This window comes from Enoplosus armatus, chromosome 1, assembly GCF_043641665.1.
Source record: "Enoplosus armatus isolate fEnoArm2 chromosome 1, fEnoArm2.hap1, whole genome shotgun sequence".
Taxonomy (NCBI): Eukaryota; Metazoa; Chordata; class Actinopteri; order Centrarchiformes; family Enoplosidae; genus Enoplosus; species Enoplosus armatus.
In genome coordinates, this window is record NC_092180.1 from 17,397,663 (window position 1) to 17,528,793 (window position 131,131).

Sequence of the window (131,131 nt, forward strand, 5' to 3'; positions counted from 1 at the left end):
TCTCACACGCCAGCGCACATCCTCGCCAAACTCCGTGCGTCCTGACATCTGAGTTCACTGTCAATCTCTGTCCACTTCGCAGGGATATCCCCTCCGTCTCCGCCGAAGACCACTGGAAACTAATTTTTCCTCTTCTAAACTTCCCGAGAGAGACTGCTCCTGGTCGGCTTTTTTTCTCTTTCTGTGGTGTGGAGAACTAGGCTGTAGCCTATAGTTTGCCAAGGACTTTGACAACGACGCAGGATGCCCCAAAAAGGTGAGATCTTGACCAAAAGTTTGTCTGTGCTGTTAAATTGTGGAATTATTATTATTATTATTATTATATATACTACAATTGTTATTATGTTTTATATTATTATTATTATTATTATTATTATTATTATTATTATTATTATCATCATTATTACTATTATCATTATTATTGTTATTATTATTATTATCATTATTATTATTATCATTGTTATAGGTCATTTACTCTCGGCTGTAGGTTGAGGTTCAGTGGTGAGGTTGTGGGTGTTTCATCGTCTGGACTGTGCAGCCTGTCTTCTGACTGGACTCCCTCCAAAGTGCGAACAGCCTTTAGCGTCTCTGTCTGTTTTATCTGCTCGATTTTTGTTGGTGTGTTTCGGCCTACGGATAGCTTACCGCTTATTTATGACAGTAAAAGAGTAAAAAGTCACGTTGGGCCTGGACAGTGATCATCGTGGAGAATGGGGCGCAATGACCCGTTGAGGAAAGGTGTCAGATTGATTCATGCAGGCGAGTCACCCAAGCGCCTTCTTAAAAAAAAAAAAGAAAAAAAAAAAAGTGAGTCCCATGAAGCGGTTTTAGGAGGAGGCCCGTTTTTAGCGTGTTTGTGTGTCAGAGAAAATAAAATACAAGTTTCCCCATTTTATGCTCTCTAAGCTGTTTCAGTCTGCCCTTAATTACAGCGACTTCAACTACTTTTACATTTTAGCAGTTGGACTGTGTAGTATTTTAAATTAGTTACTATCTGGTCAGGCCTTTCAGCCTATAATACTAAATAATGTTTCAAACAATTTTTATTTCTTAATAAAACATAAAATACGGGGACAAATTGCTGCTGTTAAACTATTTTGTCACAACAATTACACAAATCAATCAAATAAAACATGCATTCATTTACTGTAATTATGCGTGTTTCTTTTGTAATGTTAAAGGTAAATTCAACATAATTCAGGCAAAAAAAAAATACAATAAAATTAAAAAAGACTGATAGCAAAACACATGTTTACATAGACTACAATTGTTTTTTGAGTTGAGATTAAACCTGTTGGCTGCATGCATGCTAATAACTAATTCACTAAATGTCTTCAGTAATGTGTAACACAATTTAAAAGTGTATTTATGTGTATGTATATATATATATATTCTCTGTTAGCCTGCAACTTGCACCCGGGCCATTGTAGTCAAGGCCTACATGGACTACTTGTGCATATGAATGTTGCGAGCGGCCAGAATAAGCATGTTGAATTAAGACATTGTTGTTACGGATTACTAAAGGAAAAGAAATGCAGATTAGATCGCAGTTAACCTCAGGAACAACAACGTTTGAGCTTTCGACCTTAAATAAATGATTAACCACTTGGACCCTTACGAGGCTAAAAGCAAAAATGCAGTGCATTTCCAGGCAAACTCTTTTCCATTTTCCCCACATTCACTTTAACATCATGACATTAGGCCAATAATAATAATAATACTAACATCTGAATTACGTTGTGGTTGGTTTGGTAAATTTGGCTCATGCTAAACAGGCTAACTCGGGCTATGTGGGCCAGTGTGATGGAATCTGGATTTGATTAATGCCGCCTATTTGTTAAACATGAAAGAAAGCTGCAGCCTAAATGCAATGGCGGCCCTATACGTGGCGTCCCACAAACTATAGCCTTGGACTAAACACGCTCTGCTAGACGACGTTATTAGGCCATTTTGCTCTGCACACAACACAACTTTGCATGGAGGGAGAAAACGAAAAACTTCAGACTTCTCCCTCCCTGGCCCCCTTTTTATCTGTCCCCCCAGTCAATAGCTTCTTTAATGCATTTGTCTTTTCCAATTGAGCGCCCTACTGCGCTGTTGTGTCTTTCAACCCGCTTTACAACCCGCACCAGCAGCACGAAATAACCCCCCAAATATTTAGAACAAGAAATTACTTTTTTTTTTTTTAAATTCTCTATAAAAGCAGGCCAAACAAAACCTCACATTCACGCACTAGCTGCACCGGGGTCACGGTCGTGTGTGTGTGTGTGTGTGTGTGTGTGAGAGAGAGAGAGAGAGAGAGAGAGAGTGTGTGTGTGTGTGTGTGTGTGAATGGTCCCGGAGGGGGTGGATGCATGCCTCCGGCTCTTTGTATTAATCTGAACTTGTTGGTGTGTTTAGTGGGGAAGCTGTGTGTTTCTAGTCGCGGAGGCCGAGTTTTCGCTCCGGGTTTGAGGTATACGGAGGCAGAAAAGGGGGTGCATTGTTGGAGTCCAGCAGGCTTTGTACTCCAGCTTTGTACCCCCTCCTGGTCTGGACTTTTGCAGAGCAGTGAGGCGAAGTAGACAACGTGTGTCACTGTACAGTTTCCACGATAGACAAGAGGAGGGATATCAAGTTAGAAAAAAAAAAATAGAAGTCTTGCTGAGACGATGAGGGCTGATTGCTTTATATGAACTTTTAAAAAAACCCCATCAGGACCAAAAGCCTTGAAAGAAATAATGCTGTAAAAAGAGTTAAAGGCCCAACATCACGGCCAGGCTGTTAGTTTGAATTTATTTTGACAAGTGCTTCCGGAAACAGGCCCAACAGAGATGTTCAAATCATCTCGTCCCGCGTCAGTTTTGGTTTTATTTGCTTGGCAGCAACATTGAGGTTAATTGTAAACGTAGGGCACAAATGAAGATACAGTAGGTTTGAGTACACCAGTATAGCTGTGGTTGTGCTAATGTGTTGTTTTGCTTTGTCCTATAGGGAGACATTAAGTAGTGAAAACGGCAGATGATTGACTAAATTGTTGTAGAGTGGACAGTCAACTCTGTTTCCAGGCAAGTTTAATTAAAATACATACATACACTGAGGATGTGAAATTCATTATGCATCAATTATGTTTAAGCACAAGATGCGCAAAAAAATTCAAATCGAACGATGAGATGAGAAACTTTTAAATATGTATATATTTAAAAAATAATCATTTGTAAAATAAAAAAATGTGTATACAGCAGGTTTAAGATGTGATGCTAACCAGCTTTGTTTTTTATTCCTTGTGACGCTCAGAATACCACAACCAAGCCACGTGGGAGTCTGGCGTAGCCTCAATGATGCAGAACAGTAAGTTGTTTTTTATGTATATTTTGTTTTTGGAAACTTTTTTTATTTTTTATTACAACCACAACTTCTAATGTGGTTACATGGAAGCGACACCCACTGACATTATGCATTTTTTTTTGTTATAGCAGCAATAACTTTAAGAACACTTTAAAGGAAATGTATGTGCAGGCATAAATTTGCATGACTTTGAGGTGCAGGGACGAAATATTCTCAGTTATTTCATGGCCGTTTCATTTGTGTTAATTTATTATTATTATTTTTTTTTGCAATGATAGGTAGGCAAGCTATTATTGAACAAGTTAATCACACGTCGTCCTGCTCCAGAGAGAGAGAGAGAGGGAGAGAGAGGGAGAAAATAGAGGGGGTTGGGTTGAGAGGGAGATTTTTGTTTCTGCTTGAGTTGGTATTAAATAATTGCACAGCCGTCTGCATTAGCGTTAGAGCTGGCTGCCAGGCTGCATACAAGATTAGCTGCGTAGAGAGGAGCCCTGCATGAAACATGAGGAATAGCAATAATGTCTTATGTAGATTAGTCCATATTCTTCACGGACAGACAGCATGAACTAGAAAGAAAATGCTCATATTATAACCGCAGGCCTCGCTGTTAGGTGCAGGCCGAAGTCACAGCGGAAGATAAATATTAACAACCATATTGTCGTGGGTGCCAATCACAAACATGGTAGATGAAGTTGCTTATAGGCCTCTGTGTGTGTTATTTTGTTTTCTTGTTTTTTTTTATAAAGTGGCCCATGAGTTGAATTATCTTGTCTTGTTCCTGGTGTGTGTGTGTGTGTGTGTGTGTGTGTGTGTGTGTTGAAACAAAAAAGGATAAACATGAAACATTTTCTCTCTTGCTGCTGGACAAGAGGTGTATGACATCTGTGATGAAGGTGTGTGGAATAATTTTATATATATTATTCGCCATATACCTCGATGACGTGTTCTGTGCTCTAATCTGTGCGCATTAGTGCAAATATGTTTTGAATCCAATGTCGGCCCACATGACGGTTGGATTGTTTGATGTGTTGGAGGTGAAAGTGACCTGTGATGGAAAAACAACAACAACAAAAATACTTTTGCAAACTGGTGGCATTAGTGTTACTTTACAGGCCGCAGCGCTGTGATTTGTCGCTTGCCAGTTGTCCATTACAGAGATGACGGGGCTTTATCAAAGCTGTGTACAATGCAGCGCTCCTGCTTTGCTGCGGATTGATGATAATGGGATGCTCCCCTGGCTTGGCGTGTGATGTCTGGTGCGAATTGCCGAGGAGATATCATTGGGCCCGGCCCTTTGGGTTGTCTAAAGGTCGCGACGGCCTCGGTGGCTTTTGTGCTAATAACTCCTGGGTGTATATGGTGGGGAGCGTCCAAATTGACACCATATGTTTTCCTATTAGTCGACTCGCAATAGAATACAAGGCGCATAATCAGCGCCAGCGGGCGAGATCGACTCCGGGCACTTGAGGGAATTGTGCCATGATTAAGACTTAACCTTAGGAGAGTTTGATTTTTATGTGATGTCCTTATCTGACGGCTTTATCGATCCGGAGGATTTATATGATAGTTATAAATCAGAGGTGATGGAGCAGCTCTGGAGAACCCGCAGAGCAGCAGTGCTTAATGCGGGGGGGTGGGGGGGTGGTGGTGGCAATTTCAGCATAAGAAGTCTATTAATTCCACTTAATCCCGGAATTACCAAAGAGCAGGAGGGATGATAATGGGTTTACTATCAATCAGATCCACGCTGGAAGATTATTACACATAGCGGTCAAAGGGGATATGTTACTCAGTTGAACAGGTTTATTTTCTCCCAACAGGCCCCCTTTTTTGATCATTTATATAAAATACGTTTAAAGCAGTTTAAAGCAGAGTCCTATGACATGTTTCAGAGGAAAGACGCCTACCGATTGCACACAACAGGACTGCAGTGGCTGTGAGCATTTGTTGTCAAATACAAACAAGGGGGGAGAAAAAAACTGCATGTCACTTTTAATATGTTAAGAATCCAGGCGCGCCCTCGTTTGTGTGACCGCGCGTAGCCCCTGGCCACCTTAAAACGAAGTCTCCCTCGGAGGGTAAACGAGTAGCGTCCAATTTTGTCTGAGTGATATCCAAATGCAGACAGAAAGGGTCGTTTTATCATGCTACTATTTGTCGTGACGATGCGATTTTCAAAAGCAGAGCGGTGTCATAAAGTGACATGCCTGCCACAAGTGCTCCAACTGATCTTTTCAATTAGCCTCCCATGCATGATCCGAGGCGACTTCCGCCTATTTCCAGAAATTAAGCTCAAACTTGACGTGCAGCTAGCTTTATTTTAAAGACAAATGTCAGGCAGGCTCATCATATTTTCCCCCTCTTCTATATTTGGAGCTTATTTATTGCTAAGGAGCCTCTGCTCCCGGAGTCAATGTACCGGGCGGCAGCGCAGGGGAAGGCAGCGGAGACTCAGAGAGCAGCTCAGGCACTCCGGGGAGCCAGCTCTCCCATTTGGCTTCAGGTTTGCGGGCTTATTCTGTGCTTTAGAGAGATGCCATAGAGCAATTTAGGGATAATTTCCTCAAAAACGCTATCTTTTTTTAGACAATAACCAATCATATAAAATTGCTATTTTAGAGCTGGAATCCTATGTGGTGCCTGTCTTTTTTTTTTTGATGCGTAATTATTGTGTTTTGAATGACGATCGTCGATTTAACGTCACTTTCCAAAAAAAAAAAGGAAAAGCGATGCTTTTGAATGAGAGCTAATTTAACACATTATTTCAGGTTTGGTGTGATTGTCGGCGCTGCTGGGTTTTATTTTGAGGCTAGTTCGTGAGTGAGGTTGCTGGTCTTGGTGATGCGCAGCTGTGCAGGAGGGGATGGATAACGGTGCGAATGTTTTAATACCGAAGTTTGCCGGTTTGATAAAAGGTTGGTTGAGTTTCCTCGGGGCAAGAGACCGGCTGATGTGTTCGTTTATTGTTAGAAGAAAACATACTGAGATGTTTTGGCTAGTTTATGTGAGGCTGTTGTCGTTTAATCCATGTTCTGCATGTGTTACTGAACAACTGCGCAGTGTTTGTCTTCAGATGGGAATGTGCCGAGCGGTGTAACAGTTCCTTAAAACTATTGTTTCATCAGTGCACTCCGAATTTAAACACTTTTAACAAGCATATAACAGCTCATTTAATTTATTTTTTAAGTTTACTGCAATGAACCTCCTGTACTTCTGTCTCCATGTTTTCATCTTTAACTCGGTTATCCTGAACGCTTCTTCCATCCTCCTCTCCATTAACTGACAATCACTTGCTTTATCACATGTGCTTTAATTGCAGTTATAAAACGATGTGATGACTCCGGTGCTTTTGTCTCCATGTAGGTCACAGTGGCGTAAACCAGCTTGGTGGTGTGTTTGTTAATGGTAGACCGCTGCCAGATTCCACCAGGCAGAAAATAGTTGAACTTGCTCACAGTGGTGCTCGACCCTGCGACATCTCCAGGATACTGCAGGTGACCATCCCACTCCTTTTTTTGAACAGAAAACAGGTTCATGCAGACTTTGTTTTCAATGGATGCAAACCACTATGTATATAAAAAATACTATGACAGACATAACGGTAGGATTTTAACATTACATCCATGTGCCCTGTAGCCTAAATGTTGCATTTAATGATTGTTTTTAAGTCAGTAAAATTGTTATTTACTAGTTGCATCATTCCTTTTACTGGAAATGTAATAAGGCCGAAGTAAAGGAAAGTAATCTGCCTGCTCTGATAAAGAATACATCTATTGTAAGAAATGCCTAATATACTATTCAAGGCATATTTTTTGTGTTTATAGACCCATGATGAAGTCCAAGTGCTGGACAGTGAAAAGGTGATAATTATTTGACGCCATCTTAGAAATTCCGTTAATAGTCGTAAATAATGTATGTGAATTGTGTCTTTTGTTTTCTATACAGGTATCCAACGGCTGTGTGAGCAAGATCCTGGGCAGATATTATGAAACTGGCTCCATAAGACCGAGAGCAATAGGCGGCAGCAAGCCCAGGGTCGCCACTCCAGAGGTGGTCGCGAAAATCGCGCAGTACAAGCGGGAGTGCCCGTCTATCTTTGCGTGGGAGATCCGCGACAGACTTCTGTCGGAGGGAGTCTGCACCAACGACAATATACCCAGCGTAAGTGTACCGACTGTAAGTTGTGTGCATGATTTAATTTGCCACATGAAATGATTTTTCTTTTCTCATGCAGTGGAGGAAAAGGAGATGGGCAACCAACCATTCAGTCTTATTAAATACTGTGTGTGTGTGTGTGTGTGTGTGTGTGTGTGTGTGTGCATGTGATCACCCAAACATACAGTCAATTAGAAGGAGCGCGTTGTGCATTTGTGCGCTTTGCAGGAGCATCCTCCTGTGCACATGTATTATGATTATAAGGTGTGTGTGTGTGTGTGTGTGTGTGCTGCTTTGTGCCCGCTCTATAGACAACACACACTGCTGCGGCGCTCCATCTGATCCTTACTCTTATCATATGCAATTTGTCTTTCAGGTGTCATCGATAAACAGAGTCCTCCGCAACCTGGCTAGTGAAAAGCAACAGATGGGCGCAGATGGCATGTATGACAAGCTGAGAATGCTCAACGGTCAGACAGGAACTTGGGGGACCCGGCCCGGCTGGTACCCCGGAACATCAGTGCCAGGGCAACCCAACCAAGGTGAGCCTCATTATCACACAGTGGCAATAAAGACACCTTGACGCATGCACGGCTGTAAGGGAATCAAAGAAGGATACAACCGGGCGGTCTAGGTCTGGTTTTGGGGTTCTCAGGCTCGGAAACATTTATAGTCAGTGACAAGAAATGAAGGTTAGCATTGCTGTGAACTCCACAGAGGTCACCATATACTGTCATGTTTGAATATGAATAGTTTTACAGCTTACTATTCCAGTGGTTCCGGTCCACGGCTCTGTTTGCAGGAAGGTATTGTATTGGCATGCTTTGATGCCCTGAACAAGACCCCCAATTAAGACTAGTCGATTAGAGGAAAGCCATAGGCCATGCATGCGGTCTGAATGCCTCCACTGTCCCAGACATGGATGTGCGTGACAGCGGCTTGTCCTTTCAGCAGAGGTGTCCATCCAACAGCCTGCGTTTTCCTCCCCTCCTGATGGGGGAGGCAGAGCCGGGGAGCTGTGTGCGGGGATATTAGTACAAAGGAATGTTTTCCTTCACACGCAATGATTGGTTATGGGAACGCTCCGCACTACGTGTAATTGCTCATTAGAGAGGGCTTTGTCTCTCATTATGGCAACATGCAGGAGTGTGGAGATGGTGAGGCTGCTGTGGAAATATTCCACTTCAGAGGGTTTTCCTGTCGGCCCACTGCAGGCCAAACACTGAGCAGATTGTCTTATTAGAAACGCCACCTTTTTCACGTCTGCTCGGTTTCTTAAATATTCATCCACGGAAACAGTATCACGGCGAAGCGTCTGTCTGTGTCTGATTTATATTCATCAGAAAGGGGGAAAGCAAGTGCTGGAATTCAGTTGCAGGAAATAATAATTTGCATTTGTTTGGTGACCATTCGGACACGTGGGGCTGTTATCAACAAGCAGTAAAGCGGAAACGATCACACTAACAGATAAAATGATTAACTTAATTCTGGAACCATAACTTTCATTATTATTATTATTATTATTATTATTATTATTATTATTATTATTTTGCTTAATGATAATAATACAGGCCTATATCTTATTTAGTTTTACTGTGGTTGCCGTTGATACAATCTGTCATAACACATTATTGTTTACTCTTAATATAACTAATATTTTATCATTTCTTATATATGACTATATGAAGAAACACCAGAAATAATATTAATTAAAAAGAAAATAATAGCAATAATATAGTAATAATAATGAGTTCTTTATTGTGTTTTTAATTCAATTATTTAAGTAAAGCAGTTGTCTCGGGGGAAGGAAAATATGTTTTCCATCCGACAGCCGAGTAAGCTGATATAATGGCTACATGGAGAGTGACAGGGCCCCCAAAAGAAGACAACTCTATCCAAAGAGGAACGAATAAAACTCCTCACCGATTTCGTCTTTTATCTCTTTCTCCCTCTCTCTCGCTGGCTATATGGCTCTAAATCCCGTCTATAGGATTTAGTCTCTCACTCTCTCTTTCAGTTCTAAGCGGTTTCTCAAGAGTGTTTTGATCCGGTCTCAGCAGCTGAAAGGTGCCGCAATTGGTTCGGTATCTCTCTCTCTTTTTTTTTTTTTTTTTTTTTGCTGCTGCTTTTCCGCCTCACTGGCTGAGACATCGTGATACTAAAGAATGAGTTTATTTCCCAGCGCTTTTATAAAGAAAACAAATCCCATCCCAGCGTCAGTGGGTCTGGCAGACGGATAATAGCCGCACATTCACTCCTTTTTATGGATTATCCGGAGTGAAGAAACAAATAGCGTGGATACAAACTATTGGCCTATAGAAGAATACTTTTGTCTGTTTTTGCAGCAAGAGGGAAATTGTCAAGAAACATGTCACATCAGGTTTCCTCCAGTGAACCAAAGACTTTTCACATTTAGACACACTAAATATGTTTTCAGGCCTCTACAAAGGCAAGTGAACACAGCAGAACTGCGCTTGAGGTTTGATGGAAACTCTTTTTTATAATTTCTAACTTCTGCATCTTTCACAATAAACAACTTCAGTTTGACAAAATTAACTTTGCAGTTTTTTGGGGTGTGTGTGCATTACACTTTAGCTTTTTAGAGGGCAGGCATAGCCTCGTGCATGGCTACAGAGGCCTCTCTGCACCTGTTCCATCCTTTCAACAACCTCTTGTCCTTTGAGCAAGGCACTACTCCCTCCAACTATATAAAAAAACATAAACACAATCTGCATACAAAAAGCTGAAATGCCCCTCCATGGCTCCAGACAGACATCAGTGAGATATTACATACAGCCACCCTCTATCAACGCACCCCTGCTTAATTTCGCATTAACTTCTCGGTGTGATAATGATGTCCAACAACAAGACAGACATTAGTCGATAAGCCTCGCCCTGCAAACTGAAGGGGCAGTGAATAGATTGGCCTTATTTTGGTTGTTCAGGGGGTTGCATGCTCTCTCCTCACTCATTTGTTTCCAATTGAAGACAGAAATCCTGACTGGCGTGTAGCTGGCCGGGGGACGTGATTAATGATGGTAGTGGATAAGGGTTAACACACTGGACTCAAAGCTCTGTTGACTGGGATCCTCGTGCGCACAATGCCAAAGTACTATAGCCTGCGCGCCTCCACAGAGAGAGGATCCTTTTGTCATCTCCTCCAATGGCCCCCCTCCCATATATTACACCCACCGAGGGCTCACTGCTCGTCCCTGGCTGTGTCCATAGTTTAATGGTTTCCCTTACTCCTGAAGGCATTGTATCATTCTGAAAAGCGTCTTCTCCTATTCAAAAGTTGGTGGTCACCTCAATGGCTATACCAACGCCCATATGGGAACGACCATTGAGGCATTGCTCTGCCCTAGAAAAAAAAAGGGGGCTAGAGAGTTTGGGGTTTTAATACATTTCATAGGCTCTGAAAGGAGGCTCGCCACATCTTGTCACATTTCTCTTAACCTTTTGAGAACACACGCCATTGTTGGGAAGCGATAAGTACGCGCAGCCTTTTCCCTCGCCAGCATGTTTTTCCCACAATATTTTATAAACACTTTTAACCGCGAAGCCTTTTTTTTGTCATATTGTCCCTCGTCAACACGGGCAGCAATCTGGCAACATTAAGAAGAAACTGCAATCATTCCTCTGGTTTTGAATGAAATCAAGCATGATATGGGCTTTAATTAATGATGTTACACCGCTCTCTGTACAATTAGCTGCAACACGAGGCCCCCAGAATTAATTATTCAATTAGCCTAATTGAATGTATATTTTCATTATATGCTTTTTCTTTTTTTTTTTTGCAGATGGTTGCCAACAACAAGACGGTGCAGGAGAAAACACAAACTCCATCAGCTCCAACGGGGAGGATTCAGAGGAGACGCAGATGCGACTGCAGCTCAAGAGGAAACTACAGAGAAACCGCACGTCCTTCACGCAGGAGCAGATTGAAGCTCTGGAAAAAGGTCGAGCACACAGAGAACCGTTTATACATTCATATCCGCCATGCTGGATTTGTTTTTCTTTTACAAAATGTTGTTATTGTTATTAGTAAAAACAAACAAACATAATTGTCTTAGGCACACACACAACAGAAAAACCCCCAATGGTTTAGTATAACAAATGAAGAACAGGCCTAACGTCTGTCAGACATGGCTCTACTTTTGTAATCGATTATTAGCAGGTTAGGAAATTTAATTAGCCTCGTCCTAATTTTTAACGTATTTACTGACACGTTTGTTGTCTCGCATTACAGAATTTGAAAGAACTCATTATCCAGATGTTTTCGCGCGAGAGAGACTAGCAGCGAAAATCGACCTGCCCGAAGCAAGAATACAAGTGAGTGGCCACAACTGTTTTACAGCAGCTGGGTGGAAGTTTTTAAAAGTTGCCAAAGGAAAAAAAGAAAAAAGAGACCTAATGAGAAGCTTTCATTGCAGGTATGGTTCTCAAACAGAAGAGCAAAGTGGAGGCGAGAGGAGAAGCTGCGGAACCAGCGCCGGCAGGCCAACAACTCCTCCAGTCACATTCCCATCAGCAGCAGCTTTAGCACCAGCGTCTACCAGGCCATCCCACAGCCCGCTACACCGGGTAGGTCCACCACAGCTGCAGGACCCCCCCGCCCCTTAGAGCTATGTTAAAATTAGATCATAAAATAGAATTGGAACTATTGTGCTGCACAGCCTTACATGAGTTAGGCACACTAGTCATATACACTGCATTAATGTAACAACACTGTTAACTGTCCATGGGTTCATGTGAGACAGGAAACATCACTAAATGCTGTTATGTGACAGCGTGCGGATTCATATAAAAAGGGGGTAAAGAGGCCTCGATGGCTGTGCGCTCTAGTTCACATGAAGAAGCTCCGGTGGTTTTCCTTTATGATGGATGATTGAGCAAAACTTCTCAGCTGACTATCTGCGTAATTACCGAATCAGGCAGGAGGGGCACACCGGCAGAGCTGGAGCTCATGCTCACAAGTCAATCACCTGAGACACACACACACACACACACACACACACACACACACACTGTACAGTATCTGTCCGGGCCTATCAGCCTGTCAAATAAGGCGTCACTTCACGCACGGACTACTTAACGCTTAATGAGACGCTCTCTCACACCGGAGGACTGTGTGGGATTTCAGCGGGCGTTTAAACCATATTTCCATTTCTTTTTCATTCACAGTGTCTTTCACCTCGGGGTCAATGCTGGGTAGACCTGACTCTGCACTCACAAACACCTACAGTGCGCTGCCCCCCATGCCCAGCTTCACCATGGCAAACAATCTACCTATGCAAGTAAGTAGAAGACCATAATGCTCAACAATGTTTAAAGATATACCTGCTATGTAATATTTGATGATGATTGATATGATTGTAAGAGTGGAATCAAACACACCATGAGTAATTTAAATTTTGTTTACATGGACAAACAACAACAAAAAATCCTTAAAATCATATTGTTTTAATTAAAGGATAGCTTTCTCAGAGAACTAAAATGATAAATTCAATCAAGACACTTCTGCCTGTGAGCTTACAGTATTACAGACTACATCTATGGTTGGCTAAGCTAATGTAACGTTCTCTCCCCCATCTATAGCCCAGCCAGACCTCCTCTTATTCCTGCATGCTGCCTACCAGTCCGCCTGTGAACGGGCGGAGCTACGACACATACACGCCCCCTCATATGCAGGCACATATGAACAGCCAATCAATGACCACTTCTGGTACCACCTCAACAGGTAGGCAGAAAGTTCATTGTTTACCAACATGCTTGGGAGTTAATCAGAGCAAACAGTGCACTCGTTGAAATCTCTGCCACCTTTCCTGTAATTTGGGGGTACTACATAGCCGTCTTTGATTCATGATCTGTTGCTGCGACTCTCCTTTTCCTCTCCCAAACTTCATGCTTTAAACGCCTGCGGATCAATATCTCTACATTCCATATCATTTTCCTTCTTGCAGTTGCATGAACGCTCATTTCATCGCCATCATGTCAATCCCACTACTCCAGCCCATAGTTTAGTTCCACCCCATTAGGATGCTGTTACTGAGAGCCATATATACCGGTTATAGTCATGAAGAGTTAATCATGCATAACCACATTTCCTCTGTGCTAAATTGCTAATTAATTTGATTCATTTGCTGTTGTACTCTCTCTGTTTAAATGCCATTGCCAAAGCCTCAATTTATCGAGCTTGCAAGCCTTTTACTGTGCAACCATGTGCAGAGCATTGTGACTCACTGCAGCTCTACTGCTCGTCCACCTATTTGCAGGCGTTTAAAGCCCAATGCTCTGTGCTATCAGGCTAACTAGTGTTAGCTGTCACTCTAACTTTGCATGGTGCATCAGCTCATCTAATTTAGCATGTTGACTTCTGGGGCTTTTTTTGTTTGTTTGTTTTGTTTTGTTTATTTTTTTTACTGACGTCTTTCTCTTCTTGTCTCTGCAGGACTCATCTCTCCTGGAGTGTCTGTCCCTGTCCAAGTCCCAGGGAGCGAGCCTGACATGTCTCAGTACTGGTCAAGACTACAGTAGAGAGAAGAGCTACTTCACCCTGTAACCACCCACTCCACCATCGCCCTCCGGCAGTGCTCCTCACACATACACGGCACAGGAGAGTAGAGAAGGCGAGAGGGGGTTGAGAAGGAGAGGAGAGGAGAGGAGGAAAGAAAGAAAGAAAGAGACTCTGGGAGAGCCTTGGGACGTCTGGGCTTTGTTTTTCCAGTGGGACTGTGTGCTGTTCTGTAGCTCGAGGCACATTCAAACGAGGACTTGGAAGAGAGAACAACGACGGAAAGACAGAAAAAAAAATGGACCTCTGTAAAGTGCCCGGTGTTAAATTTTTATGGAACAAAAAAACTTATCTGTTTTTTTTTTTTTTTCTATTTCCAACTTCAGTCATTGTTTCCTTTTTTCTCTGGTGTGTTAGTAAATGGCCATTTGTATGTTAATATGAAAAACCAAGATCAAGTACTGATAGATGGACTGCTAGAAAACCATGTTGGTCTTGCGTTTGTTTGAGAGAGGAGAACCTGAGAGATTCTGCCATGACTATCTTTTAATCTGCTTATATCGAGACTTTCTACCAGCCTTTGCATGGTCTCTGGACGCTGTTGCATATCATTAAAGACGACAAAAAGCTGGAGGGAAGACTCTTACTGTGTCAAAAAAACCCAACTATTTATTGGTCTTATTTCTTACGAATGGATATTTAGCAGAAGAAAACTCAAATTCGATCCACCCACTGAGGCTGTGGTCTTGACTCCTCTGACATGGGCCTGCACTTGCTGGCTTCCGAAACACGGATCACTATCAACAGCTCAAAGTGTGCAAAGACGGTGCGACATGCAACACACAACTTGGACCTCTTGCTTCGGTGGTTGGATTGACTCTAGATTACCACGAAGAACATTAAATGTGGAAAACAGGTGTAAAAGAAAACCTGTAGTCTGTAAATGGTAGACTGCGTCTTCGATATAATCCAGTTTGTTTATGTCAAAATGTAAAGTACTTGTCTTCCCTAGAAATCTTCCAGAAAGATTTCTCCAATAAAAGTTGATTTCATTTATATCCCCGAGAATATTCTATAAATGTTCCATGCATCATGAACTACATTTCTTTAGGGTCAGGTACAATTTGTCTCTTAGGTATAGTTGTATTATAGTGTCCTATGGTCAAAAAAAAAAATTGTGCAACTAGAAATATTTAATTCCTATAATTATGATTAAACATTGCTTGACAGAGTTTTAAACTTATGTGTTTGGCAGTTGTTTACAAGTACATATCAGATTTAATCATTGTTGATTGTAAAACAGACCAAAGCCTTTGTATTTCATCTAGTACACAGTGTTTTTTTAAAGATATTAGTCTTGTGTTGCAAAATTTTGTAAACACGTTCTGTTCGATTACATTGGCTTCGAGTTCGTAAGACTGCAGTCGAACCCCGCAGTCCTTATTTATAATTGAAGACCATGGGAGGGTTTTTCTAGCATCATCTGTCATGCTCTTTTGAGTTTTGCATTTTTATTTCAGTGTGTACGTAGAACATGGACACACACTGGGTTTACGTCTGAGCAATGCTTCTGAGATAAAACGTCTACACGCTGTCTCTTAAATATTTCAATTTAATTTTATTTAAAATGGAGCTTTCTAAATGTATTTTGTGAAAACTATAAAACATTTTGTACAGTAAAATTGTGTCTTAAAGAAAGCCTTTTTGCCTGTTAATTGCTGTGTCTTATACAATGTCAATCTTTACTGAGCAAGTAGAGGCACTTCTAAAAACAATGTTGACATAATGCATCATAGCTGCAAATTTTAAACAGATCTAACGCTGACAAATGCCCGTACAAGGGCTTGTAATACACACACAACACCTCCAATTCCCACCAAACAAAGGTGTCCACAATAACAAACCTCTCTTGATGTATGGGCTGAACCAAGTCGACACAGACCACACAGCACACAAACCACCACACAATGAGAAAGGTCAAGCAATTCACCATCACTGGCTCTTGTTGTAGCAGAGTTACGATGGTATGAAGAAAAAAAATACAGAACCAATGAGGAGGGAGGGAGCAGAGAAGAGAGAGGGGGGAAAAAAAGTCATGGAATAAAGCAGTCAGTGCCTAGAGCGAGGCAAAGGAGCGATTGTGTGGCAGAGTGAGTTATTTTGCTTCACTTGCTGCCTCAGCGGGGGGTTGTGTGTGTGTGTGTGTGTGTGTGTGTGTGTGTGTGTGTGTGTGGGAGGGGGTGTGTTAGAAAGACAGAGAGAGAGAGAGCATCTAAAAGGAAAAGATGTCCAGGGGAGAGCGAGGTCAGGTAACATTCACACAGCATGTAACACCACCAAATATCTCGCTAAGATTGATTAATTGAATTTACACGTCTCACTCAATATTTAATAGTCCAATCAGAACTTTGAGGATTGGAGGTTAATCAGATTTTTTAAGAGGATTTTTTTTTTCTGAGGCTAATGCAATTTCTCTATTCATTTAATCCAGTTGATCACACAGGAGGAGGAACAGTGCTTTGAGAGTGCGGGGAGAGGAAGAGAGAACAGGTTAGGCGACTGCGCCAAGACAAGAGGAGGAACATTAATAATTACAGAGAGGGAATGAAAGAGAGATTCAAAATGCAAGAAAGACTGCAATTAGCGGAAGTCTAAATAATACACAGCTTCAGGATAAAGAGGTTTAAATGTAATTCTCGCTCGGAACAAAGTCAGGCGATATAAGTTTCTGTAAAAAGTTCCTGTGAACTTTTTACTCTTTGATCTGAATTTCCACAGCAGCCAACAGAAGCTCTCCTATTTAGTGTTCTGTGCTCTGTGTGCTTTAAGGTAACCTCATTATCTAACCTGTAACACAGCATGTCTGAAGATAGGTCTGCTTTATTAAACCAAAACTGGCAGAGAGAAATATCCAATGTGGTAAAAAAATGTTTTGTCCCACATTGTGTTACTTGAATAGTGCTGCGATGTGACGGCCATTCAGTAATCGAACCCATAAGACCTCAGCTAAAGCTACTGTAGGAAAACAACTATGGCTTTGGTTTGGGAATCAATAGGACATGCCAAAAGACAAGACTATAAAAGCGTATTCTCTACGCTCAGTCCCATGGCTTTCTGTTTTGCTAATGGCGACGTGAAGCTTTCAAGATGTAGGTCCTCTGAAATGTGCCAACAGCGCTGACAGTTCATCTCATGTTACTGTTTCATTAAGATGAAATTATTAAATGACTAAATGATTAAATAAAAAAGAAAAGAAAATGCCTTATATGTAATACTGACATATATTTTTACCTCCAGGTTTAAATACTTTGTCGTGTTATAAAACTCATCACACAATAACATTACTAAGATTTGAGCAATAAGAAAGAATTATTAAGAAGGAATAAAAAACAAAACAATGCAACAATTATGTCTGGGTTGTCCTGAGTACAGTGTCCTGTTCCTACTGTGGGTGAGGTGAGGGGGATAAGAGCATCTGAAGAGCCACGTGATCATTTATTTTAAAGATCCCACTGAACAGGAGAGTACACTGCATTCTCGACCTGATTGTGAAGCTCCAGTTATTGTGTTATTGCGTTCAGAGGCTTCAATTAATTGAGATTTCCTGGTACCCTGAATTACTTATTCATACTCATTACAGAAGAATGTGTGGCTAATCATGACTCACATCATTGTCTAACCATGTACAGCTAACTTTATCTGAGGGCAGAACGCTGTTTGTATGTCACAATCATTTATAAAGAAGTCATATTTGAAATGTTGTTTATTTTAATCTTGAAAAATGTGCACAGCTACATGTATAATATATGTAAATTGAATGTGCATAAAGACGACCCTCGGTCGAATGTAATTACTGAGACCAGCATCAATTCACTAAATCCTAAATGTGCTCGTACGTGTACATAAAAAAAGTGAGAACCCTCTTTATAATGTGCATATAAGAAACTGACATTATGAAACTTTGCTGATGGTTTTAAAACACAAAAAAATGATCCACTTCCTGAACTGACTGAACCAAAAGTGAATCCGCGCCATGGTGACATGGAGACGTGGCAAGTGTAGAAAACAGACGTACCAGTAGTATGGCAACATAAACAAATGCCAAAATGAATTTATTCTATTTGAATCTACTTTAAAAGCCTACCCTGAATATGTCAGCTCTTCAACAACAATAACTTGGAATTTTTATCTTGACAACACAAGCTTTCGTTCACCTGTATAAGTGACCTGTGTATGTCATCTCTCTCTCATACACCCGATGTAAGAGCACTCCATTCATGCATGAAACTGTCAGGTAACACTACCCTCTCCCAACACATGTTGCAGATGGTTACCAATACTGCCAGTTTTCACAGGCAAAAATATTCAAACTGGCATCAGCAGCAGACTGAGGAAAACAAAAATGAAACATTTAATTTTTCATGTTGTTTTTTCTCTTGTTTCTCCATGTCACCATTTGACCTAATTTGTTCTTTTGGGCTTGTCATGGCAAAGCAGCTCATCCAGCAAACATGCCTGATGAGGTGTGAAGCCTGCTCCCAAAATCCAGCTCTCCTACCCTCTGCCCACATTCCTGCTCAGCTCTCCAGCTTACTGGAGGTAGACGTCACTTACCGGCACAGTCTCGGGGTCAGATGGGGGCATCCCCATTCGAACCTGAAACCAGCGAGGCGGACCAGAGATCAGTCATTCACAACGCGCCTACATTACATGCTCTTGCAGGTAGTCAACTTTCCCTTCAGAGCTGGTGTTGAGTTAAAGTTGAATGAAGAGCGTATACTGCGCACTGTGTATTTATTTTCTTTTTATTTAACTAAACAAAAACACATTTCATTGCTTTATCCAAGAAAATGAACTACTATTGTACATAGTGGAGGCCAGGCAGGAGTTGCCACTTGTTTTGTGAAGTAGACCTGGAGCTTGGGAGAACGCAGTTAAATTATTTAATGTTTGCTTAGACTGAGAGTCTGTAAAGACTAAACAACATTTCATGATTACACTTTACTTGTAATCAAAATCCCCAGAGGCAGAGGAAAACAAAAAACAAACAAAATGTACCAAATCTTAAATAATTCCTCCATCTTGGATTTTAATTGGGTCCAGTACTAGTCACCCTGCCAATCACATACCCTCATATAACATTTTGAAATACCACAGGGCTTACAGTTGTGCCACTTGAAGTGGGGAAAAAAAGTAAACGGTGGGTATAATAATAATAATAATAATAACACAAGTTAGATGAACTTCTAATGACAGCTTGGAATGTGCAAATATCAGCTGTCAGTAGAGTGTACTGTAGGTTTATATAAAAAAGGAGTTATAGGATGAAATGTGTCCGTTATGAGATGAGGTTCTGTGGATGTTTAGGTCTTCACCCCTGGCTGGGACAGTTGGCAGGTGGTAATGGCTGGCAGGGTTATCGCGGTTGACATGACGTGGGCGAGGGAACAACCTGGTCACCACGGTAAAGAGGACAACGCTGCAGCGTTCCAGGTGTTGGTTGCCCGTGGCGACTGTGTGGGAGCTCTAGAAGTTCAGGTGTTTGTTGCCGGAAGTGCCAGAGCCACAGGCTGAGGCCGCTGTGGCCGCTACTGCCAGCTCCCCCCTGCTCACACGGCTCACCGTCTCAGACAAGTCTGGAGGCAAATGCAGTCTCTACAGAAATCAGAGAAAGAGAGAGAGAGAGAGAGGGGGGTGGGGTGGGTATTAGATCAGCTCATATGGAGAAAAAAGAAAGCACTACAGTGGATCAACACACAGAGCCATGTTGGGTTGAAATTGCATTAGATGCTTCACCACTCCCCTCAGCACTGGCAGCGTAGAGTAAACCTGCTAGCGTGCTGCTAAATGCTTCAGAGAGCTTTAGGTCTGTTACAGCTCACAGGGAATATGCGTGTGTGTGTGTGTGAGGTAGGGGTGTTTTGAGAAGTTGTGTATGGGACACAACAGCATACATATGCTATTTTTCTACTCTGGAATGGGAGCACCAGTACTGTACAATTTCCCCCCGGGGATCAATAAAGTATTTCTGATTCTGATTCTGATTCTGATTTATGAGAGAAAGTGTACTTGTTCTTGATTGATTTACTTGTGTTTGTAACACAGATGATTAAGTTCTGCTAATACCAGAGTCATTCGAATCAAGTCTTTTAGCTGTTTCACAGTAAAGCTTATCTATGGAGCAGCCCTGTGCCAACGCAAAGCACAAAGACGCTAAGAGGTTAATGAGGGCCACTCATGTAAAGCCCCCTAACACCAACACGCTAACTACTATAAAGCTTAAGAGGGGCTACGCTGCTCCGCTCTCTGCACAAGCCGCAAGAAAGGCCGCCAATGGCACTCCACGAACAAAGTCTTGAAGAGGTGCTGAGAGCGTGAGAGGAGGTGAAGTATCTCCAGAGTCAAGTGTGAGCCCGACAATGGTGTTGAGTGGCATGTTGCTCGAGTGTCTATCAAGGAAGTTAAATCAGAATACAGGCGTCCCGGGTACAAGAGAAGTTAAACCCTGTAATTTGCCCCTGAAAGAATCTGCCATGACATCTGAAACCCACTGGTCAAAGCCTGCACTCCCACCCCACCCCGGCCTTCTAAACCTTCCCTGCCCGCCACATCCTTACCCCCTCCAGACGTGCAGCTTTAGGTGAGCCCTTCCACTCCCACAGATTCTTATCTTTTTCTTAATGACTAGGTGTTTGGGTACAGGGTTTAACAGCGTCATTACTAAGAGATAATTCAGGACTATGCAGCACTCTTTACCCCTCCAAGGTAAACTACTTCCTCCCTCTGCTTAATACTGTTGTTTTTAGCAGCACTGAAACACCTGAGTCTGAGCTGCAAACAGCTTTTACGTTGCTGATGTTCCTGTCTGATATGAAGCCTTGTGCTCCTGCTACTGTCATGCTCAAGCGGTGCCTTCCTCTGTTGAACACATTGCCTTTGTGTGTGTGTGTGTGTCAGAGGACCGTTTGTCAGGGAAGTAGAGGAAACAAGAGGAGCAGTCTTCACGCATCCCTGCTGATTATCTGGGGCAGGTGAGCACTGAGACATTGTGAAGGACCTGTAATTTAATGTAAGATGGTAAAGGTAAGGTTACAAAGGACTAACAGAGGCATGGATGGAAGATTCCCACTGGGAGAAAAGACAAGAGATACATAATGAGCGTAAACTAACTCTTGTGACACCACAAAAAGAATGATCAAGTTGTTAGAAACACGCATGATAAATTTGTTAAACTTCTCTCTGTATGCAACTTTCTGCAACTCCCTCTCTCTCTCTCTCACACACACACACACACACATAAAACATCCCTGCAAACTCGTGTATTGGCCTTGAGGGGGCCTCCAGAAGCTCTGCTTCCACCCCTGCCAAACCTCACCTGTGTAACCTTTCGTGTCTTCAGCTCACTCGAGTGTGATTGAAAAAGAAAAACAATGCATTGATCAAGCCTGGACTCAGTCCTGCTTAGTGCACTGCAGCGGAAACACGGTAGAGAGAGGGGTAGGAGAAAAATCAATCACATATACATCATCCTCAGTGGGTGAGTAAAAAAAAAAAAAAAGACATCACACCGTTGTCTGGCTGTCACGCACCCACGGGCCTGGCTACACCATGTCTGTTTGGCTCTGGGCTCTGTGAACCCACTGAGCATGTGCAGAGCGAAGGTCAAAGCAATCCAGAAGTGCAGCTCCGCTCCTCTAACCTTTGAGTTCAGGGGCAGATGAGAACAATCAATGGTAACATCAAAGTTGGAGGGAGGGACAGACAAAACCAATCGATTGGTTTGACACACACACACACACACACACACACACACGGAAAAGAGAGCCTGCTAACAGCCAACAACCATCCTGCACACCAGTGACAGCCAATGGTTATCAGGGCCATGAAAACTTCCTTTATAATTCAGCTCCACTCCAAACTAACTAATTTCATGTCACTGTCAATGCAAGTTAACTGCACGAGGCCAGTCCAAGAATTGAATTCATTTTCACCCTGATTTTGAAATATGATATTAGTGCAGTGCACTTATTTGAGCAGTGACAGGCCAACTGCAGGGCTGCCATGAACATTTGCATTGACACCAAATGAATGGAGGTCAGTGTAGGACTTAGACAGACACAACCAGGGAGGCTCAGAGTCTGCTTCCCTACGACCTGCACACTCCATGATGTAAACAAGGACATCCGGAAAGCCCTCAGAGGCATAGTGGGGTGTATGTGTGTGTGAAGTCTTTCTCTGCTGCCTGGCAACCTTCACGAGGGTGGAGAAAGAGGAAAAAAATGAGAGGGGGGTGTTGGATGGGAGTGGACGGCGGGAAAATAGACTATTGGCTGTGGTGCACTGGTGGAGGGGGGGTTGTGAAAATGGATGTGTGCCACAATGTTAGTGCGAGTATGTGTGTGTTAGAGTTGTGATGTCAGTGTTCCCTCCCTGGTGGCGGGCAGGGCTAAAGGTCTGTGGTTCAGCTCCGCTCCACAGCCAGAGGGGCTGGGGCCATGCTGGCAACAGGGTGAGGGGTGACAAAGCTCCAAACGAGCGCTAAGCACTTGAAATGAGCCCTCAGGGCCGGCCCATGGACTAGCTTTGCCTAAGAGGGTTACTAATATCACCCCACAATGGACAATTCCCTTCGGCTTACTAAACACCCCAAAGACTCGGTTCTTAAGGAATACGGCGTTTCATGCTGCTTGTAACCAGTCGTTCACAGTCTCCACATACAGCACTGGTTGTTTGTGGATATCACATCAGGGTTTTATGACTCAGAAAAGGCACCAAATCACAGTTTCTAAGGTTTTTGTCGTGTATAACAACGTTACGTAAGCGCATAATATTCCAAGATCCAAATGGAGACATTTTTCCAACTGGAGCTTAAACAGGACCTACTCACACAAAGCAGCACCATCAAAGGCATTCCACCGGTGGTAACGGCTTGCTAATGACCGGAGTATTAGGTGGTAATTTAACGAGTCATTTCTTCCATAGGGTTTTAGCCACACTTTCAAATGGCCCGTGTCACTGTACAGCTTAGAACTATGGGAAACCCAACACCTTGTTTGAACACATGACGACTGGTCTGGCTGTTCCAATCAGATTAGCCGATGCTGGAACATGCTCATGGAAGTGACACGATATTTACCATAAACACCTACTTAACACAATCATTGTTGTAATTTGGTCGGCATATTATAAGCTCTATTAAGTCAGTGAAATGAGAGAAACTGAACATTGTATCACTTCTTCCTGATTAATCTTCTCTTCCTGTTCCTGTTCTCTTCAGCTTATCATTGTAAGCTGAAGTCATTACAATCACAGGAGAAATTTCAACCAAGCAATTTGGCTATATGCTGTCATGCAAGAATAAGAAATTCCAGTTATTGTACTGATACAGACCAACACAAGTTATTTTTAAAAACATAGTTTGAATGGATTTTTATAGCACAGGTCCAGTATTCATGAACAGTGGTCACATTAGAAGTGATACCTTTTGCCAATTCCATTTCCCTGAGCCGCACAGCTGCAGTGCAGCCACTGTAAACTAATGTGAACGTCTGTCCATGACAACAGGTCAATGTCCTCCATTTCCAGTCCCATTTCTACAACCAGCCAAGGGTCAAAATGGTAGCAGAACGAAATTGGTAGAAATTTCCCAGACTTGCTGGTCTATCCAGTCACTAAACCAAGCTAAATCACCTCCCAGTGCCGTAATCCCTCACACCTCTAAAGTTACTCTGCACTGTGTGGGAAATAATTTGCTGGACCTATAGGAACTAGTATTAACTTCAGCACACCAAAACCCACATAACGAGGTGATGTGCTTTTCTATTGGAGAAGCAAACTATCATCACATTCACGCTGCAAATTTTAGAGAGAATACTTCCGCTACCTCGCCAGAAGAAAATGCAGAAACAACCCAGCACATAAATCCCATCATGTTGGTAATTCTAGCCCACCTGCAACTAACAAAAGCAGAGAAGAAGCTCTTCCTTCCTCTTCTTTTGTGGTAACAAAGAGCGCAACACGATCCCTGACCTTGCCCTAAGAATAACCTGTTGACTAGGGAAGTTTTTATCCCTCAGACTTTGTCATTTTTAAAGAAATCCTTTGTTACTTCATTCATCTTCCTCATTGTTTCTCACTTATGTGATTATTGTTTTTGTCAAATAAATGTCAACACATTTATTTTTTGGCAGGGCGTTTTGGACCTTCTCCCTGCAGCTTGTAATGTTGGTAATTAAGGAATTTAAACTCATTCAACCAATTCAACATCAGCTGAATTCGAGTTAAAAAACATGCATATTTTCCAACTGTCCTGATGTCACGCATTCTTTAATTTTTTGTAAGCAAAAGAGTGGCATAAAAAGAGTAAAAGAGAGGCAGGAGAAGAAAGAAACAAATGCAAACTACACTGGAGCTCATCTCGAGTTTCTTTTTGGTAATTGGGTGATGGTCACCTGCTCGCCATGTCACCTGCCGCCTGATCCAGGATAATCTGAGAGGCAGGCATACAGACATTCAGGCGGACTGACAGATAGACAGATACAGACACAGGCTCCTCATCTCTTCTGCTTCATGGCTAATGCATCTGACAGAGTAGGCAGCAGACAGGCAGAAGGATGAGTAAGCATTTTGAGTGTAATTATATTCCCAAACACTGGAAGAATGGAAAGGGACTAATAACTGACTGAATTTCATTAAGTGAACATGTCCAAACAGGAAATTGATTAGCTGACAATATTTCAAGGTTTTTTAATACCTAATGGAATGTTTATTCCTGTTCTCTTGAACAGCTAGCTCCTCACTTACCCTTCACGCTCCACAGACTGATGTAAAACAGCATTTGATAGTATCTGTCATGTTACTAAACATGACATGCATGGGAATCAGTTAGCTCCGCGATGCTTCTGAATAACCAAATGGACAAACAAGGGCCAAAGTGTAACTGTGCCGTAACACAACAACTTGACTTGTTATCTCCGTCGTCATCATCTTCAACTGAACCCTCCTCTGGGGGCCCCTGCTCGGGCCTGTCAAGAGCTTTGACAGGGGAAGCAGCGTGGGGCCATTTTGTCTCTTTTCAGTTCGGTTTTGTTTCTCTTTGGAGGGCAGTGTTGGTATGGACCGTGGGCGTTGTAGGGTGAGGGGGCGAGGGCACATTGACCCTAGTGGTGCTGGGTAGTAAGGGGGGGGTTAGTTGGTGTTATGGACTTGGGCACAGTCAGGGAGTGCTGGTGCGCCCCTGGAGTGACATGGTGCCTGGGGAGAAAGGGAGAGGAATACAGGGCGTAGAGTACAAACATGTCTAAGTGCTGCCTTCACTACCGATAGGCCCATAGCAAAGAGCGCGGCTGCATGGGTTATGACAGCATATCTGGGGGACCTCTTGTGCCCTCCACCCCTCAAACACACATTTTACCCCTCAAACCATGACTCTGATATAAACGTCCTCAGGTTAAAACACCACTGACACTTTTGGTAAAAGCAGGTTTTCTAGTGCTGTATAGATGCCCTGCTAGAATAATCACACTTGGGAGAAAATGTCTAAACATCCACTTTAATCTTAAAAAACAGAACAAGGTTATAGCTTAACCCACTTTTCAATTGTCTATAGGCAACACAGCCAATTTCTTCATTATCATCAATTTTTAATAAAACAACAACATAGAATGGTGTGAGAAATCAACTAGACTATAAATACTTGGACAATGTCAATTATGGTTTAAAAGAATAGTTCAATATGAACCTGGAACAAGCAGCCAATTAGCTTAGCTTAGCATAAAGACTGGAAACAGCTAGCCTGGCTCTGTCCGCAGGTAACAAAATCTGCCTACTAACTTCTAAAACTAATTAACACTTGATATCTGGTTTGTTTAATCCACACAAAAACCAAAGCGTAAAAACAAAAAGTTGTCGTTTTTTTGAGGTGTTTTGTGTAGGACTATTTCTATGTCTAGTGTCTAGTGAATAAGCATATTTACCAAAATGTTTAAATACTCCTTTAAGGTCATTGTCCTAACAGGCTCCGTCACTGTTTCAGTCACCAAAAAATAAAAGCCAGAGCATTACCAAGGACATTTTGTCATGTATTATGCATTCTTTTTTCTGTGCTGCACTCAGTCTACAAGTTCATACACTATGTACAAAAACAGACAGACAGACACACACTGCCACTTGCCTATGCATGTGTCACACAGAGGTATTTACAACATGAGTGCACAAAGCTGGTTAGTACAACTAGATTTTCCTGAACCCAGCCTTCCCTCCAACAGAAAACCTTATTTTCCCCTGTTGTTTGCACTGTGGTGGAGTTCAGGCAGTTTACAGGCATAACATTTGGCAAAGCGAAAGGTCGTCTGGAGGTTACTGTGTCAGCCTGGGTAAGTGGCTGACCCCTTGGGAGGGGCGGGGGCGACCACACTCACAGAGGAATAGTCTGTTATTGTGCTAGAAAAAGACCAGGATGGAATAGAGCACATCAGAACAGGAAATACTAGGTCAACAAAAGATGACAACATATTATCCATCATTTGAAATATTTCCAGAATAAACACGATGATGTTCAAGCTCCCACCACAAGTTGGAGCGGCCCTTCTTACTAGTACCCATACAGAGAGAAGTTCGTAGTAGAAAGAATACATATCGTTTTCTAGCTTGGTGCCACGAGCAGCAAGAAAGAGCCATTTATATATATATTCTCTGTTTACTCCTCTGTGAAGGAAATTGACCACAGAGTAGAGTAGAAGAGACGTACAGTTGTGTTTAAACATCACTGGTAAATTATTTTCACTGCACTGTATGTACAGGATCAAGTACTCAAGTTCAACAGCTTGAAATCTTCAGGAACTATCCAAGCAATCACATGGATCACACAGACAACGTGGATGTGGGTATGTTCCTTGATTCATGAAGCTAATGTCTCTGAGGATTTCTACATAATCTGTCAGCAAAAAAGCAAGTAAACAGAAATATTGGTTGAAGGAAAAAGATGTAACTACACTTTCTCTGTAACTCAAGACAGGAAGAGAAGATTAATCAGGAAGAAACTTTATCGTCACGTGAAGTGAAGTGAAGGGGATAGTAAGTGAACGGTGTGGAAGCATTTGATGTTGACCTGTTGTGAGTATACCTAAGAAAGGTGTGTGCAACTGTATGTGTGCGTCTTAACTATCTATGAAACAATTGTGTAAGATAACGCGCTGATGTGTTTGTAATACTTTTGATGTCTTTGGGGTTGCACGCATGCGTGAGAGTGTGTGTGTATGTTTGCATGCATCCGTGTCTGTTAGTCTGCCCGGATGAATAAAGGGGGGTGGGTATAATCCATCACCAGTTGATAGTCCTCACAAAAAAGGAGCCCTTTTTGCTGAGAGGACAGCCCTTGTGTGGACAAAGACCACCATACTGGGGACTTCATAGGACCCAGCTGAAAAGGTGTTGCCCAGAGTAACCCCATTCACATTAACAGGCATGCTGGCCAAAGCCAGTCATTACTGCTGACTTGGACCAGCCGGGCCACACATAGACCAGCCTAGAGCCTCTAAGGCCATTCACTCCACATCAGCCCACAGGCAAACAGCCTGAACTCTGCCACTGGGGAGCATCTAGAATTGTTACCATTCTCTATTCGACTGTCCGTCTTGAGAGCTTCAATATATGCAGCCTTTGAGTAAATTTATAAAAAGCATGAATATACAGTTTTAAAGGGCAGTATTTGAGTCTTTGTCTATTCATTAAAATGTGCCAATAATGTGGCAATATAGACAATAATTGACAATTTATGTGGCAAGAAAAAATTGGTTTTGGTCATTGGTTCAGTATCTAGTAAATCTGGGCCTTAAACTACAACAGCTGATCCGATACGTTATCTTGGGTAATAAACAGTAGCAGCCGGGGAACTTCTTTGTGACTTTTAGACACATACGAGAGGGGAGACACATAGGTACTTCTGGTGCTACAGAACAGAACACAGTTGCAACCTAACTATTAGTGTTACTGCAGACTGCAGACGTGCTGCTGGAAAAGATAATTTTTCATAACTAACTCTTTGCAAAGTCTTGCATTTTCTAAAATGAAAATGTCTTGAAGGAAAAAAAATTCAAAAACAGCCAAACAACATTTTTGTGATAAACAAAATATGTTTGCTTAAGAACATAACAAACGCATAATTGCTGGAAAACATTAGATTTTGTATTTGATTGTTTTCTTATGAGATATTTCATATTTAGTCTTGCAAAGACCTTGGATGTGGAAATACACGCATTGACTCATCATCCCTCTGTTATTTTGTGACACTCTGCACTGAGGGTCACCTCTTTCACAGCTACACAGTGAAATGATGAGAGAAAAGCAGATGTGCTCTCAGTGGACTGGAATCGCTGGGGGCTGAAATTCTTCGTCCCACTAATCTACTGAACTCCTGACGGCACTCTGGAAAACCCAAATCTGACTTATTCTCTGTCTCCACTCTGATGCAAACTTGCAGTACAATAGAGAAGACTCACAGAAAGGAAAAGCCGAACAGGGACAAAACACTGAACAGAAATGTTTAGTTGAATATCCTTCATTCATATAGCTAATTATGTTCAATGTAGCAACCTAAACATATTATGCATTATGCATCCTTTGACACACAGACAGACTTCAGTCATCTGCCCCCCCTCCTTCTCCCTCTTCCCCTATTTGCCCTCCATCCCCACCCCACCTCCACCACTGCTCCCCTCTCCATCATGCTCCCTGTGGGCAGGTGGTTGTGTAAATTTAGCCACAGCTAGGTGAGGTGCTTCCTGGGTAGACTGTTGGCAAAGCCACCTTTAGGGTGTTCAAGATGTCAGAGGGAATGAGACATCACCTCGGCTGCCCTGTCAAAAAATTCACCACCTTCCATTTCCCCCATGACCTCTAGGTCCTAAAAGCACTGTGGGTGATGGGGAATGCTTGTTTTGTGTTTTCTAATTTTGCCTGAAACACAACAGCCATTACCAAACCTAGAGCGCTGGCTGAGTGTTAATTGTGAAGCATTACTAAAGCCATTAAAACAGTGAGCCAGGGCCTGGGGAGAATGCATGCTAAAGTTAAAAATCAGAGAGACAGTGCTAAATACATGTGATACCCTCTCTGCAAATGACCCCTACAAGAGGCGCCACTGCAGAGAATGTCTGGATTTTAAAACAATGACAAGAAATGCAACACATTTTTAACACAAATACGAAAATGTTTTTAGCTCAAGAAAAAAAATACAGTGGCATTATGATTAACTAAATGTAAAGATATGTTGTCAAATGATTGTGGTAATGGATTTCAGTCAATACATATAAAGGAGACTAAATACTTTCTGTTTCTTTCTGTTTGGACAATTTAGCATCACAAATCTGGTGCTACTGAATTTTTTTATATAGTATCTTACAAGTTTGGGACAAATCACAGCCTTTGAAAGTGTACTTTGCACCCCTGTGATCATAAAATTGTAAAACCAAGCAGCTCTGGTGGGACAGCGAGAGAGAGCCCTCACATAGTTCATCTTTGGAAAAAGGGAAAAAAGTAATGCATCATCTCAAGAAGCTAGCTTCGTAAAGTGGATCATTACCTATGTAGTACCTAAGTACAGAAACTGTCCAAGGATTGTATTAAGGTTACAGCTGTGCTTAACATAAAGCAGTGGTAGCTTTTAAATGAGGACACAGACAGTGATTTCTAGCTGCTATTGCTGCTACAGTGAGAATAAATTTATTAAAGAAACAAAAACAAATAGTTGTTATTACTGATGAGGATTACAATAAAGTAAAAAGAATCTGTTTGTTTGGCTTTATTCATACAACCCAAATACCATACACAAAATGACATAGAACTCTAAAGGTTTATCAAGGTTAACTGTTTTAGAGTTTAAAGGTTTAGTATGAAGTGTGCTGCACCTGAACAGTGTGTATCTGCAGGTAGCATACTGCAGTAGCAGGTTGGTTAGTAATGTGACTATCAAAATCAAATCAATATCAAAATAAAGATGAAGACATTCTTTTCCTAATTTCACACACCTGCATCTGACGAAATCAACAGAATGGATGAATTTCAGTCCGAAGCTCACTCTAAACTTTTGCTAAAAGTGTAATTACTGAGCCTTTCTTTTTGTGATTAGAGTTTCTGGAAGCTTGTGAGGTAAAACAGTTTTAAAAGAAGAGTGAAAGCTTTTCTGTGGTTAGCGTGGTTAGGTTTGTTTGTCAAAAACCTTTGATCACAAAACCACAAAAGCTCGAGGAGACTAATGAGTAAGGATATTAGTTTGACGGTGTGTAATTAGGGTGCAATTATGTTCTATGAAGTATAGTTAAAAATAAAAAAGTAAGGGTAAGTACAGAGATGGCTCCAGAGGGCTGTTTGAGTTGAAAAGAATAACAAAATTGAAAAGCGTTCCAAATGTGACTATCAAGCTTCTTCATTCTCCCCGATGTCGAGTTAGGCGTTTTGCTGGGAAATGGGCGGCCTGCCAGATTGGGGCCAAGTCAGAGTTGTCAGGGGATTACAGTTCTGCCTTGCTCACTGCAGGGGGTGCGGAGTGGGCCTCAATTACCCTGGAGCGGCGTGTTTGATTTGGCCCAGCACTTTTGGGGACAGACCAAAAGCTGAATAATGCACCATTAGCAACTCAAAATCCTGCCCTAAAATGAGTCCACTTATGCATCACATACAGTAATTGTGTGTCTATCAAAGGCTGGCAGGTCTACACCAATTACCCTGATAACAACAAAACAATCTATGCATAATATTATCTGCCGAACACCTGTGGGCAGCCTCAAACATCCAAGCTTGCCGGTTTAAAACTTCTACATCTCATTTAAAGTCTGTCCCCAACACACTGCGGCAAAATGAAGTGTCAACCGTAGAGTGCTAAAACACGAAAAATGCGACGTTGCTCTCAGATAATATGGAAAAAAGTGTGATGGTGGAACTGCTTATGTTTATATTTACAAATATGAGAGATGGCAGACAGAGAGAGAGAGAGAGTGTGAGAGGAGAAAGAGAGAGAGAGAGAGGGAGATCCCCATACTCTGGCTACAGTTGGAGCTGTGCAATTGAATTTCACAGGATATGAGGCAGCAAATGGCATGTAAAGGCTGAAGCGTCAGACGGTTGCTGCCACACGGGCCAGACAGATAAGGGAGGTGTAAGTGAAATCATTAGGTAACTCTGCAGGACATCAGGGGCAGTTTGAGGTTGGCAGGGGGCTATGAGAGCCAGAGGTCCTCCTTGAGCTCCATTGAACACCCACTCAGCCTGATATACATGCACTTACAAACACACAGGGAAAATCACTTATACAAACACAAGCCGCAAGACAAACAAGGGCTCAAGACAGAGACAGGCCAACAACCAAGCGCTGTTTTTTCCCTCTCCACCCACAAATACAAGCACATGAACACACACAAGGATATGTACTCATGCACGCACGCACGCACACACACACACACACACACACTTCAAACCGCAGACGCCTCAATGAGGTATCAGCCCCAGTGATTGTGTTTGTCCACCTGGGTATGAAAGAGCCATTCTGGCCTGTGTGGAGGAAGACAGCAGTGTGGTACAGCTCAAGCCGGAGCCCAGCTAGGCTACGTCTGTCTCAGGCTCTCAGGGAGGGGAGCAGCCAAGTGTGGATGCACCTCATTACCTCACTCATCCACACACCAATTACCCCTAAATAAATACACCCAGCCCACAGGCAGCAACAATGACATCCAGCCTGAAAGAGAAGAAAGGACACCGTTCAGAAAGCATTTGCACGCACAGAAAAGTGCTGTTGGATAATGATGAAAAAAAAAGTACAGAGAAAAGAAGCAAAAAGAAGAACATGCAGGGGGCTCCAAGTCTTTTAAAGAGCTCAAAGACGAGACGGAGAAAGAGAAAGAATGAAACAAACACCGAGCAAGCAGAGTGAAGTGATTCAGAAAATGATAATTTCTTGCTAAATTTCACCCAACACATCCGCAAATGATTGTTGTGGCGGGGGAGGGGCAAAGTTTAATTGTTTTAATGCATGCAGCCATGAGATAGCTCTGCCACGGACTAAAATGGTGATCACTGTAGAGCCGACACATATTTGCATGCAAGACGGACCGCTTGGGGTAACGGTAACAGCAGTGTGTCCGAAGGCCAGAGAGCGTTGGCTAAAAAAGAGAACTGGCAGCCAAAGAGCTTGATCCCTAGAAAGTTTGACAAAACATGGCAGGTGGCGCGAAATGTGACAAGAAATACACGCTCTGGTCAGCCCAAAAATATGAGAGAGCATTTTAAGCCGTTAACAGTGAAACGTCTCTGTTAGTGGAGTGAGAAGGTGAGCGAAGGATGCAGCAAAGGTGTGTGGCAGAGAAAAGAAGACAGATGTGTTTTCAGGGAAGGGGGGTACATACGAGGAGAGGAAGCCAAGAGTTCCTTCATGCACCCCCCCCCCCCCGCCCTCTCCCACCTCCCTCCATGTGGGATCTTTCTGCATGAGTGACTCTGTCATACCTGGGGGACAAAATGGTCTCTCTCTTCCTCTGTCTGTCTCTCTCTCTCACCCAGTTCTTTCCTGCCTCTCCTCTTGTCTGTCTGTGACTATGGTGAGCCAGGCCTGGTTAGTCGTGTGGTACTGTGTTGTCAGAAAGGACTGTAGGAGTTAAGTGACAGGCTGTATAAAATGTTCAAAATCATCATTAATAATATCTTTAAAAGATTCAAATGAATAAACATCCTTAATATATAAAATTCTCAATCAAGGAGCAACTTGTACAGTAAGTCAACCACTTTCATCTTGGCACCCAAAGGCAAAAGAGATGATTCACTTCCTCCTGTGACACCTGAACAGTCAGGTGATGGGGTGAACTGTAAGTCAGTTAGGGTGGTGTGTAAGGGAGGGTGCATCAGGATGTCATTCCTGATAGGCTGCTCTCCAGTCACCAGGATGTGCGAGCACATCCCAAACTTGAAAATAAGCCACATGACCAGAGCCAACTGGTTCACCTGACCAGAGGCAGATTCCTGGTTAACCGAAACAACGGCTGGGAACGTGTCAGTTTTCCACGCTGTTGATTCGGTATAATAAACAGAAGGTGATGGATGGAATGGAAGTGAAAGGAGCAGGTTTATTAGGATTCCTTCCTGATGGAGGGCTAATTGAGGTAGGGCACACCACGCAGGTTTGGTGCCACAGGTGGGTGGAGTAGCGTTAACATGCTGTGGCAGCATAGTCAGAATTCTTGGTTTACAGCTCAACCCTCAGCTGGAATCAGACTGCATGGGAATCCCAGGCTCTGCCACATACAGCACTACAGGCAAGGCCTGTGAAGACCTACTGGCCTTTTGCAAACCACTGTCTTTTACACAGGTTCAGCTAGTGTGACCTGCAGCTGGACCTAAAAATAGAAGGGTCCCTTCACCCTTTTACTTTTCTTCTTCCCTGCTTGACGTGGCCTGGAGGTTCCTCTCGGGAATTCCAGTGTTTTTAATTTCCTGCAGCCTGCAACACCTACACATGCTGATGTCAAACCCTGCAGCAGCCTTCACACACACTGATATACTGTGAACACATCACATTGTCTTTAAGGTTTATGGTTTTTGTTTGTATTTGATTAAAAGTCTGTAGGCACAGACACACATACAAACACACATTTCAATATATCAACACTGACGCTTTCTCAGAAAGCATGTGAAAAATGGAGGAAGAGCCCTGTCAACTGCAGCATCTGAACCTCCTCTGTAGAAAGGTTTGCGTGACCTGTGAGATTTCACACAGTACCTATGCCTGAGAGGAATGTACAGGAGATATGCAGGATCCTCAAGTACACACCCAGCAATGCTTGATGATCTGTACAATCCACAAACATACAAAAAGGAAATCGTCCTGCTTTTGTTTGTATTCATCAAAACATGTCCAGTGGGCAGGATCTGGCACGCCAGCCAGTTCTGTCTTTTACACAACAAATGGAAATGATTTTACTCACTCATGATGAACTCACAGTGTATATATGAGGGATGTTTTGTAGCTTTGAGACCATTGAGATATGGATAATACATATGAGGCTTCAGTTCAATATTAGGAATCCTTAACATTTTGAACACTGCACAGTATGTTGTGCAAACTCTAAATTTCTCTGTATTACACCTTACCACAAGGGCACTTTCATATGTGTGCCAATGCAGAGCACTCTCAACACAATGCAACACCATCCATCACTGTATGGTGTTGGCCAACCAAATATGTACGAGGAAAGATTATAGGCAAATGATTGTGAAACGCAAATGGTGTAATTCTACTGTCTACTTTGCAATTGCTGAGACGAAGGATAAAATAACTGTCCCTGTGATAACTTTCCCCGGGTCACTGGTACACTTTGCGTTTTTTTTTCCAGTCTGAAGGCCCGCTAAATCTGATACATATCAGATTTGTGGCAATGTGACTCAGTCTGAACAATAGCAAAAAGTTTTGCTACACTTGTGTTTTATACCACTGCAACACAATAATTAATCATAATTATTCACTGGTGATCTAATGTATACAACATTAGTGTGGGAGACATCTCCACAGAGAGACATTATTAAAGTCTTTGCTCTCTTCTACTTCCTCATGCAAATTACCTTTTGCTTATTTCTGTATGAGCACGCAGGTGTGACTTTTGTTATTGTTCTTTTGCACATGCACATCAGTTCAGGAGCATGACGTGTTGAGACAGGTATTGGTAAAGCTTGTTGTGTGAAAATAGGATTAGTATCCTGTCAGAGGTGTTAAGTGTTTTAAACTGTCAGGATGCACATAAATAACTCATCATACATATAAATTCAGAACTGTTGTGTGGAATATATGCACAAAAAGGGTAACTTTAAAATGTTATTTTAAAGTCAAGACTGAGTTAGATTAACTGCATAACAATTTTATTACCATTAACAGACATCGTAAACACATGTCATCAATCCATCCATCCACTCAAGAGAACCCCTCTCAATAAGATATACAGGGCTGTGGTGGGAACACTATGACATAACTTAGACAAGACTTACTGTAACATTTGAGTGGGGAGAATTCAGTATGATGTCAATTTAAAAGTGATTGGTCTCAATGCCATATCACAATGTAATCTCATAATCCGTCATGATGGCACAATCCTAGGATTAGCAGGACAAAAATGACACATCCCAGTTATATGGGCCATATACATTGGCAAACGCACTTACTTCATCTGCCAAATCCCCAAATTAACACCTTTTTGGTGAGAGAGCTCAATTTGGAACACGTCACACCAACACCACAGCTGGCATTCAAGGGTAAAATTAATTACTTCAGATACATGTGCTTCCTCTCAAAGTGGCAGACTTATTTGCATTGAGGAACATTCAGCAGAAGTAATCGATGCACACACAAAATACGGCCACCCAATGACCCCGGCCCCGTCTCAAAGTCCCTCCCCGTCCCCAAAGCCCTGACGGCTCAGCCATGCATGGAGGAACAAACACAGGTAGCGAGAGCAAATCAGACTGCAACAAAACACAGAAACATGAATGGGAAGCATTACAATGACGGGCTGGATGCAGGACAATGGGCCCGACATTAAACAAACGGCAAATCCCAGGATGGGCTGTGGGAGTATGATACAGATTACGGGCACCTAGTCCCTGCCTGGGGAACAGGGGAGAAGGAGAAAAAAGGACACAATATTGCAATCTGACAGCTGACGTCTTCATATAAATGTATGAATTTACATTCCAATTAGAGGAAATTTACATCTTAATCACAGAGAGCAGTGTGTCGGTCCCTCAGTTAGTGTGTTGCTACGGTAATGAGGTGGGATGCTGCTGTGCTCTCTCATCCAGACAGTGATCTGTCAGCAGACGACACCTCCCTGTTATGAGAGAGCTGCACCCTTAAATGCAACCGCCACCGCGATCCGGTAATATCCGCTGAAATCTGTCTTAAATACCAACAAGGTGTGAGCTGCCACCCGAGGATAAAATGCCAAATATGGAGTTTGAAAAACATCAAACATATCTTAAATACAGTGCGCTGAACCAGGAGTGTCTTTAACTGTCACTCAAGTGACAAGCTTTCAGTACTCTATCGCATTCCATTTCTAATTTCCATACTAATAATGGGTATATTATCTTTAATGGTTTGACTTTGTTTTATGGCATTTGAAATGGATGGTGAAGCCGTCTGTGGAATTACTCAAACATATCATGTCATCAGATCACATGGTGCTGTGGTGCTGACAAAGGCAGAGTGAATGGGTAAGATGGAAGGATTGTGGATGTATCATCAATATCCTTCTGGTCATCATTTACATGAATGTAAATCATCACATCCAAGCTCACCCCCAAGCAAAGCACACAATGAGACGGTCAGAGGCCGTGTGTGTACTTGTGGGGGGACGAGAGAGGCAGGCAAGTACAGATAGTTGAGAGGAAACCGTAAAAGTGTGATGAAAGAAGAACTTCTTGACCAAGTTTATAAAGTCTATTTGAAGACAAGTGTTGTGGTTTAGTTCAATTAGCAGACAAGAGCTACTGGTTTGAGGTTTTGGAAGTGAAACCACAAGGACAAGCCTAAGGCCTGGGCATGGTCCTTTTATGAGCTCACAACAGAAGAAAGAACGTAAGTCACAATACCCTACTGATATCAATTTTAATGAGTCCAGAAAAAGAGACCATTTAATGAAAACTTCAGCAGTGAAACTTTGCTGAAACAACTTCCATCTAGTGAAATCATTTACTTGTAGAGCAGCACTGATTGCTGACAATGCAATCAGGAGGAGCAGATTAGCTACCACCACATAGGAGAGCACATAAATCAGTTTAACACAGTCCTTTGCCATCTTCACGCTTGACTTTAATACAGGGATGTGTGAACAAAAAATTGGAGGTAAATGAGGCATGGCTTCTTTATCACCTACCTCGTAGCCAATCAGGCCTCTCCCGTCAGAGACACTGCTCTAATGGCTGATATCTATGGAAGCAGCCTATTACTGGATACTGCCTGTAATTAAGACAAGTCAGATTACACCAGGCCAGAGCCTCCTCTCTGATATGTAGGCTGCCATTAAGGCCAGAAGTGGTGATGCATTTGTACATTGAGAAAAGAGCTCATGTGGTTTAATAAAAAAAAAATTGAAAAATGTTGCGTGTCCAGAGTAGGTGCGGAATGCGTCCCCAAACATCACATGGGGTGATATGTGGGGCGTGGCTGGGATTCCACTTTAGCCTGTAGGGTGTTTGGAGAGGATGCCGGGAAGCTGCACACACCCCCTTTGGCACTTATCTCCCATATTCTAACCTTGAAGATTGATTCCCACAGCAGTGCTGCTGTGCCTGTGCACTTCTGTCCAACCATCCAAATGAGATTGTCTATCTTTTTTTTTTGTTGTTTTTTTGGGTGGGGGGGGGGGGTGCAAATGAGATTCAGCAATTGAGTTTAGCTTGAATGTTCACCATCATTACAACATCTTAAAACAGGCACCAGCTTATAAGATGCCAAACTGACTTTGTGTCTGGTAGCAAATGAGGTGAAAAGGGTGAATGTGAAGGCTGTTAAATTGGGATAAGGGCTCTGAATGTAGAGAGAACAACACTCCTAAAAAGCTCACTATGATTAAAAAAAGAGGAGTGGAGGGAATGAGCCTCCGACAAAAGAAAGAGGGAGAGGGAGACAGAAAGAGGGAGAGCAAGTGAGTTTGAGATGGGAAAGCACTTCTTTCTGTACACAGAGTGACCTTGCTAACACTCTGCCTACTCTAATATTCACCACTACACATGCTTTTGTGCGCTATTCCTCGCCCATCTAAGCACGCAAACCCTCCTCTCAATACACACACTACTCATTATACAATTTCACTAGCTGGTTATCCAAGACTTTAACACTCTTGCAAAGACTCAAAGACACACACAAGCACCAAGATGTGTTATCTATTGAGGGGTGCAAGAAATTCCCTGTACTGATTTAATTATAATTTTGTGCATTATGTCTCCTGTGAGCTGAGCTGTAGAGTAAGTAGGTAAGTAAAGTAATGAAACAATGTTTAGGAGACTTTTTATTACAAAATCGAAAAGACATGGAAGGATACACTGTCAGGATTAAATGCATGCTAAATACAGGCGCAAAAATACACACACATGCATGCACACACACACACACACACACACACACACACACACACAAATTCACGGTGGGTGACGAAGCAAGCGTACATGACGTCCCCATACAAACAGACTGTGTAAGTGAGCGTACAACATCAGGCCATCAGATCACTTCCCTCTCCAAACATGAAGCCTTTAATAGACGTGAAACTCCAGGCCCTGGATCTTTTCACACCACTGAGTCGCAACTCACATAGAAGAAGAACAAGAGGCAGAGGATGACAGAGCAAAAAAAATAAAACAATGAAAGAGACTCCATACTGGGAAAATATTGTTTTTGTGATGAGGGGATACAGCAGAAATATACCTGATTTGATTTGATTCATACAAATCTTTCTAGGCTTGACAGAAAATGTACTTGTCTGAGGAAAAAAAAAAAGATTCATAAGAATCCTCAGACTAACATATGGAGTAACCTTTGTGGCCTTCCGGGACTTGGGGGGTGGTGGTGGGGTTACGCGGGGGGGTCTAACGCTCCGAGGACCGTAGGCACGCTAGGGAGAGGTGAGCTGTCACCCCCCATTACGATCACTGCCTGAGCTCAGAAAGGGGGAGGGGTAGGAGGAGAGCAGGCAAAAAAAAATACTGGTTCCTCGCTAACCGCCATCTAGAGCCATCCCCGGGCCTCAGAACCCTTAGTCTACAACTGCCTCCTGGGAAACACTTGCACGCAAGTCCTCCTCATCCCTAGCTGGCGGTGGGGCATAATGTGTGTGTGGGGGGGTAAAGGGAGGGGTGTCTGTGTGTGTGTAGTTGGGCTGTGTAAGCAGAATGTATGGATTCTGCGTAATAAAAGGACAACTGTGCATGTTTTATTACTTGTTTCAGAGTGAAGGGATATACTCATAAGCAGTTTGGTTGGATTAATAAAAGTAAGTGATACAGAGAGAGAGAGAGAGAGAGAGCGCGTCTTGAGGCAGCTCTTGGTGTTAATAAAGTTTAAAATGAGGGCAAAAAAAGGCAAGAGGTGTTTCAGAGGGTCAATGTGATGAGGCTCCCAATAGAAATGCTTTCCATAATCAATAACGGACAGAAATTGTATCCTTCAAAAAGAATTGCAAAGTCCTTTTCAAAATGATGTACAGGATGGTAGTGAAACTGCATGTAAATAATGCTGGCATGTCAGCCTGAGCACAGCAAAGAGACATGAAATGTTTTAGCTAATTATGTGGCGCATAACATGGTGCAATATTATATGCTGGTGGATAAGAAGCTTGCCTCAGATTTGACCTCTTGCTGCCTTTTGTGTGAGTTTGGGTGAGTACTGCTTAGGCACATTCTGTTCCCCAGATCCCACTCCTAACACCCCTGTCACTCATCATCACTCATCATTGTTAGGGACAAAAGGAAAGTTTGGTTAAGCCACACACTGGAGTATTCTCCCACCCAGAGCCTCCCCCACCTTTGCACATTCACGTATGTGTGTTAGGTAGCACACGCACACACACACACACACACACACACACACACACACACATTGACAAATGCACAAAGAAAATTGTTCTATTTTTGCTGCATAAACACACGACCACAAACTCACACATGCACCCTAATTCATAGATGGGGTCACAAACTTTTTCGATAAGGCGCCATCACCTTGCCCTCTAACTTGCCTTTTGAAGTGCAGGTTTGTCCTTTGAATGGCCCTCTGACTCATCTACTGAGTGTAATTAAAGTCTATTCAGGGCTCTATATGTGTCCTAACTATCCTCCATCATCTGGTCGGGCCTTTCAATAGCCACCTGTGAACTCTGAAGGACAGGGACACTTGCCCTCATAAAATTCATGAGCACTGCTACATTCAGCAGCCGGCCAGCTCCTCTCAATGGGCAACACCACTTTAAACAACTCTGTGTTGACTGTTGGGTGAATCCTTTTTAAATACAACCATATTCACAGTAGCAGGGGTTAAGTAGCTCCCATGATTAGCTGAAACAAATGCCTTTATGGTGTGCTTGGAGATAAAGAGACAGAAAGAGGATCAAGAGACCCAATTTGTTTTCGTCAGGGAAGGACTCATTGAGGGACCGCTGACAGAGAAAGCATTTAGAAAAAGACTAAGTGTCCAACTGATCTGGTATCTGTAAGCCTACTTTTTCTGTGATGCAAACAAATGAATGAAGTAAGCACAAACATTCGTGAGGAGTCTAGAAATCATGGACTCCTCAGAATAACACCTCTGTTTTCTCATGTGGATGGGCTTTTTGAAGACATTATAGTGAGAATGGAAAATACAAGCTTTAGAAAAAATTTGACATTTGATTGTCAACCTTTACAGACATGACTGAGCACTCTCATACAGTGGTATTGTTAAGGGGCAAACTAACTCTACTTGGTATTGTATGTCACTACAGCCAGTTACACACTGCAATGTTTATGATTTCAGCTGACTGCACTGAATGAAATGGGAATTTCATCAAAGGTCTAAATGCAACAGTCATGAAATTAACAAAGTGATGATCTTTTGACATAATAACTATTTTATACAACACAAAAAGATTTGTCAATAATGACGGATCTCTGAAAGTGGCACATATCAGAATTGGGTTTTACCCTGCTTAAACAAAGTAGGGTATCTGGTGATATCTATAAACAAAAAAGTATGAGCACCACCAAATTATGGTAAACATGCACAAATATGTTGTATTTGAGAGGAAGAAGAGACTTAGCTGTTTTAGAAAACAAATGTTTAGTAAAACAATTTGTGTGGACAGCATCTCATTAGACACATTTTCTGTGTTTTCAAATGTATCCACATTACAGCAGCACAACATATATAAACACTGAGGAGACATACAAAGACATACAAAGAAATACATACACACACTCCTCCTCCTGACCCCCCCAGGACACTGAGCGGTGAGAGTGTGGGAAAGTTATTTTTAGGACCCAAGCAGAGAGCCTTCCTGAGTTGGATGCTCCTGCTCCGGATCAACATTCCACCTTTGAACCACTCCGACCATGGACCTGTTTGTGCCCATGATGGCAATTTTAACTTTCTCTGTGGACCAACAGCAGTGAGGGGACCGTTTCACTTTGACTACTTTATAATTAAACCTGGTTTAGAATGACACCAGCCAAAACAGGGCAACCTCTGCCTTTCGCCTCTATTTAGTCAAGCCTCAATAATAATGTTAATGTTTCAGTGCAATAGACATTGTTTAGGTTATTGAGCACTGAGTGTTTGAACTTACAATACCAACACGTGGCTTTTTAAAAGCATATGCATGAGTGCAAATGCAGATGTTCTATTCTGTGTAGTCCAATCTGAGTGACTAATTATTTGAATGTATTTTAAATGAAACAGTCAACAGATATATTTATTTCTGTTACTGCATCATATGTTTATTAGTTTATATTTACAACCAAGTCCAAGTATAACCAAGGATCAAAAGAAAATGATGAATTATGCTAGACTGTGAGGAAAAACAGTAGCGGTTTTGAACAGGATTTATAGTGAACACATTTACCACTCTTGCAAACAGTTTTTAAGACTTGCACAAAAGTGCATGGACCTGGAGGCAAAATTAGACACTATTTTCTAAAGCATAGGAGATAACAATAAAATGACTCAGAAGCCAAGGATACAGTGAAGACCCAGTTTATAAGCACCAGGGGGCCCATGTATCCCCAGTCACTACCATTATGCTAATGGTGAGCCCTTTCTGAACACACTGACACATACCCTATAGTACCACAAGACCCCATGGAAGTAGGGTGGTATGTAAGTTACAGGCTCTTTCCTTTTCTCTCTCTAATGGGAGCTGAAGACAACTTGGGCTACTTTAATCAGGTCTGAGTCCAATGTGGCCAGTCTAGTCTGATGGGGGCTGAGTGGTGCATGGACTATGTTAAGGGTTCACTGCTCACTGATGAAACAGCTTCACTTCCAGGGCGAGTTCAGGCAGACCACACTCTTACTCAGTCTGGCAGGAGGAGCACATATGCCCTGTTTTATTTTCCTTTAATACTGCCCGTTTGCAAGAAATGTTTCGGCATTGTGTTGATATAGTATAGAGGGCAGCACATTTGGCAAAGTCCCAGATATTCTCTTACTGAGCTTTGACCCGACTGCAGCAAACAACTGCTACTACTTTTTCTCCCAAGGCGACAATGAAAAAAACTCATTGGGTACTGTTTTGATCCTTAATGATTTCTGAACCTTGACCATGTCAAGACAAGCACATCCTCCATGCCTTGACTTCACTTTGGGTCACCTATGCCTCAGTAGGGGGCCAAATATGCACTTCTAGCCAGAAAACTGGATTCTTTATGAGATTTGGTATTAGTTAAGTGGGTTTGGTTTTCTCAATCAACAGATTTAACAAAGATCAGTATTTAAGAAGTCACCAAACAAACCAAACCAAAACATGCACCCCCCCCCCACCCCCCACACCCAAGACTCAGCACAGAGACCTTACAAGCTGGGCCTTTTCTAACACACTTGCACATTTGCAGAATAGATAAAATCCTGTTAAATAATAGATGCAAATCTGATGTATGTTGTGAATATTGTTCGGCTGAGGGGTCCGATCGCGTGCCACTGGCTGGCCCGCACCGGGCTCTAGCTCTCTCTCTCTCATACATGCACAAACCATAAGCACACCTCATTCCAAAATGCGACAGAGGCTGGGGTGCACCAAGGGAGGAGGTATAAATTATTCAATTGGAATATTATTTCAAAAAGGTCCATTTCCATCTGATCGTGATTCCCAAGGCAGACATAGGAATCACAAGCAGATGTATAGAAAACCTAAGGATGTTTTGCATGCTAGTAATAGGTTCAGGACATCCAGTAAGCCTATTGTTTGTATTTAGTTTACTGTCTTTGTTTACAGTCTGTGAATAGTCATTGTGATCCGCTAATGGAAGTAAATATTAAATGACCCAATTCAGTTCTTTCTCCATACGAGTTCTTTTCAACATTGGCTGTTCTCTGATCTTTAGTACCAAGCATTATTTGAGACATGGGGAAGCAGATATACGACCAGGCACGGAATACAAACAAACATATAAACAAATACACAAACAAGCCCTGAGGACTGGGTCTCTGTCTAACTCATTCTGCATTCCACAATTCTTTCTTTCCCTCCTTTTTTATTTCTCTCTCAATAAGACGGTTTGGTGCCTCTGAGGAAAAGCCCTCATTTTAATTAGACCTGACCTGAGAATCACTTAACTGCTCCTCTCCTCTTATGCCTCCCCCCTCCTCTCCAAGCCTTCGCTCTGTTCCTCACATAGGTCCATTAACACCCTTCCCTCGGCACCCACAGGCTTCAACAGGGGGCAGACACAGGCGTTGTCTTAAAGACGTTTTGAGGACATGCCAAGAAACATTAACCTACTCTACACACCTCCCTCGGACTCTTTCAGTTCTTTTCCTTAAGTCTTCTTCTACTCAGCACCATCATCATCTTCATCCCGTTTTTCTGCTCCCTCTTTGCTTCCCCTTCACTCATCTTGAAAATGATTTGCGGGCGTTCACCAAAAACAGCCTGCATTAAAATAGCGCAGGGGCTGCGTTGGTGGGGGTGTGTCGTTTCAGGTACCGGTGAGATGAAATACAATTCAGGAAGTCCAGTTTGAGTACAAGATACATGAGTTTCAAGGCCTATCAGATGCCAAAACACTGCACAGCAGTTTATAATACTCTGAGTCAGGTTTTTACAATTTGAGTAGGCAATATCACAGTGGCAATTATTTTGTCTTTCACTGTGGCGATTTGTGAGTGACCCTGAGTTTAAAATGACACAAAAGAGAAAAAACTATTAACATAAAACTGAAAGTTCTCAAGACTACAAGGTTTCCCTTAAAGCTAATACGTGTGTGAAGACTACACAGCCATTCAAGTGACAGCTCGTCACTGCCACAGACACCTCCAAATAGCCTCTCTAAGAGAAGACTAATTTGACACAAATCCCCGTCTTATACTGTATTTGACCCTGTGACCTGCCTCTGGCACCCCAGTACCCCACAGGCACATTGCCTGTCAGTTTAAAGGGTCAAACAAAGGTAAGGAGACTGTAATTGCGTACCATCTGCATTCTTCAGAGCTTCATCCTCAAAGCATCTTGCATTGTGAAACTAGTGACAGAAGCCTGCGTCGGCTTAATATGAGTGAGTGAGAAAATTCTCACAAACCTTGCGTGTCACATATGTGTATGCGTGCGTTTCCCAAGTATGCGCTTGTACCACAGCATGAATGTCAATATCGCTATGTGTGGGAGTAAGCAATGCTTGTGTATGTGTCTATGAGTATGTGTTAATCTAAACACCTAACAATCCCCTACCTGCTCAGACAGGGCCATGGGTTAATTCTGGCTTCAGGCATCATGGCTAATAACTGCTCATCAACCGCAGCTTGAACTCTCGGAAACGTCAACTGTTACTGTGGTAACCTTATCACGGAACCAACAGAACCTTGATGATGGTGCTGAGTGTGGGGTTGGGAATGAATGTATTAAAACCTATCAAATAAAAAAAATCTTGAATGCAAGAGTATGTCTTTATTGAAAAAAGCTGTACTCTGTGTGCTGGCAAACAAATACTTTTCCGCGTTCCTGAGGTGCTAGGTGATAGAAGCGTGAGTCAAACAGCAGTTTAGAAATTAGTTACCAGCATGACTCCATGCACAGGTGACATGTAGCTGCCTGATCCAACTGGTGGGGAGCTAGCGCTGTCAATCACCTATCATTCACCACCACATCACAAATTAATCCAGATAGATGATACACAGAGCGAGGCTGAATTCGCTGCATTTAAAATATGGACCAAAAGTTGAAATAAGTGCATAGCAGCAGGAGAAGTGCTTTATTACTACCGCGATGGATGTGTGGAAGAAGAAAGACTGTGAGCACTGCAGATCAAGGCTCACTAAGAGAATGTTGTATTATGTGGCCCCAGGCAGAGGAGTCCTGTAGCTTGAGTAAATGAGGTGATTAGCAGGGATGGTGTGAGCTGTCACACTTCAGACACTGGACTTAGAATCCAATCACCATCTCATGTGTCAATCAGTGGCCCACCGAGGCAGTTGACCAACAGGTCAAACACAGTGTACGATGAGCCACGTAGTCAGAGCACAACGGTAGTCCTGCGTGCAACCTTATATACAGGCAACACCTCTGCAACGAGGGATGCAGAGCCAACATGCACTCATACCTTTGTGACATCTCCGTCTAAGGTGATGTACAAATTAATGACAGCCAATCACGGTGCCAGAGAACACCACACGAGAACGTAATAGTGTATTACGATGACTAATCTGTGTTTTGATTGATTTGATGCATGACTGATTATACCATACAATGTTCTCTGGGAAATTCCCTGACACATAACAATGTGTCATGGCCAAGGATTGTGATTGACATTTCATATTATGTACTCTCTTATGTCAGCAATCGCAGCCATTTTAGAATTTTCCCCAAAGTCCTATGTGGAGATCACTCTGATGTTCTTTTAATGCTATGTGTATGATGAGGGCAATACAAGAGTGTGGTTACCATTCAACAAAAAACTCCAATAAAGCTCCTTAAACAAGGAGACAAAGCTTGGTCTTTACGATGTGCTGCTGGGATATATGACACAGTATCCAGGCCCCACAGAGCTACAGGGATGCTCTAGGCCTCGGCCCCCTGGCCTGCCCAATACAGTGGCCTAATTAAAAGACCACTGAGGATAACCACCTTGACTTTTACGGACCTTATAAATCTATACTGGAGTGGCCTATTCAGGGGGTCAGAGAAAGGAGGGGGAGCGGGCCAATACAGACAGGAGAAAGGGTTAGAAGGATGGCGAAGGCTGGCAGAAAATGAGAAGGGGTTGACCGTAGGATGCGGAGAGGGTTTGGGGGGTGGGCAATCCTCTCCTCCCCCTCACCTCCTGCCTGAGACAATAGGACTCACTAAGAGCCAAGGACCAGAGGGTGTGATAAGGTAATGATAATGTAATGAGGACCAATCATGAGCCTGAGCTAAGAGGAGGGCCCCTTAATTTGTCTCTAGAGTGGTAGTTCAGTGACAGTTTGATTGCTCTGAGTGAGAGTGATGATGTGACACATGCAAAATGGATGCGTCTCTGACAGGAAGAGAAAGAGAAAGAGGACGAGAAATCATAAATCAAAATGAATGAAGAAATTAAAAGGCCATACAATCATGTGCTGTGTATGTGTCCTATACTTCATACAGGCTCAAAATGGTCAACCTAATGAAAAGATTTTAAGCTATGATGCAAAATGTGAAAAAGTTGTAAAAAAAAAAAGTTGTAACCATCACTCACAGAAGAAAACATTTTTCGTGTATTTCCACCCGCAGACCTCACTCAATGTGTCTCAGAAGATTCAGCAAATGTAGTTATGCAAATTGACAGTGCATACAAACGGGGAATTGAGCAGCATAACTGGCAAGGTGAGGAGAACAGATATGTGCTCAGTCAGATCATCACCTGTATTAAACTGTGTGGAAAATGTGAAATGGCACTATGTGGCCATGAGGAGTCTGCGAACTGTCTGAACCCCGAGACTTTCCGTTGCATATTTGAAAGTATATGTGAGAGCGACTCAAGGCTCCGGAGACACTATGATGCTCAGCCAGTTTTCAAAGGTACATCTACCTCGATTCAGAGCGAGCTGTTGGACTGCATGTACGAGGTGTACAGGGAGGAAATTGCTATGCAAGTGGGTGAGACATCGTTTGCTGCTGTGTAAGCAGATGAAATGACAGTATGATTCAAATCCCAGCTGGTGCTTGAATTGAGACACATAATGCCAAACAAACCGCTGTGGGCTTGTCTAACACCAAGTGTACTGGAGCCACTAAAGTAAGGGGACAACTTGGTCGCACAAACATCTGATGGTGCCGTCGTGATGAACGGGAATTGTACAATATTCTGCAGTGATGCAACTGAAATCAGCAATGCTCTTGCTCGGTTCAACGGGAATGTTGAAAATATAAGACAGCAAACTGAAAGATTTGCAGAAGAGTTTCCAATGCAGCACCAGTTATGAATGAAGCATGCAACATACTCATCTCACAGGCTGAGCAGCAATTTGAAAGAGTGACTAATTTATCGCTGCTACACTAGTTGACAGCTCTTCTTTTCTCAGAGTTTGTTAAATACCTCTCCTACCCCAGAATTGACTGTGCAGAAAAACTTGGGCCCAGGGGAACAAGGAGAACTCGAAGACTGAGGTGACCACGCTGTACCACTTTTCAATGGGAAGACGGCCCTGTCTTTGCTATCATCCATCCACGAAAAAACAACTTGGACGAGGCTTTTGCTGAGACTGACAGGCTGCTAAAAATCATCATAACAACTCCCATGACAACATCTGACTCAGAAAAGAGCTTCTCAACTCTGAAGAGAATAAAAACTTGATGCGCTGGCCATGTACTCAACTGAGAATGAGTTGATTGAGCTGCTACAAGATTTTAACACCAGAGTCATTGGAAAGTTTGCCAAGAGGAAAGACCGCTGTGCCTCCTTCCTCTTCAAGTGAGCTTAGACTTGATGAGTGAAAGAAATTTATCTTGCCGTTATAGCATGGTATGCATTTGTAATCGGATTACGTCATTACTTTTCTAATGGTCATGGCTGGATGTTGCGGTGAATCGAAGGCTTGGTGCAAACGTCATTGGCGTTGAACTGTTTAATCTGGTGAACACCGACATACTTATTTGCCTTTATTTGTGGGGATGCCCTCCCTCTTCCTCCAGTCCTCTTCTGCTCTCCTCCCTCTTGCATTCAGTTCAAACATGCATTCTAGCCAAATGACACTTCTCTTCTCCTCCTATTGCTATCCTTCAGCAGTGTTTGTATGACTATCACATTGCCTCATTTTACCTGGTCCTGCAGTGTCTTGTAGTCATGCTGTAATAATGTACTTTTTCTGGTCTTGCATCTGTCCAAAGTAGTTGTACCATTTTTTTCACCTACAAACGCCACTGATCACACTGCCATTCAAATTAGCTTATAGGCTACAGTATAAGGTAGAGCCGCTGTGTACTGCTCCTTTTTCTCAACAGGTCACGGCTGTTGCCAGCTGGGGAGTGAATGAACAGCAACTTGCCAGACGAAGTAAGCAGCACCTCCTGCACAAAGCTTGTTCACTTGAGAGCTATTGTGGCTTAAAATGTTTTTGATAGTGCTACCCTGTTTGTTGTGGTTGCTTCATTTTTGTCTGTCATGGATGGCAGGGGACATGTCTGTGCATCAATATCATGACTGGTGATTAATTCATACTCCTTTAGTATATCAAAATATATATACCTTTAACTTAAAGTGGCACCAGTATTTCTTCATTGCATATTCATGAATATGGATAGACATTTTTCTCACTCCGTTGCCTAGACATTACTCTGGAGTAAGTGTGGCAGCAACGGTGTATAATCAATAGCTTCACCTTTGATTTTGACACCCAATAACAGACAAAGTTAACACAGGCTGGCAGAACTTGGCTGACATGAGAGACTTCTCTTTATCATCAGCGCTTAATTTCAGCACTGCTATGGAAACAGTGAAAGATGACAAATGTAATGGCTTTTTTAATACATAATTACTTTGTATCTAAATTCAAGTTACTGATTATATAGCAAGTTATAAAAAACAAAATTAAAAAGAGTAAAATTGGGGCAACAAAACAAACAAACAAAAAATCTGAGTGAGAGACAGCATTAAAAATACAACAAGAGGGTAGAACCACTGGGTATACTGAGTAACCTTGACAACATACCTCAATACTGAACTGTTTTCTCTTGAGCTTAAAGGCCAGGTCCTTGTGGTCAGGGAGTTTACTCGCCAGACAGTTCAGGTGAGGTACTTGGCGTACATGTAGCAGGCCTGTGAAGGACAGTGAGAACAAATTAAAACTGAATGGGCTGAACAGTGAGAGATTCCACTACTGTACATAATGTGCATGTTTTCTGTTAAAGCTTGCCAATAAAAAACCCACCTCAACAGAGGTGAGCTTTCTTTTTAAAGTGTAAAATCTTGTTAATATAGTGCAACTTACAGAGGATCAGGTCTTCAGAATCATTTCCTTTCACTATGAATTACTACTAACTACCCCTAAGAATTCAACCATCATTATTATACTAAATACACCTATTTTGAAGGAGAATTGCTCTCTTCTAGGGATGCATCATAGCATTTTCTTACACTAATTTCATATATGGATGATTCATTTGTTAAATATATTTGCAAATGTACATCTTCATTTGTTCTATGAATACTGCTAAAAATATTCTAATTATAAAATAATATCCTAATTTTTTTACATTTTAAATAACTTTTGTGACGACTGAAGGCAGCTGTTTTTCTCTTCTTGGTATCAACAAAAAGTTGTTTTTACTTGAAGTGTGACAGTTACAACATTTCTGAAGGATTTTTTTAATGTTTTAGAAAATGTTGCGCTAAAATCAATGTTCCATTTTTTCTTATTTACCCCACTTGAGTAAGTGGAGAGAATGTAATGGGACAGGCATTAACAAACCAGTATTTTCCTCTACTCAGCATCATAGTTACAGTAGGTAAATTCTACTGGTAGAAACTAGAAACATGGTGGTTGCAGTGAAATAAAATGTACCACTGTTAAAACTACCAAAGAAATTACACTTGGTATCAGATATCTGTAAGCATTTCTATATTGGCAGTCCTCTCCTCTTTTTTTCCCAACAGGCTGGAGCATGGGTGTACTGTAAAGAAAATTTGCCAATTAAAGGACACATTAGAACAATGAGAGATAGAAAGCAAACATACAAGCTAGGGATTCCTGATAAAATAGGAGGAAGTTCTGGAGGATTTTTTACTCTTTGTTTCTCATTTCCCGTCACCACAAAGTTACATTTTCATAAAACTGGAAAAGTACTGTAGAAGTGGGGTGGTATAAATGAGCGTGAGAGAGAAAAGAAGAGATCGAGAGAGTAATGGAGAAAGGGAGACAGACAGAGAAAGTGGGGGATGGTGGGTTCTCTCCTCTGTGCACTTGGGTGATTTCCCCTTGCCTGATTTGCAGTGACAGGCTTCCCAGCATGCTTTGAGCAGCCCTGAACTGCTGCCGCAAACATGCACGCACGCGCATCCGCACGCACTCTCACACTCGTACCAGATGCGTTTGCACTCATGAACACACATCAAAACAATCATGCACATAAATGTATTTCATAACCCAACCAGAATTTCTCTGGCTGGTTAAACAGAGGGCAAATATATTCTTGAACAAGAAATTCAAATAATACTAATACCAAATTTCAAAGAGCATTTCTGTAATACAAATTAATTTTAAAAAAATTATGCACAACACTCATATGTTGAATGGGTTTACATGCCACCTGCCTTTACAATGCAGAGGAATGTGATCACTATGGGATGTGTTATCTAAATAAAACATGCTGCTGGATGAAACCAAAATCTGCCATTGAATGTTTTTACTCCTCATCCCTTCATGTGTCACAACCAGGGCTGTCTAACCCGAGGAGGGAAGGGAGGGGAGAAATGAGAGGAAAAGCGCAAGAGTGAGTGGGAGAGTTCGAGAGGCACAGCTAAAAATACCCACTCGCTTAAACTGACCTTTATGCGTGAAGAGTGTGATAGAGAGATAGAAAAGAGGGATGCAAACGGGAGAAAGAGGGAATGGTAAAACCGTAAAGGAAAAGTGATGGTGAGGACTGGGAGAGCAGAGGCAAACTATGCTGCCCCCCGCCTCCTCCTCTTTCTTCGTTTCCGTCCCTTACCGGTGTCCTCTTCCCCTACTGAAAGCCTTGCCCTCCATTTATTAGCAGAACATGCTGGCCATGGAGACATTGAGCGAGGGATAGAGAGATAGAGGCAGAGAGGAAGAGAGAGTGATGGTGAGAATATCGATTCCCCAGTGTTGGTCTGCTCTGCTCCAGAGCCTCAGGGGTATGGGACTGGGGATGGAGAGGGGGCGAGGCGAGAGGGAGAGGGAGAGAGGCTCTGCTGGAGGGGGGGGGGGGGCAGGGATGGAGGGGGTGAGGGTGCGAGGGAGAGGGGGTACAGCGTGGCAGCTGAATCCCCCCCGGCCTGTCTACTGAGGAGCACGTCTGATTGAGCAGCAGCACACTAACGCGCACTGACAGCCTGGCCTGCAAGGGGGCTGCCCTGCCTCCATCCACAGCCCAGCCCCAGCCTTAATGCACTGCCTGTGTGTATGTATGTGTGTGTATTTGTTGGAAAGGAGACAGAAAGATAAGCGAGTGTGTGTGTGTGTTCTTACCATGGTAATCTTTGTAGAGTGGGTTGGTCTCTCTCTCAGAGCCTTTGAATGATTCCAGGGCTATGGCATTGTCACACAGCCTGGTTATGCTGCCCATTAGAGCTCTGTCCTGTAGGACCGAGAGAGAGAGAGAGAGAGAGAGAGAGGGAGAGAGTGGGAGAGAGAGCGAGAGGGAGAGAAACGAGCAGGTAATTAAAAGCCTCCTGACGGGCCATCAGTGTTGCAATTAAATTAGGTCATCATTTCCCGTAGCCAGGTCATTTCTGCCCATGGCTTAGGTGAGGGTGATGAGGTATAGAGGGGAAAGAGCTCTGATAGGGGTTACACAGGTGATGTCAGGGCAGGCAAATGGACATACACCTTACACATCAGGCACACATCTACAAAAGTGGCATGGGAAAAGCCAGTGGCAACACCCTGACATTATTTTACTTTGTCAAACAACAGTTCCATTATGAAAAAGGCTCACAGTTGGTGCACACTCTCAAACCCCACACACAGCAGGGGAGGAGAGAGGGGAAGTGGGAGAAAGCAGCAGAGGATTGATGAGGAGAGCTCCCCCTACTGGTTAGGTCAGTGACTTGACAACAAACAGGACAAATCAGGGGCGAATACAGTAGAAAGAAAGAATGACGGAGAAATATACAAAAAGGGTGGAGGCAGAGGGTAAAGGGAGTGGAGGGGAGGGAGGGAGAGAGAGAGAGGGACACTGGGATGGAGGAAAGAGGGAGTCCTGCATTATTAATCCCCTTTTGAATCATTCACATCCTTCTCTCTGTGTTGGCTGCCACCGCCTAATGCAGTTTTCATGCCTTCATGTCTTTTCCCCACTCTTTCTTCTTCCTTTTCATTTTTGTCCTACTTTTAAAGTATGCATATCCCACCAGTCAGAGCCACCAGCACTTACAGGGTATCTGAGGTCACTCTAATGCAGCAATTAAAGCCAGTGTAAGAGTTTGGCTACAGCAAATTATTCAAAACACTAACAGTACAGTATGGCCAATTGTGTCGTGTGAGGGGGTCAGCTAAAACTTTATCTGAGCTAGTCTGTCTAGGCCATAACAATTATTCTGTGCTTACTTAAATACAAAGATGAGGCTCCTTGGCAAAGACTCAGAAGTTTCAAAGTCAGAGGAATCTAAAGTGTCCACACAGAGCTGCTCAGCACAGTGGCAGAAGGGCAGAATGACGTCACTACGACATGCACGCGCTCCACAGCTCCTCGAGTTTAAGGAGGTGATCAGGGAAACGCTCACCTCAACTGTACATCTTTTTTAAAGTCTTATTTATAATTGATAAGGGGCTCAAGCGAAAGTCTACGCTGGCTTAATTAGCTCAGACTCAGTGTAAATCCCCCCAACACCCTGAGCCTCAGCTGACTATCACTGGATGACAGGTCATAGGGACAGTCCAGCGTTCATCTGTCCCTGCAGTATCTTACCTTGACTGTGTAAACCACAGTCCCTTCATGTAACCAGTTACAGATGAAGCCCAATTTCATCACAATTGTTTGGCTGCATGTGTTTGTGTTTGCTTGTTTGAAAATGTGTATCACTGTGTGTGCAGAATCCCCCCAAAATTCAATACATAACTCTGAGGGGGGTGCGGATAACTTTTCCGTCTGTCTAATGTCTTGGGAGAGTAGAGTCTATATATGAGACAAAATAAAAGCACATCACTTCCAAGGCTAGAAATGGAAGCAGGAGTTTCTCTAAAAAATATGATTTTATCTCCATTAGAAAACTGATATGACAGTTGCTGTTACAATGCAGTTACAATGATGATTATATGTATATATACAGTGTGGTTACATGCCTTGGTTTAAAACTTACAATCTAAACACACTTTTAAAAAAATACAAACAATTTTTCAATTAAAAATACTAAAAAACAGATGGAAAAACGACTCTTGGAAATTTCAGGACCTTAATCTAACAAATCAATCAAACAACATGCTGTTGAAGTTTGTTATTTCACAAATAATGAAAACTGTTTGGAAATATTAAATATTATATGACAATCCTTTTAGTCAGAGCAAAAAACAATTGCTTTACAAATGAGAGGATTTGCCGCTTTGTCATATGTGATAGTAAGTTGGGTTTTAGACTATTGGATGGCTGTTATTTACAATTTATTGCTATTTCCTAGACTAAATGATTCATCAAGAAAAAAATCAGCACATTTATTGATCATCTAAATAATCGTTAGCTGCAGCCCTAAATTTAAATGAGTAAAAGTAAACAAAAGGTCAATTGAAAATTGATGGTACATTTCTGTAGAGGGTTGATGGTTATTAATAAGAACCTGCAGTGGAGGTTTTGTAGCCCCTCCACAGTACTAAACAACTCTGCCAGACCAGTCCAAACCCTGAGTCTAAATTTTTGCATAGGCCAAGACACCACTTAGTCTGAGCAGCAGGTGAGGTGTATATTGATGCATGTTAGGGAAGTCTACGTATTTTGTTTGTGTTTGTTTACTTGTGGGGATGGGGGTTGTTGCAGGAGATAGTATGATGGAGGAGGACGGGGCTAGGACAAGTCCTAATTAATGTTTCAGATGGACTGTGGCACTGGGCTGCTGTGAGGAGGCTTTCAGTGACTTGCTCAACTTCCCAAGCTGCTCAATAATGGATAGAAAGTCCAGTGCGGTCTCGGCCAGCTAGCCCATTGCTACTAGTCTAGACAGCCTTCCAAATGCCACGCTAAACTAATTATCTAACCAAAGGCACTAGCAAAAAGGAGCTCGGCTAACATGTCGATTCTTAAAATACCAGACACACTGTTGTCATGAACTTAAAATGAGCAGCCTGCACACCTCGGTGACCTCAGCTGATCAATTAGAATCTTTTCTTATGACAACAACATCAAGTGAGACTAAACTAATCATAAGGTCATTTCATAGATGCCCATTTTAACAGCCTCTCATTACCTCCATGTTGGCTTAGTCACCCAACACCTGATTCAGTCCAAAATTTCCCCCTCTCCTCTTCTTCCCCCGCTCATTCACTTCACTCCACAGGGTGGAGAAAGGGGGAGGGGACAGATTAAGGGTTTGGAGGCCAGGCCAGAGAGGGACAGGGGGACCGCTCCCACCACAGCTGACATCTGCTAGTTAGCCACTCTACCTTTTTTGACTAGGCCAATGCCGCTGTGCACTGAGCATATAGGCTTGGAGCCAGAGCATGTTGTGACAACACAGCTGTTCTGAAAGTTAAGCATCGACCTATATCTTTGTATAAAGGATCACAGATAATGCAGTTTCCATGCTCTTATGAATGAGAAATTATAAGGAAGTACGGTGTTTAAAGTGTAGGCGAGATAAAACAGTTTGGTAGAAAGTCTCAGATGGCTTTTCTTGTGAGTGTGCTCCTATGGTCGACTGTCTGGGGGAGGGCTGTGGTTTGCCATATGCCTCAGCAGATGACTCCACCTTCACACTGAGAGGCCAGACTGTACACAGACGCATGCACGCGGACTCATACCCCCCAAACACACACATATATACACACACACACACACACACACGCAAATGCAGCCAGAGACACACACAACTACAAGGAGGGATATTTGTAAGAGAATAAAATGCATACACAGGCACACTCATTGTGTACAGCTTCAAGTAATTACAAGCCCAAACAAACAAATATAGATTTAGAGGCCTTTGAATGAAGTGTGCACTCGACTGGGTCGGTGGGGGGAGTGATGCGTGGAGGAAGAGGCCCCTCACAGGCCTGAGTCATACCAGGGTGACACTGAACCACAGGGTGAAGAGGAGGCCCCACTACAAAAGACGTCAAACTTTGTACCCCATTTATGAACAAGACAAAGCAAAAGTACATGGGCCAAACATCAACGCACGCACAAAAAGTCCTAACTGTCTATTATCTGTCAACTCAAGTCAATTTAACATGTTATTTATCCCTCTGGTGCCAATTTTAAGTAAGTGGTTTAGAACAGGGAAGCAAAGATGAAGAGGTAATGAAGAGATTAAAGCATACAGTTCTGACTTGTAAACCTTGAATATCATGGTATTCTTACAGTACCACACATCTCAAAAACTAATGATAAACTGTTCGAAACTAATTAAAACTAGCATAAAACGTGGATATATCGGTTATATATCACGTCATCGAGTAACCGCTAATCAGATAAGTTGTACTCAAAGTGCATGCTGATGCTCGTGAACTGTTCCGAGTTGTTCTCATGCGTCAAACATCATTTTACCTGGATGAGATGTGAAGGCACAGTGACCACTGCAACTGACAGCGATGACCTCAGCAAAGCGCGCAGTCCATAGAGGAAGGTAGTGAGGGCGTGGCTGTTTCTGGGGTTGTCGTGGCAACACAGGTCATCACCCCACAGAGCCGAGCCAAGAGAGTGAAGCCCAATTCGCAGGATGTTACGTGACTTTGACTGTAAGAAAGAACGAGCAAGAAGAAAGGGGTCAGGGATACTAAAAATGTGACAAGTCAAGCAAATATATATGTGATTTTCTACAGAAACATACATACATACTAATGCAGTATTACAGTTTGATTTAATTTCAAGTTCTCACGGTGCATCTAAAGATTTACAGACAGATTGCTGCTTTTGGGTTCTTTTAAAAAAGGTGCTGTTTTGAATAGTATTCCCAAACTCTGGGAGAGAGCGACTGGACAGTCTGCTCACCAGCACAGACGATCGGAACACAGTGCCCAAACGTGACTGGACACAACTGCCCAATCACAGAGGCCATCTGACACACGCACAATGGACCTGTCAGACAGGCTTCCAATATGGCCGCCACCCAGAAACCCCAGCACATTCTTGGCACAACAGCGATGCTCTGCAGCCAAGGGGGCCTGGGTAAGGGTGGAGTGCCTTCCCTAGAAACCCCCCACCCCACTACAAGAGATGAACAGTAACCCACTCTCATGAAGACGGAGAAAAAGTGGCCAAACAGTGGTGGGATATATATCACTGAAACTGAGAGAATGGAGGAGCCTGTCCAAACTGTGAGAGGTTTTTAACCTTTGGTACAATTGCCTTTTATTTGGGGTTTCTTCAGGATGGCTCCTGATTACTGAGGTGAGAGCCAAGGGTGATTAACAAAGCTCTGGCCTAAAATCTGCTCACTTTTTTCTCTTTTTTTTCCTCCAAACTCTCCTCTCCTTTATCCACTCCCCCTCTATTATCTCGACCCTCCCAAAATCTCCTCCACCCCGTTCCCCATCGCTTCCTCTCCCAACAGTATGACCTAAGCTTCGTTTGGATCTGGATCAGAATCACAGGCATCTAAGAAAAATAAACCCCATTGTTTCTGGGGAGTTTTTCACAGTTGGCTCATAGTTTCCCAAAGTAGGACTCTAACACTGAACTCTACATTCATCCTCCTCTACATCATTCAACATCAATGCTACATCTCTATACCTAAGTATTAGTGCTGTGTGTGCCTTTGTAATTATTAGATATGCCCTTTCTTTGTTTAGCAGGCTTTGCCTACACAGGTCTTGGGGGCCACAGAATTAGAAATATATTTCTGTGTCTGCTGCCCAGCAGGGGAGAACTGTGGCAACAAGACTGTTGCTGTGGCACCAGGAGGCGAGAACAAACTTAACTCCTATAGTTTAGCCTATAGAAAAATCAGGGAACAGTGCCAATAGAGTCCAGCCAAGGACCAGAGGCCAGCCATACAGCCAGCCTGGGACCACAACCTAATCACCAGCCAGTCTCTGCAGAGACTCACAGTCCTGCTGCCACCCGTCCCACTCATCTCAAAAAACTCCAAAAGATATGCTCAGGAAGATTAATCCTTGTTCTATTCTGTTATTAACACAAGACAGTTTACATGAAATCTGCATCTAGTTACCAGTCCATGATGGCAGATCAACAAATAAACATATAAAACGCACACACACTAACTATCACCCATACTGGGCATTCTTGTGCCAGAGCCCATGTCGCTCTGTGCCGATCTGCATTCCTGGACTGTGCCAACAGCATGTCAGGCGGCCACACTGCTTTAATGATGTCAGCAGTTAATCTGGCGTGTGAGTGACAGCGCTCAGGGAGGGAGGGTGGGGGGCACTGGAGGTAAATCCTGTATGTGAGTGACAGGGGGGGAGAGGTGGCTCCAGGTGACGAGCAGACGGGTCACTGAATGTAGGTGAATAAGGCGCGCGTATATACACACACACTAATACTATATATATATATATCACATTATATCACAGTGTTAACAGGATTACACTTGGCCTGGTGGAAAACAGACGGGGCCATGGATGTTTCTGGCATTCTGTAGAGGATTGATGATTATTAAAAAGATGTATGTCAAAGGTAAGACACACACAGCTGGGACACACAGGTGAGGCCCACCTGAGCAGGTGAGAGAGAGGTAAACAGACTTGAGAGAAGCGGTGGTTGGAATGTGACAGAAGAGCTTGGGGTCACAGATGCAGATCTAGTATCTCTCTCTTTTTTTTTTTTTAATGCTCCTCTAATGCATATCACACATAATGATCTAAATGCATAATAGTTTGACTGGCCTCGTAGTGGTTAGTGGGGCTACAAGCAGACATTTGCAACCTGACGACATTAGCACCAGCAAGTCAAAGAGCTCACCTTTAATGACATTCAGGGAATGCAGAAAAAAATGCACACCTGTCTTTTGTGTTGCATCACTGCTGGCGGCAGCTTACTGCATGCCTTACTGCATTTCAGAAATATTTTGAATTTGTCAATCAGAGAGCCAAAACCACAAACAAATCCACAAACACTGAGAGGAGACCAGATTAAAAACTTGTGGAGCTAATTATAGGAATTGATATATGTGATGAAATTGAACTGATGTGTGCTTTTTGTTACCAATATTGAGTCAAATCACTAAACAAAACTTGAGCTGTTTTTTGGACATTTTTAACACTCCATTCTAACTCAATTGGTTGAATAGGTTGAAGCGGTGATAAAACTTAACATGAAGAGATTAGTAGCCGAAAGTGGACACTTTTTCTTTTTCCCTCTGCTTTGTCTGCCCTTTTAGCCACACATTCAATCCATAGAGTCACTGCCTGACTGCTTGACAATAATTGTAGATACAAATTTCAAGAAGGTTGTAGCTGCAGAAAATGTGTGGCAAAATTCAGGCTGAAAGAAAGAAATGTGCAGCAGTCATTCACTTCTTGGTTCTTACCATAGGGGCTGCTACATCAAAGCCCTCCCTGTGTATCACCTCTTGAAGGGACTTCAGCAACGCAGAGTAGGACTCAAGCATGGTACTGAAAAGAGCCCAGGACAGAGGAGAGAGTGGACATAGTGGAGGAGACAAGCAGAAAGAGAACACAAAAGGGTTACTCAAGACGTGTAAACTGTAATTGAAACCATTTTGATAAAACTGGGCCAAGCCTATCACCACAGTAGCTTAATCCTCTATGACTGCAGCATGTTCCTCCTGACTGTGCTTTTCTGGAGCCACTGAAGCAGACAGATGATCCATATCAAGAGATCCAATTAATTTATTTGGTTGATTAAATTACAACATGACTGGTTCTCTGTCAGCTCCCCGAGGATCTGATTGTGCAGAGACAGACAAGACAGACAGACAGATGAGACGTGCATATGCACAAACATGCACACAACAAAGATGATAAGTGAGACGGAGGGGGGAATTAATGGGCTGATATCTAAAATTAACAGGGAACAGCATTTTGGTGTTTAATCAGGGGTAAGATGTGCACCACTGACAAAGGGCATACAGTACCATCGGAGCAACATTTAGCAACAGTGAAGGGAAGGGTTACTGCTGAGCCCACCATGTGCCTATGGGGATGGCCAATAGGAATGTTAACCCCATCTTTTTACACAGGTCCCCCCACTTAAGAACGCTCCACCATTGTAATGACCACTCTGTAGTGAGTCACAGTGGGCTGCTATGTCAGTTGTCAATTTGACCTGCAGGCTACAAAAGCTGATACACATAGATTGGTCACACGCCAATAGCCCTGCATAAAGAACAGTAATACACACTCGTGTTGATTACACTTGCGCCAAGTATATCCATGTACTCTATTTCAGTTATTCAGTCCAACAATGGTGCCTCCTGACCCCGCTGGGTCTAATGATATAGCTGGTTTGGTGAAAGAGGGACACCTACCCTCCTTGGCCTCTCTGCCCATGCCCCTGCTCTGAGGTAGGGGGCTGGGATGGTTTGACATGCAGTTGAGCAGGAGGTTGCCTCTGGTTGGCAGCCATTGTGTAGGACGGCATTGTGTTTTAGCTACCCCTACTGAGCACCCCTCATTCAGGTACCAAAAAGGTCTAGGTGCTTAGCTACAGGGGCTAGTGCGTCGGCTAATTAGGATCATACACAGCGAAGCTTCTTTATCTCAGTGTTCCTCTTTCAGCGAGGGAAGAAATGAGGAGAGAAGGGGGATGCTTGGTCTTAAACAACAGGATCTGTATCACCTAGAGAGCAATTTGTGCCAATTATGCCTTCAAGTGAAACGGAGCAATTTAACAGCTAGGGTATCAACATGGGGCTGTGGACACGTGCAAGGGGGAGTAGCCTGCTTAGGAGTTTGTGTGGTACATGTGCGTGTGTAATGTGCTGAGTGTGTGTGTGTGCGTGTATGTATGGGTGTCAGTATTGGGGCGGGGCTGGGGGCACAATGGTGTGGTGCAGGTGTAGTTTCCTGCTGTCAAAATGTCTGTAAGATCTATAACCCATTCAGTACCACCATGTCACTCTTACTGACTAGTCTGCAGCACAACAGAGAATATATTTTATTATATTATTTGTTCAAGTTCTGAACTGATATTACAACACAGAATGCTGTCCACTTCATGGTCCACTCTGTATATGTAAAATGTATATTCTAAACTGAATATTCACAACAATGTGTTTGCATGGGTGCTCTGTTAAACAGTCTCTGTTTGCTGAAATAAAGGAAGAGGGATTCTATAAAGCCTCCTCCACATCCTCTGTGCTCCAGATTGCTGTATTTACCCAGTGTGTGTGAGTGTGCCTTCGTGTGCCCTTGTGTGTTCAGCAGCACTCTCTGAGTAAAGAGCCTGCGTGACCTCTGAACCCTAAGTACACTCAACGCAGGAGAAATCAAACAGACGCTGAGCAAACAAGACCCTTATTTGAATAGACATACACAACCTTTCCAAGAGGCTGAATGTCTTAGGCCAATGGCAAGCTACTCAGAATAGAGGATGATGCTGAAATGTATCAGCTGTTTAAAGGGTAAAAGGATTTTTTTAAATGTATTTAGTTTTGTAATTTAGATATGATACAAACCATGGGTGTTTTAGCTTTCAGCTGTAATGATTAATATTTTCTCATGCTTTTAAGCAATTCAATGAATCTCAGTAACTATTTATACAAAACTAGTATACTGGTATACTGTTTTTCTGCAGCTAGAGGTAATGAATGCACACAGTTTATTAGAGCTGATTAGCTGATTTACAGAAAATTAATCAGCAACTATTTTCATAATCAGTTAGTCATTTTTCAAGCAACAATGTCACAAATTAATTGGTTCCAGTTTCTGAAATGTGAGGATTTCCTGTTTTTTCAGTTTTATATCACAGTAAATTGAATATGTTTGCTTTTGGACAAATATGTTAACTTGGGCTCCTGTGATGGGCATTTCTTTTACTGACAAAACAACTAATTGAGAAAAGATGAATTAATAATGAAAACAATTGTTAGTTGCAGCCCTACAGTTTATGAAATTCTCATAAAAGCAAAGAGCTCTTCTACTAATTCTGTGTAGAGCTCAATCTAGAGTTTCTTCCTCTCAGGTTGACTTTTCTCTAACGCACACACTGGTTGCAGGGCTTATACAGTATGTGGTCTTTAAATTACGTTGGTCCATCTGCATTGTTGGTTTACCTGTGTGCTGTGAACGATGCCATGTTTGCTTACCTGTGTCCTGTGGACGATGTCTTATTTGTGTAACTGTGTTTTGTGGATGATGTCGTGTTTGTGTGCCTGTGTTCTGCAGATGGTGTCTCATTGGTTTCTGTGCGTTCTGTGGATGATGTCTTGTCGTTTTACCTGTGTGTGGGTGATGACTGGGTGGGATGTTCTGGAAGGTAGAAGCGGTGGCACTTGGCTGCCTGGCGAATTTCTGGCTCCATCGTCTTGGAGACGTCATAGTAGTGCCCGAACCGGGACGAGGACGCCAGGGCACTCTGAGGAGGTCAACAGGTCAAACTCATGTCAAAGCATATGACCACTAAACACCTTTAATTAAAGAGCATTTCAATGTATTATTCATTATTCCTGTCTGACTGTGCTGCTTGCTTTAAACTTTTTACAAGACATGATGTGCATTTAACTAATTTCAGAATAAAGCAATTCATAAAGAAAAATAATCTTATTTGTCTTTCTAATAAGTTAAATGAGTGTGCTTCACAACACTATGGTAATGCAATTGCATTGTTTATGGGTCATTCCTCAACATTCCTACAGCAGAGAAGTTAAATAACCACTACGACCAGACTCTTAATCATTTCTTCACATAAATGTCCACTTCTGGCTGTGAAAGCAAACGTGTTGGGGACGCAGGGGAAGGCGGATGTTTTCCTGCAGCTGAAAGAGAGAGTTTTAGCTCTTCTCTCTCAGTGAAACCGGGGATTCCATTGTCAGAGGGGCCCTTAATCTACTTCTAATCTGGATTAGGGCCCCCGGTGTGTCCCTCTCCTGGCGGGACGAGGGGGTCAGCAGGGCAGGGGGGTCAGGGGCTCATCTTCTCTTTGTGAGCTAGGCAACCCGCTTAGCGTTCCAACCCCGCCCTGATGGCCTCACCTTTGATCTGATGTCTTCATCGAGAGAGCGACACAGCGGGCTTTGCCAGGAGAGGTGTGTGTAAGGGGAAAGTAAGCGTTGACTCTGTGGGTGAATTTGGGATGCAAATCCTCTGGTGGGGCTTACTAGTGGTTTGTAAAGACGATTTTACAGGGGAAGGGGGAGAGCTGAGGAAAGGACACAGATATAAAGAAGTTTCCAGGGAGAGAGAAAGAGGGAGAGGATCCCCAGGGACACACTGTGTGCTGTTAATCCACATAGCGATATGGATTATAGACAGAAGGGGGGAGACTGCAGAGAAGTAGAAGGGGAGGGTCACTTCTCCTCAAAGCGGAAGAAAGAGTGTAGGGCTGCCGACCCTAGCAGGGGGAAAGGCAGGGATTTGGGGGAAGACAGAGGCGCAGGTCTGGGTCATAGGGTTGAGCGAGCAGACATGTCAATGCACAGACTGCAAAGTACTCTTGTTTCCCAGGCTAAGCAGGGGTGCAGGCGTGTGTGTATGTGTGTATATGTGAGTTGGGGACCAGTGAAAAGCCTACCTATTGCCAGCTAAGTGTGAGTAATCTGGTCCAGCTCTGAAAGGACAGGCTGAGGCCTCATTCACTCCACAAAGGAGTTTAGAAGCTCATGGATTTAGTGGTGGAGACAATTGCCAAACCACTAAGACCAGAGAGCCAGTGCTGTTCTTTCTCATACCATCATTAACAGAGACACATGTTGGACTTTTAATTAAGTAGCATAAGCACAAAGTTACCTATACTCTACTGTATATTCTATTCTACATATGCTGCAAACATTATAATAATGGACAATATAAACTGCCATGTGATCACCTGATTACCTGTACTTTTGGAAGATTCTGATAGCGCCAGGCAATCTTCATGGCATCCAAGCTGTCCTGAGGTTCACAAGACAGCCTGGGCTGCTCCAATGGTTTGTGGATAGCAACATCGTCCAAGATGGGAGCCGGGAGTTCCTGCACAAAATGATACAATTAATACAATAAGTAGAAATAAGCTGATTGTTAATGGTCAACAAGACATTTTAATTATCCTTATTGCTGCAACTTGCCACAGTGTTACACGTACAGTCAGTAAGTCTTATCCATCAGGGCATAACGTACATGCACTTAAGTGTCAGTTTTCGAAAGTAACCTGATTTCTTAAATGTTGTGTGACTAAAAGTGAACTTGAGTCCTTTAATTGTGCTGAAATTATTGAGAAAAACACAACTAAAACAGTGAGATTTTCAGAGAACTCAGAATCCTGATTTCTTGGCCATGTATAAACTTAACTGGGTTTTTAACAGGTTTTTTTACAAGAGCACATGTGCATGACAAAGCCCTCAGACAGGAAAAGTACCGCTGTGGCAGCAGTATGGAGGAAGATCCTTGTAAAGTTGTGTCCTTTTATCAAACCCAATTAGATCCAAAGTCTGACTAAAACTGGAACTGAAATAAAATCAAGCTTAGTCAGTTTCTAAACCTTGAAAGTAGACTAATTGTAAAATTCAGATCGATGTGCATAACAAGAAAAAACTGTAAGCTCTCCCATAAGAGATCCTGTTCTTTCACTGTGCAACCAGTAGAAAAACATCCAACAAAATGGAAAAAAGTCTTGCTAGCCTTGGTTCAAACACATGGTAGCGGTGGGAGGGAAATCTGACTGATTAGCTGATGCAAGTAAAGGTGGGTTTTTAAGTGTTTTTAAGTTTAAGTTGTGCATGTGAAGGCGTTCTCCAATTTCCTACTTCAACCTGTTTTCTTCCAATAAGCTGGTTTCTTGTATGCATGTTAACGTAATGCATAAAGTACAACCTTAGCATCTGAAGATTAGCATACTGTGAATGTAGCTGTGAAAACACTAAATGATGTGATATAGCCCCATTGGGAGACCCCCTCTCTTAATAAGCCTTTGATATGTAAAGAGAGGGTGAGGCTGTGACCCCTCCCACTATCAATCAGAGGGAGAGAGGCCCTCCTCCTGTATGATGGGTGGCAGTCAGCTTCTGAGGCGATGGTCCTCTTCACAGAGTGATGCATCGGGAAACATTTCAACAATGCCACAATCATGCCACTCTCGACCTCTCAGACACCCCCGCTGACCCTGACACATCTTGGGGAAAGCTGTGCTCCTATAATACCTGCTAAATCAGGGTCTGACCAGCCTGAACCAGGCTGAATACTGTACAGCAGGAGCTGATTTATATATTGTGACAAAAAACTACTTCTACAAGTAGGAAGAATATTTATGACATCTTCTGATGACTAAATGGTAAACAAAAGTTTTTCAAAAAGGTCTTTTTGACAGTACAATAATTGTACAGGGATGAAGTAGACATATTGAGGCCACCTTAGCTTCTTTGTGGATGGTTTGTCAAGACTTGTAGCTCTGAAAAAAAAACATCATACTTTGTAGGACAACAACCTTCCTTCCTAAGAGCTGACAGAATAGATGGCACCTCCTCTCATACCTGGAAGATGTCATCTGGGTTATCTTGAGCCGCCGCCACAAAAAGTTCATGTCGACACACCACTCCCTCTGCCAGGAAGTACTTTAAGATCATACGAGAGTAGCTATCATATCGGTCCTCCTCTAAAAAAGAAATAAAAGACATCAGAATTTGAGTGTGAGTGGAAAACTAAACTCAAACATACACTCCAAAGAAACTGTCATTCAATGCCATACTACTAACACTGTCTGTGAGGCTTAAGGAAAGGATTTAGTGATAAAATAGGTACAACATCTTCCCTATGAAAAATATATCAACTTCAAGTCTATCATTGGATCTTGTCTTGTTCTGACACCACAGATCCAGCTGTTCATGACCACATCACAGCCGCTGACTGTAATTGATGTAAGGACCACATTTCGGCTACCTATGCAGGGAACAGATGAAGAGGCAATCAACATGGCACAGAAACATCGGTGTTAGTGTGTGACCTGATTATCCAAGTGGAGATGACATCTTCAGCTCTCTTGTTAAGGTATTAACAGTATTCCTGTCCACTTTCACCATTCACCTTTCATATCCCCAACCAGCAGCGGAGGTGAGAGGGAGACACCTGTCTAAAGCATTCACCTGACTCCTCCCCCAGAACGCAATGGTACCCCAGCTGTCAGGACAACTGACAAGAGGAGGCAGAAATAGGATAAGATAGTGGGTATCCACAAAATGCTTCCTGACATCTGGTTTGCTTGAATCTCTCTGCTTTTAGTGCGAATTCTGATGGCAATGGCATCCTTTCATTATCATGTTTCTAGTGTCAATCACATCAGGTGTATTTATAATCATAAAAGCAGGTTATAAAAGCATATACAAGTTATACGAGAGACTTTTAAACACAAGTGGAGGGTAATTCTCAGCTTGGAGTGATAACTTTACAGCCTCACTTAGATGAGTGTCTCAAGCATTAAATGGACTGGCAAGTAATTCTAAACACCACATACTTTCCCAAAGGTAGCCTTTCTCAGTGCACATAAAGCGGCCACCCGGCCATTCCACACCCCAAACCCACAAAAAAAGCCTGCCTCATCACCATGAACCTCCCCCCCCGCAGGGCACATAACTCTACCCAGCATGCTACTGCTGCTTCCTGTCACAATCATCATTTTGTAAAGATTTCATAGGCCTCTCCACACAATGACAAACAGTGGGCACAAGGACAATGGCAACAGTGACAGTTAAAGGTAATGGGCATACAGCTGACAGCTTGGGAATGACATCCTGACGTGTCATCCTCAAACATCCGGAGAATTCCCCCCTCCCACGTTCCCGGTCTATGTCCTCACCTACGGACTTAGGATGGCCCAGGAAATTCCATGGCTCTTCAATTTGTTGTCGGTGGGGCTCCCTGTTCTCTTATTGATGGGTTTCTAGGTCAGCAGGCCTTTGTGGCTTTCAGCAGGCCCCACAAAGACTCCCAGATGGGCCCTCTCAAGATGGGGCCTATTGTGGCTGTGTTTCTATGGGAGCCTTACAAATGGAACCTCCAGGAGTCATTAGGCTGTTGAGGCGGGGGGTAAGGGAGGGGTGGGAGGTGGCGGGGTATACGAGCAACAGGGGGTGGGGGACGGTCATATCTTTGAGGTGGATCAGTCACTCTGGACAGTCATGGGATGATTTTTTCTTCTTCCTTTTTTTTCTCGCTTATTCTGACTAAGGTTTGGTAAAGGGGGGAACGCCTCTGCTTAATTTGCCTTCAAACGGGGGAGTGCAAGAGTCCTGAATCATATCTGCAAAAGCTGCAGGGGGAGGAGACAAAATATCTAGGTCAGAGTGTTTTCCCCCTTGTATGAATCTTTGGCCTGTGAGTACTATTATTTCTACTGAGCAGCTCAAATTCATTTAGGCCATACGGCAGGTAAACAAAATACAGACACTTGAACTTTAAAATAACTGAATCACCACTGTAAATACTGCTAGGTGGGTTATGTTAGGTTAAATGCCAATTAGCATTTGTCAAGCCCCATATACTGTATATGTTTGACATATCTCCATTGTTAAGCTTCAACGTGAGACCGCTGTTCCTCTTTATCAATGCAGTTAGTTGGCATCAGACAATGATTTTTGAGATTGAGCGTCTTGACACATTAAAAACCGCAGTTTCTAAACAGATGCACCTGTCATTTCAGGACAGATGATTTGCTCTCTTGCTTTTAGAAACATTTTATTGTATTCTGTATTGTATGTATGGGACCAGCACCTAATATAACCTACTTATAACCTATTTGTAATTAAGTAAGATAAAGATTAAGTAACTTCAGTGTTGGTGTATTTTCATTGCATGTTGCTATACATTCTCACTGCATCTCCTGTAGTTATGCTGATGCATAAATATGTTTCTATTAGGCCTGCATAGTTTGTCAGAGTAATAATTATCACTGTTAAAACTATGCTCAAAACTAAGATAATTCTTATTCAAAGTGCACTTCAAAGCTTTGAAATATTTAAACATTTAAGCCACATTTGAATATAATTATTATGGGTACATTAAAGGAAAAACACATTCACTTAAACTAATGGAATGAAACCATACATGGTCAACATAATAAGAGCAGGGAAGCTTTGTTCTTTCTCTTACAAAAACACAAGAGATGAGAGATCTTCAGACAGCAGCCATACTGGGCTGATCCCCCTCTGGTTGACAAATCAGGACGGACAGCTCAAGACACTTCAAAGGCAGACAACGACCAGTCTGATAATTTTATGTCTGTGTCTCACAAACAGGCCATCACGGCTAAAGGGGCAGACTGTAGGAGACGACTGCCTGAAACAAACACAAACAAACACACACACACTCCAAACTCCCCTCCATCCCACCCACCCACACAACAAAACAGACAGCACAGTGCGCGCACACACACACATACACACCACGCTTTCAGAGACAAACACAAGAGAGCTCACACACGCATTTCACCTTTACTGTGTCTCTCATTACCAGATGAAACCAACCGTACATTGATTCACAAAATGGAAGGGAAGAACGCATTAGTGTATAATCACTGACTCCTGCATCGATTGGGGGGGTGAATTAAAGGGCAAAGCAATATCATCAGTTGGTATAGGCCTTTGCTACACACAAATTACAGCTTCAAGGGGAAACAAGACTACCTTAACCTTACTGTCTACCAGTGCATATAGCCTAGCCTATGATGAATGATAATAACAATAATAATACAGTGGAAGACATTTATGTCCCTAGAAAACCCAATTGCTTTGAACGTGCTCCCGAAAACTTCTATAACACATCTGCAGATGAGCATATCAATTAAGGATCACAGTGGAAGTGTGAACACCTGGGATTCTAACTAGAGACCTTCAGGTCATTAGTCTATTTGCCATTCTGCTAGACAGTGACACGCTAACCACAAAAAAGCCTGAGAACAGACAGACAGTATCATTAGCTGTGGCATGCTAAAAAGTCTCACTGAATTCAGTTTTGGGAATACATTAGATGTTTGGCTACACATGAATATATAAATAGTATGCTTCAGCTACATTTCAGCAATAGGTTAATGCAGTGTCATTTAAAATCTATTCAACTTCTTGATTGAGAGAGTTACTAAGAGGTGTCAAAAAGCAGAAGGCTACTACTAAAATAGTAGCATATGTGCATCTTCCTGACTTAATGTGTTTAATATTATATCTGATGTATCTTTCTGAACACCAATGCACTGATGTCAACCAAGGCAACTTCTGTTGTAACAGTAGTTCATTACTTGCAACTTTTCCTCCATGGCACCAGTCAGAGCAAATTAAAGGACATGGCCTCAGATATTAAAACACAGCTTTAAGAACTATGATAAACACATCAAACTTATTCATGAAGCCTGAAGTGAAGAGGGTTAATTGTAGTTCAGGAAGTGTCGAGTGTTGTTGTGCACTGTGTACCATGGAGTCGCATACGCTCTATTCTCCACCGGCTGCTTAATCTGATGTTTATTATTTGCTCAAAGTTAATCTAATTTATAAATAGCTATAATTTAAGACTTTGGCGTCTGATTGACAATTTAAGAAATGATCAGCAAAATTACTCACCAGAAGATATAGTTATAGTATCTACAAATGTAATATAATGCTATTAAGTATCCAGTGAAATGTGCACTTGAACTTCATGGGAAACAGTTGATCTTCAGTCGGGAGCTCATGCTGCATTAGTGAATGTAACACAAAAACCTAACCAATAAGGTCATGACAAAAGTTTTAACAATCCTGCCTTTTAGGCTGTTCTGTCCAATCACAATACATTTCTCTCCATAACTGATAGCTGATCGGTTTCAACTATCAACTTACAATTGATTTCTCAGTCTTATGTTCTGCCCAAACAGCCTGTTGCAACAGCAAACACATCACATTATGGAAGTAATAATTCCATTAAATGGGGCCTTTAAAACAGTGTTCAATTTGACAAGTGAGAGGCTCACCTATGAGAAGTACTGTTCCAACTGCTAACCCACCACCTGTTTGTGAAGACAAAAAAACAATATTATCAGTTTCATAATAATATCAGTCACATATTACAGACACCATCTTGTTTTGAAATGTGAACCACTTGGAGCCTCCCTTTGGCCAACTGCTGTTTCCTTTACTCCAGTCTCCACTGCTGTGTATTCATTTTCATGAAAATAGGCATTTTTCACAGCAGGCATTTTGACTTTTTATAAATATAAAAATGAAATCCAGCCATCATTCATTTTATTATTTATACATGTGCTGTTCCTACTATGACATAATAGTTTTAGGCTCAGAGAATAAGAGTCACATCTCAGCTGTTGCCATACCTAACAAACTTTGCTTAGTTACAACACAATTACGGTACACAGAATGAGCACGAAATAGAGCCGTCATATAAAATGTTGACGCACTACATTGCTGTCAGAGCCCCAAACATATCAATTATACAAAAAAAACAAAAAAACGGAAAAAAGTAGGAGCCCTAATCAGACACAGGGACACATGTAAAAGCAATATATGTTATGAGCATCTCTGGGCTTACAATTACTCAAAGATGCTAGACTTGTCTCTCTACTTGAGAGGGAAAATAGGCCATAAAATGTTACTTGAGACCTGCTATTTATTGCCATAAAATAAATAAAGATGAGGACAGGGATAATCTTGTTTGACTTCATTTTAAAGATTTCCAATGTGTTCTCTCCTTAAGAACATTAATTTCTTATATTATAATGGTTTAGGAACAACCAGAAAGTGGTATTCTTCATAACACAGCACACTGCTGCATTTACAGTGAATCAATCAATCAGGCAATCAGACTTAAGTTTTTCAGTGCCCAGCTGTATCACTAAGTGTGTTGTGGTACACAAGTTTGGATGTATAATTTTATGTTATGAATCATCTCATGTTACAATTTAAAAAGGTTGTCATCAGTTATTTTGGCGGCCTTGTTATTAAAATATGGCATGTCAATGCTATTAAGACATTTGCTTTTTTAAATGACAGCTGTTACATGAAAATGTATTATGATTAAACAGGGATATCACATTTTTGTGGGCTATTTTGGTCCTTGGTGGCTTAAATCAGACAACGTTGAGAATGTTACATTTATGGCATCAGTTTAAAGAGATAAATCTCTTTAGACACAACTACAAACAAATACCTTTCCGTGGGCCACGGACAAGTCAATGAAATATTATAACAAGTGAATAGGTTCCGACATAATAGTCCTGAAATCTGTTTGGTATCCATCATGCTAACGTTAACTTTCACACTTTTAGTACAGTTTGTCTTGTCCTGACAGTGACAAAACTCCCTATTCCATGTTAACTCATATATTTCCCCTTTGAGACATTAATATTTGTAATTTCAGTTAACGTTGCATTGAGAAACACTGTTAGCCTGTGTAGCTAGCGCTAACGTTAAATCTCAGCAGCAGACTGACCGAGCAGATAGTCCAGTGACGTGACACCGGTCGAAACTAAGAGTTGTCCATTTTGAACCGAGGGTCTGGTGCCAGGTATGGAGATTAACTTGCTCCTTGTTTTCTTCTGAAAACTCGTAGTATTGAACGGTGAACGTTCCGCTGAAGGTTTACCCACACTGCTCATGGGAGCTGCCATATTGCCTGTAACGTGGTGACGCCTGTTAATGTTTTGGAGCGTATTGTCCAATCAAAGAAGACTTTGGTAGCGATCGACCAATGAGGGCAGCGATTGTTACGGTGCCGCGTGTGGCATCTGTCAAAAGGAAGTTCGATTTGTTATGGTTAAGTGCGTGGTCGGAGCATTGAATCTGTCAGTCTGTAGGTGAGTACAGCGCTGTTGATTACCAGAAGTCACTTGTTATATCTTTATCCTCTTTACGTGTTCCTGGCAATGACCAGCAGCTATTCCATGCCTAAAAAAGTCACCTAACGACTGACTTTATGCCGTTATGACCTTGTTGGTTCATTGCATAACATTATAGAACCCGAATATTGTTTTACAGAATCGCCTTCGTTCATAACACAGTCCCCGTCTCTTTTTTAGTTTGTTAATGGATAACATATAATACTTGAGCTTTGAGCAATATTCTATTCTCTTCGATGACACCAACCTTATCGTAGATGTAAAGGAGAAGAACACAGCCTGCGCAAATGAATGGGGAAATCATGTTCAGTAAGCAGGAATCAGCCGTACAATACATTGCTTCACTGCATAATGTAATGCTTCAAGTGTTACTGAAGTTTAGAAAACTGATTGAAACTGTTCGTGACAAGGAGCATAGAATCTGAGCGGTTTTACACACACACACACACACACACACACACACACACAGCAACATGTATCTACACACATTCAAATTCTTATGGAAAGCAGACACAACTGCCAGAAAGTGGACTATTTTAGAGGAGGTTTGCCTTTATAATTCACAGTATCATTGTTTTTTTTAATTCAAAATGTTAAAAGAGAACAGAAATGCTTGTTGACAGTGTATTAACGACAAATGGCAGCGAGTATATTGGGATATTGTCCGCAGTGCATCTATATGTAATATATAAAGTTCTGTGCTGCAAGAGAGCATATCACAATAGCTGCATGGATTTATCCCACCTCTATTCTATTTAATTCTATTCTATTCCCTGTCAAGACATGGCCTTTGTAAAAACATAATAAATGAATCTGTCAATCTATTAATTTACACCTTTAGATCATGGTTGGTCTTATGTAATGTAATACAATGTAATAAACAGGTCATCGATTGCAGTCGAACAAGTGCATCATAACACAGAGCAGTTTCATGCGCCTGTGCACATGGTAGCAGCATTATGTAAATTGCTATCTATGTGTATTTGTGGTTACTATACTGTAGCAATTTTAACCTGACGGTGAATGTGCATCCCTGTGCATCACTTCGCCAATCACACTCAGTTCAGAGGCCTCAACAGGTGTAAAGGTGAGGGGAAGAACACTCAGAGCACTGCAAGCATATAGTAGGAAGCCACTGCAGCTCAAAGATAGCTGTGGATGGACATGGTGAGCACCAGCATCTTCTGAATGGCACTCACAGTGTTAAAGTTATAATGATCACAAGGTAAAGAGCACTAGGCTTAAAGTTGATATTGCCAACGCAGACTATTCCTGCTTATACCTGCTCTACAACAATTCGGAGTGTAACCTGATGATGAACTGCTGGCATCTTCATTTTTAGATTTAAATACATTCATATTACTGGTAAGACTTTTCCCCCCTGAAACACAGTGGTAAATTGGAGCAGTTGAGATCCAGTTGTACTCTTCTTGGAATGGGAAAATAGGGAAAAATACATTACATATCATAACAATTAGAGCAATTTTCTATTTCTAACACGCAACAAAAATAGTCAGTAGATTTTACCATTGTTACAAAAGTTGTAGTGCAGTAATTACATTTTAAATAATCTTAAATAAATAAAACTCAAGAGCTGTCCAGAATAAACTCTCACTGTATGTATTGTACTGTAATGCATTATTAATATTATTTAGAATATCAAATTGGCATTCAAATATGAACCTATTTATAACACAAAAGTATTGCAACAGTAGAATCTATTTAAACACCTGTGCTTTTCCTACTATGACAAGTCAAAATGTCTGCTGTGAGAAAGGAAACCTCTTTCACATATCTCAAGAACTCTTGAGTGTTCTGTCAGATTAGACAAACCGCTGGCAGGGGATAGGCCATTTTCTTTTTTACTGCATAATGTCCACTGTTAATGCTGGATGACTGATGAGTGATCATTGTAATCCTTAAGACAGCTGTAAAAAAAGCTTTGTATGGCAGAGAGAGGCCAGAGGCAGCGCAAGATCACAGGATACTGTAAGGCTCCGGAGGAAGCAATAGCCCAACTGCTCACTTTACAAATGCTCTCAGCAGAGGCAGTCCTGCTGTTTTGACAGCACTGTTGAGATTTATATGTGCTGACAGGAGACCAAGGGAATATATCATGACTGACAACACTGGGCATTGTGGAAAGCCTATATGAGACAAATAAGATGCGCTGACTGACCTGCATCTCAGAACGAGGAGAGCCTGCTTCAGCAGTGCAACGTGCACGATGTAAGAGTGCATTGCTGTGGAAACTTTGTCCACATTCTCTGCATAGTGCCAGTCACCTAATTTACAATTCTCTTAAATCCCAGTTTAACCCAGGGGCTCTGTAGCACAATTCAGTTTGTGGTAGTGTAAACACAGCAGCCTTATTGTACAGAAAGAACACAATTTCCCCCTTTTTAAATGTGTCATCTGTGCATGTGTGTGTTTTTCTGCAGTGTTTTTGTCAGTTTTATCAGTCTCTGTATCTGATTGAGCTGTATAATGGCAGCAGTCATAACATGTCAGACCTTTCCTGGTCACACTGTTTTGGTTCCTTCAGTCTAATTCTGCCATCGGTGTGGAACTGCGAGAAGCAGTAGACTTCTTGTGTCCGGGGGATGCAAGATTATCATCAACACGCACCATATTTGTTTTGTTAGCGTTGAAAGTAAAGTAATATTCTAAGGGTGCAAGTACAATAAGCATAGGATGGCTTTTGTACACAGCTAATTTTGTCTAAGGATTGGACTTTTTCCATTTATTCAACATGCCATATTTTGAATAGCTTTATTTTTATTTCCTGATATTTTTCGCAGATGTTGCAATACAGCGAGCCATACTTAGCTTGACCTATAGGATGAAGAAAAAGAGACAATGAAAAAAATACATGAAACATGCAAACTTAGAATCAAAGGAAATCGCATTCTTTAAAATCAGAAGCTTGCTTTTAGCTTGAGGTGTCTGTCATTAGCTAGTGTTAAAATATATCAGCCTTTGTTATAAGCTGGTGAGTGCAAAACACAAACTCCTTTGTGAATCTGATACAACACCAGATAAGATCTCTCAATTCTCTCAGCACCAGGCCAGCACCGCGCATTCGCTTGTGGTCAATACAATAAGGCTTAGTGGCTGATTTTTCCATTCTATGTAATTGGCTGGGGACTCTGTCAACCCACACTTCCTTTCAATTCACAGCAGTTGTATTCATATCACTTGGCTATTATTTGCTCTGGCTGACCCATTGATTGTAGGTTTAAACCCTCAGCTCCTCAAATAGTAACCTCGCTCAGCTGTTTCACGGCTGTGTTGCCGTTAGCAACAATGAAAAGAGCAATATGGAGATCAGTCGCTTCAATTAAGCCTCTGATAGAAGGCAGACCTAGAAAAGATGGGGGCTAGACATAGTACTCTTTGACTGGGACTTTTACATCTGTCACTCTCCATCCAGCCAGGTGCCTGTGTCTAAATCAGCAGGATTATCTCTGATTGGACTGATAGTTGAAACAGACCCCCCTGGTTGCCTCCTTTTTATAGCTCACATTAAGATCAAATCAAGCTCTGCGCAACAGGACTAATGCCCCACCCTCCTCTGCCTTCTGCTGTCCAGAGGAAGACATCAGAGGTGGGATTCGTCCCCTCTCCGGTGCTGCCTGCTCCACCAGACTCCCTTCCATCTGGGATCCTCAGGGAGAAGACGAATATCTGACAAGGGGCTTGTAAGCCTCTTAGCCCCCCTGTTGCCCAGCTCTCTCTCAGCCCATGTTTTCCTAATTTAGTTGTGTAAGGAGTCCACTGCAAGGCCCTTATGCGCTGTTTGGATTGAGATTCTCTTTGTGGTTCTAATAGACTGCCCATGTATATCAATTAACACTACTCAGCCAATGGCAGGTTCAAATCTCTTGAGACCAGACCAAACTCTGTATTGAATATTGCCTTCAATAATGTGTGTTTAATTAGGTATCAATTTCGATATGCTGTTATTGATTTCACTTCATATTCAATTGAATTCATTTTTTGCTTGCTGTTCCTACATTAGCTGAGTGATTATTAGCTAAACTTAATGGGACTGGCTGGGTAACTTCAACAGAAAATGCCAATATTACAATTTCTTATGCTGATTTGAAGGTGATTTGTTTATTCAGTACATAAATTGTGATGGAAATGTTTTTATCTTTAAATTTATATGTTTTTATATTTAAATCACAGCATTTTAAGAAATGTCATATGTGCTGATGCACTGGCCACCAGTCTTTATTATGTCACAATGTCCTTAAACATTAGAATATTGCCACGGTCATTTCATTGTTTTCGTCCTGAGGAAGCATCATATTTCATGACATGAAAGAACAATAACAACTTGCCCAATGCTTATCAGTTTTTGAAAGACTCCATGTTGTCGTGGATGTGTCTGTCATAGCAACTTTCAGGACATCAATGCAGATGACAGAAATACACCTTGTTCATATTTTATTTTTGCACTGTCTCAAATTGTACACTCAAAATGCTTTTGACAGCTGGGTGGACACCTTCATAGACTTCCCTGCTATGGCTGCACTTTATGTTCAAACAAATGTGGTTGTTTTTTTTTTTCATTCATCTACTTGTGATCGCTCTGCCCTAAGTGAACGGGGCTCCCTCAGTAAGAGGATCACAGAGTTAAACACACAATGAGGTATTTCCATCGGCTGCTATTTATTTGGGATCCCCCTCTTTTCCCCACTGTAGCGCTGTGCTGTGACCACGGGAGGCCGGTGGCCACAGATGGTTCTGCAGAGAGGGCTGCGCTGACTTTCTTTGTTTTCCCATGAACATGTTTGGCGTGTAATCCTGGATTAACAGAGAGACTTTGTGTTAATTTACAGCTGTAATACAGCATTCAATTAATGTTGGTACTCCCCAACACACACACACATGCGCTGGGTATTAGGGGCAAGAGATAGTGTGGGTTGCCCGACTCTTTGCTCGGGGGAATTAGAGGTAATAGAGATCCAATCAGAGGTCTCTGTGGATGTCCACCTCATTCTGACTCCCAAAGGAGTCACTGCATATATACACTTTCTATGAAACACATAGGTAATGCTATTGTCTGTGCACATTCACACCACATGCGCACACACACAGGCACACACTATCAATGACAGAGGGTGCCTCAGAAAACCAGGCGGCTGCATATGGACTCTCTTGATATCAGTCACTGGCTGTGTGATCTTGTTATGCAAAGTCCCTTAATCCCTACCTATGATGAATGCACGCTGGAATGGAGGGGGGAGCTGAAACCGAGATATGAGGGCAGCTGTAAGGGAGGCAGTCCGGTATGCTTTGCGAATGAGCGCTAGCAAAGATTCCTGATCCCCAGTCTAGCAGAAGGAAGAGCACATGTGAGATCATGTCTGAGAGTGCATTACAGTACCGCAATGATGGCAGAGATGCTGGTGGAGGAAGCTGAGAGCAAGACAAATAGAGCTGTATGTCGCCTTAGTGCAGACCTGAGATTCACATTAACCTTTAGACCACTTGCTTCCCAACAGAGGAATTATAGGGCCAGAGGTGTTATTGTACCAGCTGTGGGAGGACTGAGTTTATAGTTCCTGTGGAACACAACAAGAGACCAGAGCAGGCTGTGACTGGAAAGGGGCACTTCATTTGGGCCCTGATATATACAGCATGTCCCCCTTCACCTGCCTGAGCACTGTCGTTCATGGTGGCGGCAAAAAGCAGAGGGTTGCCAGGGGTGATAAGGGAACAGAGGGAAGAGCGTAGTAGTAGCACACGAGGAGGTAAAAGGATGGAGTTGGTCTTTTTTGGATCAGAGACGATGGCGAATGGGCCAAAGAGACAAACCATGCTAGAGATGAAAGAATAGATAGAGGGTTTAATAGGTGGAATATAGTTGGCATGAATGAGAGAGCATTGTGTGTGTGTGTTTGTGTGTGTGAGAAGAGTGGCGGGGGGTAATGGGATTAGGGGTAACACCTTTGGCAAGGCTGGGAGAGCCACCTGACACCCGGTCTGTTGGGGACCTGGGGAGAAAGGGGGGTGGAGGTGGTGGGGCAAGGGAGAAATTGGGGGTCTAATCCGTGTCCATCTTTGGGAAGTCATTCCCAGAGCTCTGAGGATTTGGGGCTTTGGTTTCCGCTCTGCTTGCTTTGGTTAATAATACCCTGGGAGGGAGAGAAGACATGGAGAGAGAAAGAGGGAAAGAGACAGAAGGAGTAGAAGAGACGGAAGAAAAAGATTTCTTACCCTGTGGTGGACTGGCAGCGGCCTGAGCTAAAAATGTTTGAAGTGCAGACTAACCTCTAAGCCAAACTGTATCTTTTCTTAAACATATAGTTTCACTCTGTTTGTGTATATGCGTGTGTGTGTTTGTGTGTGTGTGTGTGCAGGTGTGCCTGCGTACACACTGTGCAGGACAGTGTGTAAAGATTGACTCACTTTCTTCTGTCCATCCAACAGGTTGCAGCTTGAGTAAAAGTCAATAACCTGAGTGTGGCTGGGATGTTTGCTCAGAAGACCTGTGTATAGTCCTTGCGTGTGTTTGTGTGACAGAGTGTTTGCAGGGCAGGTGGGTGGGTGCTGGGGGTGTCTTTGTGTTTCTATGGTGCTGACAGAGGTTGATAACTGCTCTAATGATTGTGGTGGCAGTGGAGGCAGCACAGTGTCAGGGACTAGCTGCAGACGGCGCGGAGCTGCTTGGCTGGATGTGTCACAGCTTCTGTGTTTGTCCATCACCTGAGCGCAAGGTGTTGATTGGTCCATCCTACACGGGCTCAAAGTTCAGGGCAGTTGTCTGCTGTGAACTGGCCCCTCAGCCTCTGAGAATGAAACACCAGGGAATGTGCCATCTTAGCAGTAGGCCAACTGTGACAACCTTGTCCACACCTTTAAAAATTAAACCCCGAACAGCGTTTGTTTTTAGAAATCCTGTGAAGGACATAAGCCTACCATAAATGGATCAGACTGAACCATTTTCTTACCACTGTATGTATAGAGCATTTGATAGCTATGTACATTGTGCCATAACCTATGTTTATGTTTTGTGCTGTAGGTGGAGATGTTCCGCAGTGTGCTGGGGAAGACCTTGGGCTTTGTGGGCTACACAGTCCAGTATGGCTGCATTGCACATTGTGCCTTTGAATACATTGGAGAATTTGTGGTGGTTCGTATCATCACGATTACAGAATTAATGACTGATATTTTCTCAAATTATATCAATTCATCTATGCACAAGAAATAATTGTGTGTTTTTTTTGTTGTTGATGTTTTGCTTCAGTGTTCTGGTCCATCCATGGAGCCCACCATTGTCAACCATGATATTGTCTTCTCTGAACGGATGAGTCGTCAGCTTTGCAGAATACAAAAGTGGGTTCCAGTCAGTGGATTCATATGCAGTATGAGTCCTACAAATATACAGATGAGTGACAAATTAAAGGAAAAACCAACATGAAGTGTCTTAGTGTGGAGTCACGCCACCATGAGCCTCCAGAACAGTTTCAGTGCTCCTTGCCAAGTCTGTGGAACTCTATTGGAGGGATGGACACTTTTATACACATTTATATATAGCACCTTTATTTAATCAGGTAACCTCATTGAGATCAAGATATCTTTGTCAGAGAGTCCTGAGTACAGCAGATAGAAAGAAAAACAAACATAGCCAGACATAACAAAAGGATGTACAGCCTCAGAGGCAATCAGTCAATCAATCAATCAATAAATAGATTTGAAGAAGTTCATTTGGTGTTATGGTGGTGGAGAGCATTGTCCATTGGTCCAAAATCTTCCATAGGTGTGAAACTGGGTTGAAATCTGGAGACTGTAAAGGCTGTAGCATTTTATTCACATAATTTTCATACTCACCAAACCATTCAGTAAGGCCTGGTTCACTGACGCATCTGTGTTTGATATGTTTCTTTTATTCTGTTTTTTTCTTAATTTGTCCCCCATCTGTACATCATGGATAATATATATATATATATCCAGTGTATTTACTATGAATGAATGCTCCCTGATTTGTTTTTGTTCTCCCTGAATTAAGTGATTGTGTTTGTTTCCTTTCCAGGGGTGATATAGTAATTGCAAAGAGTCCTTTTGACCCAAATATGAATATTTGTAAAAGGGTCATTGGATTGGAGGGTGACAAGGTCTGCACAAGTTCCCCATCAGATCTGTTCAAGACCCACACATATGTGAGTATGTTTACATCACACAAGCCCTTACCTGTTGAAAGTGTCGTGCTTGTCAGCTGCTCTTCTTATACATGCTGTGATTATCTGCTTTACCAAGTAAAGTTCCTGGTGGCAGTTGTACTGTTTCGCTTCCAAAAACCACAACTTGGAGTCTCTATGGAAGAAAAACGGTTAAAAAGATACAGTAAAATAGAGAATGAATGAAGAAAGCGTTTACAACAAAACACTTGATAGTTTGACAGAATCTCTATGCATAATGCAAAGCCGTCTCTCAGTTTTTGGTTTACTTTGTGCGCGTACCGCAATCTATATACTATCATAGTTGTTTACATTTTAGACCGCACACATCCATTTTGTGTCATTGGTCAAAATATCAGCTTTTGACAACACCTATATTTCCTCAGAACAGTGATAAAACCAGAGAGTGAGCAGGGGTTCTGCTGCTGAAACCACTGTCATTGCTTTTCTATTACTACTCTCCCCAACGCCCACAGCTCAGGCCTGCAATCTCTCTGAAGCCTGTTAGAGTTAGTGCCAGCCGAATGGACAGACTGATGGGTGGGCGGAGGTGTGTTCGTGTGTGTGTGCTTGTGCATATGTCCGCAAACCAAAGGTTGCGTTTATGTTGCATGTTTCTTGTGTATTTTGTAGACTATGGGCAGACTGTTGAATGAGTTCAGTGAAACATAGCATAAGGCCAAGCCTGTAAGTGTCATTCAACAAATGAAATAGGAAATAAAGAGGTTTCCTCTTCTGCTAGCTTCACCTCTGCATACAGAGGACTGAACTTGTAATAGGTGACATCATTGTGTTGTGATTCAACATTGTTGTATGGCAACTTGCCACTAGGTGGACAGCTACTATATTTTGGTTTGTCCATCAAGTTTATAATACAGCTTATTGACTTCCATTAATTTTGGATGCTCTTTCACCTTCATCCACTCTGCAGCTACCTAAACCAATCAATAGATGACAATATCTTGGTAACATGTAGTATGTTTTGGGGGAACTTTGTAAATCTTCAAAGCTGTCCATTCAATCTTCTGTTGTCTATAGTCAATTAATCCCAATCAAGGTCATAGGGATCTGCTTCACATTCATTATAGATATAGTTAAATGTATGTATTAGGGATCCACATTTCTGATACTGATTTTAAAGGGATGATTTTGCAACAATGTGAGGCTCATAAACCTTAGTGAAGTTGTGATACAGGATTTTTTAAATTGTGTAGATTTGTCCAGTTTAATATGTAACTTTTTTATTTAAGGAGCCCATGGCGACATCTTCAGATTTCTTGTTTAACAGTCTAAAAACTCAAAGATACTCAGTTTACAAGGATATAAAACAAAGAAATGCAGCAAATCCTCTCATTTGAGAAGCTGGAAACAGAAGGTGTTTGGCATTTTTGCTTCTTTGCTTTGCTTGATTAAACTGAAATGATTAGTCAATTGTCAAAATTGCTGCAGATTAATTTTCTGTTGTTTGATTGATTTGATTAATTGACTATAATCTTTCAGCTGTAGTTTAGAATGTGTTGAACAATACAGTGCTCGTGTTAGTCACCACATCAGACTGGTTTTGTTTTTACACTGCTTTGGTTTTGTGTACTACTTATTTTTGAAACTGCTTAACTTGAAAAAGAAAAGTATTGATTCCTGACTCTGTGGTGTTGAATTTAATTGACCCATCAATTTGGTTACAACCCTACATGTTAATTCTACTGATTTTATGTCAAATTATTATTTTTCAAACACTGTAAAATGTTGCAGGGCTAGAAGTGATATTTGTAAATCTCCAACATAAAAACAGGAAACTCTTTGTTCACTGCTACAACAAATGTACCTGGATTTTCTTTGGTATCTGGTGGATGACAGGAGTTGGGCTCATTATGCAGCAGGAATAGAGACTGATAGAGAAAAAAACACTGAAAAATGCTTGCTTTCGGGGTTGGACAATTTCCCCTCTTTCAGACTGCATTTATAGGCATAAACAAGTGAGCTTGTGTCTTGTTTTTTTGTTGCAGACATCTTGGAAAAACACAGGAAACTTTGCGTGTGTATTTGTAAGACTTTGCTGCTCTAAACTGTTACAGTTGTCAGCTTCACAAACAAAACAGGTGACAAGCTTGAAATAACCACTACACTGGTCTTCACGAGGCTGACTGTTGGGGCGCCTTGGTAGCTCACCTGCCTTTCCCGCCTTTCCCATCTCTCTTCAGCGGTCACTATCTAATAAAGACAAAAATGCCCAATTACAAACTAAAAAGCTGATTGTCATTTTTTATATCATGCAGCCTAATATATGCTTTCCCATGTTAATCCTTTCAACTCCCTGGAGCAAAATCACTGGCTTTATGTGACAGCATTTGATATAACTGAGAAAATACCCGCTGTTCACATAAATGTTTGGGCTCCCTCAGGGAGTTTTTTTCCCCCAGAGGACGTATGTGTTTTGTGTGTGACTATTAGGATGGTGTGAGGCATTATGGGTGGACCTGTAAAGATGAATTTTGGAAGGCGGTGTTAGACCCTGTCATCACCTCCTATTTTGTTCTGACAGACAGGCAGGTCCTCTCCACCCTCAGAGATCCAGCAGCAGACTAATTGCCCTGTCACCTTTTAGGAATCATTTCTGTGTCTGAGCTATTGTGTCAAAACAATGACACTTGATCCCTAATATTATAGCAAAGGGGGCAAGAGAGAGAGAGAGAGAGAGAGAGAGAGAGATGAAATGTGCCCATACGTTCTGTTCTTTGCAGTAAAGATAGACAAGAGTAATATGGTGAAAGATGACCTCAATAAGCCTGTATGTATTTAAGCTTAACATAATTCACTACCTCAATCATGTTAACATAATGAGCACTGTAATGGTGAGGCTGTTAAACAACACACCTCCACAGTGCGGAGAGCTCCAGTTTCAGTGCTTCTCGACACATCTCTGACAGGTACACAATGCCTCACGTCAACCCAGCCTACAACCGCAGGATGGGTGCAATCCCTGCCTTCCATCACACCACAGCTGCCGGCAGAGCAAAGCGACTCCATATCTAAATACTACAGTTCTGTGTTGGGCCTACCTGGATCTTTGAATATTTGCATCAGTTTTATCTGTTCCACCTTCAAAATCACACGTTGATACTGTTTATGTGCTAAAATGCATACATACATACATTTTGTGGCTATTTACAGGTGCTTGAAACAGCAGTTGTCTTTGAAAGGCAGAGTCAAGGATGGTGCCTTATCTGGTTACACCGCTGCTTTGCATCAACCTAGTTTTAATTCAGAGGTTTGCCTTTGACTTACTATGTTTTTTTCTTTTCCTTGTTCACACACCTGCGACTTGCAAGGCGATATGCATAAGCTTTTATCCTCGTCCTAGCCACAGTACAGCAGTTCAAGTTTCAGACCTCTTCACTTTCTCACTTTCCTGAAATGCTGCCCGGTTGATCCTTAAAGTACTTTTTGTCTTTACTCAGGTTTGGGTTTCTCTATGAGGTCATCGACTCAAACTAAAAGTGCTTACTTTTGCTGCTGCCGATCAGATTGATTGACCCTCTTAGTGATTTCACTCAGGCTGCATCCTAGATAGAACAGAAGCTTCCTCCTTTTCAAGAAAGTAAGTTTGTGTGTGTAGTTGTTTCACCAAATTCTGGACGCTTGACATTACTGAATCAAACTTCTGCGTATTTAGGATGAGCACAACAAAGATGATGCTTTTTCTTTCTTTTTTCCAAATAGAAGATGAAGAGAGACAGGGGGTTCTGGTTTGGCAGATGACAAACGGTGGTGTTTCTTTTTCCTGTGCTTGGGAGCCAGCATATGTTACCATGTTAATGAGGTGTAATGGTGGGAATCCAGCATGCTGACATATGGTTCTCAGATGACTCCTTTAATGATATTCATTTGTGTCGTCGTTATTCAGTGAGTTGTTTACCTCATGTTAGGTCAACATGTCACTGGCTCGTGATTATGTCACATCATCTGTCTCAATTATCGAATATGAAACAAAATGCAGCATCTCACAGTAGGACTGAAGACTCTAATCAGAGAGCCGGGTGATATAGGAATAAGGACTATGAGCAGAGGCGAAGACGTGACGTCACCTCGGTGTGGATAATATTCTGTTTCTTTATTCATGTTATTCTCTTTCCTCCAGAGGACTTTTGCCGTTAAAAAGTTAGGCAACACAAAAATAGACTCGTGGATTGTGATGCCCATTATGACAATATAATGTGTTGTTGATCCTGTCTGCACATATAGGGGGGACAGCGCACTTAATTAGGGCCTTGACAAGCCTACTCTCCTAAAGTGATGAGATTAATCATAATTGGTGTCACTGTGAATTAGAGCCCGCTTGGATGACTGCCCCACTGGCAGGTCGGACCGCGGTGGAGACCCTTGGACACTGCTGCTAGCCGCAGCTTAGCCCTCTCTCTCTCTCTCTCTCTCTCTCTCTCTCTCTCTGCCCAGCTATCTCAGGCCCCTCTCTTGCTTTGCCCTCACTGGGTAAGAGGGGCGCAGATCTCAGCCAACAGCCTAATGACCCCGTTTGAAGTTCCTCTAAATCCCTCCCGACCCTGCCCGTTACCCATGACCCCTCTCCTAAGACGGTTCGGGGTTAAAGAGGGACAGGCAGGTTGACGTTAAGATAGGCTGAGGAGGGAGGGATGGCTTATGCGACTCGTTTGGGGGTAGGGGGTGGGGTTAAGGTAGATTCTCACTAAATAATAGGTCACCTCACTTTTACATGTTAAATAGAAAGCAAATCTCTGACATTGCAGCAGTACTTAACTTTGATTCCTTTTGTTGTGGGATAAAACAGTCAACCTCTTAATCATTTTTTGCCCTCTTTCCATGTGTGTGTTGATGTTTTTAGGTTCCAAAAGGCCATGTATGGCTAGAAGGGGATAACCTTAGGAATTCCAGTGACTCAAGGAGCTATGGCCCAATTCCCTATGCCCTCATCCGAGGGCGTGTTTGCTTAAAGGTAACAGGGGAGGTGTACTGTATGATGTCATGTATGTAAATAAGAAATGTGTTCTTTTGCAAAATCAGGAAACTAGCTTTGATTAAATCTCTCTCATATGGGTTCTAACAGTGTTAGGTGTTGGGCTCCTGGCCAAGCCTTCTATGATTGGTTGGTTATTCTTCTTCATTTGTTTTTTTATTAGTCCAGTATGGCCAAATTAAGCACAATTCAGAGACGTGCGTCAGTTGGAAGTTCAAAGCAAGTGTGTCTGATTGACCAAAGCCTGGACAACATATTGTCTAGCTTTCCATTCTGCTGTGTTGTCATGTCACTGGATGTCATAGCAACCACGACCCTGGAAACAGGTCAGCCAACCTTCTGTCCATCTGATTGGACAGCGGCACTCCACTGGAGGCCCTATTACGACAGCTGATGAAATAACAAGATCTTCTATGAAGTCAAACACATCATTAAAAGCCATATTAGCAAATGTGTGCAAGAAGTGCGATAAAGTGTCGTACATAATGGATTGGAAGTCCTTTATTTTGTTATTTTATGAGTTGTTATCTCTCTTTTAACCCATTGCTTCTCTGTTACCCTTTGTCCGATACAGCTCTGGCCGCCACATAGTTTTGGGACCCTCAATGAAAGCCCAACCAGACGGATCATTAAAACTCAGAGTGACTCAGACTCAGATTGACTCACTCAGTTTGTTTACACCATACGTTACTTTGTTTTAAATCATTTTTGAATAAAGGTGATATTTATTTAAAAATGTATTTTAAAAAGTGGTTATTCTTTAATCATGCTGATTTAACCAGGCTCACACTCTGTATTTCAGAGGTACATTTCTTGGGGAAAAACACTCCGTCATACATGCTTCATCTGTTCAACTGTTTTATAACTGAGAAAGCCTTGGCATTTGGGGCTTACAATGTGTTGGCTGTAGCTACGCAGCACTGTAGGATCAGCATTGCGTGAGCAGCGAGTGAAGCTGTGTCTCTGTGGAACTGCTAATGGCAGAGAGTGGGCAGAGGCAAAGATCAGATGTACACGGTTTATGTTGGGGATCGTTCTCATTCAGTAATAAGACCCACAAATAATTCAGTTTTAAATCAACAACTTAAAGACCAAATCATTCCTAGCAGTACATATATTGGGACGGCTACTTGTTTAACTGAATTGGTTCTGAAATGCACCTAAACCCCATACTTGCAGGATGCTTGTACATGTGCTTTACACAGGGATCTATTTCTACATATACATACTATGACCTCAGCAAAGACATGTCTCATTCCCTTTAAAAAAGATGTTATTAATTTCATGTTTACCCTTTCTTAGTATTATGGTAAAACAAAAGCTCTCTTATTGTTTAATATTTCATTTGGCTGCCAAGGCAATTGAAAAAATGTTAACATTTCCCATTTAACCATACAATATTAATAAGCACTTAGTAAGGGCCTCGCTCACCACTGAATACATTGTGGGTGTGCGCGTGTGTGGAATCAAATGTGAGTCTCACACACAGTATGTTACATGCACTTAAGACACAGGGTTATTGACAGCTTTCTGTAGTAACCAAACGTCATGTAAACGTGGTTTCAGTTATCAAGGTAAAGCAATAAGAGAAAATTGGTAAACACAGCTACTGTAAATTTCTGCTCCAAGAAACCTGACTTCTTGGGCATATATATGTGTGTATATATATGTTTAACCAGGTTTATAACAGGATTTTTACAGGGGCGCATGTGCATGACTTAACAGGGGGCATAATGTGGCAATAGTGTGGATAGGGGGAAAGAGCATTAGCTGCACGTCATTCCCAAATAGTGAAATCCAAGATCTGAATAAAACTGAGCCTAATGAGTCAAAGTAATGCAGTTTCCACCTCTGAACAGCAGGTACAATTCAAACACAAGCACACACAGGAAAAACTGTGTCACTACAGAGCACAGCCTAGTGAGTTAGTGAAAGCAGTAACTTAACAGAAATGTGACCAGAGGGAAAAACTAGCTGGTTGTGATATCATACTTTTCATCAGCCTGCTGACTCTCACAAAAAGCCCTGCACTGCTGCACGTTTCTAAGGCCTGCTCATCCTGCTCAGACCTTCCTGGGCGCACAGACATAACAGCACATTCACATACTGAGCCATGGAAGCTCAGCTGGTCATTCTCCGAGGCAGAGGGGGACTCTTCTCCGCAGAGCTCCCCAGGGGAAGTGAGTTCCAGGCAGCCGTGGGTCCCTGTCCAGCTGCTTCCTCTGTCTGGAGGGGGCCAGAGGGTCAGAGACAAGGCTCCCTGTGACACTGAATTATCTGCCTGAGTGTGATTGTGCCTGCTGGGAGGGACGCTCAAGATTGTGTGAGTGTGTGTGTGCGTGCATATGAAAAAATATTTATGCAGGGTTTTTGCTTCAAGCACATCTTTGTTTCTCAAGGTTTAATATTCATCTGCTGCGTGTCAACACGGCGCCAGTGTTCAGCTGAAATGCTGACACAAGTAATCTTAGCATGTCCCTGTAAAGACACTGTCCCATAGAGGGAGCTCTGACTGTCTACTAATGTAACTCAAGCCGTAGTGTATGAAAAACTTTATATGACTGTAAGTAATGTTAACAAGGTTAAAGATGAAGATTGTGGATTCACACCACCTCAGGTGCAGTACAAGTATCTCTGTCTTATTTTTTAGAGAGGCCATTGTACCGTCAAGTGTTTACAATTGCTCCAAACCAGACTCTCCTCTGAACTATACAGATACGTCCTGTATGTTGCTCTTGCTGTCATGCTTTGAGTTGTGACCGGAGACCAGAGTTTCAAAGAGATGACCGGGCAGAGGTGTATATCATTATCATGCTGAGTGGGCACAAAGCCGGGAGTGAGGCAGGAAGAGATAGAGATCGGAAGAAACGGACAACAGACAGCTGTGCTGAGCTATGCAGCACCACAGAGTCAGGCTACGGGCTGTCAGCAGGGCTGAGGTGTGTCTGCTGCCTCTGTTAGAGAAAAGGGGGACAGAAGTGTATTGTCATAATGTTGCTACAGTATGCAGCTGTATATCTGAAATATGCTCAATATTTGATGTCTGTATGGGCATGAAGATTGATTAGATAGTTAAAGCTGCTTGATATGTGTAATTACTGTGGCAAAAAAAACTTTGAATTCAATATTTTAGCATTTGTAATATGTAATGTGAATAAATGTCAAAAGCTAATTATTCACAATCTTTATTGCAATGGAAAGCCATCACATAGAAATAACTGAAGTTTCCAGAAAAGTTCTTTCATTCGTTGTGTATAATCATTATCAGTGGCAGAGAGGAGTTTTAGGCTACAGTTTTCTCAGGTTTGGCACTTCTTCACTTTGCATGTCATTTTGCATTTGGCTATATCTCCTGATGTTTAGTTTGATAGCATTTATGACGTACTTGGTGTCCAAATCCTTGGCAAGCCAGTCATTACAAAATAATCCCTTTGTTGCTGCTCTGCCACGGTGTGTGTATATGAGCCTTTTTAAGACAAGGGTTTCTCTAAACTACTGTAATCATCCTAGTCAATAAAGTGACTAAATTAGCACAGCAATAAGATAAAGTGCTCATTGTGAAGTTAATGAACAGTGGCTGTAGGTTTATTGTCCTTGGCTTGTTTTCATATGTTCACAAAGAGCCACAGCAATAAGTCAAAAACAAAGCAAAGTTAGCAGATTTTTGAGGAACAATTATCAAATCTTTTCTGGGCAATTGGCATAAGATTTACAGTAGATAAGATTTGAGTAGTTTTAATACCAGGTTTGGCCCATAATTTCATACTGTGCTGCAGAATGGTTTTTTTTATCAGCATATTGCTTTGAAAGGATGATGACGATGTTTATTGTTATTTTTTATTATTTAACTTAGCACAGGATCATCATACTTGCCCTTGCCACTGTATTTCCTAAAACTGTTGCACAAACAAAATAAAGGAGTTAAGCAAGAGGAAAATAAGAATATAACTGGAGGGGCAGCAGGGACAAGAGGGAGCTGGAGTGGAGAATAGTTGAATATGGGGCAGAGACAGGAAGACAGCCAGTATCTGTGTATCTGCTTGAGTCCGTAGTTCATCTCAGGTTAATTGAATCCTTTAAAAGTGCAGAGACACGTGAAAGAGAAGAGCGGGGAGGTATGGGTAAAGGGAGTAAGAGAGTCGCCCGTCCCTGTTAATGGCCTGGTTTGTTTGTTTTCATATCCATGGTAGAGAACGTGACCCACAAGTAACACTGCTGCATTACTCTGACAGCCAAATGTCTCTCTTAGCACTGTCTGCAAACAAAAATTTCTCCTTCATAAACACACACTCTTCCAGCAGGAGTCCGCTAATGAAAACTTACGTAGCCTCTATCAAACTAAACTTTTGCTTGTCAGACACTTTAACTAAGTTGAAGCCGTATCAATCACACTGCTGCATGAATTCAATCATTGCAGTTCTCCTCCTCCTCCTCTCTTTGCATATTTCTGTTCTGTTGATGCATCCTGTTTTCTTCCTTCACTTTTTCTTCACACTCCTTCCTCTCCCATCCACTTGTGTTGCTGTGAGCTGATAAGGGAATTGCTCCTTTCATTGACAGATCCTTTCATTCTCTCCTTTTAATCAAGCCTGTTAGTACTTCTTAATTAAGACATCACAGGCGCGTTTGATCACTCTTGCTTTTCTCTCCGTGTGTGTGTGAAAGAGAGAGAGAGAGGGAGAAAGAGAGCATGGAAAAGAGTAGGGATACTCTACCAGTCCCTGTTCTGTGTGTGAAGATGACTGAACAGCTTCAATTGGGGCAGATACACCTCCTCCAACTCTGTTCTGCCAGCCCTTGAGGCTTGTGGTGTGTACATCTCCCAAGCCAACAGGCGTCAACCTCCAGAGATCCATACTAGACAGATGGTATTGGAGGCTGGGTAGGACGGCTATCGAGCTCCCTACTGTCAGTTTGTTGTGATGATCACACACACCAGGCTGTCAATACTCACAGTCCACTAATCAAAGAGGGGGAAAAAAACAACCCAACACAAAGACTATTCAGAAAGCAAAACTTAACTTTTGCTGGATTTCATTTTTTTTTTATATCCTTTATTTAAAAGTCTTATTGAGATTAAAATCTCTTTTTCAAGAGTGACCAAAAGCATAAACATTGTTACAACAACACACACAAACAATACAAACAGACACAAACAATTGTCACACACTACAAACAATTGAACACAATATCCAGTTAATATGCAGTACAAGGTCAAGGGCAAAAATCCAGTTACGATGCACAAACAGGTATAATTTCCATGAAAAATTAGGAGCAATCACACTGACCAAGAGTACTATTTTCTCCATCCTTTAAAATTGACTTAAATTTCCCCATAGTAGTCAGCTGACAATTCCAGGTCCCTCTGTACATTATTCCAGGAAGAATGGACAATGTATTTAAAAGCTTTTTTGCCTAATTCTGGTCTAAACCTGGGGACCAACATCTGTAGAATATTGTGAGAGCGCAGGTTTTTACACAGGTAAGAAGGAACCAGCCCAAGGAGAGATTAACATATAAAAGCCAAACAATGTGAAAGTCATACAGACATACAGAGATGGCCACTTAGCAGCAGCATACAGAGTACAGTGGTATACAAGATTTCCACAGCCAGCAATAAAACGCAGAGCACAATGGTAAACAGTATCCAACTTCTTTAGGCACTGGTCAGGTGCATTCATAAAGAGTAGATCACCATAATCCAATAAAAGGGGAAAAGTTGCAGAAATCAAGGGTTTCCTTGCCTTGAGGGAGAAACAGGATTTATTTCTAAAAGAAATCAAATAAACTCAATTTAAGTTTCAGTTTGAATTCTAACTAATCTAAATACATAACATAATAAATATGTTTTGACCATTTCAATTCCAAACCCTATTGAGATCTCAGGAAGATTAGATGTTAACTCATCGTTAAAGAAGTGAGACTATGAACTTCAAAAGTGCCACTATTTTTGCTTGTGTTGTGTGAATGGCATCAATAGGAGAGTGAAGCTGAGGAACATTAGCCTGCCTTTGCCTTGGTGTTTTCCCCCCCTAAAGGCAGTCAACACTATTAGTGCTTCTTCCTTCTAATGGTGCGGGTGGGTGGGATCATGTGTGTGTACGGGGTGGAGGGCCTCTGCTGTACATACAGTACACTCACAGAGGGTCCTAATGGAAAGCTATGGGACCTCTGTCCTCAGGCAAGGAGTGATGCATAGAGCGGAGGGTGGGGAGTGGGGGGTGACAGAAGCCTTAGTCTGACAGGCCTGACCTATATCCCCCTTTGCTTAATAGAGAGAGGGAGAGTAATTGGCACATACACATTACAGTTGCAAGCGCTCTCTTCCTGGATAGAGTTTTCTCTGGTCGATATAGAGCAGGAAGCGAGGGTGTGGAGTTTCCCTCAGCTCTTTAGTCTCTTCAGAAAATGTTGTTTGTCACCTTTGGAAAAGACCCAAGTTAATAAGACAAGCCTTGTCTCGAGTTTGTCCTGATTTGTCACAAAAAATGTGTCATTAGCATGATCATAAGTCTAACGGCTGCGTTAGTGAAGCAAACTAAACCGTGTGTCTGTCTTTCTCTCTGATGGTCAGTCAATTAGTCAGTCAGTTGTGTGTGCTTGTGAGTCAGAGAGATTAAGGTACACTGTGCGTGTGTTTTGTTTGTGTGTGTGTGTGTGTGTGTGTGTGTGTGTGTGTGTGTGTGTGTGTGTGTGTGTGTATGCGGTCCCCCTGGCATGTCCTGGATCCTGTAGTGGGATACGCAGCCCTTTCTGCCTGGTTTACTGATGGGGGCTGTTCGGCTTCCAGACAATTTAGCAAAGGAAACTCTGCACAAACAAACGTAAACAGACGCAGACTGATCCAGGCAATAACAGAGAGAGCAAACACAAAGAAACACACAAACACAGACACGTGCAGATATGCAAACAAAAGACATAGTAATTATCATACATGAAGGGATGGATGAGTATGTACCACTAGCTGAAGACACAAAGCAAACTTACAGTCCTGCTAAGTCTGATGACACTTTGCTCTCCACCTGAGTCCCGTCTCTCTCTTTCCTACACAATCACTCTCTCTCTGCTCCCCCATTTTCTAGCTACAAGCTGACGATGCTCCTCTCTGGATTAGAGCTTGCAGCTTCCCTTTCTCTCAACAAGCGGCCCATTTGCCCCGAAGGTAGAGGAGGGCAGGGGCAAAGAAAGGGAGAGGAGAAAGAGAGAAAGAAGAGAGGTCAGGATGGAACAACTTAGATCCTTGGAGCGGGGGAATGGGCCTGAGTGGTGATGGAGGGCTGGCATGGGGAAGCAGAGCATTGCGTGCGTGTGTGTTTGTGTTCCTCTTTGGTTACTGTAGTTCAAAAGCTGAACCGCATCCAAGCCTTGGTAATGATGCAGCCGGCCACAACAGACTACAATAACCAACAGTCTATGGCTGGCCAATTACTGTCCGCCACAATTATATTTCCAATTCAGAGGGGAAAGTGGCCCAACTCAACTAATCATTTCGAGCAATTACTTTTAAAACTAATTAGAATGTCAGGTTCGGCTGTGCGTGCCTGAGCTTGGGGGAGGTTTTTGTTTGTGTTTTTGTTGCTGTTTCACTTTGTCAAATGGGTGGACTTGAAAGGAGAGAGCAGGAGGAGGGGGCAATATCAGCAACAGTGCAAGCCAAACATCAACCACAGCCATGGATTGAGAGACTTGGTCATTATGGGAGTTTGGTGAGTTCGGGGGAATCCATTGTGTAAGAGAGAATGCTGCGTTCATCCTGTTGATGCCAGGCACTTTGCTAGACTGGTAAAATGAGTCCTTGGTGATGTCAGCTGAAAAGCTGTGAGAGCGCAAACAGTCCACAGATCTGTGGAGCCTCTGAACTGGAGAGAGAGACAGAGAGAGAGAGAGAGAGAGAGAGAGAGAGAGAGAGAAGCACAATCATATATGTGGAAATATATTCACACATACAAATTTATATTGTCCAGTCCTACATAGAGAACAATTGAGCAAGTCACTGAGTTACTAAGCAAACAGTGAGAATGAACATGTTGAGAGATGTATGAAGAGACGTATGAAGTCAATATTATAGGACACATTCATATAACAAATGAACTGTAGGATAAACCACCAAAAACATGCTTTAGTCACATGTATTCATCCTAAACAGGTGTGTAATCAACATGATAGGTTTTCCAGATTCCTTTAACTGAGTTTGTATCGAAGTTAACTAATAATAATTCATGTGCAGCATCTAATCACTGTGATAACTTTCCTCAGAAAACGGTTGTACTGCGTGTATTCATAGACTCAGAAGTTCTGTTTTACATGCACTAATAGTGTTATTAATGGGTAAAAATGGGATGAGTGAGCCATGTCATGTCATAGAGGGAAAGAACAGATTGAACTGTACAACTGTACAACTGACTGAAACCATTTAAAGGAGCATTTCTAAAAGCTGCTGCTTTAAAATATGATAGCAGTGTGTGGGTGCATGTTGAATGTGTGTGTGCCAATGTTTCCAATCGGAAAATCTGCAAGATGGGCTGCGTTATATATTTTATGAGTCTTGGGGTTTCTTTTTATACCATACCACTCTTAGACACGCAAATACCTGCCATACATACAGCTGGTTAAGACACACGCACACATAGTGACTTGTAAATGTAAAAAGCTTGCTGCTTTAAAAAGACGTGGATGGTCCACCTCAATAAGACTGATTCATCCGATAATGCAAGCAGGATTGTGGCAACTCACGCAAGACTAGCAGACATGTGTAGTTATTAAATGTAGATAATCCCAACACTAAACATGGTTTTGTTTTATGCGATTAATGTGATCAAATAACTTATATTGTATCCTAATGAATGCCAAATAATAATTATAACTTACATAATATGTTAATACTATCAGTGCTCTCAGGCATGTGGACAGAGACTGTTCACGTTAATGAAACAGCAGTCAATCCTTTATTTTCCCATTACATTCTAATATTGTACAGTGTATGCAATCTTCCTGGTGATTGTGTCATCTGTCACAAAAGACTGTGATAATTATTCTTCTCTCTTCCCTTGCATTAATATTTTCATGTCAGGTCTTACAATCTTTAAAAAGGAAAATCCTAGAAATGTGCATTATTCAGTGATTGCTTTGGGCCATGAATGTCCAATATATATATATATATATATATATATATATATACATATACACATACACATACACACACACACGTGTTGTACACAAACAAACAAAAACACACAAAAATGCCTCTGGTAGTTGTCATAACAGACCGCCCCTGATGGAGTGATGTCTCATTAATAGACGGCTTGCAGCAACAGAATGGCGTTACCTCTCCCACTTTTACTGGGCCATGGTGACAGTTCTGCTTTTATCAACGAGCAAGTGTCTTCCTCCCTGGTCCATCGCTCAGACACATTCAGAACAAGTCAGTGAGTTTTTGTTACAATACAACCAAATGTAATGTTATTTACTACTCATTACTACTCAAGTTATTATTATTGTAGGGCACACTTTAAGGTATGGCAATATAATTAACAAGTTGTCATCAGTTCATGGGATTGAATCTATTACACTCTTCTGTAAAGAAAACAACTAATTTCCCCTGTTAGGTCACTGCCACACCCTCATTGACTAGACATTTCAGTTAATTCACTACTAAAGCATGAAGCAGAATAAAGCTGTTTAGCCAGAATACTCTCTTCAGGAAGGTGTCTGTGTGTGCTATATGGTGTTATGGTTTTATTGTGATTTTCATATTGACTCTTGGGAGACTAGCCTTGAACTAGAGATCCAAACAAACAAGCAGTGTTAGAGAAAACATACAGTGATGGAGTGATGAATCATAAACTTCCACAAATTAGCATCATTAATCCAGTTTTTCTGTGTGTCCTTCTGTACAAACCACAAAATATCTGACAGTCCTTATGATACCTTTCAATCCGATGCCATGTAAGAAATTACCACATAACCAATGTTTTATCACTTTATGATCAAGGGAGTTTGTTAGGTTTAAATTCTACTAACAGGATTACTGTTACTGTAGCAAGGTGGCATGAAAACACAAAACACAAGCACAATAAAAACACAGTAAAACACTTAAAAACATTAGAAATGCAGGTACCACAGTAGGAATGAAGGAATAGATGAAAACTTGAACCTGATACACCTCATTTTTGTCAACCTGTATCTCTGATTAAAATGGAGAAATTAATTTGTCTTTCTTTGCTTTTGGCTACAAATATTATTCATAATTTTCCTTCAGGTGGGCACTTGCATCGGTATATTTTTTAAAACATCAGTCACAGAGTTTTCTGTTAATTCCTTGTTCTTCTTTCTTCCAAGCAACTTATTTTGTTTTTGTTTTTGTTTTTTTAGATTTGATGGATGGATGATTTAGACTCAAAGTTACAAATTAAACAAATTGAGAGGGGAATGCACTTTATTCTCATAACAATTTGTTTCATGCCATTGCACAGTTGTGTAATTATCATTGTGGTAATTACTAATTAGGTAAAAGGGATCCACAATTGTTGATTGTTATTTGTTATCTAATGCACAAGGGGACGAGAGGGAAAAAAAATAGTTCGACAGAATGTTCTGACGTTTGTTTTCTACTTTTGTGTAGCTGTTGTCCTCGCTGATATGCAATTAGCTGACCCATTAAAATGCCTTATTATTTACAGTTACACATCTGTAATTGATGTTTGCCTTCATCGGTGCCCCCGACCAATCCTTGTCAGAGCATCATGCCCATTATGTTCACTGCGAGGATCTCCAGGCTGCAGATTTGAACCAGAGTTTCATGGAGCGTGCACTCTGTGAAGGAGAGGAGTCGAGATGGAGGAAAGAGACACACATAGAGAGGAGGGGCAGTAGCAAGCAAAAGTGGAAAAAGAGGAGAGGTACTTTGATTGACACTTGTCTGGCCTGGTGCCTGCTGAGGTTGTTCCCCCCGCCGACTGCTATTATCAGCAGAAGGACTTCCCCATCGCCTTGGCAGGGACCATGTCACCCCTCTCCCCTGGAGGATGCTATCCCATTTGGGAGGAGATGAATAGGGGTCCCCTCACCCCGTATGAGGTCTCTGTGGACAGAATCTTTACAGAGGGAGCACAGTGGAGTAAACAGGCTTTATGTCAACACCAGCATCTCCGGCATCTCTGTAGAAAACACACCACCTCATAGCAACAACTGGCCCTACGATAGTTGGGTTTCATACTAGTCCACTTTGGGGGATTTGTCTGTGATGTTGTGGAAGAAGGGCACATCTAAATTACTGTCCTCCACTTTTTGAATATTTTTAATTTTGTTCTGATTTCAAAATGTGAGATGGAATAAGATACTTTCTTTTTTTCAGGCATTACACTAAAAAAATAGATTTGATACTATTTGGAATAATAAATTGCAAATGCATCGAGTTTTTGTTTGTTGCTGTTTGACTTCTAACTAGTGTTTATACTATTACACTATTTACACACCCTGTGGATTTACAATAACCCTATTGTAAGCTGCGGTTCAGAAACTGAAATTACAACAGTTGTCTGTCACTATAAGGTTTAGCTAAGCTTAAAAGGTATGACATCTTGAAATTAATCTTGGAATTAAAGTGCGGTGAGGAGGTGTGCGACTACACAGCAGCAGAGCAGCTTTCATGTTCATTTGTGTACTGAATGAATCATTACGGCATAAATTTGATTTTTTTTTTAATGGTCAGCATTAGTCATTCAGTTATGGTAATTAAAAACTATTTGAGGGATTTTGACATGTAAGTGATGGAACAGCTTGTCACGACATTTGTCCCCCGCTTTAGCATTTAAAGCTGCGTGTCTGAGAGTATTTGAGGTGCACGGTTAATTTCTAAAGGAATGCAGACAGCTCACAGACAACACACAGACAGCTGCACTGTTGGGTGATTGGCATGTTCAATGTACTGTGTGTAATACAAGTAAATCCTTCACTTAGGCAGGTGTGTGTGTGATAGAGAGAAAGAGAAAACACAAGAGACTCAGCGATAAAGAAAGTGTGTGTGCAGGTGTCACGGACAGGTTTATTAAATTTTGTTCTTTTGACATTATGCCTGCAGCGGTGGGCGTGGAGAGCCTCTTGACTCGCTCTTAAATTTACATGTGTTGTTCTTTTTTACTCTTGGATCAGCGGTGAGCAGGCCACCAGGAGGAAGAGTCTCAGGCAGGACACATGTGTGCGCAGACGGCTACAGTTTGAAGTCCATGTCTAATATTATCACACATATGATTTTCCTCCATTGAAGAGCCATCTGGCTAAATGGTTACTCTTTTATCTGCAGCATTGTGGCCTAATGTGCTTAGTAAGTGTGATAAATACAGAGGACAGTATCCCCGGTGAGAAACTATGGAGATGTATTGAACACTCTATGTAAACCAGGACACCTGAACCCACTCACCTACACTGTCATCCCAGCTTTCAGCCTTCAGCAGCCTATAGCTGACCATGTTTGGATCATGCAGCAACCCTTCTTCCTACCCACCCCCTCCCCACACACACTTCACTTCTTCACTCTCAATTTAACCCTGCTGTGTGATGGGGCCCATGGTTAGGCTCCTTGCGGGTGTTAATGGCCAATGGAGCAGATATCGTAATGAGTGATCAATCTAGTTGCTTGCCGTCACAGCAACACATTAGCCATTCATACAGATTCAGTCCACTCGCCCAAGCAGAAGATCTGGATGCATATTTAATGTTTATCTTTTACAGATCTCGTTTAAACGGACCTGTTCGTAAAGCAAAAGTCTTTGAAAAGGTGGCAAAGTCCATGTGAAGCCAGCGCCTGCCTAACAAAATCAAACAAGTTGGCCCTGGATCTCTAAGAAGTGACACTCTTCTTTTTAATGCGGAAGCGGGAAATTCTTGCCTCTGTGAAGGATGATGAGGTGATTATCACGATCTGTTGAAACTATCTTACAATTAACACTAAAGCTTGCCAAAGGTGCACTACATCAATTAAATGACAGCCCCCCCCCCCAAAAAAAAAGATGTGGCAGGAGATGAAAGAGAGCTGATGCATATAATGTCAGGATAGGAACGCATGAGGAGAATCACAGCAACCCTGGGAGATCAGGAGAGAGGAGGAGAGTCGCTGAGAGTGTCTGCTTTTAAGTACCTCAATCATGCACCTGTCACTCCGTTTCTTCACGTAGACATCAGTGTTTACCAAAATGAGGGCTGACAGAAGACATCAGTGCTGGTTTGTGTGCAAACAGCTTGTGTGGACAGCCTCATGGAGCCAGCCACACTGATGCATTTTTTACAATCATGCAAGATCCCATTTAAGGCTATTTGAAGCGGGAGAAACTTTCACTTGTCAGGAAGTCAAGGACTGTGTCAGTTTGCTGAAACAAGACGATGCAAGACGCTGTGCATGTACTGCTAACATGTAACAGTTCCCCTACCAAGCCTTAGTGGCAGGCTAATTGCAATTATTATCTCAAGCCAGTGAAATACAGTTGTAACACATGAAGTATCTCAGTATGTTAAAATAACCCTGAATACATTTGCAATGGAACCCCCATTTCCAAAAGCTCAACAATTGCAGCATCATGCATCCCAAGTCACCCGAACAAAGTCTGAAAGCAGGTTTCAGGCAAGGCTGGTTCCAATTCAACTGTGATAAATGGGCAGATAAGACAATCAGTGCACACCATGACACAGTGCAGTGTTAGCTGTCAGACCGGCACTCTGCTGGGGAGTCCAGGTGCACCTACGTTCCTGCAGCCAAGGAAGGAGGGAAAAGCAAGGGCACGAGGAGGCGTCTTGCAGCCTGTGTGTATAAATACCCAAACTACAGTATTAAAGGTGACTATTAGTTTGTGCCCGGTTTCTTTGTATCTACTCCACTGTTAACCATGTGCATGTTATTGAAAGATCTTTTTTGGAGAATAAAAACCAGAGTGTATTAAGGACTTGTATCAATTGATGCAGGATACGCTGCTCATATTACAGTGTCCCCAACCCAGGATGGAGAAACCGGCCTGCAGTTGAGAAACCTGTGTGAAGTGGTGAGTTGGCCAGATACCTAAATACCATTTGCCAATGACTGACAAATGTAAACTGTGTGCTTGGCTGGCTGAAGAGTGTATGAATGGGGCAGGCTGTTTGAAGTACTTCTGGTGTATTGTTGTGGGAAATGTGTACATGTGTACATGATTCACTGTCTCCAAAGGGTGCCAAGTCACAGCAGGGGAATGCCCACGTTGCACTTCTCTCATCTCCAGGATACAATAATGAGTCTAATTGTGTGTTTGCACTTGTACACATCATGCGGCTGTTATTGCCTCTCTTTTCTCGCTCACTCTCAGCATCTGAAACAAGTGCTGCTCTGCACGCAAAGCTCCCACCAACCCCAAACCAAAACACCTTGCTTTGCTCCATATAACATCAGAGGGATGCACACTCACACACTTCAATATAGGTGACTTCATGTTTGTGTGATGCTGCTTTTATTGCCCTCAGCACTGGGATGACTTCACCTTTGTGTCATGTACAGGAAAGTATTTATTTTTACATTGGACAGAGATTTAATGGAAAGAGATAAATAATATTTGTTCTCTCCACAAGGTCAGCTGGGAATTCCATTCAAACAATAATTGGTGTTCAATTCCCATAACATTGGTAAAAAGATGCTTTCCTGTTAATTTGCAGTCCAGTGGATGTTAAGTTGTGGGTTTTGTGTAAATATGGATTACAACTTTTTTGCGGAATCAAATACACACAGAGTGGCCCTGTGGCAAAGTCCTGGACATTGAATATTTTACGTAGTACTGAATATTGTGTTCTGCATTGAGAGAGTGCAAGGTAGATTATCAGCTTTTAGCAACAGTCATAGTATTCTACTGTGGATGAAGGCTGTTGAGATTCTTTGTGGAGTTGTGCAAGCTGCAGCACAGAGACCGCTTTAAGAGGTTGATATGACAATACTGCCACCTAGAGGCGTGGGGAGGAATGAGGCAGGAGCGCAAGACTGACTGAAACCACAATCAGTCCTGCTGCAGTTGATGACAAAGGCCAGTGCTCAACTAAATACATGTATGGCCTCCATTTCTCAGTATTAACATTATCAGCATGAATATGAGGCTTTATTTGTGCATGTGTGCGTTTGTGTGCACCTGCATGTGTTCACCTCTCTGCTGTGGTTATCAAAAGGATAGGAAAAGGCCTCTCTGGCTGCATTATGGTTACATCAGGTGGGTCATCCACCGAATGTCAACTCCATTTAATCCCATCTGGCCCGCAGAAGTAACCCGGCACATGCTGACCTGCTCTCATTTGCTGTCAGAGAGGCAGAGACACGGGACATGACTATAAAGAAAAGGAAAGGCAGAGGAGGAGAGAGGGCTCACCTGTGAACCAGAAATGCTCCATTCAGGTGGGACCTGTTTTGACCTGTTGCCACGGGGACCCTAATGTAAGACGTGCTGGGGGGGGGGGGGGGTGTGTGTTTGTCAGTGTATGTGTGTGCTTCTGTTTATGTAGCTATCTAAAGACATTAATAGGCCGATGGATTTTTCAAGCAGCTGTTACCATAAAACCATGAAAATATCATAAACAATGTGAAACGTTGTTGTGTACAATGTGAAAATTTGCCATTGCTTTCATAACAAAGCACACACCGTAAAACTTAAGACATACATAAGAAATCTTCATTTGATACATTTTGTTATGCAACTTCCTTAATATGGGAACAGACCACATGCAAAAATAATTGTACGACATATAGAGCTTGTGGTTTGAATCTGAAAGAGTGAGTTGAAAAAAACCTTACATCATCCTCTTATTCTGTATATTTAGACAGATATTAAATTGATGCCATAATGAAAGACACTCATCTTTTCTGTGAGATGGGAGCTGAAAGCTGTGAAGTAAGGGGACACGGACGGAAAGGGAAGCTGATGAGTGTGCCTCTAATTTTATGTGTGTGTGTGAGTGTGCATAACTTTTGACCCAATGTTTTAGTTTTTTCTAGAACTCGTCCTAGTTTCTATCACCTGTATACTTTTTATTGTCAGTATTGACTTGGTATAGGATGATAAGACAGATCCTCTGACAATGACAATAATGTGATCCTCTATTTTTTACAGTCAAAGGTCAGCTGCTTCTACGATTGTAACAATAACAGTCAAAACAAAATCACACACACTAATCGGAAGAATAACATACACCGACTCAGACAGGGAATGACCTTTGTTGTTTGTATGGAAGAGCTGGTTACAATCCACACTCGTGCACGCAAACATACGCACAAGTATGCACGAACATATACACGGGCACACACGTACCTCCTAAGAGAATCTGAAAAATCTAATTGGGATTTAAATTGGTTAGAGGCCTGGGGGCCTTGTTTGGCTGCGTGGTTTTGTCTGTCTCTTGTTTCTTTCTCTCTAAGGTCATTTAGAAAGTGCTTGTTTAGGGATGAGTGATTAGCAGAGATGTCCAGGGGCTTCCTACTCATCTGAGGCTTCCTGGAAAGGCAGGATAGACCTGCTACAGTGGCATGGCTGAACAGTGGAGGCTCCAGGGCTTTGCCATCCAATACAGTAGGGATCCTGCTGTGGCGGTGAGCTCAGTCAATCAGTGGCATGGAGGCTGTGTTGTAATATTGTAACATTACATATTAAAGTTGGGTTTTGGAATTTCTCGAGTTAAGGTATTTCAGCAGTGTTTTATTCTCTGGCCCAGACCCTCTAATACCAAGAGACAACATGTTACCACATTTAAACGACGGCATTGAACTCACACACACACACACACACACACACACACTCACACACACACATTTACGCACACGCGGGCTAACACATGCACACAAACAGACAAGCATTCGATGTAACAAAGTCCTCTGTTGACCCTGACATCCAATTTAACAAACACCAGTTTAAAGTCCTGTTGACAAGAAGCAGGAAGCGAGAAGAGAAAGAGGATATGACATGAGGAGAAATCGGCTCCTTCTGTTCCTTGTCACTCCATATTATTGAAGACTTACCCAACATGCACCTGGGGGAATCAGTGTCTGTCCACCCGAGTCTCTCTGTCTCATGTTGCTCTGCCTCTCTCTAACACACACACACACACACACACACACACACACACACACACATGAACGCACACACACATCCCCTCTCTTTCTCTTTCCTCTCTCCTTCTTTTCCTCCTTGTCTTAATCAAATGTGCGCCTACTGTTTACACTCTCTTTTTGCATTTTTTTTTCTCCCTTGTATTTTTTGTCTAAGTGTTTGGACTCCAAGGGGTCCAGCGTGGGCATGTGTGTCAGCCTGTGTATGTTCATACATATGTGTACATGTGTGAACAGATGTTTGCTCGGGGCAGTCTCGCATGTCCGTCCCTGATAGCTCAATAGAAATGTGGGACAAACTTGAGATCACAAAGGAACTTTGCATTGAGATGTATTCAGCACACATAAGGAATAATTAATATGACTGTGATCAGTTCATCTCCATCAAATCACACTGTCCTCATTTTTGGCCCGACTATTCATTACATGACAATTTATTATAATTTGCATTATTTCTATGTGTTCAAGGAGGAGGAAAAATATATCTGTTAATAGCGCAAATCCCTTGATAATGTCCCTGCAGAATAGGCTTCTCCTCTCCATCTGATATTAATAGGTCTCAGAAACACAGCTATAGTTATTACAGTTATTTATATATTTTACTTCACAAAGCCAGCATACCTCAGTGAGCACCAAATATATTTTGTCAAACTCTTTAATGGTAATTTAATGAACCGTGACCTTTGGATGACAATTAATGCCAGATGTATTTCCACAATGTTCATTTATTACTGGCTAATTTTACCTTGCCTGCATTTTCTCCTGTGCAGATATTCATGCAAGTCTTCATCTAAATGAGCTCTTCCTCATTAGTTAGCCTCACCAGGACAAAGACTTCCCTGTCCACTTTCTGGAACCGTATTTGAAATATCCAACTATCAATTCTTAATGAATATGTTTATGAAAAGCAGAGGCAGATATGCTAACTGCCCTTTTTATCACGAGTGGTTTTGATAAAGACGATAAAGCCAGATGAATGCATTTATCAGCGAGGCACAAACAATTTATAGTTAGACTTTGAGATTTGTGTCACGAAGATAACCAACCTTGTTAATGAACAAAAATGGCTTTATTGATAATTTCTTTGAAATAATTGATCCAGAACCAATCGATCCAAGATTGTGTGTTCTAGGCATCCTCATGAAGTGCTTTTCATTTTTAAGCCTTATCATAAGTCTGGAACTGTTTTTTTTTTGGATCAAGTGAGACAGTCATCACAAGATCTCAGAAATATCTAGTTTCCTCTTGTTCCTTTTTCTCCCCCAACCCCTTCTCGCCATGTTTCCAGTCTATCATACATCCCCCCCTTACTGGGATCAGTGGGGCCATCACGCGCGCACCTTTGATGTCTCCCAGAGTTAAGCTGGTTTTGAAGTCAGATTAGTGAATTGTAAACACCCTTTTAGACCTTCAGACTCTCTCTGCAGAATGAGGGAGAGTGAGAGAGGGAGAGAAAGTGAAAGAGTTGTGGGATTAACCCATACACTACAGCTCAAAGGTTAGTCGATCTAAAACCACGCTCCATGTTGCCATGTGCAAAATCATAAGTTGAGGTGTTTATCATTTGCTCCCCTCCCTCTCTCTCCCGTCTCACCCTTTTTCATTTCATTTCATTTTATTTTGGGGATGCTATGGAAATGGCTGGATTGAAGCAGACAGTAGATATGCATGGCACCAAGAGTGCCCTCTCAACTCTCACACACACACACACACACACACACACACACACGCACACGTGTACGGAGAGAGGGCAGTGTTTTTCAGACGAGAAGCCCGTCTGTCTCTTTCACATTCCATTAGTTCCTGGAGCTACATCAGAGGGCAGAGAGAGCACACAGACATTCCTGCAAGACGCAGATGTCAGGATCAAAAGTCAGACTGACTCCTGTACGCAGCAGGGGAGAAAGACAGAGAGGAAGAAAGGAGAGGGAGAGAGCAAAGGAAGAGAAAGAATTTATGCCGGGCATGGCGAGAAAGCGAGGCTGCATCTTTTTGAACATTGTGTGTGTTGAAACCCATAAAAGCATTATACTCTCCTCCAACGAATTCTCCAATTTTCTGCAAACAAAGGCCTTATCCACTGCCTTGTGTTTCCATCTACACCTGTAATGCTTTGTGTATTTACTGCTCTCAGGGCTATTGTTGCTATTGTTACTTACTGCTCTCTCGCTGCCAGGCTGATGGGAAACCATGCACCATGCTGCCTACATCTTGTGCCTTGTTTCAGTTATTAAAAGGCACGGGACCAGATGGTGTGTGTGTGTGTGTGTGTGTGTGTGTGTGTGTGTGTGTGTGTGTGTCTCCAGGTCTACACTTTGGCTCCAGGCTCTTCCAGAACTGGCACAAGCCCAACTGGGTCATCCATGCAAAGACTCTCTCTCTCCTCCTCACCAAGAGCGCATCTGTGTAGGCCTTTACAACATGGGGAATGAGTGTGTGTGTGTGTGTGTGTGTGTGTGTGTGTGTGTGTGTGTGTGTGGTTTTAGTAAAGATACAGTATGTGTTATAATAGGCTGGGGGGTGCTGGGCAAAGTACGACCGCTCCTCAACAAAACATAAATGCCGTTCTGCATATGTCCGTCTCTCCTCCTGGGTCTTCCAGTCTCTCTCTCTCTTCTCTCTGTTTATTTTCCATCTCATTTGTTTTTTTATCTCTTCCGTTCTCTCATCTCTAGCCAGCAGAGCAGCCAGGTGAGCACTCAGTCAAGTGATCAAGAGATGCTATTTTTTGCTATTTCCACAAGAGAACTATAGGAAGAGGGAGAGACAGAGGAGATTAGAGAGGGGCAAAAAGCATGAGGGAGTCAAAGTGGGTAACAGCGAGCTGCAGACATATGTGCAGGGACACCTAAGGTAATAGCAGAGGATGGGAGGGTAAACACTTTCAGCGTCGGGCTGAGAAAAAGATAGGAAGACAGAAGGAGTTAAGAAGAGCCATGGGCCTAGTAGAGCTGTCAAGACGGCCGGGGAGCTGCGGGACTGCAGACTGTCAGGAAACATCGTGTCCCTCCAAGAACAACCAGAACTCTTCTCAGCTCACAGCGTTGGTTGTGATTTTACAGATATGTCTTTAAGTAGTACACCACTATTTTAATATCGCCTCATAGATTCTACTCAAATATTTACATGTCACTGTTACATTAAGCAGGCCTGATATGGGACATCAGAGGCTGGGATTCAGCTTGGAGCTTTGCCGTAGATCTTTTATCTATCATGTTGGGTGTATTTCAGTTATGAATCAAAGAGAGAAATTTGACAAGCAGGAGACTGCTTCAAGCAATGCTTTAACTCTGTGTAAACCCCCCCCCCCCCCCCCCCAAAAAAAGAAGACAATATATAAAGTACTTAAAATGAGCTCCACCCATAGCAGCTTCAACATTAAAGTGATCTTTACACACACTCAATAATTATTGTTCAATAATATATTATTGAATGGGAAAATCTGCATATTGAGTACTTTCACTTTTGGTAGTTGAAGTATATTTTGAAGCTAATATGTATTTTTACACTGTGGTCTTCAGTGAAATGTCTGAATACTTCTTCCACCACTGCAGAAAGTTGTGTTTCTGTGTTTCCTTGTGCATATTTGTGCACGTCTTCACCTTTCACAATACAATGTATAATCTGTAAATACATACTATGAAAACGGCATCCTCAGTGCTTGACTCCTGCCTATCCCCACACCTGTCTCACTGCTAATCTCGCCCTCCGCCACCTGCCTCTCAGCCTGCAGAGGCAGGGGGCACTGATTACATTAGTCCTCAGAGGGCTGACCAGATCGATAGAGAGTCGCTGTTCAATCCAATACAATCACAGCCACTCGCTAATGAGAGGGAGGAAAAAGACAGACAGAGAAAAGAAAACTGGTAAAGCTCTGTTTTGAGTTTTTCTTTTTCCATCAAAGTGGAATTGTATCATAGATTTGTCTATTGAGGACCACAGTTACACAGAGAGCTCCATTTTACCTACAATCAATATGCACCCTGATTTTGGCATTTACTGTAGTCTGACTGTGCCAATCTCCCTGTTTCCTTTCATCCGGTTCCTTTCATATGTAGTGTCTGTCCTCCATCCTGCCTGTCTCCGACTATCCCATTGTCTATCACGGGCTCTCTTTTTTTGGCTCCCTCTTTCTCTCTCTTGCACATCGCTGTTTAATGATGGTAATTTTCTACCCAGGTCCGAGTGTGAGCTGATGTGGCGAGGCTCTTGGCCCCCCGCTGTTACTGATGAGGCATGATGGGAAATTACCCAGAGCTCTCTGTTGTCAGATTGTAACTCACTGTTTGGTTGTAATAAGCAGGCAAACCCCTGCGCGGGTGTTCACACACACACACACACACACACACACACACACACACGTAGGCAGACACCTCTGATTGTGTGCATTAATTACACTGTGTGAGATCACCACGGTGACCACAGCTGTGTGGGCCACGCCTAGCTTTCCGGGTCACTTGGGTCATCAACTCCGCATAACAGCTACAGCACCGTCGCTGTCAGACACAACAGCACATAATGAGAGTTCTCCTCGCTGTGCTTGCTGTTCAGATACCACTGAAACACTCTCCTCCATCCATCCATGGCTTCCTTTCTGTCACTTACTGTCCCCCTCCATCCTGTCGTTCCCTTCAACATTTCCAGATTGTCGATGATGTTGTGTGTGTGTGAGTGAGTGAGTGAGTGAGTGTGTGTGTGTGTGTGTGTGTGTGTGTGTGTGGCTGCCTGCGGTTTATTGACTGACATGGCTGAGGTACAGGGCTCACTGGGGCACCACCGCTGGGTGAGTGGATGTTGGTGGAGAGGGTGGAGGGGGGGCTGCCCCTGTCACTGTGGTGTGTCACCTCTGCAGCAGCGCTGTCACCAACAAATGGAGCTGTAGTGGAACCCCGTAAAGAGAGTCCTGCTGAGGTACTGTTTGAATCAGCTTGGGGCCAGTGGGGGACTGCAGGTTCTGTTTGATCAACATCAGCGGATGTTGGGAGGATGTCCACTGTCAGCTTAACTACAAATGACCATCCACAGTCAACACAGACAGTGGGTATTTAATATAAGTTGCTGTATACTTCAGCAAGGTTTGAAAGAATAGCATGTAATGTCTAAGAATACAGCAAAAAAATTAGCTGGTGCTGTATCCTTCACTTGTTGGAAAGTGAGGAGAAACCATGAGGTCACTGGTAGATATAAAGGCTTTGATTGGAATCAGAGGGTCTGTAAGATTTGTAATAACAACCGTCTGACAAGACTAACAAGGAACACTACTTGTCAAACTATCCCCTCCAGACATGCTTTAAGATAAATAAAAATACTCTCCTATGAATGATATTTCATGTCCAATGAGATTTTTCCACAAATAAAATTTAAAAAACTCCATAAAAATCCACTAGCCTTCTCCTGTATTCAAAATTCCAAAATCTATGAATTTGCAAATATTTTTCCTTCAAACTGCTGGATGCAAGACGTCTCATATTTCGTCCATGCTCAGTATAAGTGTGCTGGAGTTTTCAAGTTTTCCCATCACACTTGTGTAAGTTACATTTTGGACCACCATTTCTGCACAGTGAAGTTCAAACACTCAAGTGCAGTAACAACAAGCAAAGCACATTTTGTGGAGGAGGACTTTAATTTAATCGTGTTCTTACAGGTGAACTAGCCAAAAGTTAAATGGAATTTAGTTGCAATTTAGATGACTTCTTCAAGTATTTTTTTGTTGCACTTCATTCCTATGGGCCTCAGGTGCCTCATTATTGTGTTGTATACATTGTTTGTACTCCATATGAGTCAATAAAAATCTGAAGCTAAATCTAAAATGTGTTATACGCTGGGAATATGCACACTCTTGGGGCCATCAAGTGCTTTAGATATGCACTGACTTTAAAATCTATTAGGCACACTTCAAGTCCACTAATGAGGTTGATAAAGACATTTTAACTCACTGATTTCCCTAATTTCGGTAAAAGTATGAATAATAAATATGTGATGCAGACAAAGAGGAGCAGATCTTGGGATGTTTAATCATTAAAACAATGTGTAGGTTGTGCAAAAGCAGCTGGATTATTTAGTAGATTATTTAGGAAATGTCCCTGATATTATGTACTGTACATTCATTGGATTATGATTAAAAGATGAAGTAACGAGCTCCATCAGATTACCCACTCTACTGTGATGCCTCACTCTGATGCGCAGTGAACATCCACATTACATCTTTGATATATCTGTGATATCTGTATCATATTGAGGGCATAGTAATTACATTCCTCCCCGCAGCGCTGGCTGCCATGCCCAGCACCTCCCTGCATCGCTGTGGAGATACCCTTCTTAGAGAAGCCTTAGCTAATGGATAACGGTCAGCACTGCTACTATCATAGTGCCGCTGGCTGAATGTGGGAAAAATGGCAAGGCCCAGCTAAACTGGTGTGACTGAGAACGGTCTCAGATAGGGCAAACTCAGTCCTGCTCTCACACACATACACACACGGCAACACACACACACACCCAGGGGCCAGGAGCTGACAGTAAATAAAACCAGAGTCCCTCCTTAATTAGCTCTCTGCCTGAGGGTGAAAACACAGAGAGAAAGTGTGTCAGTCTCTCCCCGTGTTGGACACTAAACTGCCACCCCGTCCCGCTGACCATGGAAACCAAAGAACATGGCATAGCAGCACACTGATTTATGTGCAGATGTAGCTAAATGGCCTTTATCTATTAAAGCATGAGGTGATTGTTTTAAAGTTAGCATTCTTTACCTCATTGTTATCTATTCATTGTCATTTTTTAATTGTCCTTTAGTGTAAATACTACACAATAAACAATGACAGCCACAGCAAAAATAGATAGTTAGACATGCATAGACATCCACTCTTATGGTATCTAATTAGACATAGAAATAAGGTGAATTCAAATTTAGGCCAGAATATCATGAGATATCTGAATTCACTGAGGTGAATATTATAAAAGCTGATTAAATTTAACAATTACAAGGTCATGTCTCTCTCTACCTTTGTGCATCAGTGATGTCTCAGCCTCTTACTCTAACCTAAGTTCATTATGATTTAAAAAATGAGCTCTCCGCTCCACGGTTGTCCATGAATTACTGACCCTCATCCACATCTTTAATATGAGCTGTAAGCATGAAAATAATTATCTTTGATAATATGTGTTTCATTTCTTTTGTTAGGTTCTCAAGTGATTTTACTGGATATTTAGTATCACCATCCACTATATAAAACACAGACAATTATGTTGTGTTGGAAATATTTTATATATTCAAAATAATCAGTGTAACCTATTTAAAAGCTTGGTGCAGCTGGTTTGCGGGAGGAAGCCCGTTTAGCTGGCGATAAGCAGCTCTGATAGCAGTGCACTACTGACCCCTGCTGGTGTGACCTTTAAAGTCAACAAAAATCTTTTTCCTTGACTTAAAAGTATCTGCTTTTTGCTTTTTTGCTTTTTCAAGACCTTGAGACCTTTTTGCCGACCTAAATAAATGGTGTTGTATTAATGTACTGTACATTTCATGAGATACATTTTTATCATTGTATTTTATATAAACCTTTTGGGGGATTATTTCTGTTATTGACAGTATAGTAAAGAGACAGGAAACATGGGTGTGTGTGAGTGTGACATAGACCAAAGGTCTCCAGCTGAAATCAAAACAGGAATATTGTAGTTATGCTTCTCCACTAGGCAACAAGGACGCCCTAAGTTAAATTTATTTAATCTTTGAACCTCTACAGCGCTAGAAACCTCAAAATAAATCTCGCAGCACTTTGCGCACTCACTCTCAGCTCGAGTGGATATACTGTACAATTAACAAACAGGCTTGTGTGTCATACCTGACTTAACTGTGGCAGGGGTCTGTATAGAGCAACGGATTTACACCTCGTTGCCCATCCGATGTCACTAAGCCATGGGTCAGAGGGAGGAGGAGAGTGCTTGTAAGTGAGACCTCTGGGGGAGAGCAGGTTCAGGAGGTTAAATCCATCTTGTTGTGGACAAAGGCTCAACCATAAGGGACACACAGGGGACTTGTTACGACTCAATTCGTCATTCAGCAGCAGTAGATCATCTTAAAACATGATGAGCTTGAGAAGCATGAAAAACATGTTTTGGGTGTTTCTGTTCAGCGGCTTGATGATGTTTGAGAGTGCATCTCCTCCTCTGATCAGTGTACAGCTGAGCGTTGTCTGAGACAGATTCTTGCAAGAAAAGGCCAGCAACTGTATGAGATCAGACAAGCACAGGACACACGTCATTAACAGCGCATGGCAGTGGCCCCGGAGCCATGGCTGGCTATGAGTGGACTATCAGTCGCCACTGTAAGGAAAGGCCCAATTAAGAACATTAATTATGCTTCCTTGGCACTAATTTATCACTCTCTTTTCAGCCCGGAGAGCATTTAAGTCTGCGGCCGTGGCTGCACGCTCCCTCTCGTGCTATAATCCAATCTAGTTGAGGAAGTTTGTCATGTTTGGCAGAACTGGACTTTCTGGGATGAGCTTGGATATCCAGATGGACAGGCTAGCAGAGTCGAGCTCATCCACAGGGTAAGGATGTGAAGTCTCACAGAAAATGCGGTGTGATCTCAAAGACTGATTCTACAAGATTCTCCTAATGCACTGTGAAAAACCTGTGAGGGCGGCAGATGCAACATGTTTCACATCAGTACGCCTCACAGCTCTTTACTGACACAGAAAATGCTAAACAGATACAGGCTTAATGTCAATTAGAATTTCTAAATACAGTGAAAGTGAGGAAGCTGTGGAGAATATGTGCAGTATATCTCTGTATATACTGACGTTAATTATAGGGAGTGAAATGTTCTTTTACTGTTAATAGCACCATACTGCCTGAGGCATGCTGCCTTAATATATAAAGGGTTTTACTTGTGAGGGTTCTTCTCCTCTTCAGACTTAGCTCACATGCCCCTCTGTTCACTAATTAGTAACATAATCAGGTTTACTAAATGTCATAGATTAGGTTGAGTGTCTGTCTCACTAGGAAAGGCTTCAGTCTTCCAATTACGCAAAAACCTTGGTGATTTTCAAAGGGTGTTTCTCAACAAGTAAATAATTTGCATTGGAATAAAGACATTTGACACGTTCATGAAATACATCTCTGTAAGAGGGCAAATGACGTTCCAATTAAGGACATCACCTCAAAACATTACAGCAGTCTAATGGCACAAAGCAGATTTAGTTAATAATTGAATTAAAACATTTAATATGGGACAGAAATAGACTTGAAGTGAACAAGATCCCAAAAATGTTGTGTAGTCTCTTTGTTGCACGAGAAATGTTTATTTGGGGCCTAGATAATCGAGCAGCTCAAATACACATGTCCCATAGAGGGCCAACAGTCTGTGAGTTTTCACTACACTACGTTAGCTGATTTCACTCATCACTTCCTCCTCTCTGCTTTAAGTTGTGCTAATCAGCAAATCAGCTGGTGTGGTGCTTTAAATGAAAACCGCAATACTCTTTACCCTCGATGGTTGTTCATTCCAGTAATAGAGCATAGAGGAAAGCAAAAATGCTGAGAGATCATACCCTTTTCCTTTTTGACTGTTGTGGATCTTTCATGAACTGAACTGGCACAGTGCAGCATACCTGCGACCATCGCAGGTCAAATGGTTTAGAGTTTCAAATAGCATTCAAGCTAAGTTTAACAATAGCAAAAATGATAAAGATCATTTGTGATCACTGCCTATATCTCACGTGTCACCTGAAACTTGGAATTTTCTGACTTCAATGGCCCTGTCAATTCCTGCAATGTCCTGGCAGCCTGTCCATTAAGTCACAATTCACTCCATCCTCAGCATCGCACCATCTAAAGCCAATCTACTCTTTGGAGGCCATCGTTATTGTGCAGCCATAGAACAGATTTTGCCAAACCAAGAGCCAGTTTTTCAGTGTAGATTTAGTTTGAAAACTGGCTTCAGCATGAACACCTACTCTGGCGAGATGGTAACAACGTCTGGCAATTGTACAAGTTCCTTTCATTTATTTATCCAATTTGCAATAAGCGTTAACATGTGCAGGTGTAATCCTTTTAGCTTTGTATGTTTATGTCTAATCGCAAATAGTTTCCCTAAGTGACACAACTATCAGTGGATTTCACAAAGGTTGACAATATTTTGTTCAAAATATTGCACCAGGCAAAAATATAGGCTTAAAAATATATCATTGATATATTATTGTATCAGGATCAATACTAAAACTACGCTGGATATGCTGTATACTGCATGTGCCAACTGCCAAAGCTGCCAATGATGCAAAGGTGACATCACAAAGGTCACACTTTGCACCCAGCATCATGTCTGGAATATAATATGTGAACTCCTCTGCTGGAAATTACATAGATGGCAGAAGGCCTATTGCAGGAAAACTTAAACATTATCATCAGAAATGGCCATGACAATAATAAGAAATCTGTGCACTTTTTAATAATGTGCCTGGATTTCACAGATTTAAAGTTCAAAAGTTTGTGTTGCTTGATGAAATCCTGATGTCCATTACTGTCCCGACCTGCAGCTCCCACCCAAAGCACAACTTAGTCATGATCCCACTCTAACATATTACCAGACCTTAGTTTTCATGGCCAACAGAACATTAGCATGCTTATTGCTCTCACCGATTATCCTCACTATGTACGCTACATTAGCGAACTGTACGATTGGCCAACCCCCTGCCTGCACAATCAACAGAGAGCGTGAATGAATGATCAGCCATTAGCAGGTCGGGTGTGAACTGTGAAAATGGGCTCTCACACCAATGACTGCAGGAGGCCTTGATTTGCTTTAGCTTAGCCTAGCATCGTGCTAGCAAGGCCCTGCACTTGTTACACTGTGGCAGTGCATCAGCTAGCATTAGCCTGCTCTGCCCAATGTAATGTGGAATACAGACTAGTGTAGCGTGCTGAAGCCCAGTCTAGTGGAGTGCTGTGTGCAAGATCATAGTAAGACTCCTTGCTAGCATATGCCTGTGTTTAATGCAGCGACCTGCTTCTGCATGGTGAGTTTACACATACCCTGCAGTGAAGGTAGTGTGTGTGTGTGTGTGTGTGTGTGTGTGTTTGTGTGTGTGTGTAATATCAGTAATCAGTGTACCTCAAACAGGCAGAGTATAACTAGGCCTGGTGTGGTGAGAGTGCTGTAAACCAGCTCTCTGCCAGCCCATGTTGACTGTTTCAGCTGCTCAGTGTGTGTGTGTGTGTGTGGTCATGGATATTAAAATTGGAGTCTCCACCTTCAGATGCCACCAAGCCAACGAAGGCCCAAAAGGTGAAGGTAACAGGGAGAGGTGTCAGTGTGTGTTGTTTGTTCTTCACAGCATGTCGTTTTTTTTAAAGCGGGAAAAGGTTCCTTTGGTTGGGAAAAATGTGATTGTTTATGTGTATTTCTTTTCTTTAATACACCTATGACATCTGTGTGTTTCAACTAAGTCTCAGTGTGTGTGTGTGTGTGTGTGTGTGTGAGAGGATCAAGCAGTGTTCTGGTCTCTGTGGATAGGATGCTATTAGAGTTGCCAGCGGCAGAGGATCATAGGAGGATTTCAAATGGAACTAAATCAAATCTGAGGGAACATAGCTAAGGGATCCTCAGTTGCGATTTGTCAAAGTAAATGTAAAATGTAATGTAATAAAGATAAATACACTTTTGAGGAAGTTAAAAGGTTACCTCCTGCAGCAGCACTACAGGAAGTTACTCATTATTTCATTAGCTGTGGTCTCTTGACCTTTGTTGAAGTACAATATAAAATGCTTAGAAGTTTCACTCTGATTTTCAAACTTCATTATTCTCTTTTGAGGTTATGTTGGCTGAGAGTGTGCATGGTTTAATGATTCAGGTTGGAGATAAAGGAGACAGTGTTTCAACAAGCTTAAGGCAAAGATGGCACATTAGTCACAAGAGAGAAACCCAGATACTTCTGATCGTGGACAATTTTCTTCTTTATCGAGTTTGACAGTGTCGAGGCGCGGGAATGAGACAGGCGAGAGAGCGTGATACCATGTTTCAACCTCATGCTTATTTGGTTTTTCCACTTTCACACCCCAGTCTAATTTCACAGTACAGGATCCTGGCTACATTATGGGCTCGTTGTAGTCCCTCAAATCAGTGGACCAGAGTGGACCCGGGGCCACTGACTGAGCCCACGGCTCACCGATATCAGCTCCACACGCTGACGCCTGCATGTGCATGGTTAATTTGGTTGTTATTGTCGCTTATGTATGTCCCAATGGAGCCGAGACGCGTTGGTTTTGCGGGCCAGGTTTTAGTTCCACTCACTTGTCTTAAATGCACACATGAAGGCTGATGTGAGGTCCCTCTGGGCCGCTCCCCTCTTCATGTGTGAAAACCTGAAACTCTCATCCGACACTGACAACATGAGTTTGGTATTTTTTATTTGATTGATAGAGATGGCGAGGGTGAGAAGTTTTTGGGTCCGATTGTTTGCATGCATGTTTTATTTTGTGAGTCAAACTAATGCTTGTTGGCTTATACATAATGTAGAAAACACACAAACACTGAACATAATATATTTATTTCCACAATGAAAACTTTTTTGAAATGGAAGAATGAATTGCAGAGTGTGTAAACAAAGCTCGTCAATCAGCTTTTATGTTAATACATTTTGTTAACGTTCTGTTCATTATACTGTGCAATAAGGATAATGTATGAGTAGCTGAGGCAAGACAGTGAACGCATAAAACCTTTCACAGTCGAGTGGCTCTATCTGTTCCAGTCCTGTTACTTAAACGATAACCTCTCTGTTCCCTGCCACTGAACAGCCTAAGGACCATCAAATCCTTATCCCACTCTGTCATATTCACATCACAGCACTTATCCAGGCTCTCCTGTCCATCAACGTATACAAACATTTCATTATCGCTCTAAATCACAGGCAGATTACTAATTCATCTCTCACACACTCGAATCCAGACACTCCTTTTGAATAATAGCCTAATAACCTAAAGTTCCTCCATATATTAACATCTCACTTTCTGCACCCTCAAGTCCTAATTGGCTCATTTCTGGGATGTGGTCAGTGGCTGTGTGATATGGACATTGTGTGCGTAGTCGCCAAATAATGAGTAAGCTTTAAAACAAATAATGGTTGAGCTTTACTATTAAACTCTCACACTAGGGATTTGTAGATTAGTGTCGCTTTTTGATCTCATGCCCTCGACCCGTTGATGTGGCATCATAGACGCTGTTGCCCTGATCCTCATGCAGGCTTGGAGCCATGATAATGAGCAACAGGATGGGTGCAACAAGGGACTGTGAGACAAATACTGGATGCATGTGCTGTAAAGTGTGAACACTCTTAACTGGATTCACCTGATTTGTGCCAGTTTATGCCTCAATGTGCTGAGCTGCATTAGATATTCAGCACCCTGGCTCATTATAAGCCCTAATTCAATTGACCTGGAGATGTAAACACATGTGTATGTGGATATAAGAGGGCCAATTAGGAGTGCTGCGACACTGATTTGTTGTATCGTGATGATAATCGCCACAGAGCCTAAAAAGTAATAGTGAGAAACTAAGGCAATAGCATGTTTTGTAGTTTCTTGTCGCAGAGGGAGACAAAAAGAGAGAGACAGAGGGGGGGGTCAGCACAGGCCCAGCTAGTGTCCCATGCTTACTTGGGTGTAATGACCCATCAATGGTGACATCTTGTTTCATCAACTTCTGCTTCCCTTCACTTGTCTGTCTGGGCCTGGTCTCTCCCTTTCTCCTGCCCTTCTCCCCTCCTGCCTCCTGAAATCCATCTCTCGCTCTCATGTTTTCCATGTCCGTGTAACAGCCTGTGTGCCTCTGCTAGATGTAAAGGAGAACCCTGAACCACATACGAGACGACATTCAGATTCAGGGGATGTGATCAATATCACAATATCACGTATCACTATAGATCCCAAATATTGCAAATGTATGTGCAAAATTGTGTCAAAATAATTAAACTGATATGTACAATACAATGAACTGTTTCCAATGCTGACACCAGACAAAACTCCTTTCACGTGTAGAACAAAAGCTCAGATAACAGTTTTTATGCGTTTGCCTGGAATCATGTATAATGATAACAATATGATCATATCATCCATTTAAAGTAAACACATTTTTTAAGGAAAAATATCACACACAAAAAATAAAAATCACTGGTTCCAGCTTCTCATATGTGAGTATTTGCTGGTTTCTTAGTCTTCTATGACAGTCAATTGAACATCATTTGTTCTGTCAGACAAAACAAGCAATTTGGACTCTGGGAAATTGTAAAGGCTTGTGACAAAACAATTTAGAAACAATTAAGAAAATAATTGTCAGATTAATCGATAATGAAAATAATTGATAATAGCAGCCCTCCTGCCTCCATCAATTGTTTAACCGCCATCTTTTTTTTCACATTTAGCATTGTTTAAAGCCCAGCAAGTTTATTTTCAAAAGTTGATTTGATAAAGAGAAAAAAGAAAGAAAAAAATAGATAAAATATGAGAATTGTATTTTAGGGACATATAGTTATATCCCTGAGAGAGTAAACTGAGGTGGAAGTGGCGTGAACGGAAAATGCGGTAACAGCATAAACTGCATTCAAATGTTGTCTGTCAGAAGTGTTTCTGTGTGTGCGTGTGCGTGTGTGTGTGTGTGTGTGTGTGTGTGAACAGGCAGGGGGCCCAGCTGACGAGGCCTCTCACTGGGACACTGGCAGGCCTAACTCGCCGCAGGCCCAGCTCTCAGCTCTACCTCTGACAGGCTTCATACTTATTGCTCAATGACATTCGATGTTTTCCTTCAGTTTGCTGTAAGATTGATTTCCCAGATATGTTTGAAATATCTCCAGAGCCCTGGAGCAGGGTGACTGGCACAGTGGCACCGAGAGAGAGAAAGAGGTGGTGCAGGGGAGGAGATGGTGTGTACAGGGCAAAGGAAAAGAAGTAAATATGAAAAGACTTCAAAATCAACAGATGAGCTGACTGTTACCTGCAGAATACTCAAGGTGCCTGTGCTGTCTACAACAATAGACTATTGCATTTAGGGATTCAGCTATTATTTTCATTATCAATTACTCTTGATCTCTCTTTTTTGTTTTGGAGAAATCATTTAATTATGTACTGAAAAATGCCCATCACAATCAAATTCCTGAGCACAGTTTAAAGGTGCACTATGGAGTTTTCTTCTAAACAAACAAAAGTTTGTTTACATTTATTCTTTCTCACAGTACAAACAAACTGAGGGGACCCACTCCTAAAAAGCACTACTAGTAGTCAGAAACTCTCCAGAGTACCTTTAACGTCTCCAAATTTCTTGTTTCGTCCGACCAACAGTCCAAAACTCAAAGATTTATATTATATATTCATGTAAAACACAGCAAATCCTCACATTTGAGAAGATAAAACAGTGAAAGTTTATAACTGTTGTTTGATAAATGTCTTTAATGACAAATTGATTAGAATTGATTGTTGTTGATGAATTTTATGTTGCTCAGTAAATCAGTTAATTGCCTAATCTTTTCAACTGTAATTGCGTTTCTGGCTAACGTTGAACTTTCAGGGTTCTCAGCTTTCACTCTGCTCTTCACTCTGAGGATAATGTGAATACAGTAAGTTCAAAATAAATTGGGACATACTGATGCATGACCCAGAGAGGCCTGACAGTCCCTGTGGCGTGACTCCTGTTGTGGCATTGAGTTGATCTCTCTCTCCTGAGGTGTTTATCATGATTGGATCGAGCCTCCTCGGTGCGTATTACATTATGTCACGTCTCATCACTGAGCATTTGAGCACATTTACTGCTTTGTTTTCTTGGGAGCGTGGAGGGGGGGGGGGGGGGGGGGCACAGATCTACTGTTTTAAACTCTTTAATGCAATTTAACAATGCCACATATTCTTTTCACGTTTCATTGGAGTCCTTTACGTGTGAAATTGCGAAGGCTTGCCTAGCCTGAGCGACACGGCACAGCAGAGGCAGGGTCACACCGAAGCGCCAGATGTGGGAGGGAGAGCGAAATTAATTGCTACACATTGTTCAGTGGGTGTGTGCGCACCTTCAGTGAATTAACCACTCTCGGGGTGTGACTGTTTGAATAACGGGAATTAGGTATGAGGCCTCTCACTCACAGCTGAAGCCAACTGCGGGCATTGCATCCAATTAGCTTATCTGGCCCCAAATTCACATGCTTAACTTGTCGTTTGTTAGTGCATAAAGAAGGAAAACACTTTCGTGAACAACACATCGTATATAGTTGTCGTTCTCTGGTTATCTGTGCAGTTCTCACGCATACAATACACCTTTCTGAACGCTTATTTTTAAATCTATTTTCACATCTTTTGAAAACAAGAAACAATTTGATTTAAAGGTATTTTAATATTACAGATATTACAAGAATCATTAAGGGCCAGCCACTTAATTCAAGTGACATATTCAGATAGACAATTTCAATAGTGATGACCTGAAAGCTATGCATTAGGTGAAAATGGCAAACCAATTAGAGGCACCGTCACTGTGAGGCCATTAATGTGAGTCTTAATGTTGTCTGTTCAGTCTTGTACTGCGATCAGATTAGACCTCACAATGTGGTTGAGAGCAGAGATAATGCACATTAATGACAGTTGGATGGCAGACGTCAGGAGCATATGGTGCTCTCCTATGGCCATTACCAAGTTCATACCATCCCTTCACCCAGATGGAGGATGACAAGAAGATCAAATCCCATTTCAAGACAGGAATTCCTTCTGCAATGATGTATAAATAATGCAGCTTTTTATTACATTTGATCTCATTTAGTTTTAATGCAGCTATATTGTATGTCATGATTGTATGACAACTGTTTTCATTGCATTCCACACCATTACCTAAAGACCTACAGTATCAAGAGTGGCAGTACATCATCATGTTCTTCTGAGGTCTACAATTACCATCTAAGCAGCTCACGCTGACCCTAACCCACTCTGCCAGCATCATCTGTATCAGAGGAACTAGCAGTGGCATGCCCACCCGAATCGTGACCCTGGCGTAGTCTCCAGTGTGGAGAACTTCTTGTAGCCCAGCCCGGCACAATAGAGCACCTCTTCCCTCCACCTGCCCCCTCCTGTCTCTCTATTTTCCTGGGCAATAGGAGGGTGGAGGGGTGGGGGGGGGGGGGGTTTGATGGAGAGATGGTGGTGGGGGGGGCACTCTGCTTCCCCTGGGGCTGCCTGCTGGAGCGAGGTGACCCAGCTTGTCGCTCGGTGACCTGTGAGAGGGACATTATGAAGTGTGAGTGGCTGTCACCCTAACTGCTTGTGACAGCACGGCTCCCGGCACAGCTGTGCCAGCCTGCCCCAGCCAGAGACCCAGGGCCCGTGGAGAAGGGGCGGGAGAGAGGCCGCTTTGGAGAAGGCGCGGGCTAGAGCCGGGTGTTCAGAGAGTGTCTGTGGTAGGGCAGGAGGGTTGGAGTAGAAGGAGAAAGGAGGTGAGGGTGTTCGGGGCCTTTGCTCTTACTGGTGTAATGACTTCTTCATTGATTCTGGTGCTTAAGGGACCCTCCACAATGTCAAAGTCATCACTGTTGGGCCTTGAGCTACAGGATGACATGGGGATGTGATGGTAGAGGTGTAAGCGGCCAGCTGTTATCCTTTAAGTCAGCAGGGTTACATATATGCACTGTGTTTGGCATCTATATGTTGTGCCAAAAATAACTAACTTTCTAGCTTGTCTTTTCCTTGTTGTCAGTTCCTCCTTCCTCAGTTAGAGGTGTTCCTCCTCATCAAGCATGGGTGACACTTTTGTTCTGTACTCAGAAATGTTTTGGTCCCATTGACCTTCCTCAGGTCTGTATAGAAAGCGCATGGCACCAGAATACATGACAGTCTGTCACTCTACATCTTAATGTGGGGTTGTGCTGAACCTCAGCAGGATTTTGTTCTATTTAGTCCTCTACAAATCTCTCTGATTAAGGCTCCAGTGAAAGGGTCAAAGACCTTTGACATGACTGTGCTGTTGTTTGTCACCTCGCTAAACTCATTAGTTTGTAGAGTGACCAGAGGGACAGGAGTGCTGGTGTTTAGATCCAGATCAGTATCATTAACCTACACTCACTCCTGCTCAGTTTCCATTTTCATTGTCCTTTGACGCTTCACTGCAAACTTTACCATTTCTTCCATTTTTGACTTCAGTTAATTACTTGACCCTTGAAACATCCCTTTTGGATGTGGGATGAAGTCTCTGTGGCTGTTGTTGAAGGAGTTTAGCAGTGGAACTTTCCAAAAGTAAAATATCCAAGTGGTATAATTTAAAAGGTGGAACGTCAATTCCACCTTAGGTTCCAAACCAAGTTTAAGACTTTCTTTTCTTTTTACCTGCAAATAAAGTCTGCCCAATAACACAAGGGACACATAGGACATTTATTTCATATCCTAAAATTCAAATAATGATACACTAGAAAAGGTACATTTCCTATAATTCAGGCAAACTTGCTTCTCTGAATTCATGCAAAAACCTTTTCATAACCAAAGTCAAATAAACGTCACCCCGACTTTATCCAAAGTTCCTATCTAAATGTAATACATGTGAAAATGATATGATGGTGTGAGCTATTGTCTTGTGATGGAGGATTATAATATTTATGTATTTTAAGTAATTTGCTCATTTCACAAAATTGTGTGCGGCTGTATTGGATACATTTTCCGTGTTTGCCTCAAGCCAAACATTGGCGGTGGGGTTCCACACATCTTTTGAGCCCTGCAGACTACACTGTGTTAAAAAGATGTGTTGTTAAGAAGACCAGTTAATGAAATATTTATGTAATGCATTGGCTGAACTATCAGGGATTGAAGGAATTTAAGATTTGAGAATGAAGGACACACCATCCTGGGAGTGGTTCATGCTTGTGTGATTCTACTTTATCCGGCAGTGTTGGTTGAACATTTTTGATGAACAGATTGAGTTTCACTTACTTTCTCTTACAAAAGCGCACATGCAAGATGTAACTAAAATTAAATTGGCAATGTTAAGACACGACTCTGGGCTCTAGAATTGTAAAATTTGTGAAGAAATAATTAATTGATACATTAAATTGATAAGGAAAATAATTAAAAGTTAGTTTAAATAACTGTGTTGAAAGCAAGAGCAAGAAAAACTGTTTCACGCTCTGCCTCCGAGGAGCAGTGTGTGTCTCTCGCCATGCGAAAAAGTCACACAGCCTAGCGTCAGTCTGACAATGTACACTGCAACAAGCCTTCTTGCTGGTGGAGGAGCACACACTGTGATTTCCTTAAGCAGGTCTCTAATTCCCCTAATCACTGTACATTGCAAAAAGTGTTCTTTACACGTGGATGAACAATCCAAGAAACAGAGCCTGACTCCTCTTGAGGTGTTCCCAAGCCCCAAATGAGCTCATGTGTCTTACTCCTTTTTTATACTTTGAAAATGCCAGAATGGAGCAATAGTCTGCGTAATTCCTTTATGAAAAAATGTAATCTTGATCTGTCCTTCCAAGTCCTTTACAAATAGTAGTTTTTTCCTCATTTGTCCCACCTTGCTGCAAGGAGTCGCCAAATATGCAAACAGAAGAGGTGACATGAAATTGGCCTGGTTGAATAATAGAACTGGAATAAACCTTTTAAAGAGAGCAAATTATTTTCCTACAATACAAGACATCTTTTATCAGGGGCCAAATTCAGCTCAAGTAATGCTCATTTACCAAGCCTGACAGTCTAATCACCAAGGTAAGCGGTTTGGTTGCTGTAGTGGCTGATCTACTCATCTACACTTTCTTTTTATTTACACTATATCATACACCCAACGATACTGAAGATGTGTGTGTGTGTGTGTGTGTGTGTGTGTGTGTGTGTGTGTGTGTGTGTGTGTGTGTGAAACATATTTGGTCATACAGCAGGTCTACAATGCTTATATGTACAGTAGTTACATATGACAGAACTTTAAATTAAATGAACTAATTTAAACTACCAACTACCACTCAATGTTATGTATAGTAAGAAATCTTTAGATAATATTTTGTGAAAAGTCACTACTGAAATAATTCCTACAGCTTAACTTAAAATAACTTATACCATTACATCATTTTCATAAGGTTGAGGAAGTAATGGGAGCTAATTGGTAGAAATGTTTTGCCTTAATTCCTGAAGAGTTCACAACTGAACCTGGACTTTTGAACTTGAAAAGTAACAAGTAATAACATAAATGTTTTAAATTACCTCAGCTGGGATAACTACGCATGCACTTCTTTTGTCACATTAAGATATTTCCTTAGTGATTCACTTTCCTTATCACATTTGCAGTGCAGTTCAGTACATTTAACCTTTTTAGGATGTAAAAGAAGGACTTACCACTTAAGATATATAAATAATGATAATAATATAGATGGCCCTGATGATGGTACTTTTGTTAAATGTAAAAATAAGGACGTATTTTATGGGGTTTCTTTTTTCACTTTCACACCATCTTTCTGTCCTTTTCCTTCAATCCCTCCATAACTATAACTTTCCTCTCCCAGTATGTATCCCTGCTCTGTATCTGTATTTCCTCCGCACCTCTCTCTCTCTCTCTCTCTCTCTCTCTCTCTCTCTCTCTCTCTCTCTCTCTCTCTGTATCCCTCTGTCACGGCTGACCTGCGTCCTCTCTCTGCAGGGCCTCTCCTGGTAGCGCCCAGCTGGCACACTGCGAATCGGCTGGGCAGAGGCAGGAGGCAGTGCCAGCTCTACTGGTGCAGAAAGGGGCACACCAGGCAGACAGGCCCAGTGTCAGCAGCAGCAGCATGCTATCCCCCCGGCTGCCACATTCACAACACACACATATGCCTGCATATATATTGCCGCAACCCAAACGCATGCACACCAGCATCAGCGGACCAATGCCAAATAGGTTTGGTCCGACTGGGACCTAGTTAACTGGGACAAAACATTTGTTTACACACTAGACTAGTGCAAACAGGCACACAGACACATTGAGTCACACACACATTCACATGGCAGGAGACAGTGAGAAGCTATTCTTTGGTGCTGTTTTCAGACTTTTAAGTGATTAGTTTGACAATCCTGATGTGAGCCTGGGGCCTGTTACCCCCTGAAGGAGTCTGAGCTGCACGAAGCTTGTAATAGAGCCCATCTTGAATGGCACGCATGTCATTGGCTTGTATTTGTCCCCAGGGTCAACACTTGAAGCTCCTTGTAATTAAGAAGATGGAGAAGGGGCCTCCCGCCTGTAGTTACCCCTTCATGTCTTCAGCCCTGGGTATTTCTGTCCGTTCTCTGCCTACCGATTCAACTTGACCTTCCTTTAGCAGCAACTTTATTAACCCGAGTGAAACCCTGCTGCCCTGAGATCAGACTTACAATGATTAAGAACAGCAGGGGAGTGGAGAGAGCACGTTGCACCTTGACTGATATGATTTTAAAACTGGTGAACTCCAGTGGCTTGAATTTAAATGTCAAGAAATATACAAAATAATGCAACAATATTGTGATATATATACATTTGTGACATGAATTTCAATAGCATCAATAGTGTGACTCATTCGAACTCAGACATTCATATGGGAATTGTCAGTCTCTGCATAGAAAAAGGAATTTGCATACTGTTTGATTATCGGGGTCTTGAGTATTCAGCCAAACTTCCTTATTTGTGTTTGTGCCTCTCTCTCTGTGTGTGTGTGTGTGTGTGTGTGTGTGTGTGTGTGTGTGTGTGTGTGTTTTGACCTCTTTCACACAGAGACACAGAGAGACCCCCAATTGTGCTCCAGAAGCCAGCCGAGCTCAGTGAAGCAGAGCCTATATGCTCACTGGCATTTCACACACCCAAGCGTGTGCATGTAAACACACATGAATATAATTTATCCAGCTGGGGTCCCATGCGACACACACACACATAGATACACACAGACATCAGCTTGAATATGGAAATAATGGTTGGGGTCTTATCCCCTAATGTACGCCTTTCATAGCACCTCTCTGCAGCTTAAAACCCCCTCAGCTACATCTCCCCTGTTATCAGTCCAACTCTTGCTTGACTCTGCAGGTCAGCCCACCCTTTACCATCCCCAGGATCTGAGGCACACTTCCGCCTTAAAAGTTGTACACCACTACCTTTGAAAATCAAGATAGAAACTAATTGAGCTCACCCATGCAGAAGATGCTCTCGCCTTTTCGCGCACACACACTTTTTGAGGAGATGGGGACTTACACTGTTTCAGCTCATCCAACTGTGAGATTCTCCTTTCCCCTTTCCAGTCCTGCCATCATCTCACTAATGGTGTTTCTATCTCTTCTCCATAGGAGGTAAATGAAGCTTTTAAGCAGGGTGGAGGGAAGGGGGACCACTGAAAAGATTAATTGACTTTCTGCAGAGATTCACTTATCCTCCACTGGCACCTTTGACTTGTGAGTGTATTTGTGTTTGGATTACATGATTACATCACCATTATTGCAGCAATTTGTGGTTTGTTCAAAATTGTGACAGGAAATATCAAACTGTGTCCCATCAACCATTTCATCCACAGTGGCTGCCTGGTACCTTTATGTAATTAGAGCAAAGCTTGGTGGCACTCTTGGTAAAATATTTTGTGATTATAAATTATTAATGTTATAAAGATAATTCTCATCCGTTTTTGTAGGTTTACAATTTTACACAGCTAGATGGTTAAGATTTAAAAGATAGTCACAGTGAAACAGATTACAGCAGTCATTCTGATTGTATAAATGTGCACTCGTCTTCTCTTTCTTGTTTTCTGAGGAACCGACTATCCACAAAAATCCGGGTAAAGTGTGTCGTTGTGGCCCTCATACTGAGAGCTCAATGCACTGCAACTTAAAACGCATCCACATGAACATCACTTTGACAATATTTAGAAAAAGGTTCTAAGAGGTAATAAATAAAAACACACACAAATTGAGAAACACATTCACTAATTTGACAACACATTTGTATGTATACAGAAAGCACGTGTAGATACAGACAAAACATGCAACTCATACAATATTTTGTAAAAGGAACTAACAGTTTTATTTTATTTTTGTTTGAATGTTGTGATTGTATGAGTCCGGTATTACTAAAGATAGTAGCCATACTCCTAACGACAGCCGTTTACTAATTACAAGTGTGTTTATCAGTTTTTAGTGTCCCCCGAAACGTCCATTGTGTTGTGGTTGACTTGCAGAATTTTTGTTTTTGCTTGTTTTGTTTTCAAATTGGTGAACTTGTCTTGTCAAACTTTGTTTGTATTGATTTGCTTGTATTGAATTTATTTGCAACATTTTTTCTAAACATTTTTTCTAAATGCGATGAGTGTGTTGTCAAAGTGTTGAAGGTGATTTCTTCATGTGCTTCTGTTTTGACTATTAGAAGTCACGGTCGTGCTTTAGATTACGGTCCGCAAAGTGCAGCGTAATTCTTCCTAATTTACAGTGTCTTTTTTTATACTAATGGTGTGCCAGTACATTACACACTCGTAAAATGTGGGAAATTTATTTTTTTTAACTACCAGGTTTTATTATTTTATTATTACGGAGTACAGATCATTACTGAGGAACAAAGCTTGACGTTTAGGGGAAGATTGGAGAATGAGTTCTGTAGCATTTTATAAATATGCTGTGATTTATGTCACAATTATCATACACTACTTACCTGAGGATATGCAAACTACATAGTTCCTAAATAACTACAGGGTACATTTGTGTTTTTATATTGGGGAAAAGAGTACTGTCAGGAACATGCTTTAGGCCTATAACCTATATGTTTCTGTATATGTTGTGATGTTGGCATACTTATGGGTACAACATTGTACTTACAGGGGACTTCAGAAGTCTGGGGTGGTACTGTTTTTCTGTGGATTGACACTGTTATAACACAGGGTGCTGCTCATTTATGTTGAGGCAGTTATAGAAGATGATCGTGTCACAGTGTAACTGTCATCACCAGTAAGGACGCAAACACTACAGTCATTGAAAAACTTTAGTCAGAGTCATTGCATGATATCAAAATTAAAATATGAATACGAGGAGCCATTTCATAACTTTCTAGCTCAGCACATCTCTACTAATGCTAAACTAACTTAAAACACTTTCACCTTGCGTCCATACCTTGAAGACTACCGCTCACTTCACCAGCAAATGGTGGTCAATGGTAGATGCTCGTTTGTGACCTGTGTGCAGCTCTCAAGGTTGATCATGCTCATATTAGAATGGGTACCCAGTAGTTAAAAAATACCTACAGTACAGATTATATACTACGATTTCAGTATGAGGTGAGACAAAGAGCTCTGCATGTTTGATGGATGATAGATGGTTGAAATGCTCCTCACTAGCTGTTAGTGAGGCAAGCTGTGATGCACTGCGTTGTAGAACAAGAATAACAAAGTTCAGTCTAATCCAGGTGTGGTTAATTTGGTTTGTCTGCATGTGTCTGTGGCTGTGATAGTGGGCAGCTCAGGCCATCTCCATCAGGTCTCACATGTCTTCTCATCTCACAACATACTTTAATTGCAAACATATTCCTCAGGTTTTCCACCTTTCACCCTCTTTCATTATGTTTTCAATTCTCTCATAGAGTAAATCACCCTTTGGCCTGACACACAGAAAAATAACAATATAATGTCAGTGTGACTGTGTGTCTGAGAGACACACATACATACGATGGACATTCAGTACATATACAGCTGTGTCTTGTAGAAACTGAAGTTTGACTCGACTCCGAGCACTGGTATGGTGAGAGAGAGGAGCCAAATGTGTGAATGTACAAAGAGTTCACTCCCCACCCCCATCCCCCCCGCTGTAAACTCCACCACCCACAGCTGCACACACTTCTCCTGTCACGGTGATAATCTCTTTGTCAGGAGCCGTCTGTTAGAGATTTGTCCGTCTGATTCGGTGAACGTCCGAGTGGCAGGTCTAGCTGTAGTGCCACAGGGTGTCAGTGGGTCTGCGTCTGTGTGTGTGTGTGTGCGCACCCAGTGCCATAGGTGGTGGGATCTCCGTCCCTGTCAGAGTGTGTACATCGCTTGTCTTCAGAACTCTGTTTTGTGACGAAAGAGGAATGTTGAGCCGAAGAGGAACAGATACAGAGACGCGGGGGAGTGTCTGCATTTTACATTTAAAAGCCAATTCGTCATCTGCTCTTTTATTCATTTTATTTGCATCCATCTTTATCTTTCCTTATTTTGTAGCCAATATGATACATCAGCACTCTAAATGTGAAATATTAAGAAGGTTTTATTCCTGTCACAGAAAATGTTAAATTGGAAATGGCGTTCCACTGGATGGCTCTGCTTAATGCTCAGAACTACGTCACTTTGTTCATGAATGAACAAACAACATTGTAAATCATTTCACATCTATTTTAACAAAAAATGTTTGGTTTGAAATATAAAATAATGTCCAAGAAAAGACAAAAGACTGATTAAGTGCTGATAATAGTCCAGTTTTCAGCAGTAGTCAAGTGATAGATTCAACACTATTTTGCAATATTGTCATTTATCATCATGTGCAAATGTTGTACAACCACAGTTTTGTAGTTCTCCTTTGATCTCAAAATAAGCGTCATCTGTATAGTCTTCAATCCTGCAAGAAATGATGTGATGCATGTCATCTTTGCAATCACAATAACAATGCTTTCTTTTACCTACTGTGATAAATAGTACCCTTTTCTCCCTTTTATTCTGTTGCGTGCAGTAATTAAACCCTTTTCCTTAATTTACTACAACACTGTACATGCTCTATTGTACAGTCAGGACCGTGTGACTGTCTCTCCTGCTGTATTTCAAACTGAAATGTGTTCCAGATGATGAGTTGAAGGTTGTTAGTTGTGGAGTAGATCCGTTTACTGAATGTAGAACTTTGTGCACTTAATGGTCACCTAATCACTGGGATAACTGCCAAACATTTCTTCACTTGATCTGATGGTGTTTTGACTTTGTCTTCAATATTAAGCAGCACTGTCACTTGCTCTGCAGAAGAGCATCTTCCACATGTTGACAGTGTTTTCACTTTCTCCCCTTTCCAGGAAGGTCAGAGGTCAAGTCCTGCTACAAAACAGCACTTCCAGAGAGCGGGTAATTATTCAGTAACTTGCTCAAGAACACTTTCGCATTACAAGGACCTGAACGCTGGCTGTCTGATTAAAGGATGGTCAGGTGCAGACCAGGTTTCCTGCTCATTATTTTGATTCATTTCACTTGTATGGGCTCACTTTTAAGCAACACTAAAGACCAAAACACTCACACTAGAACTATTGCATGTCAAAGGAAGATTTAAATTATATGTAGAAGCTACACGAGTGTGGCGATATTAACTGTCAATAAGATATAAATATAAATTACATTATACTGAGTTGTAATAAGATGAGAAAATTCCATTTTTCTGAAAGATAATCTAAATCCTGACAAAGCTGTAATTGTTGGGTTGAGTTATTGTTTCTCAAAGCTCTTTTCTTTCTTTTGCCTTTCATCTCTCCCCTCCCGACACCTTCTCCTTCCTCTATCTGTTGTTTGGTCTCCTCTTGTCACTCCACTGCAATCATCTTCGCAGGGGGGCTTGTCATCTGTATCTACTCATATCCTACAATCCCTTTTGCTCTGAGCACTACTGCACTTAAATGTCAGGCCTGATGAGCCTGCCACACCCACTTGACACATCAGCTCAGCGCCTGCTAAAAGCTTTTATGGAACAGAGTGTGAGCCTGGTGGTTGATACAAATTAAAGTCTTCTTTTTCTTCTCTTTTTTTTAGGGATTATGGCTCTAAAGGGACAACTTCTGCTAAGAAATGGAAAGAGTGAGACTGAGACTATAGGCTGTGATTGGTTGCCATCTAGTGGCTTTGACAAGTGCTTGCTGCCACATCATGATAGAGAGAAGGATACAGTAACTGAAGTCTTGCCACCTAAAACTATATTACATTTCACACGAATCAAACACAAAGCAAATTACATAGATTTCCTCCACATTTCATAGTTATAAATCATCCTGTTGTGTTGATTTAAAGGCATTCAATTTGACTGAATCTGACAAGGACTTTTTGTGTAAAATGAGAATAAGTTATTCATGATTGGAAACAGTTTCTTTTGGGTGCGACCCTGTATATTGAACATAAAACTACATTAACATCTGCACAGACTGGACTGAGCACAATGACCTGTATGTGACACCTTTCAGACATTTTTTTATCTATTTGTGATGTGAGGGTGGTGAAATATTTGCCTTTTATTTGAATATCAAGCTTTAGTGTTTCATATTCCAGTATTTCATGTTATTGTACAAAGATGGATTAGTTTATTATACATAAATGCATTTTAGTGTTATATGCCTAATGTGTGCCTGTCTTGAACTATACCTCACAATCTTTAACTCGTCATGGCACCCCTCGTTATTTATTTTCCACTATGCTCAATCAGCCTTGATTACATATCACTTACATCTTATAAGCTCAGTTCTTACTTTGAGATTTAAGGAAAGTGAAGCAAAAACTGTCCAATGGCTTTGTCTTCACCTTTTAGGGGCCAAAATTTGACAATTGTCAGGAGATATAAGATGTTGAATATCGCACTGTACTAAGACATTTACACAGACGACATTTTGACATGTCATAGTAGGAAAAGCACAGGTGTAAACAATACAATTAATGATGGCTGAATTCCACTTAGCTGCTTCAGTTTCATGGTCCTGGTATCATGCAGGCTGGTTCACTGTCACACTGTCATGGCTTACTGCAGTGGTTCTCAAACTGGGGGGCGTAGTGCCTTTTTATGTCACATGTGGTGACTTTAATGAACAAAAGTGCCCTGATGCTAGCCTGCATCTTTTGTTTATTTCAGTTGCCCAAATTGTTAATGATTGACAAAAATGAAAGCCACTCTTGCTTGGGTGGGGGGACATTAACTTTTTTCGGCTTCTGAAGGGATAATCGCTCATGTTAGTAGCGACACCTGAGCTTTTCTTACTGCGACAAGTCAAATGTCGGCTGTGAAAAAGGCTGATTGTTATGTAGAAATGTGAGTTTACTTTCTGTGGTACACTTTGGTAATGTGTAGTTAAGTACTCCAGGTTAATGTTTAAAATCCATTTACATCCGGTACATAAATATGATATAAAAAACCTCTTCACTCATTTCAGCACTGTTTCAATTATTTTCCTTTATTTGCAAAACTTTGGCATTCTAGCCAATATTTTCAGTGATTGGCCAGGTATAGACAGTATGTACACTCTGAGCAATGGATACACAACACAATATAATATGTACACTCTCAATATATCTGCAAACACAATATTTACAGTCTTACTGCTTGCCGATAGTTGTACAACACTATATATATGTACAATCTAACCTCTTTACTGGTGGTTTTGCATGACAGTATGTAAATATGTACAATCTAAATTAGTAAACAATATTTACAGCTTTACCTCGAACTTATTGTTGTACAACACAATATCTACAACCTTTTCTGCATACTCATAGCCCCAGCTCCACCTCTTACAGTCGTGCAATGCATCACAACACATAGCCTGTGTATCTGCAAACATTATATGTACAGAATTACTGTATCTCTGCTACAGTGCTTATTGGTTACACATCACAATAGGTTTTGTTTTACCTCTGACCAGTAAGTATGAGTATTATTATTATTATAAACTACATTCCTACTGGTAAGTTGTACAACACCGTAATCGTACAACACAAAGTGTGCTACTCGTGTCTGCAGAACGCCCTGTTCAGTCTTACCTCGTATTTGTGATTGTACAACTTATTAAATACAATCAGGGCAGCAGCAATAGACAGTATGTACAATCCTCTGACACAGTGGTTTCCCAACATTTTGGCTTTCAGACACTAACAGCAAACAGACGCCAACTGGCAGCTACTTGACACACTTGAGCACACACAGAAAGATGAACTATCACACTGAATGCAGAGTTAATAATACAAAGTAGTATAGGCTGCAGAGTTTTGCTATGAGAGCCATATGATGCTCTCCAGGTTTTTCCTGCCTCTATGACTACTCTTAAGCCAAATAACATTTTGAAAATGTTATGAAAAAAAACAAACAAACAACAAATTACGTTCTGATCTGGGAAGTGCAGTAGTGATACATTTAACAATACATTTTATAATAGTCAAAGGCTGCATTTATGGAAGACAGCAATACACACAGTAAAATGATTAAGCATATTATGAACAATAAGACTTCAGTGGCATTGTTAACTTAAGTAATAATTCCCTTTGGTAGGATATTTACATTTTGAACATGCATAACTCTGTAGAATTCAGAAGATCGATTGGAGGAAAAATACTGTGACAGTGCCTCGTTCAAATAGACGCTAACGTTTATTTAATGTTAGATATACGTGATATGAGTTATGACTGTGGAAGACGGTATTAATGTTTGGCTGTCCATGAACTCCTGGTGACAGACATGTTTGTGCTGAATATGACAACTGAAGTAAACTGACTACTTGGCATGATGTTTGTGGCACTGAATACTGCTTGCTCTGATTTTGGGGGAGTTACTATAGATATAGATCAAGGCAGCTCTAACTGTATTCTGGCATCTATGACCAAAAAGAAGTAAATGTCCATGTGTTCACTTTGAATTTCAGATCAATCCAATTCCTTGCAATTTCATAGCCATGACCAAAGAAACGTTGTCCAAGATCCAGGCTTAGAATTAAAGTGAGAATAAAATTTAGATAAATGTTTTTTCAACCAAGCAACTTTAAAATTAAGTTTGTAATTTCCACAGGACAACTGAGGGACATCCAAAGGATCATACAAGGCTTCTTTATGATTAATCAGGATTAAGAATTTTAGGTTTATTTTAGGGTAATAATAGTTGACTTCTTCAAGCCACTTTGTTTTTATGTTATATGGCACAGTATCAGATTAGTTTAAAATGTAGAAGGTT

General features: G+C 41.9%; 3 protein-coding genes across 14 annotated transcripts; 2 read left to right on the forward strand and 1 right to left on the reverse strand.

Annotated features, from left to right (window-relative positions):
* The first annotated feature begins 243 nt into the window (after nucleotides 1-243).
* pax6b (paired box 6b) lies at nucleotides 244-14,019 on the forward strand. 12 transcript variants are annotated; one of them, XM_070910779.1, is made up of 13 exons: nucleotides 244-256; nucleotides 3,277-3,330; nucleotides 4,197-4,220; nucleotides 6,691-6,821; nucleotides 7,152-7,187; nucleotides 7,273-7,503; nucleotides 7,859-8,024; nucleotides 11,283-11,441; nucleotides 11,732-11,814; nucleotides 11,916-12,066; nucleotides 12,667-12,779; nucleotides 13,081-13,222; nucleotides 13,934-14,019. In XM_070910779.1, exons 1-13 carry the CDS (start codon nucleotides 244-246, stop codon nucleotides 14,017-14,019), a joined length of 1,389 nt encoding a protein of 462 aa, XP_070766880.1. The 12 variants fall into 12 exon arrangements, with proteins under 12 accessions (XP_070766880.1, XP_070766887.1, XP_070766902.1 ...); XM_070910786.1 differs by having other exon boundaries at nucleotides 7,273-7,488; XM_070910801.1 differs by lacking the exon at nucleotides 7,152-7,187 and having other exon boundaries at nucleotides 7,273-7,488.
* Nucleotides 14,020-18,799: 4,780 nt separating this feature from the next.
* Nucleotides 18,800-70,740, reverse strand: elp4 (elongator acetyltransferase complex subunit 4). The gene is made up of 10 exons (XM_070908195.1): nucleotides 70,563-70,740; nucleotides 69,091-69,126; nucleotides 64,634-64,755; nucleotides 63,003-63,137; nucleotides 61,409-61,545; nucleotides 58,538-58,622; nucleotides 55,594-55,782; nucleotides 51,372-51,480; nucleotides 48,870-48,976; nucleotides 18,800-19,651 (listed from the first exon to the last, which is right to left on the reverse strand). The coding sequence occupies exons 1-10, from the start codon at nucleotides 70,738-70,740 to the stop codon at nucleotides 19,523-19,525; spliced, it is 1,227 nt and encodes a 408-aa protein (XP_070764296.1). The 3' UTR covers nucleotides 18,800-19,522.
* A 132-nt stretch (nucleotides 70,741-70,872) lies between these two features.
* Nucleotides 70,873-84,826, forward strand: immp1l (inner mitochondrial membrane peptidase subunit 1). The gene is made up of 6 exons (XM_070909467.1): nucleotides 70,873-70,926; nucleotides 78,002-78,112; nucleotides 78,227-78,315; nucleotides 79,013-79,139; nucleotides 84,016-84,126; nucleotides 84,722-84,826. The coding sequence occupies exons 2-6, from the start codon at nucleotides 78,008-78,010 to the stop codon at nucleotides 84,806-84,808; spliced, it is 519 nt and encodes a 172-aa protein (XP_070765568.1). The 5' UTR covers nucleotides 70,873-70,926; nucleotides 78,002-78,007; the 3' UTR covers nucleotides 84,809-84,826.
* The last annotated feature ends 46,305 nt before the right edge of the window (nucleotides 84,827-131,131 follow it).

Bases quoted from the DNA above. Each gene is read 5' to 3' on its own strand.
- pax6b (XM_070910779.1), top strand. The intron at 3,331-4,196 runs GTAAGTTGTTTT...CTGCTGGACAAG, and splicing joins AGCCTCAATGATGCAGAACA to AGGTGTATGACATCTGTGAT. The intron at 13,223-13,933 runs GTAGGCAGAAAG...TTGTCTCTGCAG, and splicing joins TTCTGGTACCACCTCAACAG to GACTCATCTCTCCTGGAGTG.
- elp4 (XM_070908195.1), bottom strand. From the start codon at position 70,740: ATGGCAGCTCCCATGAGCAGTGTGGGTAAACCTTCAGCGGAACGTTCA. The intron at 61,546-63,002 runs GTAATCAGGTGA...TGACCTCCTCAG, and splicing joins AGAATCTTCCAAAAGTACAG to AGTGCCCTGGCGTCCTCGTC. The intron at 51,481-55,593 runs GTAAAATGATGT...TCGGTCCTACAG, and splicing joins TGCCTTCACATCTCATCCAG to GACAGAGCTCTAATGGGCAG.
- immp1l (XM_070909467.1), top strand. From the start codon at position 78,008: ATGTTCCGCAGTGTGCTGGGGAAGACCTTGGGCTTTGTGGGCTACACA. The intron at 78,113-78,226 runs GTTCGTATCATC...GTTTTGCTTCAG, and splicing joins ACATTGGAGAATTTGTGGTG to TGTTCTGGTCCATCCATGGA. The intron at 84,127-84,721 runs GTAACAGGGGAG...TGTCCGATACAG, and splicing joins GAGGGCGTGTTTGCTTAAAG to CTCTGGCCGCCACATAGTTT.